The 110,389-nt window shown below is 48.6% G+C and overlaps 1 protein-coding gene and 3 long non-coding RNA genes across 6 annotated transcripts in view; 1 reads left to right on the top strand and 3 right to left on the bottom strand.

Annotated features, from left to right (window-relative positions):
- LOC116989429 overlaps positions 1-6,322 on the bottom strand; it is a 94,523-nt gene extending 88,201 nt beyond the window's left edge. The window contains exon 1 of one of the 2 annotated variants that reach the window (XR_004416244.1): positions 5,997-6,322. This is a non-coding gene — a long non-coding RNA (uncharacterized LOC116989429). The remainder of the gene's footprint in view (positions 1-5,996) is intronic. The other variant, XR_004416243.1, reaches the window with a different exon arrangement.
- Positions 6,323-27,096: 20,774 nt separating this feature from the next.
- On the bottom strand, positions 27,097-28,310 carry LOC116989428. The gene is made up of 2 exons (XR_004416242.1): positions 27,751-28,310; positions 27,097-27,658 (listed from the first exon to the last, which is right to left on the bottom strand). It is a non-coding gene; the product is annotated as an uncharacterized LOC116989428 (long non-coding RNA).
- Positions 28,311-29,713: 1,403 nt separating this feature from the next.
- LOC116989427 (myocyte-specific enhancer factor 2C-like) lies at positions 29,714-106,262 on the bottom strand. 2 transcript variants are annotated; one of them, XM_033046795.1, is made up of 9 exons: positions 105,659-106,262; positions 62,796-62,921; positions 54,159-54,362; positions 53,083-53,223; positions 49,485-49,659; positions 37,207-37,376; positions 35,233-35,335; positions 33,175-33,319; positions 29,714-30,287 (listed from the first exon to the last, which is right to left on the bottom strand). In XM_033046795.1, exons 2-9 carry the CDS (start codon positions 62,847-62,849, stop codon positions 30,041-30,043), a joined length of 1,239 nt encoding a protein of 412 aa, XP_032902686.1. In that variant the 5' UTR covers positions 62,850-62,921; positions 105,659-106,262; the 3' UTR covers positions 29,714-30,040. The 2 variants fall into 2 exon arrangements, with proteins under 2 accessions (XP_032902686.1, XP_032902687.1); XM_033046796.1 differs by lacking the exon at positions 105,659-106,262 and adding an exon at positions 69,235-69,246.
- Positions 106,263-106,525: 263 nt separating this feature from the next.
- Positions 106,526-107,802, top strand: LOC116989245. The gene is made up of 2 exons (XR_004416194.1): positions 106,526-106,568; positions 107,684-107,802. It is a non-coding gene; the product is annotated as an uncharacterized LOC116989245 (long non-coding RNA).
- The last annotated feature ends 2,587 nt before the right edge of the window (positions 107,803-110,389 follow it).

Genomic DNA, 110,389 nt, shown 5'->3' with positions numbered 1-110,389 from the left:
TCATAGATAGTACAACATTTCAAACGTATTTTTCATTGGAAGAAGCTCAGCGGGTGGAAAAAATGGATAGGTGACGTTTTGGGTCGAGACCCTTCTTCAGACTGAGAGTCAAGAAGCGAAAGGATCACGAGAGATATAATTGGGAGAACTTTATCTGAGGGAGATGTTAAGAGATGTCGAAACGCATTTATTTTATAATATTAAAAGTCGGCTTGGTAATGTTTGCACATGTCCATGCCCCCTGTACATTATAGTATGTTCAGCACACGGTTACACGCCTCAATCGGAAAGGCCAATCGGGCACCTAGGGTCACACCTTACGGCATTAAATCACAGGTCACACCTTACGGTATTACAAATTCTACCGAATTACGGGTTAACAGATTTATTTAAAAGACAACCGATTCCACACAACATTTCCACTGGTTTTGATGAGATCGATGACCTTCGTCTGATTATTTCCTTTCCCTACACGTAGATACATGGAAAAAAGCAGCAGGAAAACGTGAAAACAGGCCCTTCGGCCCAACTCGGCCTTGCCGACCAAAATGCCCATGCCCGTCCCATTTGCCCACGTTTAGCTCATACCCTGTACATTTCTCCTATCCATGCACCTGTCCAAGTGCCCTTTAAGTGTTATTATAGCATCTGCCTCAACCACTTGCTCTGGCAGCTCGTTCCACACACCCGCCACATCCAGCGTGAGTACGTTCCTCCGCGAGTTCCCATTAAATCATTCCCTCTCATCTTTAACCTATGTATGTCCTCTAGTTTTCTTTCCATTCCCCTTCCCTGGGCTGCAGCTATTCACCGTATTTACGCCCCTCGACTGTATACACCTCTATAAGATCCCCCCCTGATCTTCAATGAGTAAAATCATAGCCTGCCCAACCTCTCGCTATAACTCAGGCCCTCGAGTGCTGGCAACATTCTGAAAAATCTTTGCACACTTTCCATCATAAAGACTCTTTGCTACATCCGGCTGATCAAAACCGGACACCGTTTCGCTGTACACTGTGTTACATCTGTGAATTATAATTCAAAACCATGCAAGATTTACTAACGAAGCAGACAAGTTGAGAATAATAACTAGAAATGTGTTTCAGCGTTTAACATTAACACGTGTCTTTTAGAATTGGCCCAGCTTGACTCTGGGAGTGAGGGTGTGAGTGGGGAGAGGGAAAATGTTCGGACACCGGGGGCAGGAGTGCTCCCGCCTAAAGAGAGGCTGAACACGTTCTCAAGCAGGGGAATCTGCCAAAAACACACTCTATAAAAACCCACCCAACTGTATACAAAAATGAAATTTACTGTACCGCGGTACACGTTACCAATAATGTACCATTCAACCACTGACTTTCTGCAAGGCTTTCCAGAAAAAAAAGTTATCCCGAAATAAAAATATCCGATCGGGTATTGAACGGAGGTTCACTCGCAGGCACAGGGTGTGGGGGGGCATTGATTGAGTTCAATAATCCAGTTAATTTCTTCACGTGTGTCAGACCAGGCCAGATTTAGCTTGTATGAAGTCTGCAATGTATAACACTAGCCTAGACTGGTGCGTACATGCTCGCAATCAACATCCGGAAATATTCTATTCGAAGGGCCATGATCCGAAACGTCACCTATCCATGTTCTCCAGAGATGCTGACTGACCCGCTCAGTTACTCCAACACTCTGTGCGTTCTAATCTTCTTTGCCAGAATACACGAGAACTTTCTAGGAGACGGCTGGCGGGAAACACTTAGAGTTCCGCGCCCCTCCAGCCGCCCCCCCTCCCCCCATCGGCAGATCCCCGTATCCCTCGTGTTAACCCTTCCCGCCCCCCCCCCCCCCCGCCCCCCCCCCCCCCCCCCCCCCCCCCCCCCACCTCCATGCCTCTGACCTTTTGGGCTTGACCACTCCTTGTGTCACATACTTTCGCAACTCTCTGGGCTAAGGCATTACTCCTGAGTTGAGCACTGGATTGACTGACGACTGTCCAGTTGGTCTTCACAACTGCTGTTCGCTTTCCAACATCTCTTGTGATGCTCACCAACGGTGTATCTGCCCCCAGACCGCCTGTCGGCCGGCGGCAGGAGGTGCGGAGTCAATCCCAACGCACGTCCTTCCAACATTAACACTGCTCACACGTCCAGACACCTGGCCATTCATTCATTCATTCGCCCTTCCAAAGACCCTACTCTGCTGCAGACCAGCTGCCACGTCGGGTTACTTTACAGCGATGACTATTTTGGAAAATATTCCAAATAGTCCACTGATCCTTAAACCACGTGGCAGGTTCTGAAGTTCGGACTTCTTTAGTTATTTGTTGACCGTCCTTTTTTTTTCCTGACTTCCTACAACAACCCTCAACGCGTTATGCACTCTTCACTCTGGTTGTCTCCCTCTTGCGCCAGCCATCTGATAGCCACGGACTGCGAGAACTGATTCAATGCCGCCCTATCTCCGACCAGTACCCATAAGATCTTGTGGCTGGAGGCCACTGCGGCGTCCGGGCCCCAAGATCTATCCGGCGGCATGATCTGTAAACCCGAGCCGAACCGATCAAGTGAAGGGTCAGGGTCAGGGTCTGCCCCGGATCCCAGTCCTCTCCGTCAGTCCCAGACATAGCCCAGCCGAGGTCGTTTGAAATGCACTTGATGCATCTCAAACTAATGGTCGTGTTGAAGGTCGGACACGAGGGGCAGGGCGAGGAGAGAGAAATGTCGCCGCTTCAGAGAAACTTTCTTTAGCGAGGACTCACAAACCACTGACCTTCTCGGCACCACGGCTGAGCGAACCCGGAGAAATAACGCGACCTAGGCCATATGCACCTCGTTAAATGGTTCTAGTCAAACCTTCTAAAATATTCGAAACGAAATGAGTTTGGGGCATGTGATTTTAAATACATTCTAGGAAACGAGGCAAGTGTCATCTTTACGGGAATCAAGTCGTTTGAATCTCATATATCCTAATCCTCAGAACCCTGGGCAGGCGAGCGATGATATCGCAAATTGGCCGGACGCGACTCACACTGATAATCCACCCGTTTACACCCGGATTAACCAACCCATCAGATGCTAAATCTCCATCTGTGCATATACGGATTATAGGCATGGAAATCGCACACTGCTTGTGTAAAACACCGATATATAGGCATCATTTATAGACAACTAATTCGGGTTACATTTGCAACTCCTATCTCAATGCAAAGTCTACATTTTCTCCAGATATGCCTGGAACTCCCAACCGCTTGTAACTCACGATTGTCTCTCGCCTTGCGTCTATAGCAAACACATGTAGCAAATATATATATTTTTAAAAACATATTTGACGTGGAAAAAGTGAACCGCTGGCACATTTCACTACAACATTCTCAGAGTTTCTGATACAACTGGACAGCTATAAATATCTCATCGCCCCGCTTTTACCCACGCCCCGCCTGCTATAAACACGTCCACTCACATATATGTACAAGATCCACACTCATGCGTTCTCATACCACCTCCCATTTACATGAAGACATTCAGATGCATTCTCTCTCTCTCTCACCCCACCCGTTAACAAATGGGTTGGGCAGTTGCACTAAAACAGAAATAGGAATAATTCCTCTTATATATTGAATAAGCAGTTCCAATGGTTGAGTGAGTATCTTGGTTCCACAGGTGAACTAAGTGCTTGACATTTTGAGAAAGGTATCATTATACACATGGTCCGTGGTCGAGGGAATTACTGCAGCAACTGTGAGGTGTATAAATGTCACCAGCAGTGAAATGCCAGGTTAATTGTGAACACGTCGAAGCTCTTTAAGAAAGGCTGCGTGACAGTGCAATGTGGCCGGGATGCGGGACATCCGCTGGCCCTGAATGTGCTGGGAGCGAACGTGCGGATTCCCTCAAAAAAATCGAATTGAAATTCATTTAAACTGAACGGTGATCGGCTGGGAGGTGAGCTAGCTAGCGGTAGTTTAAGTCAGGAAGCTGATATCCAGAACAGGCCATTACATCTGGAACATCCAGAACAGAACATTATACTGGAACAGTGGAGAACTCGCTCCCATCCTGTATAACGACGTGTCTACGTTTTCATGTCGGTTTAAGATTTATCTTGGCGCCGGGTTTCCCAGTTAGTTTAGATTAGTGTGGTGCTGCGCCGGGAAAGAAGGGACATGTATCTCCAAGTTTAACTTGTGTTAGCAGAAACACACATTGTCGATGAGGAGATGAAGAGACTTCCCACCTCTTGTAAGGATTCGTCAATGGAAAAGGTTAAATTGTTGACAAAGGGTAGGCCGGATTCATGTAATTGATAAAAATAGGAATGTTTCACATTTTTTATATAGGTGGGCCAATCATAAACAATATTGTTTACAAATAAAATCAAGGATGCAACCATTTAGATTTCTAATTCTCCCAATCCCCCTCTTCCTCGCTGTCTCAGGTGCACTTCTCTGGGGCTATGCAGAAATATACAACAGTAAATACGTGAAAGGTGCGTCTCATCGTTTTCTCCATGTCTATTCTCACTCCGAACTCCCACCTTTTGTCAAGGGTTTGAATAGTTTAACCTGGAGGCGTCGTTATCTTAAATTGGGGGTCAGTTTTATATCGAACACCATGCCAGGCCAGTGTATTTGAACAGGAGGATACAACTACTATGCTTCAGCACAGACACCGCATCTGTATTTCGAGGTCTCAGCGGTGTCAAATAATATTTTTAAAATATCATTGTTTCTCCAGCTGTAGCAAAGTTATATGTTCCGCCTTTATTCCCGTTGATATCTCGAGTCAAGCCTTTGGCGTGAGCACTCAGTCACAAAAATTATGAGAGTTATATATATATTCTAACAGTAAATAAGAGCATCTCAACCGATGAACATGAAATGAGAGAGCAACCAAGAGACTATGTGCAAGTGCTTGTAGTTCTTCGGTAACAGGCCCGCAAACATGTCTATGTCGCTTCTGTTTTGTTGCTCAGTTTATAAGGGTTTACATTCTCAAATGGGAAGGGGGACGGGGGGAATATATCACCCTTATCCTGCCGGTAATTGTTTAATATTGTACCTCTTTGTCTTGTTGAAGTCTACAAACACACGCAGAAAATACAGCGCCTTGTGCTTAGTTTATCAGGAGATGGAGTCTCTCTCACATATTTATTACAGGAGGAGAATATCCCCAATATCCCCAGTAATGTCGATTCTTATATTCGCCGGGTATAATTTAATCTCTGGTGAAATATAGTTTTAAATCCGGCTGCCGATCTCCACCCGCCGCCAAAGTAAAGCATGTTTCTCTGTGCCTGCTGGAGTAACGTGCCCCCGGTCTCAAGGATCAGACCAGCACTGGGCTAGGCTAAGGTCTGCGAAGGGAGGGGTTGCAATTTAATAATCAATAATGCTTTAAATCTTGGCGGAGAGAGTAGGCCAGCTCGCAAAGTTTTACATCCTTTGAGTTTGTGCTAAAATCTAGGATCAAACATCCTTCAATAAGGCCCAGCGATCTGCGCCAGCGGGTAAGCCAAAGGTTTCCCTAGAAACGTAATGTTCTGCAGTATCTTTAGCGAGTTACACCAGTCCTACGCGTGTGAACAAAATGTGTGCATATATATCCCCTTCTTTCTCTCTGCAATTAACGCACACAATACACCGTGTCTATAAATGCCCTGTGCCCACACACACGCACACGACATGTGCACGCAGATACAATTAAGGAAACATAGATGGTAGATCGAGAAAAGCATGGGTGGACTGGTGGATAATTGGATCCATGTTACACGGAGAGCATGATGTGGTACAATTGTGAAAATCCCCGTTCAATAAAGGGAGCTGGGGGTAAAGTGTAATCCTGAATAAGAAGCTTGCAATCGGGGCCAGTCTGCTGTGGCGATACCACGACGCTGCCGTTCCACGGCTGAAAACACCTTTTTAGGACGAGGCGTGCTTCACATTTGCTACCGTTGTTAGATGGTATTAATTCGGCCAATTCCGTTTGACAAACTCCCGCCAATTATCTTACCTTCTGGTGCAGGGTATAATGGAGAATTCGCATTTCACAAGAGAGATGTTTGGCTGGTGAAAGATTTTGCCGGTCAGAATGTGACCGTGGTGATCGGCTTGAATAAATGGAGCACTGGTCAAATGCGGTGTAACTTTAACACAGACCCTCTACACACACACACCCACGAACTCCAAATGTCGCTGGATAGCACACAGATTTCAGTTTGAAATGTTACGTTCTCCTTACTCCATTATCTGAATGCTCGCCTTCAAAACGGTGCAGACAGACTTGATGCCTTTTGAAATGTTGTCCAACCCATTCCTTCCCTTTCCTGCCCCCTCCTCCCCTCCACACACAGACACAGACACACACACTTGATTATAAAAGGACAGGACTGATTCAGAATATTTTAATTTCACACGCTACTCCCAGGAGAGTGAGGGCTTTTTTTTTTTTTTATCTCTCTCTCTTCTTAACAAGCAAGTGACCGCAAAAAATCGTTGGCAATGGAGGAAGTCAAAATCAAGTTCAACAGCACAGAGGAAGATATTAACATAATAATGCGTCTGTCAGAATTGAATTTGGCCGGACAACGGGTTCTGGTGTCACGCTAGCGCAGAGCGAGGCCCTCCGCGGAATTTTCCCATGAACTGATGATTATTAAGACAACTGGGGTTTGTCAACGACACAAGTTGTTTGGGCCTTTGCTAGTTTCTGTGCCGCTTGAGCAGAAATTCCGCGCTTTGACAAAAAAAAAATGTTGATATATTTGCCCATGCAGAAATAGCTCAATTTTCTGCCCCCGAGTATTTACCGGCAAATAACCAGACCCGTGATAAACTTTCGCTGCTAGGATATCGCTGATCTCTTTCGCTCAATTTCTCAATGCTGTCCCCCTGAGTCTAATTGCAGTTTCCCAAATTAACTAATCAGCACAGCTCCGGTCAATGCCACTTTCTCCCCCCACCCCCCCCCCCCCCCCCCCCCCCCCCCCCCCCTAATTTACCTTTAAATTTGAGACTTAATGAAGAAAAAGCTCGTGTAACTCACATGATTTTGACGAATGGAATTTTACGGCCACGAGTTCTCGCAGGTAATTCATTGAAGACGGGGGCATCATTGACTGAGTCGGCGTGTTCCTCCCGGTGACAGGTGATCTTGTTTGTCTTGTTTTAGGTCTCTTTTCCGTGGCCGAGTTGGACAGATGCCCAAAGTGGGGGCAGAAAGTAGACAAGAGATGCAACTCGGCCGCTCGCCCACGACACCCACCCCTCCTCGGCTGCCTCTCGTTTTCTCACACAACTTGTCCCAGGTCTCTGGGAGTCCGCGCTGGAATCCAAACTGCTGTGGACGTGTCCAGAAATACAAGCAGCCAAACTGGCAATTCATTGTCCGGATGAAGTGATGCCCATTGTTCGCTCTCTGCGGGATCAGATTTCCTCTACCCCCTTCACGCCTTACACTGCACACTCATTTGGGTGGAAATGAAATATGCGCCAACATGTCCTTGCGGATCTGGATGGGAAGACGTTCTCTTCCGAGACTTCAACTGGCAGAAGCATTTACCATGAGAGCGCGCTCCTGTCTGGATTATCTGCTTTGTATATTAATCCCAACAGTTGGCAGCGCGTTAATGAAGCAGAGATCGCATGGCACGTCCTGGACATGTGGAGACGCAAAACCGCCCTAGTCGCGAGTGATAGAGCGAGGATGGAGAGAGAGAGCGTAGGAGTGAAGAGAGAGACAGCTCGAGAATAGAAGAGAGAGAGAGCGCGGATATTGAGATCGTACTCTCTCTTCTGCTCTCTCTCTCTCTCTCTCTCTCTCCCTCTCTTTCTCTCTCTCTCTCTCTCTCTCTCTCTCTCTCTCTCTCTCTCTCGGCCTCCGTCCGAGCTACCTTTGCAATTCCTCATCACCTGGTACTACCTTCAGATAAATACATTTGGTCTTTAAAACAGCGCGCACACACACAGCCGTTCACAGCCGCTCACAGCCGGCATCCAGCTACAATTCACTCTATCGTTGAAACGATGCAGCCGGGCTGTTCCCTGGCGAGCGTGTACAACATGTATTTGCCTTTCTCACTGCCTGTCCCCCAACCCCCATCTCCTCCTAACCTCCTTCTCTGCTGCTGGGGCATGGGGTGAGGGGAACCTGCACAATCTGCCGCCGAGATCACACTGAGATAGGCTTGCTCCAACAAGGCAGAGAGAGCATTGGAAGCGGAGCTTTGGGTCACGTTGCCCGACGTGAGGTTAAAGACAGACGTATCTCTGATTGTCTCTGTACCTTGCTGTTGGCTCCCAGCGTATTCCCCCCAAACCCCGCGGGCGGTGCTACAAGCCCCGAGTGCAAGCAACACAAGAGAGGTTTAAAGCACGATATTTTAATGCAAATTATGATATCAGCCATGGTGGGAGAAATCTTCCCAAAAATTCGCCGCGTTTGTGATTACGCGTTTGCGTCAGTGTGCGTGGAAGTTCAAACGTCTTTTACCGCCCCGTTATACGGCGAACGTTGATATATTTTAGGATATTTTTTGCGTGCCCTGCACGTTGAAGGAATGTCTAATGGAGGAATATCTGTAATCTTTACCGCAAGGATGGGAGAATATTTCAATCAGCAAACCCGTTTTCCATCCTCAGCGCAAGTTAATGCTAAATTAAAATATCACACATGGGATTTCAATAGAGGTATTTGGGAGAAATGTCCCGATCCACGGACTCGCTGTTCCACTCCTACCCCCCTATCCCACCATCCATTTAATCAATTTCAATACAACCCGACCTCGATAATACTTAAAATTGGGAACTTATTATCAATACAAGATTGGAGAGTGAAAATTTGACCCAAGCCTGCATAAAACACAGAATTATATTCTTCATCGGTGCTAATGCGACAATGCGGGTCTGTAAACGGCGAACACTTCCTTAACTTGAGTTGCAGGCAGTCCTTGTGGTGACCTGGAGCCCCGGGCAGTTGGATCAGGGCAACGATGGACTTTACCTGTGAACTTCCCCCTGCAAGGGCGAGAAGCGGGTCATTGTATAAATCTCATTTTATTTGTGCCTCGTAACCATTTTCCCGAGAGGGAAATGTTGCGATCAAAATAAAGAATTTCCGAAAGAGAATTGGGTTTTATTTCAGCCGATTTAAAAAAATCTTGTCCTTTTAGCTCTGGGCTCCTGGACCAGTGCTTGTTCAGTGCCGATTTAAACGGGGATGGAGGAAGAAGGGGGTCGAACAAAGTAACCACCAAGAGCATCAAAATATCGACAAATGAAGTGACCTTGAAATGGTGCAGGTTTGACGAACCTACTGCCGAGGGGAGGTTTGTAAAACACTCGCTCCCCTGAAAGTCAAGTTCAAAATAACATTTCAAATACGTTGCAAATCCTCGTCCTTGTATTTTTTTTTCAAACTGAAATCAAACTCGCAATTTTATAGAATGATATGTTTAAAGAAAAATAATTGAGATGCGATTTTAACAAGAATGTGTAAACTGGCCTAAAAATATTAAAAAATAACGCTGCACCTCTCGGAATAAGGCAAAAGCCACGGGTGACTGATTAATTAAATTATGTTTTAGTGGTTGTAAACCACGGATATATCGGTGTCCTGCAGCAAGGCACTTAATTCACACTTAACACTGAACATTAACACAACAGAACACTTGTGTTTATCTTCTAAAAAAAACACAATTACATTGCGATAGAGAATGGGATGGGAAATATTTTACACATTTAAAAAATTCTTGGCGGCGACACCGAATGTATATCAGCGTGACACAACATCAAACATACCGGCGAATTTGACATATTTTTTCAGAGCGACCACTTTTCAATAGAGCCCGACATAGGGTACAAAGGAACACTTATGATTCTCTAAGGTAGGCCTAGGTTAGGGTTACTTGTGCAGGGAATTTATCCCTGATACGTGCCCCTATTTTTGTCATCCCAGTTCTATTGGTCACAAAAATAAGGGGAAACGAGGGTCTGAGTGCAGGGAAGAGCTAAAGCGGCAACGTTCAGCGCTGATGGGCACGTGTGTACAGAACTCGCCTTTAAACAGGCCCTGATCCAGACTTTAAACCGATCACATATATTGCACATATTTAAAGTCTGTCGGGGTCACCCGGCTACCAGCAGTTACCTCACGATGCTGCAAGCATTAAAATATATTTCTATACTTTTCAAACTTCTCTCATGATGGCTTGGTGCGTTGGAATATATTTCTAAACGGAAAATTACAATACAATTCGGAGATATCCGATTGTATGTGACCGCCGTAAACTTCCTCCCAATTCCTCTCAAATAAAATGGAAATGTCCCCTCGAGAGAAGTGCCATTATATGGGACTATTTTACCTCTGAACCTGCTGAGTGCTGCAATGATATTAAAACTGTAGAACAGACGAATATGTGTGTATTGAAGATAGATGCAAAAAGCTGGAATAACTCAGCGGGACAAGCAGCACCTCTGGAGAGGAATGGGTGACGTTTCGGGTTGAGCCCCTTCTTCAGACTCAACCCGAAACGTCACCCATTCCTTCTCTCCGGGGATGCTGCCTGCCCTGCTGAGTTACTCCAGCTTTTTGAGTCAATCTTCGGTTTAAACTAGCATTCTTCTTACACAATATGTGTGTATAGGTTTCATTTAAATAAAATAGACGATTGAATGCTGTCTGTAAGTCTCTGTCTCAGGTTCCAGAACCACATAGTTGTTTTGTACGTTCTCTGAACTTTGCATTTTGTGATTTTTCTGTGACTGGGTGTTGAAAAATCGGTGTGGGAGGAATGGTGTTCAGGTGGGCCTCTGCCCACGTGTCCCGTGCCTTCAGTTAATCCCAGTCCGCAGAAGGATCCCGACCCGAAACGTCAGCTATCCATGTTCTAGGTACTACAGCAATGTGTGTATTTTTGTGAGTCCCAGTGTCCAGGTGAGGTGTTGCTTACACGCCCCGTGCCTTCGGCCAGTCCCCAGTGTCCAGTCCCATTCCACTGGCCGTCCGGAAGTGCAGCGCGCACTCAGCCCCTCCCCCCAACTTGGCCCCATTTCTTGTTAACCGCCCTGGTGTTAAATGGTTGTAAAGCAGGAGGTCAAATCAATTGGTGCGAGAGACCTCGAGGGGGAGGACTGGCGGTGCACAGTCCCAGGGGCGGGAGCCGCGGTCATTATCACTACTTGACATCCTGCAACCTGAAAGCCAAACGTCCCCACGTCAGTCCCGGCCAGGTGAAGTCACATTGTGATCTCACCTGCGGGGAGACGGTGCCGGGAGCAGGCACTCCCAGTAAGCAGTCACATTGTGTTTCTGTTTGTGCTTTAGAAAATGTACGGTACATCCCCTTAAACACCCGTGCACGAACAATAGCACATTTATATATATTACAGTAGCACATTTATACCTTTACAGTAGCATATTTATATATTTTGCAAATACTCCAATAACCTTCACCTGAAATGCTTCCACAGATACAATGTTAATTATCGGGCATGGAAAAGTTGGAGAGTCTATGTAACGGGTGTAGGTGTTCCGCTTGAGAGTGGCGCGGGGCAGGTGGAAGGCGCAGGGCCGAAGGCCAGATCCTTCAGAAGCTCAAGGAGTGAAGTTCTGATCATGTTTGGGTCTGAGGCTCCCACACAATTTCTATTTGTAAAAACCCAACCGTATGAACATTGAATTCTCCAATTTTAGGTTAATAGACTACAATCAATCATTTTTTTAAGTGTAGTTTTTTTTTTGTTGCATTCTGAAGAAGGGTTCCTACACAAAACGTCACCCATCCTTTTTCTCGAGAGATGCTGCCAGTCCCACTTAGTTACTTTGTGTCTATCTTCGGTTTAAACCAGCAGTTCCTTTCTGCGCACCGTTTTTAACCCCCCCCCCCCCTCCCCCCTTCACCCCCACCCACTATATTCCTTCCTCTGGTTTAATATTTCTCACTTCTTCAATCCTTATCTCACACCTTTCTATGGTCGTTGTCCAAACCCATCCCCTCACCTGTATCACGCGCCAGGCTTTCTCCTACTCCCCCCCCACAATGAATCTGAAGAAGGGTCCCGGCCCAAAACATCTCCAGAGATGCTGCCTGACCCGCTGAGTTATTTTAGCAGTTTGTGCCTATCTTTTTGAAAACCGAAGTCTGCAGCTCCTTGTCGCGACACTTTCTAATTGCAAGAATGACATTTGAAATTTGACTGAAGAAATGCGTTTTAAGAAAAGCGTCGCAATTTACAAGCTAACTAATCTAGAATAAGGGCAGTTTGCCATATCATCGGAAACAAGGTGAATCTGGGCAGAGACTCGCTGAACACCCGCGGTACCGCTCTTCTCAACTCATGATATTTGTGCGAATTTAACGATTTTCATTCTCATTCTATTATTGATAAAACGCACTAGTATTTCAATTTAAAAAAAGACAGGGGTTTCTTTTCATAAGACTGAAGAAGGGTCCCGACCCAAAACGTCACCCTTCATTTTTTCTCCGGAGACGTTGCCTGGCCGTTGTGTTTGGTGAATTTATGAAAATAATAGACGCAAAGTGCGAGACATTCACCAAATACAAGGCATTCGAAAATTCTGTTGAGTTGCAATTCTGCTCAATTTTATTTTATCATCAAATTATTTTTAGATTTTTTTCAAGTAATTGTTAAAAACATCATGCTTTTAAAAACCAACGTCTAAATTCTACAACGAATAATAGTTCATATTAACATGCAATAGAATTCGCTTCTCTTTGGAAATCCATCACCGAATCACGGCGAGACCCAACTTTAACTCGAGACAGTAACGAAATGTCATACTGTGATTATTTTTTGTTTTGTTTTCGTCAGATTAACACAAAAGATTTTGGGATTAAAATATGGACATTCGTTTTGTAGAAAAACATGTACGAGGTTCGAGTTTAATAGAATTATTTAATCGTGTTTAATAAACTTCGGCCTAAATGGACAAGTTCTGATCTTTGCAAATGGGAATGAATTCAGCGCTTTGTATTACCCCAGGAGAAGGCAGGATTGAGAACGGCGACAGAGTTAGGCACAGGAGCGTTGAGCAGAGGGTCCAGCGCTCTCAAAGAATGAGAATACAGCTCCAACAATCCGCAGGAATCGCTTCCAGAGAGCGTCCGAGTGCGGGCACATGACCCCTGTCGCATTTTGGAGACAGAAAACTAATTGTAAGCGGGTTGGAGAGGGATGAAGGATTTAGTGTAATTGGTGCACAGGCGGCCAAGCTAACGACACCGCAACCTCGCTGCATCGCATCGATTCAGGGTGTGTGGAGTGTTTAGAAATTAAAATATGTGAAGTTCAGAGTCGCAGCAATCCCGCGTAAACGAGTAAAAGACGAGGTAGTTTTAAATGGTGTTTTCTAACGTGTTTTACCACAGATGCAGCAGATGAAACTATGAAAGTATGTGTTCAACATTTGCATGTACATGTTTAGTTTTAGTGTTACAAATAACAACATTTTTCGCTATCTTTGAATTTTTAAATTCTACATAAAATGTATATTCAGCGATGAAGGTGATTTAAAAATTTATTTCATTGAGATTTCTACAACGCGAGGATTAATAATACAAAAAAAAGTTTTGTCTACCTATATTTAAATCTTGACATTTTATAATTCGTGAAATTGATTTTTTTTTTTGGAACAAGGATTCCAGGAAGAAGGCGGATAGAATATTGCCCCGAGGCTCTGCGGGCAGGAGTCGTGGGCGGCGGGTTAGTAGCAAACTCCGAGTGGAGAGCGATGATTCTCGCTCAACTACAACACCCGCTCTTTCTCTAGATTATTTATGTTGCAATCCTATTCTTTTACACCGGGAAAATGGATTTCGGTGTTTTTAAAAAGTCAGTAACTTTCTTCGAAATATCCCAGTAAAAAAGCGATTTAAATGATGCTCCCTGAAAACCCAAATGGACCCGCATAACAAAAAAATATAGCGATGCATTTTTTAACAAAGGGTTATAGATTTCAGGTGTTGATCCATTAATAATTTTACCAGCTGAGTTCGCCCCACCTCCCCCCACCATAGGAGTTATTTTTATATATTAGAGACAGGCTACTCAAACTACAAGCGTGCAACTAAAGCCGGGGATATTCCCGGTTCGGAGTAGTTCATTTTTCCTCCACAGTGAAAAGTTATATTGAATTATTTTAAAATAAACGACAAACCGACTTCCAGGCCTGAAATCGACAGTTTTTCTGAAATAATTATTTGCTTTGTTTTAGGGGGGGGGGGGGGGAGGGGGCGGTTTGCATCTTGTAAAGTCCCTTAACTCGGGGTGTTCCAGTGAGCGAGGCCCCAGAGTTAACATTGCTACATTTCTGCCAATAATTTCTCAACTTGACGTTTAACGTACACTGACACCTGTCGGTTGGAGCTCAGGTCAACCGATATCTTCACCAGGTCCCCAATTCACCACGGTTGCATCTTACCTATGTATACCTAAGCACCTTTGTACTTAATTATGATTGTACCTGTGTATTGTAAGATTTTTACTGATCTCTATGCATGAAAGGAATGTCACTGTATTTAGGTAGAGTGACAATAAAGTACCATTGAACGGCCTGATTTGACACTCAAATGCCTGGGAATGAAGGAGATTGCAGGGAGTGGTAGATACTGCCTGATCCATTACAAATTCTGACCTGCCCACTATCGAACGGATTTACATGGGGAGGGGGGGCACATCAAAAAGGGCCACATCATCAAACCCATACCACCTTGGCCACACGCTCATCTCACTCCTATCATCAGGAAGAAGGTATAGACCACCAGGTTCAAGAACAGCTTCTTCTTAACAAATATCAGGGTCCTGAAAACGACATAATACTAACCTCAACGATGAACTTCTATGGACTTTGGTTGCTCTAAAGACTATGGGCTTCTGTTGCATTTTTTTTTGCATTCGTATTGTTGTTATTGATTTGTTGATTTTGTTTCTTATGTATGATCAATGTGTATTGTTTGTATGAGCCTGTTATACCGCTGCAAGTAAGAATTCCAATGTTCCGTTGTCAGTATATGTGACAATTAAACATTCTTGACTCTTGAAGTGCTGAGTTCCTCCAGCATTTTGAATTTGCTCTGATAAATGTGGTTTTTTTGGGGGTGGGAGTAGTAATTCAGATCCCTGAGACATGGGAATGGTTTCTGGGGAAGGTGGGACTAGTACAAAGTGGATGGTTACAATAAGGCCAGACCAAGACCAAAGTCCTCAGCGAGTTTGGCTTGTGTTGTGCAGGAGGGTTTGAACTAAAATGGTGCGGGTGAAATGAACTTAAGCCGGGGAGTGAGAGGGGGACATGAAGGGAGGAAAAACTGTAAAGGAATGAATGATTAAAAGTAGAAAGGAGATAAAATAATCACGAGAAGCAAAGGGAGAACAGTGCAATAAAAGACTAAGATGGCTAACAATGTTACAAAGGCAAGTTCTAAAGGTTTATCCTTTAATACACAGAGTGCTCATAGCAAGGGTAGATAACAAATAATAATGTACGTGGTTATAATATTGCTGCTGTTATGAAGACATGGTACCATGGATGGGGTCAAACAACCAGTGGGAAATTAATATGCAGGAAGGACAGACACAAAGTTGTGTTGTTAGTAAAAGAGGAAATCAACGTGATGTTGAGGAAGGGCATTGGCTGAATAAAGCACAAAAAGTAATCAGTTTAGTTTAGTTTATTGACACGTGTACCGAGGTAAAGTGAAAAGCTTTTGTTGCGTATCAACTGGACAGCGGAAATAAACGACATGGTTACATTGTAGCCATCCACGGTGTACTCAGATACAATGATAAAGGGTACACAAAAATGCTGGAGAAACTCAGCGGGTGCAGCAGCATCTATGGAGCGAAGGAAATAGGCAATGTTTCGGGACGAAACTTTGCCTATTTCCTTCGCTCCATAGATGCTGCTGCACCCGCTGAGTTTCTCCAGCATTTTTGTGTACCTTTGATTTTCCAGCATCTGCAGTCCCTTCTTAAATACCCGATAAAGGGAATAATGTGAATAATGCTTAGTGCAAGATAAAGTCCAATAAATCAGAAATAGTCCAAGGGTCTCGAATCAGGTCCAATGAATGGGTGGAGTTAAGAAACATCAAAGCGTATATGATGTTTGGGAAGTGTCTATAGACCATAGATTGTATTAGTAAGTGAAGTAGCAGATGGAGTAAATTGGAGTATATACACGTGTATGTACGTGTATGCTTTTTCCATTGAGAGTAGGGAAGATTCAAACAAGAGGACATTATTTGAGAATTAAGGGACAGAAGTTTAGGGGTAACATGAGGGGGAACTTCTTTACTCAGAGAGTGGTAGCTGTGTGGAACGAGCTTCCAGTGGAAGTGGTGGAGGCAGGTTCGATTTTATCATTTAAAAATAAATTGGATAGGTATATGGACGGGAGAGGAATGGAGGGTTATGGACTGAGTGCAGGTAGATGGGACTAGGGGAGAATAAGTGTTCGGCACGGACTAGAAGGGCCGAGATGGCCTGTTTCCGTGCTGTAATTGTTATATGGTTATATGGTTATAATTGTGATGAAAAATTGACTGGAGAACAGGCTAATCGCGACTGAGCATTGAGCATTGGGAACGGAATAATTAACAATCTTGTGTGGAATCCTTTAAGAAAGAGTGATCATAACATGATAAAATTCTTCCTTTGGATGTAGAGTGAGGTGCCAGTATGAGAAACTAAGGTCTTGAACCTGAACCAAGGATGGTGCAAGGCTTAGATTGACTGCAGTAGTTTGGGGAACATTACTAAATAGGTTGGGGGCGGTGGGGGGGGGGGGGGGGATAGGGAATGGGAAACATTTAAAGAATGTATATGTGAACTATGGCAATTATTAATTTCTGACTAAAATAAATCAGATTAGAGGAGTCAATCATGGCTTACAAAGCAAACCGATAATAGTATCCAATTCAAAGAGAAGAAGTTGTCAGAAAATTTCCAGACAAAGCAGCAGGCCTGAGGATTGGGAGCATCAGCTGTTTAGAATTCACCAAAGGGGTTCAAAAATCGATTAAAGGGCAAAGATGGAGTATGAGAGTAAATTGAAAAGATAACTGACTGTAAACATCTTGAGACAAAGTGAAGAAGGTTAGTAGAAACAAATGTAGGTCAGCTACAGTCAAAAATGGGAGAAAATATCATTGGAACAGACATGCTGCAACAAATAAACATATTTCTTCTTTCAGAAAGCAGGATGTAAGTAAAGTTTCAGAAATGTTGGGGAACCAAGGCTGCAGAGAAGAAGGATCTGAAGGAAATCAGTGTCAGTAAAGAAACGGTGCTGAGGAATTAATGGGGCTAAAAGCTGATCAATGCCGGTGTCTGGTAATAAACATTCCAGAGCACTGCAGGGAGTTTTTTTGGAGGATGTAACTGGCACAAAAGATAAGGGCGAACCAGTGGAAGTGGTGTATTTGGACCTTCATAAAGCTTTTGACAAGGCCCATTGGAAGAGGATAGTGTGCAAAACTACAGCTCAGGTGTCTGGGGATAATCAACTTCTGCTGAGAATTGGTGCACAGACAGGAAACAAAGCATCAGAATAAATTAAGTAGGACTGAGTGCGTGCCCCAGTGACCAGTTCAGGGGCTCAATCATGTGCAGATGCAGGAATTCTGAGCAAAAACCCCCCCAAAGTGCTGGAGATACCCATTGTGTCAGGCAGCATCTGTGGATGGAATGGACCAATGCGTCTGCCCATTTCCCTGCACAGATGCTGTCTGATTTACTGAGTCTATATTCTGGACTCTTTTTTTCGTCGTTGCGCTACCTATTGTAAGTTTATGTATTGATTGGACTCATCGACAATGTGATTTGACTGACTAGCATACAAACAAAATATCCCATCTAAATTCATCCCATCTGCTTGCATTTGGCCCATATCCCTCTAAACCTTTCCTATCCATGTACCTGTCTGACTGTGGTATAGGTGTTATATACTTGCCTCAACTCTCTCCTCGGGCAGCTCGGTCCATATACCCATTGCCCTTTGTATGAAAATATCGCCCCTCAAATTCCTTCTAAATCTTTCCCCTCTCACCTTAAACCTATATTCTCTTGTTCTTGATACCCCTAAAATAATTTGTGCATTTACCCTATCTATTCCCCAGTTACTGGAACGTATTGTGGCATACAACAACATGATTTTAATGCATGCCCTTAAATCTTCTCTAATTGAGCGTCTGTCGAAATTAAAAGTGGAGATGTTGCAGTCTGCATGACTGGGATTCATTCGCAGTGACATGGACATAAATGGCTCCTGTGGGCAGTCTACACCGAGGCTCTTTGTATGAACTGAACAGAGAACAGCAAAAGCAAAATGTGTTGGAGATAACAATTTGAATTCTTAAATAATTTTTTTACACCTCAGGTGTCAGATAATCAACACTTTTTTTAATTTGATGTGAGTGATGGAAGTGGGAATGATTCCTACGTCAGTGTCAGCCTCAAACCACATGAGGAGTCAGTACAATTAACCCAGAGTAGCCTGACCGTGGCAAGCCAAATGCTGGCCCTGCACAAGGGAGACAAGCGAAGTGGCGGTCACAAGGTTAACTGGGGGAAAGTTAATGTCACTCCACCAAAGTATTTGCCTGCTGTTCTAGTCACCCCATTACAGGAAAGATGTCGAGGCTTTGGAGAGGGTGCAGAGGAGGTTTACCAGAATTATGCCTGGATTAGAGGGTTTCAGCAAGAGGGAGAAGTTGGATAAAAATGGATGACTGGAACGTGGTAGATTGAGGGGAGACTTGATAAAAGTATATAAAATTGAGAGGCGTAGATAGAGAAGATGGTCAGAACCTTTATCCCAGGGTGGAATTGTTCAACACTTGAGGGCACAGCTATAAGATGAGAGGGGGAATGTTTAATGGAGATGTGCCAGGCAATTTTTATATACAGAAAGTGGTGGGGGCTGAGGACACATTTCCTGTGGTGGTGGTGGTGGTGGAAGCAAATACGAAATACTTTAATAGAGATAATGAGAGGTATAGATAGGGTAAACGGTCGGAACCTTTGCCCCAGGGCGGAAATATCAAAGACTGAAAGCGTAGCTTAATGGTGAGAGGGCAAAGTTTTAGACAGAGAGTGGTGGGTGTCTGGAACACACTACCAGGTGTGACGGTGGAGGCAGTTACGACATGAGAGACATTTGTACAGGCACATGGATTATATGCACTAGTGAAAGGATAGATATGGATCATGTGCAGGCAGAGGAGATGTTTAAATCTGAGATGTTCACACAGACATTGTGGAGCAAATGGCCTGTTCCTGTGTTGTACGGCTCTATGTTCTATATTTTCTCCCCATCTCTATTTTTCCACAGAATGCCTTCAGTTTGAGGCCATCTTTATTTCCAGGAATGAGTTACTAATGAATTGAAAATAGCATCATTAACATTAATTAATGCAGAGATAGACAGGATGGTTTAAGTTCAGTAACATCAAGTCAGAGATGTTAATTATTCACTTGGAGCTGGATTATTGTCTCAGACTAGAGCAAAGTGAAGGAAACTGGTTTGTGTTTACTGCGGCTAAAGACTATACCCCTTGATTTCATCCTTTTAGTACAGGAGGCTCTCAAAGTGAAAATTAACTGGTAGAATGAAGGAATTCTGATTCATTAAGGGCGTTACATTGCCTTTGGATCTTTCGTAGATAACCAACAATGCCAATTAATCATTACACAGCAAGATCCCGCAGGCAGAAAATGAAAACACGAGAGACTCCGGATGCTGGAATCCTGAGCAATCTGCAAACTGCTGGAAGAACTCAGCTAGTCACACAGCATCAAACTGAAGGAGTGGTCCTGACCAGAAGTTTTCACTATCCAATTCCCTCCATAGTTATTATCGGACACATTGAGTTCCTCCAGCACTTTGTATTTTGCTCAACAACTTATCTTCCTACTCACTCACCTCCAGCACCAGAGGCAGCCTTCTACCCATTGGTCCCCAATATGGGACTTGGAAGTCCTGTCCAAGTCTCAAGTTCAAGTTCAAGTTCAAGTGAGTTTATTGTCATGTGTCCCTGATAGGACAATGACATTCTTGCTTTGCTTCAGCACACAGAACATAGTAGGCATTTACTACAAAACAAGTCAATGTGTCCATATACCGTAATATAGATATATACACACATGAATAAATAAAATGATAAAGTGCAAATAACAGATAATTGGTTATTAATAATCAGAGTTTTGTCCGAGCCAAGTTTAATAGCCTGATGGCTGTGGGGAAGTAGCTATTCCTGAACCTGGTTGTTGCAGTCTTCAGGCTCCTGTACCTTCAACCCCAGTTCACTACCCAATCACTCCCACAATCTCTGCACTACCCCAACCCTTACATCCCACTCACCCGAATGGGCATCCATAACTATGGGCTGGTCTCCATCACTCCCTCTCCATTCCTGGCCAATTGGACTGTAGTCAGCAGCCGTCCTGAACACAAGGGCCAATGGGAGTGGCACCCACTCAGCCCAGCAGAGGGCACTAGAAGGTAATAGAGTCATCCAGCATGAAAACAGGCTCGAAGATAGACACAAAATGCTGGAGTAACTCAGCGGGACAGGCAGCATCTCTGGCGAGAAGGAATGGGTGACGTTACAGGTTATTAGATTATTAGATTAGATAGCCTTTATTGTCATTCAGACCGAAGTCTGAACGAAATTGAAGCAGTCATACATACAATACAATACAATAAAAAACAACAATAAACACATATTAACATCCACCACAGTGAGTTCACCCAACATCTCCTCACTGTGATGGAGGCAAAAGTCTTAGGTCTCCAGTCTCTTCCCTCCTCTTCTCCCTCTGCGCTGAGGCGATACCCCCCGGACGATGTTACAACTGTCCCGCGGCTCAAACGCGGCCCGGGGTGGTCGAAGCTGCCGCCCACCAGTCCTGCTGACGCAGCCGCTGGCCCGCGGCCGAACCCCGGACTAAGGCCACCGCCGCCAGAACGCCGTCCCAGCCACCGGAGCACCGTTCCAGCCCCGAGCCGGATCGCCCTCACGTGAGTACCGTTACCGTCTCAGCCTCGCGCCAGGCCGCCCCGACATGGGCGCCGCTCCTCCCTCGGGCTGGGCCGCCCCGACATGGGCGCCGCTCCTCCCTCGGGCTGGGCCGCCCCGGGGAGACCTTTCTTCATACTGATGTCAGGGGAATGGGCGGGATAGAGATAGAATGTAGTCAGAGACAGTAAGACTGGTGGGAGAAATGGAAAGGGGGAGGGGGTGCAGCGAGAGGGAAAGCAAGGGCTATTTGAAGTTAGAGACATTTAATGTTCACACCGCTGGGGTGTAAACTACCCAAGAAAAATATGAGGTGCTGTTCTTCCAATTTGCGCTGGGCCTCACTCTGACAATGGATGAGGCCCAGGACAGAAAGGTCAGATTGTGAATGGGAGGGGGAGTTAAAGTGCTGAGAAACCGGGAGATCAGGTAGGTTAAGGCGGGCTGAGCAGTGGTGTTCTGCGAAATAATCGCCGAGCCTGCACTTGATCTCGCCGATGTACAGGAGTTGACACCTGGAACAGCGGATACAGTAGATGAGATGGGAAGATGTGGCCAGTAGGGGGATCCCGTTGGAGGTGGCGAAAGTGTCGCAGGATTATACGCTGTAGGCGATGGCTGATGGGGTGGAAGGTGAGGACAAGGGGGACTCTATCCTTGTTGCGAATGGGGGGAGGGGGAGTAAGAGCGGAGCTGCAGGATATCGAAGAGACCCAAGTGAGAGCCTAATCTATAATGGAAGAAGGGGACCCCCTCTTTTCACAGAGACCCTTCCCTTACAATTCCCTGGTCAACTGTCCTTTCCCACCCAAACCACTCCCTCCCAGGTACTTTCCCCTGCAACCGCAGGAGATGCAACAGGGATTAGAGGGATATGGGCCAAACGGAGACAGGTGGGACCAGTGTAGATGGGGCATGTTGGTCGGCAAGTCGGCCCGAGATCCCCGGGGTGGGGGGGGGTTCACGCATTCCGAGGTGGGAATGCGACCCTCGTGTGAATATTATCACCATAACAGTTGAGTTTCCGTTTCGAAATCGGATGGGAAGCGGCGGAAGGGGTGGGGTAGGTGATGGGTGGTGGGTTGTAGAGTAAAAACTACGACACAGGGTGAAGGGAACCCCTTTATAGAAGCCCCATCTCAGACAACGTGCAGAGAAACGCGTCCCACCACAAATCTTCCCGAAATAGCTAGCCCTGCCCTGGGATAGGAGGGAGTGGGCGGAGAAGTTGGGGGTGGGGGGGGGGGGGGGGGGTGGGGGTGGGGGGGGGGGTGGGGGTGGGGGGGGGGGGGGGGGAGTCGGCTCCGTGCAGCGGGAAGATGAGGGCGGCAGGTGTGGGCTCTGCTGATGTGGGACACAGCTAGACATGAATTAGCGAGCACCAGCGTCTAGACAATATATGTGTAAATTATGTACCGTCATCTTGAGGCGATGGTTTCTGGTGGCCTGTGCGTTCACGGTGCAGAAATGGCTGTGTTTACATACCTGGGCTTCGGCCTCACTGGTGGATGGAGGTCTGCCCAAATTGGAGGGGGGGGGGGGGGGGGGGGGGGGTAGGCAACAACGAGATATACCCAGGTCTGGAGTGACCAAGACTCCACACGATGTGGTGGGACAGGGCCACTGCGGTAGGACTGTGCGACACATTGTGACCCCTCGCCTCTCAGGAACACCTCCAGGCTGGAATGGAGAGGCGCACGGGAGCCTCGGATAACGGCGGGCCGTGGGGACATTAGGTACCACAAGAGCGGGACTGTTGTTCATCAAACTCTACAGGAGCAACTTTGCTCCGCAAAACAGGGGAACAAGTCTGAGATGGAGGAAGAGAGAAAGAGCGAGAGAAAGGGCGAGAGAGAGAGAGGGAACGGGGAAACTAGAGAGGAAGAAAGGAAAGGATTGTGGAAAGGAGCGGAGGGAATGTAAGAAATGATAGAGATAAACTCAGCGGGTGCAGCAGCATCTATGGAGCGAAGGAAATGGGCAACGTTTCGGGCCGAAACCCGAAACGTTGCCCATTTCCTTCGCTCCATAGATGCTGCTGCACCCGCTGAGTTTCTCCAGCATTTTTATGTACATTCGATTTTCCAGCATCTGCAGTTCCTTCTTAAACAACGGATAGAGAGATGCAGACAGAGAGAAATCTAGAGACAAATGCAATCGGGACAACCCGCAAACACAGGTGTCTGTTGTGAAAGTGGGAGTTGTTTCGGGGCTGTGAGATGGGCTTTCACTGAATTCCTACATTGTGCTATTGAGGAAATTTTCCTCCCGGACATCGCCGAGTAAATCCCTTCATGTTCTTCCGGGAGGACCAGTTGTCGTTCGCTATTGGCGTAGCCACTGGGCCGGATCTCTGTTTGGCCTCGGCTTTGAGACCACCCATCCCTACGCCCGGCTGCGTTCCTGCAAGACCACCGTCTCGCTGAGCTGCCGAACACCCCCTCACTGAGCTAATTGCTAACTTTACTTTGCAGAGTTTCCATGAAGGCCCTTGGAACGAAAGTGCGGCCCCAGTCCGTGAGGCCTTTGGTGCATCGGTGGAGCGCGCTATTTCCTCTTTTAAAAGTCCACATCTGGCTCCGAGTTCACAGTATGTTGCTGTCACTCGATTATTGGTGCCCAAAATCATTTCTCTTTTTAAATTGGGCCGGATTCCCTCTTTAAACTCCTGTCCATTCCCTCCACAGATGCTGCCTGACTCCTAAGTTCCACCAACGCTGTGCTTTTCTCTATATTCCAGCACCTGCAGTTCTCTCTCGTTGTGTGTCTCTCTCTCTTGTTATGTTAGTTGAGCTAACAAGTCAGTAAACTCGGCTCAATAGCAACTGTCACCTCTCAGCCTCTGTCATCAAAATTCTGGGAACGTTATCCCTGCAGTGGCGATGGATATTCATGTTCATAAATGATAGGAGCAGAAATAGGCCATTCGGCTCATCGGGATTACTCCGCCATTCAATCATGGCTGATCTATCTTTCCCTCTCAACCCCATTCTCCTGCCTTCTCCCCGTAACTTTTGACACCCGTACTAATCAAGAATCTTGTCAATCTCTGCTTTAAAAAAAACAATGGCTTGGCCTCCACAGCCGCCTATGGCAATAATTCCATATATTCACCCTCTGACTAAATACATTCCTCTTCATTTCCTGTCTATAGATACATCCTTTTATTCCGAGCCTGTGCCCAAACTCTCCCACTAGTGGAAACATCCTCTCCACATAGAATGTTCACAATACTCAACACCGTCGCAGAAGCACAGTCAGTACAAGAGGGTAGTCAGTCAAGCAACAGGAAGGAGCGCGGCAGAATCTCTGGAAACATCAGTTGTTGGTCTGGGGCAGGTTGGGATGATACGAGGACCAGTGGTGCGCGGGGACATCCAGTGGTGACACAAGGAACTGCAGATGCTGGAAGCTTCCTAACACCTACCCCACCCTATCTATGCACCTCACTCAATGTTCTATATCTTTATGCTGTGAAGCTGGAAAAGGTGTAGAGTAATAATGCCCCTGTCCCACTTTGGAAACCTGAACGGAAACCTCTGGAGACTTTGCGCCCCACCCAAAGTTTCCGTGCGGTTCCCGGAGGTTTTTGTCAGTCTCCCTACCTGCTTCCACAACCTGCAACCTCCGGCAACCACCTGCAACCTCCAGGAACCGCACGGAAACCTTGGGTGGGGCGCAAAGTCTCCAGAGGTTTCCGTTCAGCTTTCCTAAGTGGGACAGGGGCATAGGTTTACGAGGAGGTTGCCAGGACCTGAGAGGGGGGGGGGGGGGCAGTGACTGAGCAGGCTAGGACTCTACTCCCTGGAACGCAGGAGGAGGGTGATATGATAGAGGCGTACAAAATCACCAAAGGAAGAGATCAGGTAAACGCACAGTCTCTTGCCCAGAGTAAGGGATTCAAGAACCAGAGGACATAGCTTTAAGGTGAGGGGGGAAAGGATTTAATAGGAACCTGACGGGTAAATTTTTCAAACAAAGGATGGCGGGTGTATGGAACGAGCTGCCTGAGGAGATAGTTGAGGCTGGTACTATCGCAACGTTTAAAAAACATATTTAGACAGGTGCATGGGTAGGATAGGTTTAGAGAGATATGGGCTAAGCATAGGCAGGTGTAGATGGGATACAATGGTCGGTGTGGGCAAGTTGGGCCGAAAAGCCCATTTTCACGCCGCATGACTTTATCTATGACTTTATCAGTTCCTCCTCTGCTCTCGGGAAAATAAACTCGGCCCGCTCAGTGCCTTCTCGTAACTGAAACATTCCATCCTAGGCAACATCCTGGTGAATATCCTCTGCACCCTCTCCGCGGGATTACAGACGGTTCTGCCTCCAACCTTCTCCGCAACGCTCCCTTCTCCTTGCAGCGTTCCCCATCTCTCTGCAACGCTCCCTCTTTCCCGCGACGCAGGAAGCCCCCCTTTCTCTCTGCAACGATCGATTCTTTCTGCAACACTCCCCTCGTCCCGGCACCGCTCGCTCCTCCTGCAATCTCACAAACATAAGGTACACAAAAATGCTGGAAAAACTCAGCGGGTGCAGCAGCATCTATGGAGCGAAGGAAATAGGCAACGTTTCGGCCCGAAACGTTGCCCATTTCCTTCGCTCCATAGATGCTGCTGCACCCGCTGAGTTTCTCCAGCATTTTTGTGTACCTTCGATTTTCCAGCATCTGCAATTCCTTCTTAAACATCTCACAAACTTATGTGGATTCAGGGCTGGTGCCCAGGGGATGGAAGCAACGAATATTACACTCTGGTTCAATAAAAGGCGCAGACATAATCCCATGAACTCAGTTATACCTCACTGCTGGAACAGTTGCAGAAACAGGAATAGAATGAATAGAAACTTGCACAAGTTTGTTTTGATTAAAGGAATCCAGCGGCGATTTCTTAAAAGCCAATTCTTGTTTTACTAATAAGAGTTTTACTGATGAAGCAATGGGGTGTTGATGATGGGAAATGGGGTTGATATGATGTCTAAAATGGACATTCAAAAGGCAATTGCTGAGGTGAGGTGCAATAGATTGGTCATGAATGAAAAGGAACAAAAGAGGCTGCAATAGGACGGAGAAAGATAACGGATACAGTAGCAGGAACTTAGAGTAGCAGTGGAAGATTGTTTCTAAGGCGTGGGAAGTGTCCGGTGGCGTTCCACGGTCGTCGGGGTCAGAAACACTGTTTCAATGCGTAGGAAGGAATTGCAGACGCTGGTTTAAACCAAAGATAGACACAAAAAGCTGGAGTATTATGACTCAGTGGGACAGACTGGAGAGAAGGAATGGGTGACGTTTGGGGTCGAGATCCTTCCTCGGATTGAGGATTCGTGAAAGGGAAATATAGACGATGATGTAGAGATATATAGAACAATGAATGAAAGATATGCAAAAAAAGTAACGATGATAAAGGAAATAGACCATTGTTATAAGTTTGTTGGGTGAAAACGAGAAGCTGGTGCGACTTGGTCTTGCAATCTGTCTGGGTATCCGAGGCTTCCAATGCCCCACGAAGGCAGTGCCTGCCACACCCGCGGATACTGATGCTAAAGATGCTTCACAACTGGTTGTGGTTGTAGCCAACGGAGTGCAAACCCTCGGGTCCACACTAGGTCTAACACTCAGAGGGTTTGGTTATAACGATCTGCTCCCTGCAGATTCTCCCCACCCCCACCCCCCCTCACCCCCATAGGCGGGTCAGAGTGGTACAGTAGGGAAACAGGCCCTTCGGCCCAACTTGCCCACACCGGCCAACATGTCCCAGCTACACTGCCCGCGTTTGATCCATAGCCCTCCAAACATGTCCTATCCATGTACCTGCCTAACTGTTTCTTAAATGTTGGGATAGTCCCTGCCTCAACTACCTCCTCTGGCAGCTTATTCCATGCACCCACCACCCCGTGTGTGAAAAAGTTACCCCTCAGATTCTTATGAAATTGTTTCCCCTTCACCTAAATCTACTCCCCCCCTTCCCCTTAAACCTATAAGGGCCTCAGGCTTCAGGTACAGTTGCTGTCCGCTCTCCCAGGCTCCATGGCTCCAGTGCTCGGCTGTGGTGTTCACAAACACAGGACGCAGAAAACAGCAAATAAGAACTTTATTTGTATTTTTTTAAGTTAACGTAATAAAACAAAACAGTGATTTTCGCTGGAGAATTCTGCCTCCCACCTTTAACCAAGGCCAGTGGTTTACACAGGTACGTGTGCTGGCGGTGGGGATATGGATAGTCATCGCGGTCACATTGCGAAACAAATGGCCCACAAGCTTCCAAAACTTGCGTTGGGACTAAGAACGATGCGCGGAACTTTGGAAGGTGGGAGCCGAGAGACTCTGTGTTTCCGCACTCTGGCTGTATGTGAATGAATTAAACAATGACCCCCTCCCCGAGTGTCAGACATCACTCTCCAAATATCTATGGAAGTCCCAGACCCACCCACCCACCAGCTTCAATCACCCCCCCCCCCCACCCGGTGCGGCACCACGCGGTGTAATGGTCAGAATAGAGGGAACATTATACCCTGTCCTATAACCACACCCTGCCCCCATAACACTCTCCCCCTTCCTGCATTCCTCTCCTCATTATTGTAAGGCTCTAACATGACGCTCCACTCCTCGCTCCAACGCTGCCTTCTCGTTGCAACACTCCCTTCTCTCTTCAACGCTCCCTTCTCGTTCAACGATTCATTCTCTCTGTAATACCCTCTTTCTCACCGCTACGACCTCCTTCCTGGAACGCTCCCTTCTCTCTTCAACGCTGCCTCCTTCTTGCATAGCTCCCATCCTTCCTGCCACGCCCCCCCCCCCTCACTGCAACACTCCCTCCTTTCTGCAACGCTCCCTATCTCTCTGCAACTCTCCCCCATCTTTCTGCAATGGTCCCTCCACCCAGCAACAGTCCCCATCTCTCTGCAACGCTGCCTCCTTCTTGCATAGCTCCCATCCTTCCTGCCACGCCCCCCCCCCTCTCACTGCAACACTCCCTCCTTTCTGCAACGCTCCCTATCTCTCTGCAACTCTCCCCCATCTTTCTGCAATGTTCCCTCCACCCAGAAACAGTCCCCATCTCTCTGCAACGCTGCCTCTTTCCTGCAACGCTCCCGGTCTCTTTGCCAAGCTCCCTCCTTTCTGCAACATTTCCCTTCTCTCCGCAACCCTCCATCCTCACTGCAACACTCTCTCCTTTCTGCAACGCTCCCCCATCTTTCTGCAATGTTCCCTCCACCCAGCAACAGTCCCCATCTCTCTACAATGCTCTCGGTCTCTTTGCAAAGCCCCCTCCTCTGTGCAACATTTCCCTTCTGAGGCTGTGTTCTATTGACCGCGTCTTGGCGCAGTGGGAAGCAGAAGGGGAAGGGGAATAGATGATTCGGAAATGGAAGGAAGGTGAGAGGAGTGGAGTGGAGGGTGAGGAATCGGTCGGTGAGTGGCGCTAGGAATGGGCGGGGTGGATTCAGTGGGGTTTTGACAGTAGCTACGAGCTGCCACGATTCAGCCAGACGGTGGAACACCAGGTCGCTGGTCCAGACTCACGCTCGGGCACACAGATACTGGGGCATTTGGATGGGTCGCCCCCGCACCCCCAGCTTTAACTGTGTCCCACACAATACAGGAGCAAAGTGTGGCGGAAGTCCGTTCGCACTGCGAAGAAACTTCCACTTTACAAAAAAAGTAACATCAATATTTAACTAAAAGCAACACCCTTGGCAAACCAGGCCGACTTTAAACCGGGAGGAAGGAGTCAAGAGCACAAGACAAAGCGCCGGAGGAACTCAGCGGGTCAGGCAGCATATGTCGAAGTCAAATGGACAGAAAATATTTCGCGTCCAGGCCGAAGAAGGGTCGCGACTCTTCGCTTGCCCATTGCGACCACAGATGCTGCCCGACCCGTTGTTCCTCCAGTTCTTTGTGTTTAGCTCAATGTTTCAGCATCTCGTGTCATCCAACAGTCAGGAGCCGGGAGGTCCCGGGAGGAATTGGCAGCGGCCAAATGATTGTAGGGAACCTCGGGGCCGCCGTTTAACGAACACTCTCTATACTTTCACCGACAGCTTCCCGCTCGCCTGCGACGTTGTACCGTAGCCCAGGGACTCTCTGCGTCGGTGCTAACTCATCTCTCCCCCTCCTGTCAGACCAGGTCGCGCTGGTTTGGTGGGTGATCTGTACAGAGGGACCCTTGCAGTTGGACCGCCCTAGGGTGCCCCCGTCTGCCAGGGTGTCACCTGGACACTGCCAGCTGTGCGTGCCCACTGTCGGACCCCAAGCGGCCGCCTGTCCCACCCCGCACACACAGATCCGTCATCCCATTGCCTGACACCACGCCCCAGTCTCGCCTCCACCTCAGTCCCCGCGTGTTGAGCGTGTGCCGCTCGGTGGGAGGGGAGAGTCGGGGAGGGATGGTGACACTGGGTGTAATCACATCTCCCGAGGTGGGGCACGGTGTTTATCCACCCCCTTGGGGGGGGGGGGGGGGGGGGTGACGCTGCGTACTGTGACACTCTGGGTGGGTTACACACTCGGTCACCCTCTCCATCACACCCCAGTGGGTGCGGTGTCGGGCAAGGCCGCCATGGCTCCCGCAGTCTCGCCGCTTGAACAGCGTGTCCGCCAGGAGCCAGGTGTCGAGGGAGACGCCCAAGCATTCACCCCCCCCCCCCCCCCCCCCAACCCTACCCCTCCCCTCCAACCCCACTGGGGCGTCCGGCTCCCACCAACAACTGAGATCAGGGCCTGTCCCGGCTGCGGGCATTCAGCCCGGGAGCGGATACTGGGGGGGGGGGGGGTTTGGAGGGGCTGGGAGGAGGCAGGGAGTGTGTAGGGTGGGAGGGAAGAGTGCGGAGAGGATGGGAGCGGTGGGATGGGACTTGGCCTCCAGCCAGCTGAGGCTCTGGCGAGGGTCGGGACAGACGAGGCAACCTGTTCCCCCACTCTCTGCACCGCTCAAAGCCGGCGGCCGGTACCGGGGTCCAGGGGCCGGCGGCACGGCTTACACGGCGAGTCCCGGGGCGGCGCCGCTCCGCTCCCTGGTCATCTGGCCCAGCGGTCGGCCGGTCGCGGCCGCTTGGCGCCCAGCTCATCCTCCTCCGCGGACGGGGGTCGGCTCAGGGCGATGGGGCAGGGGTAGCCGCCCTTGGTAAAATCAGAGGGGCCGAGCGGCTGCCGCGCCTCGTGGTGCTGGTACATGGTGCCGCCGCCATCGGCGTGCGGGGAGGCCCGCTCCGACTTCACACTCACCATCTGAAAGCCCGGGTGGGTCAGGTGGGAGTTGGTCACCCTGCGGGAGAGAGAGAGGTAGAGAGAGGTTAGAGGAAGTAGGCGAGGGAGGAGGAAGGGGGTGGGTGGAGGGGAGAGGGGCGGGGGAAGGGAAGAGGGGAAGGGGCGGGGAGGTTCACACTGCGGGAACAGAGAAGCCGAGGTTAGAGGGAGTGGGTGAGAAGGTGGGGGTGAGGTTGTTGGGGTGGGGATGAATGGAGAGGAGAGATTTGGGGGTGAGGAACGGGGTTGTGCCCGGAAGGGAGGCACTGGGGAGGGGGTGCAGTCAGGGACGTTGATAGGTAGAGAGGGGGGGGGGGATAATGGAAGGGAGAGAGGGGAGAGGGAGAGAATGGGAGAGAGGGGCGAAGAGGAAAGGGGAGAGGGAGTTGTGGGAAGGTATGGATAAGGGAGATAGAGAGGAGGGGGTGGGGGAAGGAATAAGTAAGGGGTAGAGGGAGGAGGTGAGGAAGGGAGAGAGGGGTGGGGAAAAGGGTTCGCTAAGATTATAATGGGATCTTGATCAACTAGGCCACTGGGCTGAGGAATGGCAGATGGAGTTCAATTTGAGATAGGTGTCTGTTGTTGAACAGACCTGGGTAGGACTTACATAATAAACAATAGGGCCCTGTGTGGTGCGGCCCTGGCATGTTGGTACACAGAGTCATGAAAGTGGTAACACATGTGGACAGGGTGGTGAAGAATGGTACTATTGAACTAGTGAAGAAGGCATTGGGACATCATGTTTACAGCTGTGGCCACACTTGGAGTACTGCATATAATTATGGTCACCCTGCATGCAAAGGATGTCATTAACCTGGAAATAGTGCAAAATAAAATCTGAGGAGAATGTTACCAAGTCTGGAGGGTTTGATTTATAGGGATGGGCTGTCCAGGCTGGGACTTTATACCCCAGGAGGGTAGGAGGCTGTGGGGTAACCTCACAAAACCCTATACAATCAAGAGGGACATTAATAAGGTGAATAGTCACAGTTTTTCCCCATTGTAGGTGACTCAAAAACTAGAGGGCTTTGGTTTAAAGGGGAAAGGTTTAAAGGATTTTTGAAGGACAACCTTTTCACACAGAGGGTGGCTGGTATATGGAATGAGCTGCCAGAGGAGGTAGTAGAGGCAGGTAATAAGAAACATTTAAAATACATTTGAACAGGTACATGTAAAGGAAAGGTTTAGATTTATTATTATCATGTGCCAAGGTACAGAGAAAAGCTTTGTTTTGCAGGCTAACCAGACATGTTTAGCGGGACTAGATCAGTTAGACATCTTGTTCAGTTTGGCCGAGTTGGGCTGAAGGGACTGTATAAATCTATGATTCTGACACAAACATGCTTCATTAATTCTAATGAAATTTCATTCAACCCTTCAACAGAAGAACAATCTAACCTGCAGAATGTTGACTTAAGTTCCTGGCCCCTAATGAGGCTCAGCGAGGGGAGGGGCGAGTAAATGGGAAGGAAGGGTTGGAGATGGAGAGGATTAGGTGTGGTAAAAGTATAGAGAAGAGGTGGGGGGTGGAGGGGAAGGGTGGGGTGGTGGTAGGAGAGGAGAGGAGAGAGGTGATGGGAAGGTAAGGGCAGGACAGTGGATGGGGAGAGGGGAAACTGACGTAATTCATTACTCTACCAGCCTACCTTGACTGTAGCCCATTATCTAATTCCCTGACGAAAGACAACAAAGTGGGCAACTCAGGAGGAAAACTCCAGGTTCCCACTGCTCTCCGTATGAGGAGACCCCACCTCTGACTGGCCTGGGTGCATTTTATGGTTTTGCCCCTTCCTCAGGAATTCTGCCCTAATTCTCCTAATCTGCTTCCTGTGGAACATTACTGCCAACTTGGTAAGGCCTCTAGAGCCCTGGTGCTGTCCATATGGTCTTTGGGTGAGGTTAGAGGCATCTGTGATGTAACTGCCCCATAGCTGGCTGTGGGGAGACAGGGTGTTTCAACAGGTGGAATTATGGCTGCATCCAGTGCTGGCCAGAATGTGGACGGTGGGCTAATTCATGTCATTAAGCTGGAAGGAGTGCAGAGAAGACTAATGCCCCTGTCCCACTTAGGAAACCTGAACGGAAACCTCTGGAGACTTTGCACCCCGCCCAAGGTTTCCGTGCGGTTCCCGGAGGTTGCAGGTGGTTGCAGGTAGTGGAAGCAGGTAGGGAGACTGACAAAAATCTCCGAGAACCTCCGGGAACCGCACGGAAACCTTGGGCGGGGCGCAAAGTCTCCAGAGGTTTCCGTTCAGGTTTCCTAAGTGGGACAGGGGCATTACGAGAATGTTGCCAGGAGTAGTGGGCCTGAGCTATAGGGAGCGGTTGGACAAGCTAGGACATCATTCCTAGGAACACAGGAGCTGAGGGGTGATCCTATACAGATGCGTAAGATCATGTGGGGAATAGATAGGGTGAATGCACAAGCTTTTACCCAGAGTAGAGGAATCACAAATAAGAGAACATTGGTTTAAGTTGAGAAGGGCAAGATTTTCAATCAGAGGATGGTGGGTACAGAGGAGGTAGTTGAGGCAGGTACAATAAAAGACACTTGGGCAGGAACATGGATAGGAAAGGTTGAGATGGATACTGGCCAAATGCATGCAAATAGGACAAGTGTAGTTAGACATCTTGATCAGCATGGACAAGTTGGGCTGAAAGACCTGTTTCTATGGTGTATGACTATGACTCTAATTCTCCAACACATCAAACCTGGAGACCAACTGCGTGTTCTCTGGTCAATGAATCTTGCCATATAGCTACTCCCACTGTTGCCATTCAGTCCAGTGTTCTGTCTGCCACCACCTGTGGGCACTGGCAATACCTTACCCTGTCCTTGATGTGTCCCCCACCCACTCCAGACTCTGACTGAGTGGCCTGGCCCCCTCCCCCAGCGGTTCACTTACCCCAGTGATTGGTGAGGCTGGTGCTGGAGGGTGCCCTGGTGCAGGTGAGGGTGTTGTCGCAGGTGCCAGATGGATGTTTGGTCCTGATGGACTGTACCCGGCGGGTTGTACGCCGACACTGAGGCGCTGTCAGTCAGCGAGTAGCCTGGGAGGAGAGAGGAAGGTGTGGATGTTTAACAATCGCCATCGAGGGAAGCCAGCGCTGGAGGAACTGGCCTGGACATGGGCAGGAATGCTTCAAACACTCTGAGAATGATCGAGATGCAGTTGGTCCCAGCTTCTCCCGAGCACACACACACACACTCCACAGTGTTTTACTTCACAAGCTGGGGAGCGCCGCATGTACAGGGTGCCGCATCTAGAGGGCGATGCAGGTAAAGAACCTGCATTTTTCTCAGTCTTTCAGGACCGAGATGAGAATTTGTTTCTTCACACAGAGAGTGGTGAATCTGTGGAATTCTCTACCACAGAAAGTAGTTGAGGCCAGTTCATTGGCTATATTTAAGAGGGAGTTAGATGTGGCCCTTGTGGCTAAAGGGATCAGGGGGGTATGGAGAGAAGGCAGGCACAGGATACTGAGTTGGATGATCAGCCATGATCATATTGAATGGCGGTGCAGGCTCGAAGGGCCGAATGGCCTACTCCTGCACCTATTTTCTATGTTTATAAGAACGCTGCATGTGGGGGAGTGCAGCATGCGGGGAGCACGTGTAGAGGGCAGCAAACAGCAGGCAGGGAGCGCCATACTGTTAGAGGTGCCGTTGTTTGTACAGGACTGTAGGCAGGGCGCCCTATCTGCCAGGCAGGAAACATTCTGTTGCACAGAAGGGGAGTCCCTCCTGACCCAGCCAATACTCAGGCACCAGCATTGGGAATGGGATGTGCTCGGGGCTGGTAGCTTGCTGTGCAACGATTGTCCACCCCCCGTCCCTACATACAGCACACACTGCCAGACGGCCCAGCTCATAAAACATGCTCTGCTTTCCCTGTCTTGGAGCTAATGGGGAGGGGGCGTGATGATTTGTTGGGGTAAGGGGCTGGATAACAACCGGGGAGGGAAGCAGAGGATTTGGAAAGGTGGGAGAGGGTACAGTGTGTCTGTGGCAGCCTCGGGGATTGTACAATCCTCCTATCACCATGAGGTGGCAGTACAGCGCCATAACACAAGGTGCTGGAGTAACTCAGCAGGTCAGGCAGCATCCCTGGAGAACATGGAGAGGGATGGAACTCTTCTCCAGACTTCAGCATTTTGTGTCTTTTAGTGTAAACCATCATCTGCAGTTCCTTGTGTCTCTGGTTCTCTGTGAGGAGGCTCCAGGAAACTTTGTGTGAGCTCCCTGTCTTCTAATTATAATTATTTCCAGACTCTGTGGGTTTCAGTGAGCACATTCTTATACATCAAATGCCACTGTTGGAGTCCCAAATGATGCATTAAAATTGGATTTTATTCTGCACAAATTGGCATTATTATCTATGAACTGATGTCACTTTTGACATTCTACAGCTGAACATGTGAGAGAATATTGACTGGTTGTATCACTGCCTGGTTCAGCAACTCGAATACCTAGGAACAAAGGAGATTATGTAAAGAGGTAAACACTGACCAGTCCGTCACGGGTACTGACCTCCCCACCATCGAAGGGATCTACAGGAGTCGCTGCCTCAAAAAGGCAGCCAGATTCATCAGAGACCCAAACCAACCCTGGCCCCAATCTCATTTCATTCCTGCCATCGGGAAGAAGGTATTAGAGTCTGAAAACTGTGACATCCCGGTTCAGGAACAGTTTCTTCCCAGGCTACTGAACATTTAAAACCCCAACTATGAACGGCCACGGTTGCAATGGGGAGTTAAGGTTTTTGTTTTAGAGAGTGCTTCACTCAGTGGCTGACTCTGGGGAAAGTGTGATTGGATGGCGTAGAGGGAGCTGCACTCAACGTTGAACTTTGTACTGCTAAATAATGACATTTGCACCAGCAAGCATGTTCAGAGACCAGTCACTATGGAAGGTACAAAAATGAATGGGTTGAAGCTGTGGATTAGATGGCCAACGTTCTTACCTGTAACGCCGGGGGAGTAACCACCCAGTGCATGGCTTGTCAGACCAGGGTTTGCCATGGTAACCATCGGGGAGGTGGGATGTACGGCTGATGTATTTGTTCTCTGGTGAGAGAGAGAGAGAGAGAGAGAGAGAGAGAGAGAGATCATTACATCCACAAATAACAGAGCATTTTGTTAGTGCTATATTTTCTGTGGAACTCATAAATCAAACACTTCCATGGTCCAATCAGACCACCAGGTCGCACATCACCCTCCACTGTCACTGTCAGTAAAGTCCACATCTTTAATATCTCCAATCTCTGAGAGGTCATCGAACCATGGCATCAGTCCTGATGTAGGGTATCGACGCAAAACCCCAACCATCCTCTCCCCTCCACAGATACTGCCCAGCCCGCTGAGTTCCTCCAGCATATTACTTGTTGCTCCACATACCAGCATCTGCAGCCTCTTGTGTCTCCGACCTGCCACATCAACACTGTTTCTCTCTCCACGGATGCTGCCTGGCTTGCTAAGCATTTCCTGCAAGTTTTGTGTTTGTATCTGATCTGGAGTGGATTCAGCTCCGAGGGGGTCTCACCTTCCTGCGTCACCTGGTCTATGTATGAACCCTTCACTGATCTGTGTGGTGTCTGGTAGTTCAGTGTCACTTTACAAGCAGTTTGGACAGTCCGATCCTGGGGGGACTGGATGTAGCTCCCTGCATTCATCCAAGTTAGAGAGTCATACAGCACAGAAAGAGGTCCTTCGGCCCAACTCGTCCATACTGGTGAAGAGCTAGCCCCATTTGCCTACGTTTGGCCTATACTGTATATCTCCGAGCCAGCCCCCACTGCTGCTCATGTTAAGGTTTGGCTTGGGTCCATTTGTGATTAGATGGAATTTTAATTGTAAACTTGAACAGATCACTAAGAGATGTTGATGATAAAAAAAAGCGAAGAATTTGTGCAGCAGCTGTGGAGTAGATTAAATTTGATTGAGTTTTTTGAAGAAGTAACCAAGAAGGTTGTCAATCAAGATCATAGTCAGTGAAGATGGTTATAAAAAGTGACGGCAGGATCTTGATCAGCTGGGCAAAAGGAGTGAGGAATGGTTAATGGAGTTTAATGCAGATAGGTGCGAGGTGGGAAGTCAAACTCGGGCAGGACCTTCACAGTGAACAGCAGGGACCTGGGGCATGTTGTAGAGCAGATGCATCTAGGAGTACAGGTACATAGTTCCCTGGAAGTTGCATCACAGGTAGATAAGGTGGTAAAGAAGGCTTTTTGTACATTACCCTTCATCAGTCATGGTATAGAACTTGGAACATTATGTTACAGTTATATAGGACGTGAAGGAGAACACATTTGGAGTATTGTGTTCAGTTTTGGTCACCCTTATATAGGATGGATGTCATTAAATCTGAAAAAGTGCAGAGAAGCATTACAAGAAATTTGCCAGGACTTAAGGGCCTAAACTATAGGGGGACTTTGGATAGTCTAGGATTTTATTCCTTGGAGTGTATGAAGCTGAGGGGTGATCTTATAGAGGTGTAAAAAATAATGAGGGGAATGGATAGGGAAAAGTGCATGTCTTTTACCCAGAGGAGGAGAATCAAGAACCAGAGGAAAGGTTTAAGGTGAGAGGAGAAAGATTTAACAGGAATCAGGGTGCAATGTTTTCAGAGGCTGGTATGTATATGGAACGAGCTGCCATAGGAAGTACTTGAGGCAGGTCAATAATAGCATTTAAAAGACCCGTGAGCAAGCATGTGGATAAGAAAGGTTTAGAGGCTTATGAGGTAAAACACAGGCACAAGATGAGGTGGGGCTTCTTGGTCGGCATGGACGAGTTTGGCCAAAGGGCTTGTTTCTGTGCTGTGTGACTCTATGACCCTAAATACGAAAGGTGAAGAAAATGTTTGAATCGTTTGAGGCTGGCATTGTACCTGCTCCTGGTGCCCTCCAGAAGGTAGTGAACTGGAATTGAACTCTCACCAGTGAAGTAGCGGTGCTTCTGCCGCCGGTGGAGGTGGCGTGGAGTTCACCTCTGCCACTCTCAGGGCCAAGGTTCACGGGGGTCGGCGACCTGCTCGTCATGGTTCTGCTGAGGTCACCGGGAGAGGTCATCATCCCTGACGAGACGTGGACATTCAGGTAACCAGCACCTGCCACAGAGAGGTTCCGAGGGTAACTCCAGGAAGAACACGTTCACCACATTTACACGGCTGATACCCGCGGGACACGCCAAGAAATCCGGGAACATAGAACAGTACAGCACAGGAACAGGCCCACAATGTCTTGTTGAACATGATGTCAACACCAACTAATATCTGCCTATACTTTCTCCATATCCCTCCATTCCCTGCAGATCCAGATTTCTATCTAAAAGCCTCTTATCTGCCTCCAGAACTGCACATAATACTCCAAATGCAGCCAAACCAATGTATTATAAAGCTGCAATATGACTCCTAATTGTCACAGTCGATGCCCCGACCGATGAAGGCATACGATCTGCCTTCTTTACCACTCTATCTATGTGTTGCCACTTTCAGGGAGCTATGGACTTGGACCCCAAGATCCTTCTGTACTCCTAGCCAGGAAACAGCCTCCTGAACCCAGCCTGACCCACAGTCAACATTTTATATCTTTCAGTACGATCTCCTGTCATTCTGCTACACTCAGAGACAATGGGCTTGCTTGACCCAATGTCTCCTCATACATTACAGGGATCAGTCTGGTCAACCTTCACTGCCCACCAACTGTGGCAGGAAGTGTATGCAGCCTCCACAAGGCCCTGTGCAATTGTAGATAAGACATTCTTGCTCTTGTACTCCGATCCTCTCACAATGAAGGCCGACAAGCCACACTCCTTAACTGTTACTGCCGCTTTGTTTCCCTTCAGTGACTGGTGTAAGGAGTCACTGTCCTCATGCAGGTCCCTTTGTACATTGACCTCTTCTAGCCCATCACCACTTAAATAATACTCTGCCTTCCTGCCTTTGACACCAAAGTGGACAGCCTCATATTGATCCACGTTAAACTGTGTCTGCCATGCATCTGCCCGCGCACTCAACTTGTCTAAATGGCCGTGGCTGAAACATTGACTGTTTCTCCCTCCACAGATGATGGCTGGTCTGTTGAGTGTTTCACATTCCACTTCAGCAACGTATCTTGGATTGTGTTACTGTGGGGGGGGGGGGGGGGGGGAATGCTACACAAATGCATGTTTTCTTAGAGTCAGATAGCATGGGCCCTTTGACCCATCGCACCCATTCCAACCAAGATGTCCATCTCGGCTAGTCCTATTTGCCTGCATTTGGCCCATAGCCCTCTAAACCTTTCCTATTCATGTAAGCCTATTCCCAACACATTGTTGTAGATTACACATTGCTGACTGCAGGTTGGATATTCCAGCTGTGACAGAATGGGGAAGAAATCAGCCCATACTTGGGGTTAGACTCAAAATGCTGGACTCGAAACGTTACCCATTCCTGCTCTTCAGAGATGCTGCCTGTCCCGCTGAGTTACTCCAACATTTTGTGTATACCTTTGTTTTAAACCAGCATCTGCAGTTCTTTCCGGATAATGTGCTCTCCAGTACAATTCATGAATGAAATGCTACTGCCATAAAGTTATAGAGCTGTGAAGTATGGAAACAGGCCCTTCTGCCCACCCTGGCCCTGCTGACCAGGTTGGCCTACTGGGCTAGTCCCATTTGCCAACATTTGGCCCATATCCTTCTGAACCCTTACTGTCCATATATCTGTCCAAATGTCTTTTAAAAGTCATAATTGTGCTAACTTCAATGACTTCATTACTTTGGAAGTAGAAGTTAATGTACAGGTGTTGGTGCTGGGAACTGTGAGTGTTTATGGCAGAGAACCAGTTCTTACACTGGGTGAGTTGACTGGTGGGGAGGGAGGAACCTGAAGGGATGGAGGAATGTGTTGTGAACTGGGTCTCGGGATATTATGCAGCCAGAAATGTGAGCAAACATCAAATGGAGACAGGTGTGATACTGCTGTGTCTCTGCAGCAACACATGCTGCAAAGGGTACAATAGCACAACAGGCAAATTACTGGGTTGGTGCCCAGCACTCCAAGCCACAGAGTCACAAGTTTGAATCCCACCACAGGAGCTGGGGAATTACAATATTTGGAATTGAATGAAGATGCATGTTTTAGTTACAGTATCCATGAATGTATCAGATTATCTCCCCCCTCTTCACTAATGGCCATCAAGTAATGGGACCTAGACACAAAAAGCTGCAGTAACTCAGCAGGTCAGGCAGCATCTCTGGAGAAAAAGAATAGGTGACGTTTCAGGTGACCTATCTTCAGACCTGAAATGCAACAATAGACAATAGACAATAGGTGCAGGAGTAGGCCATTCGGCCCTTCGAGCCAGCACCGCCATTCAATGTGATCATGGCTGAACATCCACAATCAGTACCCCGTTCCTGCCTTCTCCCCATATCCCCTGACTCTGCTATCTTTAAGAGCCCTATCAAGCCCTCTCTTGAAAGTATCCAGAGAACTGGCCTCCACCGCCCTCTGAGGCAGAGAAGTCCACAAACTCTCAACTCTCTGTGTGAAAAATGTGTCACCTAGTTTTTTAATCCAGGGATGCTGCCTGACCCGCTGAGTTACTCCAGTTTTTTGTGTCGATCTTCAGTTTAAACTAGCATCTGCAGTTCCTTCCTACCAAAGATAGGAATCCCCTCTAGTATCTTTGCTTCCTACTACACAAGTAACGGGACCTGCCAACTTTACCGAGTCAAGCTCCAAGCCCAAGGGCAATTGGGGAAGGGCATTGCCAGTGACCCCACATCCTGTGAGCACACGCTGCACACGGTCACAGTCACCCTGTGAGGATCAGGCGGATGCTGGGGATTTTGGCAGCTGGTAAAACATTCGCAGGTAACACTGCCTCAGAGCTCAAGCCCCTAAGAAGAGCAAGCAATGTATGGCGTGATGCAGCGTACACACAAACCCACTTCCTGCAGACATTGGAGCCCACACAACTCCCTCACCAGTCGCGAGATTACTGTACTCTTCCATCGAGGAATGGAAAATACTCATAAGACAGAATAAATCATTGAGAAAATTTGGAACTTTTCTGGCCCCACACATTGTGCAAAATAATGGCTGGTTCTATTTTTAGGGTCATGCGTTGATTTTGTGGGCGGTGGAGATTGTCTGGTTTTGTTTTACAGTTACTATGCAGTTCTCCTGCTAATGTTAGTGTGTGACAGGGAGTCAAAGTCTTCGGCTTTCCCACTTTCTGCAAAACACTAGATATGGATGAGCATGGCATTGTAGTGCAGCGGTAGAGTTGCTGCCTTACAGCGCCAGAAACCCTGGATCGATCCTGACTACGTGTGCTGTCTCTACGGAGTTTGTACGTTCTCAGGGTGCTCCGGTTTCCTCCCACATTCCAAAGCGTACAAGTTTGTAGGTTAATTGGCTTCTGTAAAAAATTGGCCCTGGTGTGCAGGATAAAACTAATGTCCGGTATGATTGCTGGTCAGAGCGGACCGGATGAGCTGAAGGGCCTGTTCCCAACGTACCTCTAATACTAAAACTAAGAAATAAGCTTGGAGACTGAAACTCTCTCTCCTTCAACTTCATTTAGATTTACGTTTATCATTGTCACTTGTAGCAAGGTACAGGGAAAAGCTTTGTTTTGCATGTTTTTCAATAGATATACAATACATAAATATAATCACATCAAACTCAAGTACAATAGGTAGAGCAAAGGGAAGATACAGAGTGCAGAATATAGTTCTCAGCATTGTAGCGCATCAGTTCCAGAGCCAAACTACGATATCCTCAATGGGGTAGAGGTGAATCGTGCAGTATCCTAGCTTATGGAAGGACCATTCAGAAGCCTGATAACAGAGGGAAAGAAGATGTACCCGGGTCTGGTGGTGAGCACTTTCAAGCTTCTAGATCTTCTGCCTGAGAGGAGCAGGGTGAAGAAGGAATTCCCGGGGTGGGACAGGTCTTCCCGGAGTGGTGAATCTCTGGAACTCTCTGCCACAGAAGGTAGTTGAGGCCAGTTCATTGGCTATATTTAAGAGGGAGTTAGATGTTGCCCTTGTGGCTAAAGGGATCAGGGGGTATGGAGAGAAGGCAGGTATGGGATACTGAGTTGGATGATCAGCCATGATCATATTGAATGGCGGTGCAGGCTCGAAGGGCTGAATGGCCTACTCCTGCACCTATTTTCTATGTTTCTATGTATCTAGGTCTTTGCTTACACTGGGTGCTTTTACAAAACCTCAGCTTTAATGCGCTGCATGAAATATATTTCTTCTGATGTTGTTTGAGGTTGAGTGGGAGATGGTATCTGATGAGGCTCTTGTGTGGGGCCTCAGGCGGTTTGATACCTGCAAAATGCAGGTCATTGGGTGAGAGGGAGAGCCCAGGGATTGTGAATTGACATGGTGTACTACTGCAATGCAAGGTTACAACCAGCTCTGTCAGCCCAGCCCTACCCAGTCCTGCCCTCCCAGCCCAGCCTAGCTCAGCTCAGCCCAATTCTGCCCACAGCCCAGCCCAGCCCAGCTCTGCCCAGTCCTGTCTAGCCAGCCCAACTCAGCCCAGCCAAGCCCAGTTCTGCCAGTGCAGACCTACCCAACCCAAGTCAGCTTAGTCCACCCCCATCCCACTCCAGCCTCACCCAGGTCAGCCTAGTCAAGCCGAACCTAGACTAGCTAAGGCCAGGTCAGATCAGCCTAGGTCCAGCCCTGGTCAGCCCAGCCCTGGTTCAACCCAGCCCTGGTTCAGCCCAGCCCTGGTTCAGCCTGGCCTAGTCTAGCCCAGCACAGCCCACTTCAACCTGTGCAGCTGCCGAGTGCTGAGTAATGTTGAGCAGGAAATCCGGCTCCTGCACCCGGCAAAGTGCGAACCACGTCAGGTTTCGTTCTGAGGCAGTGCCCACCGATACTGTACAAACTTCCTCTGACTGCAAGCAGCCAGGGTATCTCCACACACCCTCCCACACTAACCTCAGCTCTCTCTCTCTCTCTAACTGCGTACACAACCGCTACCTGCCTCAACTGTCAGTGGCCAGGAAAGTACACAACATCTTTACTTGCTCAGGAGACTAAAGGGCCTGTCCCACTTAGGCGACTCTTTAGGCGACTGTCAGGGACTAGTTTTAAAGGAATTCACCTACGACAGCAAAAACTGTCGCCACTGCCGCCAAAAAATTTCAACATGTTGAAAATGTTGCGCCAGTCGCCTGTGCTCGCCCAAAAAATCGCCTCAGTGGGACAGGCCCATACGGAAGTTTGACATGTCCCCAATCTCTCTTACCAAATTCTGCAGATGTACCGTAGAATGCATCGCAGCTTGGTTTACAACAGCTCTGCCCAAGGCCACGAGAAATTGCAAAGTGGTAATGATGAAAGAATGGAGCGACTGGGCTTGTATTCGCTGAAGGATGAGAGGTTATGTTATAGAAATATATAACATTATTAAGGGATTGGACACGCTAGATGCAGGAAACATGTTCCCGATGTTGGGGGAGTCCAGAACCAGGGGCCACAGTTTAAGAATCAGGGGTAGGCCATTTAGAACTGAGATGAGGAAAAACCTTTTCACACAGAAAGTTGTGAATTTGCGGAATTCTCTGCCTCAGAAGGCAGTGGAGGCCCATTCACTGGATGCATTCAAAAGAGAGTTAGAGAGAGCTCTTAGGGCGAGCAGAATCAAAGGGTATGTGGAGAAGGCAGGAAAGGGGTACTGATTGTGGATGATCAGCCATGATGACATTGAATGGCGGTGCTAGCTCGAAGGGCGGAATGGTCTACTCCTGCACCTATGTATCTATGTTACTCCATCACTCCTGTCCTGACATTCAAAGCCATTTAAAAAATAAAACTAAAGTAACTAATTTTAAAATATATATTCACTTTTAAATTAAAGTTAATTCGGAACATAAGAATAATTAAAGGAAAAGTTTTTTTAAAAGCCACATTTCTCCCCCTCCGTCAGTCTACGACTGCCCACTGCAATCGATGGGCTCTGCTGCTGACCTCTGACAACTCAACGGCTCATTGTATGAGGTGCGACTCCAATCACCAGAGGGTTTAAAACATTAAATGCCACTGACCCACATTAACAGGCACCACAATTTATCCGTTTCCCAGAACCATCGAGCTGCCACCATGATCACCAGCGATCCCTCAGCATTTCCCACACTGAATCCACCAGAGAGGCATTTCCCCAGGACCTCTCACCTAACAGCCCAGATGAAAATGCAAAAAGAACGGGAACTGTCCTCCAATCCTCCCACGTTCGAGAGCACCTGCTCCTCAGGGATCCTGGCGTCATGACTGTCTATCATTTCTCCCACAACCCGAGTTCACAAAATAAAAATGGCTTCTTAAACTGAGCTGCTCAGATTCACATCTGTTGAATTGTGGCCGGTGATCTCTCTTTGATTGATTGATGTGGAGCATCATGGAAACAGACCCGTCGGTCCAAATGGTCCATGCCGACCATCCATCACCCATTCACACCAGCTCGATGTTATCCTATTTTACTGCATGATATAGCATTACAAAATAGAGTTATGTCACAGCATTTTTCTGTTCAGCATCTTGAGAAGAAATGTGAGCGTGCAGGATGTAACTACAAGCATTTAGCTTGTATTTCTTGAGTTTTGAACCATGATCCAACCAAGATGCTCGACATGAAAAGGGATTCTCAGGGACAGAGGGATACCATAGTCTATTTTGGAACATTGAACAGTACAGCACAGTACAGGAATGTCCACACCGAACATGATGCCGTTAAACTGCCTGCACATGATCCATATTCTTCCATTCCCCGTATATCCATGAGTCTGTCTAAAAGCCTCTTTGCGACAGACTGACAGACAGACGGGGTGGGGGGGGGAGTGGAAGAGACAGGGGGGGGAAAGAGGAGTGGGGGGGGGGGAATAGGGGGGGAGAGTGGGAGGTGGGAGATGGGGGGGTAGAGTTTGGGGGTAGAGTGAGGGGGAGAGTGAGGGGGGAGAGTGAGGGGGAGAGTGAGGGGGGAGAGTGAGGGGGGAGAGTGAGCGGGATAGAGGGGGCGGATAGAGGGGGCGGATAGAGGGGGCGGATAGAGGGGGCGGATAGAGGGGGGGGATAGAGGGGGGGAGAGAGAGGGGGGGAGAGAGAGGGGGGGAGAGAGAGGGGGGGAGAGAGAGGGGGGATAGAGGGGGGGAAATAGTGGGGGGGAATAGTGGGGGGGGAAGAGGGGGGAAGAGGGGGGGGCAGAGGGGGGGAGAGGAGGGGGAAGAGGTAGAGACACGGAAACAGAGTGTGAGAGAGAGAGAGGGACAGAGGGACGAGGGGGAATGGGGGGGGGCGGAGCTTGCTGTTAAGCCACCACTGTTGGACAGCTATGGAAGAGCAGGTCCCACAGTGACGGTGGCTAAGTGCAGTAACGGTGACCCCATGCCCCCAGTGGGTTCAGGGTGAATCAGCCCAGCTAGTGAGAGTGTGCAGGCAGCCATGGGGAGCATCACCATGGGCGACACCGTTCATCCCCGCGTGTCCGCACCATCCTCGGGATGACTAACCCACTCAGTGCGGAGGGACAGGGTCAGTTGTTCCTGCTACCCACTCGCTGCTATCGGAAGCAAGGGTTAAAACAATCTTAAGGGGCTGGAAAGTGTGTCACTCTCAAGAGTGAATGAGTTCATTTGTTCCTGCTGTGACTCGAGCAGGAAACGGTGCAGAACACTGCACTCTGGTCAGGATGAGTCAGCGGCAGAGTTTAACCCATTCACAGCCTTCCTCCCCCCCCCCCTCGCCTCCCTCGATGAGTCTGCATTCTCCATCCCATCTCCCGCCACATCCTTTCCCACACACAAGAGGGCCCGGAGCGCCGATTCCAGCCCGGCTGTGGGCAGCTCTCTCGCCCCTGACTCACACCTCGTGGGTTGAAGTCTCACACGCTGGTGTTTGCAGGCATTGCAGAGAGCTGTCTTGTGCAACCACTTGCCCTACGCCCACTCCCCCTGCTCAGATGGGACAGGAAAGACCCCCAGCATTGGAGTCTGGAGTAGAGCTGGGGGATTTACACCACCAGCCAATTCACCCTTCCACTGACAGCAAACTATCTCAACATGCATCTCGTGGGACAGCATTAGCTGAGAACGTCAGCCTTCCCATAGCTAACCATTTGAACTCCCCTTCCTATTCCCCGGCTGATCTTTCTGTCCTCGGCCTCTTCCATTGCCAGAGTGGGGCCACACACATATCAGAGGAACAGCACCTCATATTCTGCTTGGGTAGCTTACAACCCAGTGGTATGAACATTGAATTCTCCAATTTTCGGTAACTAACCCAGAAACAATGGATCTCCCCTTTTCCCACCCACTCTTTTCCCTGTGCCCTACTTGGAAGCACACCCATTTCTCCCTTTCCTTTCCTGCCTGCCCTTCCCACCTACATTCACTCCTCTGGCTGCACATTTCACACCTCCTGTCTCGTGATCTCACACCTTTTGACTTTTCATCTCTGGCCTATGTCCAACCATCTGCCAATCAACACCGCACCCCTCTCCTCCGTTCACCTGCATCTGTGTAGGAAGGAACTGCAAATGCTCGTATACTGAAAATTGACACAATGCTGAAGCAAGTCAAGCAGCATCTCTGGAGAAAAGAAACAGGTGACGTTTCAGGTTCTGACCTAGTTTGGGATCTCTGCTTCTTTTCTGCCTTACCTGCTGAGTTGCTCCAACACCTTGTGTCTATCTATCTATTACCTGCCTGCCTTTTGTCTAGCCTCTGTCCTCTTCCAACTTTATTTCCTCCCCTCCCTACAATCAGTCTGTGGAACAGTCCCGACCCAACACATCACCTTTCCATGTTCTCCAGCGATGCTGCCTGACCTGCTGAGTTACTCCAGCACTTTGTGTCTTTCTTTCTACATCTCCGAGCTCTGTAATCTCTAACCATTTACATAACCTGCTTCTCGTTCAACAGAAATAGGCAACCTCACCTCTGCCCACATTACACTTCTGCTGGCAGATCTCTGTCCATTCACTGAACCATTTGTAGCTTCCTTATCTCCCCTTCAGTGCTCACTTGCCCACTCATCAGCAAATGTAGTGACTGCACCTTTAATGCCTTCATCCAAGCCATTTAATGTTTAATGCACCTTTAATGCCTTCATCCGAGCACTGACCCATGTGGCACTCCACCCAGCACATCTGACCAACCAGACTTATGCCTGCCCTCTGGTGCCTGTGATCAAGCCCGTCTTCTGACCAGGCCATGGGAGGGGAGAGCAAAGGAGGGAGGGAGGGAGGGCGGGGCAACATGGTGCTGCAAATACAGGCAAAAAGTTTATAGAAAATATGGTGGCACAGTGATAAAGTTGCTGCCTTACAGCATCAGAGACCCGGGTTCGATCCCAACCACGGTGCTGTCTGTACGGAGTTTGCACATTCTCCCCGTGACTTGCGTGGGTTTTCTCTAAGTGCTCCGGTTTCCTCCTACATTCCAAGGACGTACAGGTTTGTAGGTTAATTGGCTTTGATAAAATTGTAAATTGTCCCTAATGTGTGTAGGACAGTGTTAGCGTGTGGGGATGACTGCTCAGCACGGACTCGGAGGGCCGAAGGGCCTGTTTCCGCACTGTAACTCTAAACTAAACTAATTAAACGAGTAAAAATGCATGTTTTAGTTGCAGTAACCATGAATGTACCAGATTATCGCACCCCCCCCTCCACTCCCCTCCCCCATCTAAACTAAACTAAGCTAAAGAAAGGGCATCGAGAGCTGCAGATGGCCCGACCACATCTGTGTGTTTGGCAGATGTCTCCCACCCAGTCGGACAACTGTTGGTGCACGGGGTCCAGGATAACACTCTGCAAGGTGAACGGCCCTTTGCTATTCATTCCTCTAACCATGCGCTTTCAAATACATGGGCTTCATGCAAATTTCTTTCACACTTGAGACCGAGGAACGTTGCCAGTTGTGGCCAGGGGATCAAAATAGACACAAGAATCAGGAACAGAAACAGAAGCTGTGGTGCTGGGAAGACATCGGTAGCTGACACTGAGTCTATGGCTTTATCAGTAATTCGCCGGCGGCAGTTTCTCAGCAAGCCAGCGGAACTCATCAATCCTTCCCCCAAACCCTTGCTCTGATGCCACCACAACTCCACCCAACCCCAACTCATGAGGATCCTCAAGAGGCCTGACTTTCGTCACACGCCCTGGTGGTATTGGAGTACAACGTGCGACCCATCTGTGAAAACTCTCACAGTTCATTCCAGTCCAGTCCCTGCCACCACTGAGGGTGGGGGGGACTCCCCACCAACAACGCCCCGGTCTGTGAACGAGGTGGGCCGGCCAAACTGACACCGAGCCAACTACCTCTTTCTTATAAACGGGAACTGTCGACTGGAATCGGAAAGTGTAGCAAGTAAGCCGGCTTAGAGAAGAGGAGAGTTAGATTGGAAGAATGCCTTCATTTATATATAGTCTTACACATCCCCTTTTGATCACTGCAAAATGCATCACAGTGTAGCCACTATGTTAAAAATCATGACATAGGAGTAGAATGAGGCCATTCTGCACATTGGGCCTGCTCCACCATTCAATCATGGCTAATCCATTTTTCCTTTCAACCCCATTCCCCTGACTTCTCCCCGTAACCTTTGATGCCCTTACTAATAAAGAACCTATCAATCTCCACTTTAAAAATTCCCATTGACTTGACCTCCTGTGGCAGTGAATCCCATAGATTCACCACCCTCTGGCTAAAGAAATTTCTCCTCATCCCCATTCTAAAAGTACGTCCTTTAATTCTGAGACCGTACCCTCGGGTCCTTGGCTAGTGGAAACATCACATTCACTCTGGCCCTTTTAGACTTCGAGAAAGTCGAGGCTTTACAGGCACCGGGACAGAGTGGAGATTAACGAGCTGGCACAGCTTCAATGGGCGTCATGGCCTCCTTCAATAAGCGACTTTCAGTCACTTGTTCCTAACAGGAGGTATAGGCACGGTCACTCCATGTTCACCAAAACCAACGACAAAGGCCAGCGGGCAAGTTGCCATGATTTCATAGGCCTCCTCACCATCAAATGGACCTACAAGAGTCGCTGCCTCAAAAAGGCAGCTAGCATCATCAGAGACCCGCACCACCCTGGCCACGCTCTCATTTCACTCCTGCCATTGGGAAGAAGGTATAGGAGCCTGAAAACAAATGTCCAGGTTCAGGAACAGCTTCTTCCTTAAGGGCCTGTCCCACGAGCATGCGACTGCATGCGGCAAGCGCGACCAAACCGGAAGCGGGGGCCACGCGGAGGTCGAGTGAGTGACGTGAAATTCGAGTGAAGTCCGCGGGAAGTTCGTGCGTGACGTACGGCATCAAGACGCTGCGTATGCCCATCGAGGCGGTGCGTACGGCGTCGAGGCGGCTGCGGGCCGGCAGGCCGTTGCCGCGCGGAATTTTTGAACTGTCAGTTTTTCGGAGCCCCGAGCGATGTCGGGACCAGCTCCGCACAACTCCATATGGCTCCGGTGATCGAAGTGGGACCGGCCCCGCAAGGCCGTACGGCTCAAGCGACCATGTTAGGTCGTACTTGCCGCCTGCAGTCGCATGCTCGTGGGACAGGCCCTTTATAATCATCAGCCTATTGAACACCACAATCTGTAAATAGGCTCCAAACTATATGGAAGGGGACATTTCTTTTGACCTTACACTATTATTATGTCTGTTTATGTCTCTTGGTCGTTTTTTTTATATGTACTGAATATTTTTTATAATTTATTATGGGTTTTACAGAGTACTATGTTTACATATCAATTGTGCTGCTGCAAGTAAGAATTTCACTGTTCCGTTTCGGGACATACGGCAATAAAACACTCTTGACTTTTGAATCTTGACTTGGTTCTGATAAAGAGAGTCGTAAGGAAGGTCACCATATGATTGGCCCAGTGCGATACAAGTTTAGCCGTGTATTTACTTCAGAGACACAGCACATAAACAGGCCCTTCGGCCCACCGTGTCCATGCCGACCAGAGCATCATCCAGTACACGAGCACTGTCCTACACACAAGGGACAATTCCCAATTTTTTTACTGAAGCTAATTAACCTACATGTCTTCGGATTGTGGAAGGAAACTGGAGCAGCGGAAAAAAATCTACATGGTCACAAGGGGAACGTACAAACTCTGTACCGGATGGAACCCTGGACTCTGGCCCATAAGGCAGCAACTCTCCCGCTAAGCCCCACCTCTGCATCACTGCGCCGTACCTGAATGGGAAATTGTGGACACTTGCGACGTGAGCCCTGATGAATGAGCGTTTCGGGATACGATCGGCAATGGTCCTCGGTTTAGGATGGACCCGGTGGGGTTGCTGTAGGACAGGCCAGTAGCGTTCTGTGCTGCCGACAGAAGAGACATGTCGTGGTTCAACAGGGCACCTGGCTGGGAAAGAAAGACACAGATAATGGAGGGGAGGCAGAGGGAGCAACGAATCGCAATGTAAACTCTTCGCTGCAAATCATTGTGGTACAAAAATAAGACCTTCCACAAATAGAGAACGTTATCACAGGAAAACAAGCTGCATCATATCTCAAGAGAATAACCCACGCCACTAAATGAGATATCAGTGCGGCCGATCAAGGGGTTTAATTGAATTGGACTGAGGAAAGGAACTTTTGAAGCCGTGTGCTCAGGGTAGCTGAAGAATTGCCAGCACAGACAGAAGTGCAGATGTTAGGCTGAGAAAGGGAAGTGAAAACAAGGGTGCGAATTACAAAACCAGGGTGCTGTCCAGCTAGGGTCAGGGGGAGGTCAGAGAGTTCAAGGGGCAAAGGTCGAGCTGGGTGGCACATCGTGGGCTCCAGAATTTGTGGCGCAAATTAGTTCTAGATTCTAATGTAAGAGAGTGGGCAGGAGAGCATGTGGAGCCATCAAATAACCAGTAAAAAAGACCCTCTCCCCGAAATTAGTGTTTCCATTAATGGGAGAGTCTAGGACCAGAGGCCATAGCCCAAAAAAAAAGGACATATATTTAGAAAGGGGATGAGGAACTTCTTTAGTCAGAGGGTGGTGAATCTGTGAGGGTGGGGGTGTGTGAGCGGTGCCTCGGGGGGGAGGGGGGGGGGGGAGGGGGGTCGGTGCTGGGACCACCACCGTGTCTCACCTGTCACACCATCTGCACAGGAATGTGAATGCGGATGAGGCAGCATCTATGGAGCGGTAGACAAAAATGCTGGAGAAATGCTTGAGTCTGAAGAAGGGTCAAACTCAGACATAGATGCTGCCTCACCCGTTGAGTTTCTCCAGCATTTTTGTCTACATTGCCATTTTAAATTGTGTGCGATGGGCTTAAGCCAATCAAGTTGGTCGTTCTTTACTGGGAAACCCGCCAACAGGCAACTATTCTCATTGGTGAGTGTGGAGGAGTGTGACTTCATTTATTTCTGTATATTTTTTTTTTTTAATTTGAGCGTGAGAAATTCTGTCATCGGCGTGAGAGCGTGAGAATTTCATGTAATGCGTGACTCTCACGCTCAATGCGTGAGAGTTGGCAGCCCTGAACTGTTAACCCTGTTTCTCTCGTCACAGAAGCTGCCTGATCAGCCGAGTATTTCTATCATTATCTGTTTCATTTCAGGCTTGCAGCATCTGCAGCTTGTTGAAGCAGGTCTCAGGCAGCAGCAGTGTTCAGGGCAGTAGGGGCCGCGATCGACAGCACTACTGATAGGATGCTTCCAGCACACTGAGCCGCTGAATATTTTCATGTTAAATGGCATTCTGCAGAGGACTGTTTGCATGTCCTTATACGGCCTGGTCTCTTCCACTGCTCCATACTGATCAACGTGCCAGGGAATTTGATGGTTCAATGGAGATTTGGGATCAAAATCCCAGGAGGTGTTGTAGGCGGAGAACAGAATGGGGCAGAGAGCAAAGAGTGATGGTTGACTCCGCACCCTCTTGGTGCACAGGGGTAGCTGTCAGGGTGACCAGCGCCTGTGGGTCACTGACCCTCACACATACCCTCACACACACATAACCTCACATTCACACTGACCCACACACACACATACACACTCATATTGAGCCTCACTAACCCTTATAAACAGACCTTTACACCCATCTTCACACCCACCCTCGCACACCCACCCTCGCACACCCACCCTCACATTCACACTGATCCTCATACTGACCCTCACATACACGCTCATACTGAGCCTCGTAAACCGTGACAGACCCTCACACCCATCTTCACACCCACCCTCGCACTGAGCTTCACGCCCGCCCACACGCACACGCCCTCACATCGGTCAGCGTAGACCCGTCCACCGTCACCCGTGGGTCAGGGGAGACTGGGACCCCGGGGTTGGGGGCCGATATTGAACCTGACGGCTGACACAGACACTCAGCCTCAGACACTCAGCCTCACCGGCTGGTCCCCCGGTGGGAGTTCAGGCAGCGGCCCGCACTTCACCGTCTCCGCCACCTGAGGCTGCTAGTGAGCAATGGTGGAGGGAACACAATATCCAGACTCCAACTCCAAGCCACTTCCCCTCATCTCCCTCCCCTCACCCCCATCTCCCCCTCACCTCAGCCAACTCCACCCCTCCCAATCCCACACCCCCACCCTTCACCCACCCACCCCACCTGAAACATCTAAAAAGTGCTCATCTCCTTTAGACTGTGCCCTTTCACCTTAAAGTTATGTTCCCTAGTATTTGATATTTCCACCCTGGGGAAAAGGTTCTGACTGTCTTTGTCCCTTCTAATTATATCTACTTCTATCAGGTCTCCCCTCCACCTCCGATGCTGCAGAGAAAACAATGCCAGGTAGTTCATCCTCTAATCCTGACTTATCTCCTTTACCTCTGAATCATCTGGGTAAGTGGAGAGAATTCCACCACACTCCAGCCCTGCACTTGTTAATGGTGGAGGGCTTTTGTAGAGTTGAGGAGTGAATCACTCTTCACAAGACCCCATCCTGTGACCTGCTGTTGCGGCCAGGGTGGGATGTATCTAATAAATACCTGTTGCAATGACAACTCTTTGTCTCTCTGCTGTTGGGCATTAGGCCAGATCGCCTGGAAACTTCCCCAGACTTCCCCAGCCAAGGAGATTTGGTATAAAACTTGTACAATTTACAATACATGGTCATATCAGGGAAGCATCAATTTCAGGAGCACCTCTGGTGCAGCAGAATCATCCTTTGTTGGTTCGCAGCAAGTAAACAACAAATCTGTCACGGAGAACAGGAAGCTGACTGGGACCAGCCAGAGATCAGAAAGCAATGTTTTAAAGGAAAAATTAGACACAGTTCGGGGGGAGCTCAGCGATTCAGGCAGCATCCCTGAAGAACATGGATAGATGATGTTTCAGGATGAGGCCCTTCTTCAGATTGGTGCAGGTTTTTTTAAGGAGCCTGAGAGAGAAATGAGCGGTGGGAGGATTTAGGGGCATGGGGTGGGGGGGGGGGGGGTCCAGAACTTGGGATGAGGCAGATGAAGAAAGAGCCATCAACAGTGGAGCGATTGTGTTCGGGAATGTATAATGGTCCAGAATTGGAGGATTGTACTGAAGCATGTTCAGACATGTAGTTACACAAAAAAAAATACTCAGAGTGAGATGATGGAAAATGCACTTTGCATGCAGTTTGTATCTTGCGATTCAAGGGACTTGCTCTTGGCTGTGGGGAACAGGGACAAACGGGGCAGAGTCAATCGCGGGCAGTTCTAGTTGTGCAACACTGGCAGCAGGCCAGAAATGAACACCTTGGAACTATCAGGCTTGAGGTGGATTGAAGTGGGTAGATTTCAGAAGGGAGAGAAACTAAACTACTGAAAGAAAGATAAAGCACTCTGATTTACTTACACAAACCCTTTGTCTGTTGTTCATTTGAGTCACCATTTCGTACTTCCTATATTTGTCGTTAATGTCCAAGCCCGGCTCCATCGAGTCCTCGATTTCTGGGTCTGGGCTCTCGCAGCCGTTCAAACCTTTCTTCCTTAGTGTCTAAGCAGAATCAGAGTTTCAAAGTTGCAGCGTCACGTCTCCTTGGAGTAATCTCTGGTCCCCTGGCACGACGGCGGAGACCATTGAAGCTTGGAGTCTGTCACCCCCCCCCCCCCCAGTCAATGTCTAGAGTGAATCTCACCAATCTTGTGGGAAGCCTTTGGGAAGATATGGTTCTAGTGAATGGAGGGAGGAGAAGGGGAAGGGTTGGTGAGGTCAGTGGACACGGTGACGGGAAGACTCCAAGCCTTGCATAAGAGTATAAGTGGGACATTGACCATCCACCCCTGGACCCTGCTCTCCCACTCAATAACGTCTCACTTCCAGCTTCCCGTTGGGTCTCCCAATCACCCATCCTCTCTGGGCCTAGGCCTTGAACATGCTCAGTGCCCCTGGGCTCACAACTCGGGGGAGAACTCCCGAGATACACCAAGTGCTCTAGTAACTGAGCAGGTCAAACAGCACCTCTGGAGGACATGGATAGGAGACGTTTTGGCTCGTGACCCTTCTTCAGACTGACGGTAGTGGGGGGGAGGTGGTCCAGTCCAGAAACATCATTCATCCATGTTCTCCAGAGATGCTGTCTGAACCACTGAATTACTCAAGTGCTTTGAGTCTTTTTTTTGTAGTTTCTTGTCTCTCCAGAGATTCACTTCACGTTGAGAGATGTCAGGCCTCAGTGAGCGACTCCTTGCCCTGAGCCTGTGTCCCCCCGGCCCTGAACTCACCAGCCCCTTCCTCTATATGGGCCAAATGCAGGCGGGACTAGTGTGGATGGGGCATCTTCGTGAGCATGGACAGGTTTCTGTGTCGAAGGACTCTCTGATTCTTGGACCCAGCCTTGACTTTGGCCGCTCGGGGCTGAGCAGCCCCTGTTGGGGGGGGGGGGGGTGGACATAGCTCAGGTGGGTGGGATGGGGGTGCCACACTCTTACCTCCAGGATGTCGGAGTTTGTGCGGCTCTCGTGGGGCTCGCTGTACTCCGTGTACTTGAGCAGCACCCGGTCCATGTCAGTGCTGGCGTATTGGAACAGCCGGTTGGTGCTGTTGAAGATGATGAGGGCGATCTCGCAGTCACACAGCACGCTCAACTCGTACGCCTTCTTCATCAGCCCAAACTTACGCTTGGTGAACGTCACCTGTGGAGGGGGGCAAAGGTCAAAGATCAGCAGGACCCTGCCGGGGGTGAGCGGGGGATGGGGGAGGGAAACGGGGAGAATTGGGACTGAAAACATCATCAGGGGAACTCAACCCAGCACTGAGTTTACCCAAAGTAACGAGTGTTCATCTTCGAGATAAACAGAGTTCCGACTCTCCCAGCCAGCCAAAATAACAACAATCTTTGCATTTATACCATCTATACAGCGGAAAAACATTTTAAACCACATGATAGTGGAGGTAGTCGAGGCAGGTACAATAATAATATTTAAAAGACATTCGGACAGGTACATAGATAGGGAAGGTTTAGAGGGATATGGGCCAAATGCAGGCAAGTGGGACCAGCAGAGATGGGGTATCTTGGTCAGCATGGGCGAGTTGGGCCAAAGGGCCTGTTTCTGCACTGCATCACTCTAGGACCGGAAGGCTGTCCCCCATGTCCAGCTGGGAATGACAGGGCCAGGATTACAGCATGACCACCCTTCTGCACACGCTGGATGGGAATTCTGGAGCAGAGAGGAATTGACGGAGCAGAAGCATCTCAACCAGACAGCTGCAGTGTGTGGCCAATGAACCTTGGCGTGTCCTCGGCCTCATCCATCCGGTTTAGTTCAGTTTAGTTTATTGCCATGTTCACAGCGAGGTACAATGAAAGTAGTTTTGTTGCGTGCTAACCAGTCAGCAGTAAGACTACACTGTACATGGTTACAATCAAGCAGTCCACTGAGATGCTGCCTGACCCTCTGACTTACTCTCACATTTTATGCCTATCTTCAGTATAAACAGTTCCTTCCTACAGCAAGAACAATGTGGATGGCTCAGCTCGCCACTGGTAAGGAGGATAAATGGAAATCTTGCCAGCTACCTTGACATTCAGTGAAGCAGGCAGGACAGCAACTTGCAAACCTGCAGGGTGAGCTCATGTGAGTGGGCACATTGGGCGAACGAGCTGCCTCTGCAGTGTGATGCAGTGACGTTCGTTCACCGTGGGTACAGTGTGTGCGGGGGAGGCTAGGCCACCTCTCCCACTCACTGCGTGCAGAGGCTCGACACAAAGGGCTGGTGTCAGACCACAAAAAGGGCCCTGGCAGCGTGGCTGTGACTCTGCACGTACAGCATGAGCCCGATGACACAGTCTGCACGGCAGCCCACCACGCCTTGCACCCCCGTGTAGTATCTGCCTTCACGCGGGCCAGCAGCCAGCAACACAGGGTCAGAGCATAGGAGCCCTTGCATTAACATCAGTGCCAAATGCAGAAGTTAAATCAGTGAGTAATCTCTATAATCTCCTCCAGCCACAGAGCACTTCAGGATCTTGGTGTTCCTGTAATTACTGCCTCCTGACCCCCCGCAGCTCCCATCTCCCCACTATCTCCCCACAAGCCTTCAGCTGCCATGGAATTCTCTCCATCGCCCACCCCCCTCTCTCCTGCTTTCAGATGCCCCTGACAATGCCTCTCTTTCACACTGTGCCTGACCATTCACTCCAGCTCAACATCCGTCTGCCTGGTCTCACTCTGAGAAGCACTCGGGCCGTTTCATGACAGCACAGCGTGCGGGAGTGCCCAGGAATTAAAGGCAAAGTTATTGCACACCGCTAAAGAACTTTAAAAGTTTTACAGAGATTCAACTCTGTTCTTGGCTGTTTATCAAGCGAGGCCATTGTGGGCAGAAGCATCAGAAGACAAGTAGAGAGGGTGGTAAGGAAGGCATAGGGTGTGCTTGTATTTATTGCGAGGGGCATTGAAGATTAGTCAGGAAGTCATGATGCAGCTCTATGGCCACATCAGGAGTATTGCGTGTAGTTTTGGTCGCCCCCATTACAGGAAGGATGTGGAGGTTTTGGAGAGGGTGCAGAGCTTTATCACAATGCTGCCTGGATTAGAGGGTTTCAGCTACAAGGAGAGGGATAAACTTGGATTGTTTTCTCTGGAACATCAAAGGTTGAGGGGAGGGAAGAGTTGATACAAGAATGCTCAATTATGAGGGGCATTGAGAGGGGAGCTAGTCAGAACGTTATCCCAGGCATAGCAAAAGTTGATAGGTGGAAGGTTGAATGGAGATGTTTTTTTACACAGATAGTGATGGGGTCTAACATGCACTGCCAGTGGTGGTGGTGGTGGTGGAGGCAGATATGATGGTGGCATTTAAGAGGCTTTTAGATAGGCACATGGAAGTGACGGACCATGTGCAGGCAGATGAGTTTAATTTAACTTGGCATCATGTCCGGCACAAACATATGGGCCGAAGGGCCCGTCCGTCCCTCTGTTGTATTGTTCTATGTATAGGAAGGAACTGTAGATGTTAGTTTAAACCAAAGATAGACACAAAAAGCTGGAGTAATTCGGCGGGTCAGACGGAATCTCTGGAGAAAAGGAATGGGTGACTTTTCGGGTGGAGACCCTTCTTCAGACTGAGCAGGGGAAAGGAAAGCGAGATAGATGGTGAGAGATATAGAACTAATGAATGAAAGATATGCAAAAAATTAAAGATGATAAAGGAAACAGTGGCCTAGGTGAGAAGGAGTACAGTGTCAGTGTTCTATGATCTACTGTATGTAATACTGCCAACAGCTCCAGAAGTGTTTGTGACTGATAATTCAAAGGCTTGAGTACATCTGCGGGTTACTGGGTGACTCTGGCATCAGAGAGGCAGGAATGCAACATGGATCACTGGCAGTGACTGGTGCAGTCGATGCTCCTCCGCTTCTCCGTGAGAGGAACCGATTGTGCAAGTGGTGACCAGCTCATGGTGTGACATGCACAGCGCACTGGGTCTGCACGCTATGACACTCCTGTCCCAATAAGGCAGGACATTTCTTAAAGTCTTTCCTCCAGACGCAGGGTCACCCTCACTGACCCCACACCATCATCACATCCCATAATTGTACGCCAGAGACAGTGAGCTAAAGGTGTGCTGTCTCAGTTTAATTCACTGAATTCTTTCAATTTGCGGCATGGTAGCACAGTTGCTGCCTTACAGCGTCAGATTCTCGAGTTCGATCCTGACCAAGGGTGCTGCCTGTACTGAGTTTGTACGCTCTCCTCGTGACCTGCGTGGATTTTCTGCGGGATCTCCGGTTTCCTCCCACACTCCAAAGATGTACAAGTTTGTCGGTTAGTTGCTTAGTATATTGTAAATTGGTCCTAGTTTGTGTAGGGGTTGGACAGGCTAGATGCAGGAAGATTGTTCCCGATGTTTGGGGAAGTCCAGAACAAGGGGTCACAGTTTAAGGATATGGGGGAAGTGTTTGAGGACCGAGATGAGAAAAACATTTTTCACACAGAGAGTGGTGAATCTGTGGAATTCTCTGCCACAGAAGGTAGTTGAGGCCAGTTCATTGGCTATATTTAAGAGGGAGTCAGATGTGGCCCTTGTGGCTAAAGGGATCATGGGGTATGGAGAGAAGGCGGGTTCAGGATACTGAGTTGGATGATCAGCCATGATCATATTGAATGGCGGTGCAGGCTCGAAGGGCCGAATGGCCTACTCCTGCACCTATTTTCTATGTTTCTATGTTTCTATGTGTGGGATAGTGTAAGTATGCAGAGATCGCTGATCAGTCTGGACTCCGTGCCTGTTTCTGCACTGTATCTCTAAACTAAACTAAGCTGCCAGTGCAAGAGTCGCCAACCATTCACACTTATTCGATGTTATCTACTTTCTCATCCACTACCTACAATTAGGGGCAATTTATAGAAGCCGATTATTGTACAAGCCCACTGTGGTATAGACAAGGAAACCAGAGCACCCAGAGGAAACCCATGCAGTCACAGGGAGAACCTGCAAACTCCACACAGACAGCACCCGAGGTTAGGATCGAACGCAGATCACTACTAGCTGTGCCACTGTGCCAGTGTTGCTGAGGAAAGGGATCCTCTCTCACCAGCCTGATCGACGGGATGGACCAGTGCCATTGTGAACATTGCACAGAGCCCAAGAAAAGGAACATATACACAGTTCCTTGACACTCCCAGAACATCCCCAATCACAGTGTACATTTATAAATAAGATAGTTGTTAAAGAACGAATAAAAACGAGACAGAAACTGATACTTGGATGAGAACACCACAAACCAAAGATAGCGCAGATAATCGAGAGACTTCACACATGAGGGACGATCTCAGCTTCCTGGGGAAGCACCGCGATGGCTCCCACTGCCCAGTGGCTTCTCCGAGTGGCTGCTGCCTCATCCATCTTCTGACTGCTGACTCACAGCCAAACACCAGGGAAATTACATGCAAATCACATGGCTGTTGTTTTTAAAGTGAATTTGAAAACTGTGCTGCATCCCCTGGAAGGGATTTGGAAACTGAGAGCGAGACCTCCGCTGCCTTAGGACGTCCCAAAGCAATCTGGGGACAACGAGGGACCTTCCGGGTGGAGTCACCTGGGTAGCAGGGCAGCCAATGCCCCGCGTCAGCTCCCACGGGAGCAGAGCAGTATTGTGCGGGCGTCTAGGGCAGCACAGTGGCGCAGTGGTAGAGTTACTGCCTTACAGCGCCAGATACCCAGGTTCGATCCTGACTAAGGGTGCAGTCTGTAGGGAGTCCCAGGCCAAATCACTGGATGGATTTAAGAGAGAGTTAGATAGAGCTCTATGGGCTAGTGGAATCAAGGGATATGGGGAGAATGCAGGCACAGGTTATTGATTGGGGACGATCAGCCATGATTGCAATGAATGGTGGTGCTGGCTTGAAGGGCCGAATGGCCTCCTCCTGCACCCATTTTCTATGTTTCTATGTTTCTATGAGTTTGTACATTCTCCATGTGATCGCGTGGGGTTTCTCCGGGTGTTCAGTTTCCATCCACACTCCAAAGACATACAACTTTGTAGGTTAATTGGCTTCAGTAAATTGTAAAATTGACCCTAGTGTGCGTAGGATAGTATATCGGGTGATCGCTGGTCGGCATGGACTTGATGGGCTGAAGGGCCTGTTTCCAAGCTGAATTTCTAAAGTAAAGTCTAAAGTTTGGCTGAGTGGTGGTTGTGGGAGGGGCACTGGTGCAGGCACGCCCTGCTCCCTCATAGCTGAGCTCTGGGGTCCGTTACATCCACCCAGGGGAGCAGACGGGACGTCGGTCTAACGTCCCCACACCGCACTCAGGAAATGGAGCAAGCTCCAACAAACTGATATGCCACACTCAGTAGACTATCAGCCGGGAACATTGGACTGTGCAACAACTCACATGCTGCTGTCTGACAGAAGGTTGAGGAAATACATCGATCAGTACAGCACAGGAACAGGCCCACTAAATATTCATCCTGTTATCCTGTATCCGTACACGGTGGATGGATTAATTGTAATCATGTATAGTCTTTCCGCTGACAGGATAGCACGCACCAAAAACACATTTCACTATACCTCGGCACACATAGCAATAAACTAAACTAAACTATGTCTGTGCTAAACATGATACCTGGTTAAACTAATCCCCTCGGCCTGCACATGATCCATGTCTGAAGAAGGGTTTCGGCCCGAAACGTTGCCTATTTCCTTCGCTCCATAGATGCTGCTGCACCCGCTGAGTTTCTCCAGCTTTTTTGTGTACCTTCGATTTTCCAGCATCTGCAGTTCCTTCTTAAACATCCATACACTCCTGTTCCCTGCAATCTAAAAAATGTCACTATTGTATCCAAGATAATGGGGCACATCCTGGGCTGGTCATTCCTCCACCCCGTGTATTCCAGGCTCCTTCTGGATGGACTGATGTGAGGATGAAACCTTGCGGCACCACTCTGCTGGGCGTAGCTTGCCACACAGAGACTAATAGAGTCATACAGCATGGATAGACACAAAATGCTGGAGTAACTCAGCGGAACAGGCAGCTTCTCTGGATAGAAGTTATGGGTCACGTTTCAGGTTGAGACCCTTCTTCAGATTGGAGAGTGTCTGAAGGGTCACGATCCGAAACGTCACCCATTCCTTCTATCCAGAGATGCTGTCTGGCCCGCTGAGTTACTCCAGCATTTTGCATCTATCCGGTTTAGACCAGCATCTGCTGTTCCTTCCTACTCATACAGCATGGATACAGATCCATTGGCCCTACCTGCCCACACCGACCAACATGTCCCATCTACACTCGTGCCAACTGCCTGAGTTTGGCCCATATCCCTCTAAACCTCTCCTATCCATGTACCTATCCAATGTTCAACTACCTCCTCCAGCAGCTCATTCCATACATGCACCAACCTTTGTATAAAAAACGTACCCCTCGGGTTCCTGTTAAATCTTTTCCCCTTCACCTTAAACCTACATCCTCTGTTTCTCGATTGCCCTACTCTGGGCAAGAGACTCTGTGCATTTACCCGATCTATTCCTCTCACGATTTAGTACATAACATGCCACTCCCGCCATGGAAGAGCTGGTAAATCACTTACTCCCATTTTGAATTGGCCAGGATCATCATTAGCAGATAGAAAGGAATTCAGGAGAAACCTCCTTTACCAAAAGAGGTGAAACTCACCGGAACAGTGAGGGGCAGAGAAGGAGACCCAGTAGGGGCACAGGCGAGGGGAGGGGGTGTGGGTGGGGATTCAGGTGCAGAGTGTGCGTAGGGGAGGTGTGGAGCGGTGTCCTGTAGGGACCATCTCAGGGCCAATAGTGACAGTGTTGCTTCTGACCGCTGCGTAGATGGAATTTCAGCTGGAATCATCAATGATCGGAGGTGCGAAGGGGCTTGGGAATGTTGGTGCGGGATTCCCCAAAGGTTAATTTGTAGATGGATCAGTAGTAAGGAAGGCAAATGCAAGGCACTGGTCAGACCATATTTGGAATATTGTCAGCAGATTTTGGCCCCATATCTAAGGAAGGGTGTGTTGGTATTGGAGAGGGTCCAGAGGAGGTTTACAAGATGATCCTGGGGATGATTGGGTTAATGTATGACACCCGTTTGATGGCTCTGGGCCTGTGCTTGCTGGAATTTGGAAGAATTAGGGGAAATCTTATTGAAACGTACTGAATAATGAAAGGCCTAGATCAAGGGTTCCCAACCTGGGGTAAATTTACCCCCAGGGGTAAAGTTCGCCTACCCAGGGGGTAAATTTGTTGATTTTGGATTTGTACATATTTTTCCTCATTGACTGACTGTGTTTGGTTCTGGTATACCCCTATCTCTTCATCATTAGTTGTTCATAAATAAGTGAAATAACATTGTTATGTGCTATTAAAGTTGCCTGGGGTAAACGAGACGTAATGGGTTGGGAACCCCTGGCCTAGATAGAGTGGACGTGAAAAGGGTGCTTCCAATAGTGGGCGAGTCGTAGACCTGAGGGAAGAGCCTCAGAACAGAAGGACGTACCTTAAGAATGGAGATGAGGATGAATTCCTTTAGCCAGAGGGTGGTGAATCTGTGGAATTCATTGCCACAGACAGCTGTGGAGGCCAAGTCATTGGATATTTTTGAAAGCAGAGATTGATGGGTCTTGATTAGTAATGGTGTCGAAGGTCACGAGGCGAAGACAGGAGAATGGAGGGGGAAAAATAGATCAGCCATGATCGAATGGTAGAGCAGTCTCGATGGGCTGAATGGTCTAATTCTGCTCCTATGTCTGATGAACTTATGTACTTGGGAGTTTAAGCAACCGAGAGCTCTGTGGTTTGGTGACCCTGCCTCCTCATGCAATGCAATGCAAGGTGCCCAGCTGCAAATACAGACAGCTCGTCACAGCAGTACTTAAACCTCCTGGGTGACGGAAGGTTCCAGAGTTAGCTTTAGACACGCCAGTCAGCTAGGAATTCTGCCGCCAGCCTTCACACGGAAGATGCCCAATGTTCCCTGGGACAAACCTCACTCCAACCAACCAAGCCAACAGTGTAGATTCCCAACAGCCTCATATACTGATTCAACTGATCAAACCCTTCTTGTCTTCAATGCTTCTTGCGGTGACCTTCTACACTGGGGGTTATGGCTGGGGTCAGGTTAGGGCTACCGAGTGTAAACATTGCCCAAAGGCAAACAGGTCACCAGTCATGAGCATCAGAAGGGAATGGGGTTGCCCTGATTCACATCTACACACCCACCGGGCTGTTCCAGGAACCACATCAGCAGAACATCAATGGAAAGAGTCAGGTAGGAGGGGAAGTGGTTTGAGGAGGATACGGAAAGATTTGTTGAAGAAATTGCCTGTCGGCAGCTCTCGGGGTGACGCTAGTCAGCAAGTTCAGCGCCCACAAACTTCCAGCGTGATGTCTGGTTTACAAGGTTGATGGTGCTGGCCCGGAGGAAGGCGAGAGGGTTCTCAGCCAAGGTCCCGACTCCTGGTCGCTAACCCCCTGGACCCTTTGCTATTCCCAGCAATGCTGTGCAGACTCAGTGTGGACACTCAGGTAAAACACTAAAGACCTCAGCCAGACAGTGAGCATGTGAGTGGGGACGCCTTTTGCAGCTTGTAACCCAGGGAAGTGCCATACCTGTCGATTCCTCTGGTCAACTATCCGGGAGATCTGAATCTTCTTGCGTCCCATTTTTCACTCTCCGTCTCTCTGACGTTTCAAATTCAGGGACAGATTTGATTTGTTGTCATTACCTAGAGTTCACTGGAGAGAGAGAGGGTGGAAAAATACAAATGAGTAAATAGTAGCCACAGTTCCTCAACATGTAACTTGCATCAATACCTAGCGCTTTGCACAAAATGTCACCATCCATTTATGTATTCCTACCCACAATGCAACTGCCCTCCTTTTCCCTTGTGGAGCACATAGCAACCTAAACATTTCAACTCCCAGCACTCGACCCTGTAGAAAAATTCCCAAGATAGACACAAAATGCTGGAGTAACTGAACGGGTCAGGTAGCATCATGGATAGGGGACATTTTGGGTTGGAAACCCTTCTTTTTCTTCTTCTTCTTCTTCTTCGAGGAGAACATCTTCAACGTAGGCATCCCTTGAAGGGACTTCGCAGTGGAGCAGTCAACATGTAATAACAGGGAACTGCAGATGCTGGTTTATACCAAGGGTAGAAATAAAGTGTTGAGTAACTCAGCGGGTGAGGCAGCAACTCTGGGGAACACGGATAGGCGACGATTCGGGTCGGGTCACTACTTTTCAAGAAATTCCCATAGAATGTGCTACTGCAACAGCGGTATCACAGGGGAATCTAAAGGCTGTGTGCTCAGTCGCCTGCTCCACACTCTACACTCATGACTGTGTAGCCAGACACAGCTCCAACACCATGTTTAATAACAGGCAACGGTGAGTCGGACCATAGCAGGGAGATCGATCGTATGATTGAACGGTGCCAAAACAACAACCTGGCTCTCAACGTTAACAAGGCCAAGGAGCTGATTGTTGACTTCAGGAAGAGAAGGCCGAGGATCCGCAAAACCTTTGTTTAAGAAGGAACTGCAGATGCTGGAAAATCGAAGGTACACAAAAATGCTGGAGAAACTCAGCGGGTGCAGCAGCACCTTCGCTCCATAGATGCTACTGCACCCGCTGAGTTTCTCCAGCATTTTTGTGTACCATCCGCAAAACCTTTCTTTATTGATGGGTTGGTGGTGGAAAGAGTCAACAGCTTCAAGTTCTGGGGTGTGCATATCTCTCAGGATCTGTCCTGGGCTCAGCACTTTGGTACAATCACAAAGAAAACTTGTCAATGCCTCTACTTCCTGAGAAGATTGAAGAGATTTGGCCTGTTGCCGAACATGCTAGTGAACCTCTACAGGTGTACAGTGGGGAGCATACTGACTGGTTGCATCATGGGCTGGTTCAGTAACTCAAACGTCTAAAAATGAAAGACGCTGCAGAAATTGGTGGATGTTGCCTAGTCCATCGTGGTTAATGATGTCTACCCCATCGAAGGGATCTACAGCAGGCGCTATCTCAAAAAGGTAGCTAATATCATCAATGATCAACACACCATCCTGACCACACTTTCATCTCGCTGCTACCGTTGGGAAGAAGGTACGATCTTCTTCCCATCCACCATCAGGCTCTTGGACACTGCACATTAACCACAGCCCTACCTCAGCAACGATCTATTACGGAAATTGTTTAGGTTTAGTTTAGCTTAGTTTAGAGGTACAGCACGGAAACAGGCCCTTCGGCTCACCGAGTCCACGAAGGCCAGCAATCCCCTCACACTAACACTACCCTGCACACACTGGGAACCATATACAATTTAACAGAAGCCGATTAGCGTACAAACCTGTACGCCTTTGCAGTGTGAGCGGAAACCGCAGCTCGCGGAGAAAGCCCATGCAGGTCACGGGGAGAATGTACAAACTCCGTACAGACAGCACCTAGAGTCAGAATCAAACCTGGATCTCTGGCGTTGTAAGGCAGCAATACTACCGCGGCACCACCTCCATGCCGCCCTTGTACTAAGCACTTTGGCTTTCACTATTACATTGACCAAGTATTACTGATAATTCATTCTTTACTGATCATTGTATACTTATCTTTGCGTTGTTGCATTAGTATTAGTACGGCTATAAAGCTGCAGCAAATAAGAATTTCATTGTTCCATTCCCGATGCATTCCCTGTGTGCTAACTCTGGACAAGATACAGCGCGGTTTCTGACGACACTGGGCCTGTTTAGATGAATGAGGAGGGACTTCACTGAAACTTACCAGACTGTGAAAGGCCAGGAGAGTGGGTGTACAGAGCACGTTTCCACTGGTGGCCATAACCTCAGAATAAAAGGACGTACCTTTAGAAAGGAGATGAGGAGGAATTTCTTTCGTCAGACAATGGTGAATCTACGGAATCTATTGTCACAAAAGGCTGTGGAGGTCAAGTCAATGGATATTTTTAAGTCGAAGATTGATAGGTTCTTTTAGTAAGGGTGTCATGGGTTATGGGGAGAAGGCAGGAGAGTGAGGTTGTGAGGGAAAGATAGATCAGCCACAATTGAATGGTGGAGTAGAATAGGTGATTGGCCAAATGGCCTAATTCTGCCCCTACAACTTATGAGCTTACAGTTAATTTGTTGCCGTTCACAAGCTGTGACGGTATCTAACCTGATCTGTCACTGCTCTGGGAGTGCTGAGGCTCAGTCTCAATGTTACAATCAAACGCACCAGTCCCCCTCATCTTGGCAACTACTTAGGAAAATCCGCCGTCGATGTGTATGTTTTGACTTCCCTTTGTCACGTTTTTTTTTCCTTGATAATTTCCTCTCTCCACTTTTAGATTGGAATCCGCTGAAGTAAACACATGGCGGTGTAATTACACTCATCGACCACGGTTCATTGTAGCGCCCAGCTCCATCAAACTCCAGCTCCCCAAAGATGTCTGGGCGGAATCTCCATTTGCCGTCCGTAATCCAATCCGGTAGTAACTGAATACATTTCAGTAGCACCTGTCCCATCTCAGCAGGTCCCAAATATTCTCCAGCAGGGAGGTGCTCAAGTGTTGTCCCTGGTGTAGCATGGCAACGTACACAGCAAGCTTCCGCAAGCAACAATGTTATACATGTTGAAACAAGGAACGGCAGATGCGGCTTTACAAAGGAATAGGCAGAGTGCTGGAGTAGCTAATTGAATCAGGCAGCATCTCAGGAGAACATGGACAGGTGACGTTTTGGGTCAGGACCCTTTGGAATGATCGGATTGTTCTCTTGTAATCATGGATTGATGTTTGAGTGTTAACTGGAGAGCACCCATCTGCGCTCCCCAAAAGAGGGGTGTGGGGGGACCCCAACTGAAGGAACGTTTGGGCTTTATTGTCTTCCAGTGAGGGAGGGCAGTGACTATCTGGGAGTGATGACTCTTTCTTCCCATGTAGGAGGTCAATGAGCCTGTGTCTGCTGGGAGTGATGGCTCTTTCAATAAACAATAGACAATAGGTGGAGGAGTAGGCCATTCAGCCCTTTGAGCCAGCACCGCCATTCAATGTGATCATGGCTGATCATCCCCAATCAGTACCCCGTTCCTGCCTTCTCTCCATATCCCTTGACTCCGCTATTTTTAAGAGCCCTATCTAGCTCTCTCTTGAAAGTATCCAGAGAACCGGCCTCCACTGCCCTCTGAGGCAGAGAATTCCACAGACTCACAACTGTGTTAAAAAGTGTTTCTTCATCTCCATTCGAAATGGATTACCCCTTATTCTTAAACTGTGGCCCCTGGTTCTGGACTCCCCCAACATCGGGAACATGTTTCCTGCCTCTAGTGTGTCCAAACCCTTTATAATCTTATATGTTTCAATGAGTTCTCCTCTCATCCTTCTAAATTCCAGAGTATACAAGCCCAGCTGCTCCATTCTCTCAGCATATGACAGTCCCACCATCCCAGGAATTAACCTTGTAAACCTACGCTGCACTCCCTCAACAGCAAGAATGTTCTTCCTCAAATTTGGAGACCAAAACTGCACACAATATTCCAGGTATGGTCTCACTAGGGCCCTGTACAACTGCAGAAGGACCTCTTTGCTCCTATACTCAACTCCTCTTGCTATGAAGGACAACATGCCATTCGCTTTCTTCACTGCCTGCTGTACCTGCATGCTTACTTTCATTCACTGATGAACAAGGACCTCCCCAGATCTCATTGTACTTACCAACTTGACACCATTTAGATAATAATCTGCCTTCCTGTTTATGCTTCCAAAGTGGATAATCTCACATTTATCCACATTAAACTGCATCTGCCATGCATCTGCCCACTCACCCAACCTGTCCATGTCACCCTGCATTCTCATAGCATCCTCCTCACAGTTCATACTGCCACCCAGCTTTGTGTCATCTGCAAATTTGCTAATGTTACTTTGAATCCCTTCATCTAAATCATTGATTTAGTTGAATCCCTTCATCTAAATCATTCACCCATTTTATAAATAGCTGTGGTCCCAGCACAGAGCCCTGCTCTGGAGCAGTACCCCAATAGTCACTGCCTGCCATTCTGAAAGGGACCCGTTAATCCCTACTCTTTGTTTCCTGTCTGCCAACCAATTTTCTATGCATGTCAGCACTCTACCCCCAATACCATGTGCCCTAATTTTGCCCACTAATCTCCAATGTGGGACCTTATCAAATGCCTCCAGGAAAGGAGGGCAGTGAGTGTTTGGCTGCTGGGACTGACGACTCTTCCATCAGAGGGACTAACGCTGGTGAAGTCAGAGGAGGCCCAGACCAGTGAGTTGCTTCAGGGAACGACAGCTGGAGTCTGGCCGGGATGTTTCTGTCCACCCACCGCTCCCGCCACCAAACAAATTGCAGGAGGAACTAGCTATTCCAGAGCCGAGGCGGAGAGTCTCACGGAAGCGAACGGGTGCCAAATGTTATAAATAACTGACGGCAAATAAATAAAATAATGGAGGCAACAAAAATAGAACTGAAAATTCCAGTGGGCCTTGGTAAAACAATACAGCGACCAGACTCCTGACAGGGGCTCCCAGGGGGACGAGTCCTACGCCGACTCTTATAGAAAGCAGAATAATGACTAACCGAGTGACCAAGCTAGGGACGAGAGTCTGGGCTTGGAGGCGAGGTCACTTACTCCATCAGCTATTAGTTTGAGCAGCTTATAACAGCTTGCCGGTAACTGGTGCTGACATTAAGGCAATTTGCAAAGTCACTCTTACCGTTTCTCTAAAGCTTCATTGCCACGGGGTGGCTAACAGATCAAGTCATTCACAGCTGCATCGCCACTCAACGTTTGACCCTGAGCCCCAACAGGAGAGAGAGGGACAGACAAATCAGCAGCACAGGCCAGTCAGCCCCTCTAGACTGCCTCACCGTTCTACAAGATCATGGCTGATCCACTGTAACTCCAGGTTTGTTACCACCCTCCGAACCCTGGCATCCTTTGCTCAACAAGCACCTAACGCCCCCCCCCCCCCACCATCTTATAAACATTCAAACACTACTTCTACTGCCCTCAAGGTAGGGAAATGTATAGATTATGTTGGCAAACCTCTACTTTAAAAAGTGAATCCTTGTTTCAGATCCTCCCGCAAGACAAAGTTGATCTTTGCATATTCACCCTGTCGAGAACCCATAATATTTCAATAAAGTCCCTGAAGCACTGGTGGATACAAGCCAAGCCTGAACAACCCTCCCACCAGCTAACCTCAAGAGAGAACTGCTCTAGAGCGATCAATCTTCATATGAACCAAAAATGGAACAATAAAATTCTTACTGGCAGCAGCATAACAGGTCTGTAAACACAGCACTCGTAGATAACATCATAAACAATACATTTGAAACTTTTATAAACAATTTCCAATGTCCTTGCTGCGGCTTGAGTTAAGGCAGAAGAGCTTGGTTGAGCTGAGGATTGTTGAGGCCAGATTTAGACATCCTGATGGTACTGGAACTGTGGAACCCCAAGTGTCTGTGCTCAATCATTCCTCACTGGCAAAAACACAGTTGACTTTGTAGAGAAGTTTGTTCTAACTGCATAGGGTTGGTTCAGCAGCAGTATTCCTGGCTCAGTGTTCAAGCCGCACTCCTCAGATTGGAACCCGATTCTAGACTGTGTTTCACTGCACTTGGAATTTGTTTTGTTTTTTTGCACTAGTATATGGGGTATTAGACTTTATAGATACAGCATGGAAACAGACCCTTCAGCCACTGAATCACCCGATACACTAACAAACCACCCCGTATCATACGCACTAGGACCATTTTACTGAAGCCAATTAACCTACAAACCTGTACTTCTTTACAGTGTGTGCGGAGGCCAGAGACCTGGAGAAAAACCACATGATCACAGGGAGAACGTACAAACTCCATACAAACAGCATCCGTTGTTAGGATCGAACCTGGATCTCTGGTGCTGCAAGGCAGCAACTTTACTGCTGCGCCACAAATTAATTTGTGCCATTTTTGTTTATTATCTATGCGTAGTGTGTTATAATCCTATTATGCTGCTGCAAGGAAGAATTTAATTGTTTCAATGCCGGGACACCTGACAATGAAACACTCTTGATTCCCCGTGTGCAGTTCTGGGGGAGTGCTACACTCCCAGAGGTGCTGCCTTTAAGGCCAGACACACCCTGGGGTAGACCCAAGATCCCAGGACATCATTCAGCGAACAGGGTCGTTTGCTCTGGGCCTCAGCTGATATTTAGCCCCTCATCCAGCCTGGGTCAGGGGCTGATGGCATTGCTGTGTGTGGAGATATATGATGGTCGATTGATGCTGAGCTCCCTCAATTAAGACAGTTTCTGCGCCTTGAAAATGTACTTCAGCGTAAGTACCCTCTATTCTTGCCATAGAGGGAGTACAGAGAAGGTTCACCAGACTGATTCCTGGGATGTCAGGACTTTCATATGAAGAAAGACTGGATAGACTCAGCTTGTACTTGCTAGAATTTAGACGATTGAGGGGGGATTTTATAGAAACTTACAAAATTCTTAAAGGGTTGGACAGGCTAGATGCAGGAAGATTGTTCCCGATGTTGGGGAAGTGCAGAACAAGGGGTCACAGTTTAAGGATAAGGGGGAAGTCTTTGAGAACCGAGATGAGAAAAACATTTTTCACACAGAGAGTGGTGAATCTCTGGAATTCTCTGCCACAGAAGGTAGTTGAGGCCAGTTCATTGGCTATATTTAAGAGGGAGTTAGATGTGGCCCTTGTGGCTAAAGGGATCAGGGGGTATGGAGAGAAGGCAGGTACAGGATACTGAGTTGGATGATCAGCCATGATCATATCGAATGGCGGTGCAGGCTCAAAGAGCCGAATGGTCTACTCCTGCACCTATTTTCTATGTTTCTATGTGCTTGGTGGATGGATGCTCTCTGAAGCAGAGGTTAGTGGATCCCTGGAACGGATGCTGGTGGAAGCAGATACGACGGTGGTGTTTAAGAGGCTTTTAGATAGGCACATGGAAGTGTAGGAAACTGAGGAATATGGATTATTTGAAGGCAGAGTTCATTTTAACTTGCCATTATGTTGGTCATGGACATTGTGGGCCGAAGGACCTGTTCCTGAGCTGGATTGTTCCACGTTCAGCCACCAATAAATCCAATCAGGAATTCTAGAGCATTGCTTTCCCCGGGAAGTGGGAAAACGTGGAGCTCATTCCCACAGGGAAGGGTCAGGATGAACAGGAGAGAGGCCAGTCGGAGGAAGGTGGATGGACAAATAGGAGAAGAATAAGGTGGCACGGTGAAGTAGTGGTAGAGCTACGGCCTTACAGCACCTGAGACCTGGGTTCGATCCTGACCAAGGGTGCTGTCTGTATAGAGTTTGTACGCTCTCCACGTGACCTGCGTGGGTTTTGTTTGAGATCTTCAGTTTCCTCTCACACTCTAAAGACCTGCAGGTTTGTAGGTTAATTGGCTTGGTATTAATGTAAAATTGTCCATAGTGTGCGTAGGGTAGTGTGAATGTGCGGGGATCGCTGGTCGGTGCGGACTCGGTGGGCTGAAGGTGCTGTTTACTAAACTAAACCTAAATGGACAGAGATGGCGATGGGGTGTATTGGGCAGAGATGGCTGGGTGGAATGAAACAGTAGCATGAAACAGAGGGACTAAATGTTCTGCATTGAAATGTTTAAAAAGATTTAGTGCTGAGGGAATGAATAGTAACCGGTCGGCGTGTGGGTTAGTTTGAGAGCAATGCAGGAGCTGTACATGGTGTAGGAGTACGCGGCGGCTGTAGACATGGGGCCGATGGAGTTCAGACAAACCTCAAGCCATCATCTCCTGATATGAAGGTCATTCATTTTGTCTGCTGCTAAATATAATTTCCTTTGCTCTGTTATTTCGGAGTCAAATGAGCCACTATTATAGAAAGTAGGGGTTATGTCTTGTCGGGTCCATGCTTCCAACTCTTTCATCTTTCCCCTTGGTTTGCCCGGCTTGAAGGAATGCTTCGCTCAGTGCCAGTCAAGGGACAGACACTTCACATCCTCCCAGGGTTGTGGAGGAAGGGAAAGCAGACACCAAAAAGGCACATTAAAGGGCAGGGTCAGTGGATGGCCGAGCCACTCCTTCCCCAACCATCCTATCAGTGTCACTACAAAGCATCTCTTTGAATCTGCAGCAACTCCAGAGCAACATCATCCCATCCTGAAGACACTGCAATATTAGGCAAGCGACATTATCAAAGACCCACACCACCCTGGCCACGCTCTCATCTCGCTGCTACCATCATGAAGAAGGTACAGGAGCTGGAGAACCGTGACCTCCAGGATCAAGAGCACTTCTTCCCGGCAACCATCAGCTTCCTGAACACGACACAACACCAACCTCAACTACGATCTTCTTTGGACTGCATCTTTGCTTACACTACAGACTTCAATCTTGCACTATTATAGTTACCTAGCATTATGGTTATAAACTTGTTGAATTTTTGATTATTATACATTATCTGTATGTTATTGAGTTTGCATGCCCGATAGGCTGCAACAAGTAAGAATTTCATTGTTCTCTTGTTGGTATACATTGACAATTAGACATTGTCTCTTGAGGATAGACCCATAACGCTGGAATAACTTAGCGGGTCAGGCAGCATCTCTGGAGAAAAGTAATAGGTGACGTTTCGGTGTCTAAGTACAATCATATGCAGAGCAGGAGCCTATCATTCCTCCGCTAACTCATTAAAGCATCTCTAGTTGCTCTCTAATGCTTCCTGGCAAACAGTCCTCACTTTCAAAAGTTGTTCAGATGCTGAATGAATGAATCTACCACCAATGTCTTCAGGAAGGACACTGGATGTGGGCAGCTCAGAGCAGGGAACGTGTCAACAATTTCATTCAATTCCTTCTGACACCTTTGCCTGTCCAAGTGTTTGAGCTCCGAGTGGAGGGAGCAGCACTTTGGCTGGTGGGAATGCTTGGGGGATGGGAGAGATCGGAACACTCCCGGGAACAGATCACACCATAGTTGGCAATGTCACAACTACCATCTGATCCAGTTTCTGCACCTGGCACAGAGCTGCCCGCTCACACACACCTGCCCAACTATCTTGCCTGGGGTTCCTGGAGGACTGTCCCACTTCCTGACAGAGTTGGGAGTGTCCCAGGGAGGGGGGCTGGGCCAGTTCCTGCGTAGCAGCCTGGAGCTGTGAACAAAACCCAGGCTATTCCCCAGTGACTGGGGAAAAGGGCAGAGGTCAGAGGCCCTCGAAACTTCCTACAGCTAAATTTAGGGCCTCGGAGACTGAAAATATGTTACTAGGAAAGGACATGCCTCAGTCAAACTCAGGCGCACTAACAATAACTCCCAACTGGGTGTTAGCAGGCTTGGTCAGGGGGCGAGGTTGGGGGGGTAGAAGGAGGTATTCTGCCCCTGGAGACCAACATAGGCTGATGGGTTACTCAGTGCTACTTATTGCTGCTTTCCCACACTCAAAAGGATTACCCCGCCTATGCTGGTCCTGATTTCAACAGCATTTCAACAGCATTTCCAGCCTGGTAGCAGTGTCACAAACAGGTGCTCCCTTTTCCTTGCAGATCTGACATTTAGACAGAGACATGAACGGACAGAGAATGAAGGAATGCGACCAAACGGAAGCAGATATGATTAGTTTAGATTGGCATCAAGGTGCCACAGCAGTAGAGTTGCCCCTGTCCCACTTAGGAAACCTGAACGGAAACCTCTGGAGACTTTGTGCCCCACCCAAGGTTTCCGTGCGGTTCCCGGAGGTTTTTGTCAGTCTCCCTACCTGCTTCCACTACCTGCAACCTCCGGCAACCACCTGCAACCGCACGAAAACCTTGGGTGGGGCGCAAAGTCTCCAGAGGTTTCCGTTCAGGTTTCCTAAGTGGGACAGGGGCATTACAGCGCCAGAGACCAGAGTTCGATCCTGACTATGGGTGCAGTCTGTACGGAGTTTGTGCGTTCTCCCCATGACCTGCGTGAGTTTTCCCCGGGAACTCTGGTTTCATCCCACACTCCAAAGACGTACAGGTTTGTAGATTAATTGGCGAGGTAAAATTGTAAATTGCCCCCAGTGTGTGTAGGATAGTGTTAATGTGTGGGGATCGCTGGTCGGCGCAGTCTCATGGGCTGAAGGGCCTGTTTCCGCGCTCGAAATCTCAAAACGGAACTAAACTAAACATTCCTCCATTCTTGACTCCAGCATTGTGTCTGTTACTGAACTCTCAAGCCAGAAGGATGATCTTTTCTGATTCCGCTCAACTCCACCCTTATCTCGACTGGAAGGCCACAATTAGATCGCTCCTCAATTTTCTCCATTCACAGTCTCAGAGGAGGGGGCAGCTGGTGCGGAGTTTCTCAGGAGCTCCTGACTGAAGTGGTCACAGGATGGTGATCCAAGGTATGAGGAGGACGGGGGCACCATCAGGGACGAGCTGGAAGGCACCATGGTGGGACATCTCTGGAACCGGGACAGGAGCGGAACAAAAGATCGGATCCACCGAGACACAAGGAACTGCAGATGCTGGAATTCGCGAGCAAAAGACAAAGTGCTGGAGTAACTCAGTGAGATCGGCAGCATCTGTGGAGGGAATGGACAGACAATATTTCAGGCCAGGACTCTTCTTCAGATTAGACTGAAAAAAGATCCCAACCTGAAACATCGCCTGTCCATTCCCTCCACAGGCACTGCCTCGCCTACCAAGTTACTCCAGCACTTTGTGTTTTGCAACAGTTCCATAGAATTCCAGCAGGGAAACAGGCCATTCACCCCACCACATCCTCGCCACCTACAGGGCACCCATCCAGTTTAATCCCATATTCCGTGAGTCGTGGGGAGTCTGAAACACGTTGCCAGGGCTGGTGGTGGAGGCAGATACGATAGTGGCGTTTAAGAGGTTTTTAGATGGGCACATGCTAGGGTAGGCAATGGATCACGTGCTGGCAGATGAGGTCAGTTTAACTTGGCATCATGTTTAGCAAAGGGCTCTATTATTCCATGTTCTATGGATTACCTGTAGGCTGGCTCCTGCACTGTGTGAACCAGAGGCATCGCTCACAAAGGGTGGTTGACAGGAGATAAACCATCAGGAACAATCCTGATGGAATGTATGCGCCGGGATGAATACAGCTCCATCCAGGACAAAGCAGCTTGCTTGCTTGGCACTCATTCACCACTCTAAACATTCTCCCCCACTCCACCTCCACCACCACCACCACCCCTACCACCAACACACAGTGACGGCAGTGTGCACCGTTTACAAAGTACATTGCAGATACTCCTCAGACGACCCTGCCTGCACCTCCTGCACACGTGGCCTTTGCTATCGTACAGGATGTGGTTTGCAAGCAGATGTGAACACCACCACCTGCACGTTCCCCTCCAGCTGCACACCAGCCCGACTTGGATATCCATCACCATTCCCACCACCGTCGCAGGGTGAAAACGCTGGATCTCTGCCCACCAGCCAATTCAACACCCCACTGCAGCGAGCGGTTCAAGGTGCCTCTCGTCTCTCACCTTCTCTGGGGCAACCAGAGAGGGGTGACAGATGCCAGCTTTTGAGTAAATGCACACAAAGCCAGCTGTCCAACGCTGCATTTGGTAGACTTACACAAGTGGAACGTCTCTGAATTTTTACTTGTCTTCAGCTCTTGCCCCTGTTGACTGTGGTTATATTTAGCCAGAGTCTGTGATCTAGGTTTATGAAAGGAAACACATAATTCCATTCCCACGACCCCTGTCACCCAGTCTGTCAGCTTACTGGGCAGCTTCTCGTTTGACGAAGGCGGCATTCTCTCCACCTCCCGTGCAGATGCAACCATCCCTCATAAGGACATCATCGTCGTTGGTGCATGCATGTATGGACCTCCTCACAAGGAAACCTGGATCACCTTCCCTCCCCACCCACCCCCCTCCACAATACCTCCTCCAACTCCGAGCCCTTCTGCTCAGATTTGACGGGCAGAGTCGGTGATGGGACAGGTTAGGGAGCGGTTGGTTGGTTGGTCTGAGCTTCCCACAGTCCCTGGGAATAAAAGTAACCAACACTCGCCAAGAGATCCAGCATTCCGTTCCCACCAGGATCTCAGCTGACACAGAATGTGTCCTCCCTCCATCTGACCTTCGGTCATTGTTACGGGGCTATGTTCAAAGCTGCTCTACCATTCACTGCCCCCTAAGAGGCAAACAGGAGGAGGCCATTTGGCCCAGTTAACCTTTTCTAACATTTGTTAAAGTCATGGCTGATCTGCCTCCGTTCTATTTCCCCACACTATCCCCACAACTCCAGACATTCAGAAATCTCTGATCTCCCTTTTGAACAAGCTCAGTGACAGAGTATCCCCCAACTCTCTGGAGTCCAAATTCCAAAGATTCATCCTCAAAAGGGTGGAAGTTCTCCTCATCCAGTTTTAATCCACTTTTTTCTGAGTCTGCGGCCCCTGTTCCGAGAATCCTCCGTTATGGAGAACTCCTCCCTGCAACTGGAAAGTCAGGAGAGCGCAGTTGCTGCCTGTTCTCTCGTCTCACTCAACAAGCATGCCATCCCGAGAAACAATCTTGTGATCCTTCTATTCTGTTCCTCTCAGTCTGGTATATCTGCTTTCAGGCCAGGAGACCAAAACTCTACACAATATTCCAGGAGCAAAATGCAAACTCTTGGAGGAACTCAGCGGGTTCAGCAGCATCGGAAGGGGCGGGTGGGGGTTTCAGTGATTTGAGCACAAGGACATCCAGGGTCCTTTGAAGATCAATTATTGATGCAGATTGAATCTGCGTGGTAGCTCACTGGTCATCTCCTACAACCAGTGTGAGATCCATGCAATCCCAACTCTTGACTTTCTGTCTGATAATTAATGCTCATTGCATGTCAATTTATTACCCCATGTCTATGTGCTCCAAACCTGTTGGCCATGCTCTTGTATGGGACCTGAGAAAGACTGAGAAAACAAGACAATGCTAAACACAATTCGAAAACAAGTCCACAGTGTTGCAAGAGGTGCTTCACAGTGCTGCGTTGCTGAGGTAGGATTAGGGTCGTGCCCGTTGGTTTAAGAACCTGATGATTGTAGGAAAGTAGCTGTTCCTGAAACTGTTGACTTCCAGCTTCAGGCTTTTGAATCTCCTGCCCAATGGTAACTGTGTGTAGAGGGTCTGGATGGTGGGGATCCTTAATAGATGCTGTCTTCTTAAGCATCGCCCCATGTAGATGTTTTCTACATGAGGAGGGCTGTGCCCATGATGGACTGGGCTGAGCCCACCGGTTTGGACTTTTTCAACAGAGCATCTGCTGGTTAGAGTATTTGGGGAACCTGCTAAATCTCTTCAAACTTCTCAGAAGGTAGAGGCACTGAATTACACCTTCTTCATGGTGCATCACCCAGATGGTGAAGCCCAGGAATTTGAAGCTGCTCACTCTCTCCACCATCGACCCACCAATGAAAACTGGAATGTGGTCTCTCAAATTCCCATTTCTGAAGTCAACAATTAGTTCCTTGGTTTTGTTAACATTGAGCGCGAGGTTGTTGTGGCACCACTCACCCAGGTGTTCAACCACCCTCTTGTACGTTGACCCACCACCACCTGCGATTCAGCCAAACCACCGCCAGGTTGTCGACGAGTTTATAGATGGCAATGGAACTGTGCTTAGTACCCAGTCCCGAGTGTAAAGAGTGTAAAGAGCGGAGCACGCTGCCCTAATGGTTAGTAAGGAGATGTTGCTCCCAATCTGCACTGGCTGAGCTCTGTCGGTGAGGAAGTCAAGGATGCAGTTGCCCAGGGAGGTACAGAGTCCCAGTGCTCGTATTCTGTCTTTATCAATCAATTACTTGGTCTTCCTTTGCAGAGTTACTAACTGCTCCTGATCGCCTGACCTCCAGTTACTTCGGGTAACTTTATAGCCCATTCCCTAATGGAATGCACATTGGTTCATCCACACTGGTTAAGCTCGAAATCAAGTTTGGCTGAAAAGCCCAACAGCCCAGGTAGCACGGTGGCACAGCGGTAGAGTTGCTGCCTTACAGCACCTAAGACCCAGGTTCGATCCTGACTACAGGTGCTGTCTGTAAGAAGTTTGTACGTTCTCCCCGTGACCTGCGTGGATTTTCTCCGGTTGCTTCAGTTTCTTCCCACACTCCAAAGATGTACAGGTTCATAGGTTAATTGGCTTAGTAAAATTGTAAATTGTCCCAAGATAGATACAAAATGCTGAAGTAACTCAGCGGGACAGGCGAGAAGGAATGTCTGACGTTTCGGATCGAGACCCTTCTTCATTTGTCCCTAATGTGCGTAGGATAGTGTTCGTGTGCGGGGATCGCTGGTCAGCGCAGACTCTGTGTTTCTGTGTTGTATCACTAAACTATACTAAACTAAAGCTGGCCAACATGCCTCAAACATTTGAAACGGCTGCTTGGTGAATACTAATTAGAACACAACGGTGTTTTATTACAAATGATTTAACCTGATCTGAAACTAGAATCTTAAATCTAATTAAGCAATTCTCAAAGGCATGAGGTGGGAGTTGGCGATGGCAGATGAGGAACCTACTTTAAAACATGCAATGGTTAACATTTCAAGAATTAATACTTAGTTTAAAAATGATATACCTTCAAGAGAAAAATATAGTCAGCTGCATCTATCAAGAGAAGTTAAAGATGGTATTGGATCAAAGGGAAAGAGTTATAACATTTTTAGAAAAGCCATTGCCTGGGTGATGAACAGTTCAGAATTGGGTCAAGGACAGTGTGAAGGAAACAGAATGGAGAACGTGTGGGAGGGGAACAAGAAACACGTGGAAATATATAGCCTGGTCCATAGAAACCAGCAATAGAATCAAACTGAAGATACACACAAAAATCTGGAGTAACTCAGCGGGACAGGCAGCATCTCTGGAGAAGGAATGGGTGACGTTTCGGGTCAAGACCCCTCTTCGGTCTGTCCCTTGTAGATGATGCCAGGGGGTACACTACTCGGGATATGGAAATAGCAGAGAAATAAGGCAATGCACAGAAAAATCTCGCAGAGACCAGAGAATGAGCTCACACTTGTTGTAACGTAGTGTTGGAAAAATTAGCGTGACTGATGGCCAAAAAATGTCTCGAGGTCGATCATCATCATTCGATGATACAGAAGGAAGCAACATTGAAGATAATGCAGGCGCAAGTTTCCATCTTTATCAGCCATAGAGATTCAATATAATGGCACTATTTCACAAAGGAAGCAAAGATGAAGACAGCAGCCAATGGCCCTAGTAATCCCAAATCACATGGATACCCAAGGACTAGGGCAATTATCGATCACGTTTAGATAGAGGAGATTAGTTACATTGGCATCATGTTCAGCACAGACATTGTGGGCCGATGGGCCGGTCCCTATGCTGTTCAATTCTATGAGCCAGATATCATTTCGTTTGTGGTGTTGATGTACAGACAACACCCTTGGTCAGGATTGAACCCGGGTCTCTGGCGCTGTAAGGCAACAACTCTACCAATGTGTCACTGTGCCACCAGTCTGTCCTGCCGTATCCCCTAAACACCGGTTACTGTGACGAGGTTGATGACTACACCAGGGGTCGGCAACCTATGGCCCCCGAGCCGAATGCGGCCCAAAACCCAAAATTATCCAGCCCGCAGGCATTTTTTTTTCCCCTTAATAATCCGGCCCGAGGCCGCGGCACCCAGGACGCCTGCACTGGCGGCCGCAATGGCGGAACCGCTGAACGCCGAGCAGTGCCAAGCGCGGACGAATGCCGAGCTCTGGCTTTACTGCATCCTGCGCAAAGCCGCCGGCATGGCCTCGCACCTTCTGTGTCTGGGCTTCACTGACGGGATCAAAGATCCGCTCTATGATCTTTGGTCGGGATCAGGGGTGTCAATAGGACGGGGGACGAGTGAGTATGAGTGGCATCCTCGAAGGGGTGGTATCCATGTGTACACGTGATAGGTGGGGCCCACCATCCGCTCACAGACATGCGCCTGGCCCCTATGCAGAACAAGTTTGCTGACCCCCTGCTCTACACCATCGGCTGGAGTTGACCTCTACCTCTGTGCCATCTCCCTGCACTAGCCCCACACCCAAATGCTAAGCCAGCGAGAGCTACATGATCATTGTACAAGATAAGGGATAAGTTGAGTTGAGTTTAGTTTATTGTCACATGTACCGAGGTACAATGAAAAGCTTTTGTTGCGTGCTAACCAGGCAGCGGAAATTTGGTTAAAAGTTGGAAGGTGAATGGGAGATTTAATGAACATTTCCAGGGCAGCAGCAGACAAAATAAAGAGAGAAATTTTCCCCATCGGCTCAACACGTCAGATATAGGGGTTAAGGTTTGGAATCTGAGGCTTGTATTTTGGGAGAGGATTTGAGAAACACATCCACACACACACACACACACACACACACACACACAGAGGATGGGACAAGATTCACCGATGCTGCTTGGGAACTAATCCAGACGTGGACAGAGCTCTCCGGGACGGGAGTCTGGGGAAGGGATTTGGGAAGGGTCTGGTTTAATGGGGGGGGGGGGGTCCATGCATTGGGGGACTGGAAGGAGTCTGCTCCAGCGGGCAGGTCCAACATCACTCAACTGTCTGGCAAGTCTGGTCAGTTTGGCTAGTGTTCAAACACCTGTCTCCAGGGAGAGATGCCTGCTGATACCAGTCATTGAAAACAGGAAGCAAGTGCTCAGCGAGTTACGGGTCAGACAAGGGGCGGGGGCAGAGTTTTGATCCAGAAATAGGCACAAAATGCTGGAGTAAATAAATGGGTCAGGCAGCATCACTGGAGAAAATGATAGGTGATGTTACGGTCAGTCTGAAGAAGGGACTAGACCCGAAACGTCAGTGTGAAGAAGGGTCCCCTCCTGAAACATTACCTATCCATTTTCTCCAGAAACGCTGCCTGACCTGCTGGGTGACTCCAGCATTTTGTGTCTATCTTTCCTATAAACCAGCATCTGCTGTTCCTTTTTTATTGCAGGAATGAAGCTCTGTTCTTGCCTGCTTCTGGCTGGTGATACAGATATTTACAGGAGTGATAGAATGAGAGGAGCAAAGAGGCAACGTTTGGGAGACACATGGGTAGGAATGGATCAAAACACAGACAAATGGGATTAATGTAGATAGGCATCGGTTCGGGACCGAGTCTGAAGGGTCCCGACCCAAAACCTCACCTACCCATGTTCTCCAGAGATGCTGCCTGACCTGTCAAGTTACTCCAGCACATTTTGTCTTTCTTTGTAAATCAGCATCTGCAGTTCCTTGTTTCAACATTATTCTACCTTTGCCATGCAGAAACACGCAGCACCTCCCCTCCACATCTGCAGAGGTAACAGCTGGACAACCAGAGGTTCACCGACACCCCAACGCCTGGCTGACGGCAGTAACGGTGGCTGTGACCAGAGGCAACGGCAAGCAGGCGTTTACTGAGACGACCTGTTGGAACACTCTCACATCAGGCTCGGTGAAAGTAATTAAAGAATATAAATGGTCAGAAACGCTGGGAAATACAAGCCGACCTCATGGTGACATCCCTGGTGGTTTGAAGGTAATGAAGGAAAGTCTCCGAATCCCAAAGCCCCGAGTATTGGCACCATCCAATTACTCCTGCCCTTCTCGACTTCTAATATTGTTGGCATGAGAGGCTTTATTGAGAAAACAATCCGACAACCATAATATCACAGGTAGAAGCCTCGGGCAATGTATAATTGACAAAGATCCCCGTGTACCTCAAATTAATGCCTCTTAGCACTCAATACTTCTTTATATCAGATGAGGAACTATTTCCTGTTTAAAAATGTCCATGTTAAATTCTGCAATATTCTGTTCCATGAATTCATAATCTATTGGTCAAAATGAATAAGTGAACAATTGAGGACATAGGCTAAAGGTGAGGGGGAAAGATTTAATGGGAACCTGAGGGGTAGCTTTTTTTTTTAACGCAAAGGGTAGTGGGTGTATGGTATGAGCTGCCAGAGAAGGTAGTTGAGGCAGATACTATTGTAACATTTAAGACACATTTGGACAGGTACATGGATAGAATAGGTTTAGAGGGTTATGGGCCAAGCACAGGCCAGTAGGACTAGCGTAGATGGTGCATATGGTTGGCACGGGCAAATTGGGTCAAAGGGTCTGTTTTAGAACATTGACCAGTATAACAAAGGAACATAGCCTTTGGGCCACAAGGCTTGTGCCGAACATGATGCTAAATGAAACTGATCTCATCTGCCAGTACCTGATCCATATCCCTCTATTCCCTGCATTTCCATGTGCCTATCCAAAAGTCCTTCAAACGCCGTTATCGTATCAGGTTGTCCGGATGTGTTTGGAAACAGGAAACCGGGACCAGAGAGCTTGTTGCACCTTGCGATAGGATCCAGGCTGACCTTTTCCCCCAATCCCATCTTCCTGCCCCAACCCTCACTTCCTTCAGCATCCCAGAGAACGATATCTGTTGATGGTTCCAGGAATAGTGGGGGCGCCAGCAGGAAACCCACGGAAGACACCAGTTGGACTCGGAAATAATCTTAACTTTGCATTAATTACGCACGAGGGATTTGTTCAGCCGATGTGCAATAAATGTAATCAGTGGGCAGAACAGCTCAGAGGAGGGCTTACTGATTCACCCTAATCTCATCCTGTTGAGCGGAGGGAGAACCCACACCTGCCCACATTCCATGGGGTACATTGTCATAGGACACGCACAAGAACAGCCCTTTGAATCACTATGTCCATTCCGAACATGATGGCCAAGCTAAACTAATGTTCTCTGCCTGCATGTGATCCATATCCCTCCATTCCCTGCATATCCATGTGCCTATCTAAAAGCCTCTTAAATACTACTATTGTATCTGCCTCCCCCATCACTCCTGCAGTACTTTCCAGCCACTTACCACCCACCCTCTGTGTAAACTAAATTGCTACCCCTGTAGAAAATCCCCTCTAATCCAGGCAACATTCTGCACCCTCTCCAAAGCCTCCATATCGTTCCAGCAATGGGGCAACTAGAACTGAACACAATACTCAAATGTTGCCTCACCCAAGTCCCTTAAAGTTGCATCATGGCTTCCTGTCTCTTATACGCAATGGCCTGACCAATGAAGGTGCCTTCTCTACCACCCTGTCCACCATGGTCAAATATCTTGCCCAAACTTTCAATGGAATAGTGGGGAGGTTAAGGAAAGCAGATACAAAGCAGACTTTGCAGTAAAAGGTTGTATTCACTCAACTAGGTTGGCCCCATCTCCACATCTCAAACCTTCTTCATTCAATGTTCAAGAGTGACTGGTTTGCACGATGTTGACAAAGGTGATAAATTATTCCTCTCCATCTACCATAACCGCGTTGGGCCGTGGTGGGGGAGAACCTGTGAGCGTGAGAAGCTGTGATCAGCATCTCTCTACGTGAACGGTTTTATGCTCTGCAGCACCACTTCAATATCTCTGCTACCTCACAAAGGCAACACTCATTCTTGGCACCATTACAAGTTTCCATTTCACCAATGCGGAAAAACAAAAACACACGCACACACAAACCTTTCTCTTCAGAGGTGGAAAGCAGTCAAAACTCTGCTCACATTTAACCCTTGAGCCTTTACTGCTACCCATGGAGCGAGGTTACCAACTGATGCGCTTGTCAGTCTGGGGCTGAGCAACTCACAGCACCTACTGTACAAACCTGAACGACGCAGGTAAAAGCTCGGCTCTCGAGCAATGAAACCATTCAATACCCCCAGTGCCAAGGACACCTCCTCTGCAGCTCCAGGATTAGTTTAGTTTAGAGATACAGCTTGGAGACAGGCCCTTCAGCCCACTGAGTCCGTGCCTACCGATAATCACTCCATACGCTAGTTCTATCCCACACTCTAGGAACAATTTACATAAGAAAATTAACCTACAGACCTGTACATCTTTGGAATATGGGAAGAAACCGGAGCACATGGAGACAGGTCACAGGGAGAATGTATAAACTCCGTACAGACAGCACAGATTAAACCCGGGTCTCTAACGCTGTAAGGCAGCAACTCTACCTCTGTGGCACTGTGCCACCCACACTCCAGGGGAGACCTTTCATAGGTGCAACTAGCAGCACTTCGCCCAATCTCAGTTTAGTTTAAAGACACAAAGTGGAATCAGGCCCTTCGGCCCATTGAGTTCACACTGAGCATTGATCATTCCGTACACTAGCACTATCCTACACACTAGGGACAATTTACCGAAGCCAATTAACCTACAAACCTGTACGTCTGAGGAGTATGGGTGGAAACTGGAGCAACCGGAGAAAACCCACAGGTCACAGGGAGAATGTACAAACGCCATACAGACAACACCTGTAGTTAGGATCGAACCTGGGTCTCTAGCGCTAAGACAGCAACTCTACCACAGCGCCACTGTGCCTGCTCTCCACAATCCTGAATTCTTCAAACTTTCAAACATTTATCTACCAGCACATAAAACACTTTGAAAAATCCAGCTCCACTGTGGTCCAGGGTAGAGAATTCCAGAGATTCATGACTATCATCCGGGAGATGTTTCCAAGTGTGGCCAATCTGGGTTACGAACGACGAGATCTACACAAATCAGACATTTAGCTAATTCTACATTAATAATAATATGTTTCATGGCATTTATTTATGATTGGATATGGTATATATTCCATTAGTTTAATTTTGGGAAATGTTAGAGCAAATATTTGATGAACTGTAAGTAATTACAGTAAATATATGTGGAGTGCCACGACATGTGTTACTGTGGAAATTAGTCTCTGCCTTGCAAAGAAATCAGTTCTCAGGAAGAGACTTCATACCTCACTCGGGGATTGCCTGGTAATAAGTTTTAAACTGACCCCTTGTTTCATTTTTAGTTTTGATACAGCGCGGAAACTTATTTCATTTTTAGTTTTGATACAGCGCGGAAACAGGACCTTCGGCCCGCCAAGTCCGCGCCGACCGGCAATCCCCACACATTATTCTACACGCACTAGGGACAATTTACAATTTGACCAAGCCAATTAACCCACAAACCTGCACATCTTTGGAATGTGTGAGGAAACCGAAGATCTCGGGGGAAAACCCACGTGGTCAGGTGGAGAACGTACAAACTCCGTACAGACAGCACCCGTAGTCAGGTTCGAACCCAGGTCTCTGGCATTGCAAGCGCTGTAAGGCAGCAACTCTACTGCTGCGCCACTGTGCCACGAATCATCTTAAATAGGACTCCTCATTCGAGACTGTACCACTGATGGAAACACCTCAAGGCTAACCCTGTGTAGGAAGCAGGATCTTCAATATTCCTGTGCATATGACAAGCTTTTTTGACTAAGCCCCTGAACTTTAGATGTTTCAATCAGATCACACCTCATTCTTCCAAAATACCAAAGAATATAGATAATTGTTTAGTGTCTCTTGATCGAACAATACTCTCAGTCCAGTAATTAGCCTGGCTGTTCACCTTTGCACTGCCTCTAATGCTCCTTTATCCTTTTTTAGGTAAGGGGACCGGAATTCATAATAAGTTCCTAAGACACAGGAACAAAATTCGGCTGTTCGGTCCACCGAGCATTCTACGCCTTTCATTTATGGCTGATCTATGTTTCCCTCTGAACACCGTTCTCCTGCCTTCTCCCCGTAACCTTTGACACCCTTACTATTCGTGAACCTATCAATCTCTGTTTTAAAAATACCCAATGACTCGGCCTCCACAGCTGTCTGTGGCAATGAATTCCACAGATTCACAACCCTCTAGCTAAAGAAATTCCTCCTTGTCTCCACTCCAAACAAGTACGTCCTTTTATTCTGAGCCTGTGCCCTCAGGTCTTAGACTCTCCCACTACTAGAAACATCCTCTCCACATCCACTCTATCTAGGCCTTATATTATTCGGTATATTTTCATCAGATCCCCCTTATCCTACTAAACTCAGCGAGTACAGGCCCAGAGACATCAAAGGCTCTCAAATGTACTGCAGTGTAGCCTCACCAACACCCAGTAGCATTGAAACAAAACCTCCCTCTATCTAAACTCCAACCCTTTTGCAATAAAGGTCAAGACACCATTTGCCTTCCTCGCCACTCACAAGGGCGGCACAGTGGCGCAGCGGTAGAGTTGCTGCCTTACAGCGCCAGAGACACGGGTTTGATCCTGATTACGGGTGCTGTCTGTATGGAGTTTATACGTTCTGTCTGTGACCACAAGGGCTTTCTCTGGGTGCTCCGGTTTCCTCCCACACTCCAAAGACATATAGGTTTGGAAGTTAATTGGCTTGGTATATTTATAATTTAATTGTCAAAAATAGTCCCTAGTTTGTGTAGGATAGTGTTAGTGTGTGGGGATCGCTGGTCGGTGTGCAACCAGTGGGCCGAAGGGCCCGTTTCTGTGCTGTGTCTCTAAACCAAACACTGCCCCTAAGATAGACACAAAATGCTGGAGCAACTCAGAGGGACAGGCAGCATGTCTGGAGAGAAGGAACGGGTGACCATTGGGGTCGAGACCCTTCTTCAGACAGTTGGCTTGCTCCCTAAACACTGCACCTGCCTGCTAACGTGTGATCCATGCATTTGAACACGGAGATCCCTCCCTACTCCACTCATTTGCAGCCTCACAATGTCACTGGTCCAGCCTGATCACTCATGAGGGAGGTGTCGCATCACCAGCAAGACAAAGGGATGTCAGGGAAAGGCGCGTCCAGGTTTAGGTGTATTATCCTCACATGTACCGAGCTACATTGAAAGACTTTGTTTACAATGCTTTCCTGTCAGATCAGATAATAATAAATACAATCGTCAAACACAAGTACGATAGGTAGAGCAAGTGGGAAGATACAGAGTGCGGAATGTAGTTCTCATCGTTATAGCGCATCAGTTTCTCAGACAAAGTCCAATGTCTGCAATGGGGTGCAGGTGAATCGGACCGTACCCTAAATTATTGGTGGACTGTTCAGAAGCCTGATAAGAGAGGGGAGGAACCTACTCCCAAGTCAGACGGTGTGTGCTGTCAAGCTTCTGTATCTTTTGCCTGACGGGAGCAGCGAGAAATAAGAATGACTTGGGTGGGACAAGCCTTTGATATACTGGCTGCTTTTCTGAGGCAGCATAAAGTGCAGTTGGAGTCAATGGTGGGTAGTCTGGTCTGTGTGATGGACTGGGCTATGTCTACAACTCTCTGCCCTTTCTTGTCACTTTGCGCAGAGCTGTTGCCAAACCAAGCTGTGATGCAACCAGTTCCTCCATTCTCCCGGCTACAGCAGTGTCTCTCCCACCCAGGGGACAACGAGCGATTGGCGTCGTGGCCAGGCTACATCTGGAAGAGGTGCTTGGTTGAACTGACCCCCCCCCCCTGCCCCTCTACCTAGCCCCACCTGCACTGCTACCATCACCAACCCTGCAACCTCCACTGCAACAGCAGCGCATGAGCATGGTGCCTCTGGGGACCCAGTTGCATGTCTGGGCATCCTGACGGGCAGTGACCAGACCGACCTCTCTGCACCACCCACAGCCACCAAACACCATGGTATCACCTCAGGGCCGGTGCGGGACAAGGTGCAGACTGCAGTTCAGGGTCTAACAGCCGATGGCTTGCCACACCGGCTATGCTGAAGCTGTCCGAGTCAGAATTGCAAACAGGTCCTAAATTTTGAGCCTTGCTATAAATGTGAACTGGTCCCTGCCCTGCTGCCAAATAATTTGTGTTAATGATTGAAAACTGAATTTTTTTCAAGTGATGTACAAATGGCCTGCCCACTCGCTCAGAAGACTTTGTCACTGAGGTTGCACAGTTACTATTGAGTGAGCCCATTCGGCCCAACTAACCTAACCCTGCATTCAGTAACATTGTTGCTGATCCTGAATCTCTTCCTGTCTGATCCCTGCATCCCTCAATCCCGGGTGTCCGAGACTCCACTGACCCACAAACAGCCGATGTTGGTTTACTGGAGTAACTCAGCGGGTCAGGAGAACAGCATCTCTGGAGAACATGGATAAGTGACGTTTCGGATCAGGACTCTTCTTCAGACTAATTGCATTGTAGAATGTTGTGTGTGGGGGCAAGGCGATCAGTGAAGGCCAGGAAAGTTGAACATCAGAAGTACGACCTGTGGGATCTCTCCCAGTTTTTAGCTCTCGGCACCTCTGGGACAGATTATTTGGATATCATCACATTGCTGTTTGTGGGAGCTTTCTCTGCATTTATCCTGTATTACAGCAGTGGGTGAAGGGGAGAGTGGTCAGAGGAGGAGAGGTGGAGCCATAACAAAGGAGGCTGCACATTAGGATGGGATGTGTAGGAAGGAACTGCAGATGCTGGTATACACCGAAGATAGACACAAAATGCTGGAGTAACTCAGCGGGACAGGCAGCATCTTTGGACAGAAGGAATGGGTGACGTTTCGGGTCTCATACGTTTCTTCAGTCCAGGATTGCACTTTTGAAATGGAGGCAGTAAAGTGCATCTGATGTTGAGAGAGGTTGGAACAGTAAGACTGCACACAGCACGAGCTTGAGGTTAGTTCAGGGGGTCCCTGAGGGTCATCGAGGGCAGTAACCAGATTGCCCCAATGCCTGGGATAGTGACAGTGCACATGCCAACTGATGCCCAACACAAATGTCTCTTGTGGTCCCAACCTCCCTCTGTACTTTGAGCTTAGAACAGTACAGCACAGGAACGAGCCCTTTGGCCCACAATGTGCCAAACATGATGCCAGGTTAAACTAATCTCATCTGCCTGTACATGATCCATATCCCTCTAATCCCTGCACTTCCATTTGCCTTTTAAAAAGCATCTTAAATGCCACTATCATTACTACCACCCCAGGCAATGCGTTACAGGCCCCCATAACTCTGTTCAAAAAACTTTCCCTGCACATCGCCATTATAGCTATGCCCCCTTTATAGCTATGCCCTCCAGTATTAGACATTTCCACACTTGGAAAAAGGTTTTGTGTCTACCCCATCTATGCCCCTCAATTTTATATACTTCTAGCGAGTTTCACCTCAACCTCCGACAATCCAGAGAAAACAAATCTAATTTATCCAACTATCCCTGTAGCTGAAACCCTCCAAACTAGGGAGCATTATGGTAAACTTCCTCTGCACCTTCTCCAAAGCCTCCACATCACTCCTGCACTGACTTGCAATATTGCGACCAGGACTGCATGCAATACTGCAAATGCTGCCTAACCAAAGTGGTATGCAGCTGCATCATGACATCCCGATTCTTGCATTCAATGCAACTAGCAATGAAGGTAAACATATTATACACCTTCTTTACCATCCTATCTAGTTGTGCTGCCACGTTCAGTGGGCTATGAACTTGGACTCCAAGATCCCCCTGCACATAAATGCTGTTAAGGGTCTTGCCATTAATTGTATCCTCTCCCCTTACATTCAATCTCTGAAACCTCTCACACGAGGGAGGCTGGGGAGGTTAAACCTGCTTCTTACGGGCCTTGTGTTGTCCTTGGGCCTTGGTCGTTGACTGACCCACAAGCTGCTGCAATGCATCACAGACTGAGGCAGGCAAGAGTCGGTGGTGTCGGTGTCTGACGGGAGTAAACACATCGAGACCTGGTCAGGAACCCAGTCTCATCCCACGCCTGCTCTCTGACATTGGTACTGAAGCAAACTTATTTTTTACTTCGCAACGTATTTAAATTTGCAAAGTGGCCCCGGTGGGATTAGAACCCGCAATTATCGAGGTTGTTCGTGGAGTTGCAATGAGGGGGCCGCTGGGGTTGCGGGGGTGGAGAATGGAGCGGTGCTAATGGATGCAGGAAGGAACTGCAGATACTGGTTCACACCAAAAATAGACACAGAATGCTGGAGTAACTCAGCGGGTCAGGCAGCATCTCTGGAGGAAAGGAATAGATGACGTTTCAGGTGGAGACGCTTCTGAGCGAGTTCCCACCGTCTATCGCCAGCATTGTTTCCCGGGCGGGCCCACCCCCTCCGCCCCGCCGCCTGCAGCCCCTGCCTTGTGGGGAGGGTTCAGGCCGCCCCGGCGGCTGGCTGACAGCTCTGAACGTCAGCACTTCCTCTCCTCGCTGGCAGGGAGCCGAGGAATGAAGCACGTCACCGCACAGCTCAGATTTCAGGCATCTGCAGGCGAAGACTCACGGCCCCCTCCGATGACCCGCCCCGCTGCGCTTACTGGCAAACAACGATATTTAGATTGGAACTAAACACAGCTGGAGAGCAGGGACTCGGTGACACTCGCAATGTAACGGCATGTGCAAGAACCTGCTTCCCAGAAAGAACAAGGGCGGCTTCACGCGAATAACGGCAGAGACAGCGAATAACGGGACACACAAACACTGGGAGACGCATACACACACACAGAGGGGGAGAAGGGGGGGGGGAGGGGGAGAAGGGGGGGGGGGGGGAGGGGGAGAAGGGGGGGGGGGGGGAAGAGAGGGGAGGGGAGAGGGGAGGGAGGGAGGGAACGGGGGGGGGGGGGGGGGGGGGGGGAGAGAGAGGGGGAGACAGTGAGGGGGGGGGGGGGAGAGACAGGGTGATATAGAGAGGGAGAGAGAAAGTGAGAGAGAGAGGGGAGAGAGACATTGAGAGAGAGAGAGACACACACACACGGGGAGAGACACATAGAGAGAGGGGGAGAGACACTGAGGGAGGGGGAGAGGAAGCGCCTCAGGGATTGCTCTTTAAGCAACTGTTTAATGGAGCATGGCGAGTTAGGAGGGAGGGGTTGTGGGGGAGCTCGCAACCCATGGGCAGGGTCGATGACAATCCTCATCACACACGGCACAGTGCCCAGAGAACTGGAGCAGTAACAGCTCCCTCGTCCCCAGCGACCCCCCCCCCCCCCCCCCCCCCAAAAAAAGGTTTCCAGGCAGCAGCATCCCGGGACACCCTGCAGTAATTCGACCGGGGGAATGGAAACAAAATATCAGGCAAACAGGAAGCAGCACAGTTCCCTGGGCTATTGATAGCACAGTGCAGGAAGTCAGAGTGGCCTCAGTGAGTCGAAGGTTAAAGGGTTGTGTCTCTCAGGGTCACGGGGTGAACCTCCTGGCCTGATCAGTGTCCCACAGCAGGACCAGGCGGACCCAGATCCCACAACTACCCCCCACCCCACGCATACACAACGCTCCGGCCATTCACACCCACACGGACTCTGCTCTCCGGCCACGGGATAAGACCCGTCTCCGGGCGTCCCCGACCACTCCACAGCCAGCTGGGACAGTCTGATAGCAGTCCCTTTCCCGAGATGCGAAACGTGGCATCAATCCGCACACAGCAACTTAAGATCCCAGGACAGCAGCAAATTATTTTTTTTAAAACAACCACTTTACTTTGCCTTTACCAATTACTTCACTTTTGAGTTTGAAGAAACTGGTTTACACCGAAGATAGACACAACTGCTGGAGTGGCTCAGCGGGACAGGCAGCATCTCTGGAGAGAAGGAATGGGTGACGTTTATACGTGTGAGTCTCCTTCTCACACCTTACACTTCCTTATCTCTGTATCTCCCCCTCCCCTAACTGGCTGAAGGGTCTCAAACCGAAACGTCACCCATTCCTTCTCTCCAGAGATGCTGCCTGTCCTGCTGAGTTACTCTCAGTATTTAGTGTGTATCTTCCATTAGTTTCCCTCTGCCCTGTCAATCTGCAAAAGGGTTTGGACCCCGAAACGCCACCTACAGTATTTATTTTCTCCAGAGATGCTGCCCGATCTGCTGAGTTACTCCAGCATTTTGCATCTAACTTCACTTCAAAGGATCCCAAGAGATCCACTGCGTTCTCTTCTGACCCCCTCCACAAGTCTCGGTTGGAGAGGCAACACACGAGATCCCATCAGCCAGCTCAGTGATGGACAATCTGTGCTGAATCAGTCTGAAGAAGGTTACCAACCCAAAATAGTGCCTCTTCATGCCCTGCTGGATGACTTCAGCAAGGAGTAACTTAATGGGTCGGGCAGCATCTCTGGAGAACATGCATAGGAGTTTGTGTTTCTGTTTTGTTAACCTGTACTGCCTCCTGCCAGTGACATTTGCTGGGGTGGAATCCTTGCCAAGCCCCTCATGGAATAGATAGCGCCACTGACCGATCTCAGAAAACCTGGCCCACTTCTGATATCAGACAACTGAACCATCCCATCACCAACAAGATCGATCCTGAGCTACTATCTACCTCACTGGAGACCAACAAACTCTCTTTAATCAGGCTTTACTTGGACTAAATGTCATTGCCATCTGTATACTACGGATGGCTTGATTGTAATCATGCATATTCTTTCCATCTACTGGTCAGCAGGGTACAAAAGCCTTTCACTGTACCTCGGTACACATGATGATAAACTAAACTGAACTAAATATCTCAGGAACCACCATCAGTAAAGGCATATATTAATGACGAAATTCACCATCATTGCCAGTGCACCAACACAGCATTCGGCTTCCCAGGAAATGTGCGTTAGGATCTCAAACCTGGCACCAGGCTGGTAGTTCATTGGGCAGCAGTGGCCCCCACCCATCTGTACATTCAAGAGATGCAGGCAACCCAGCAGTCACCTCCAAACGCTGGTTGAAGTATCGCTAACACTGACTTTTCCATGGGCAGGACCACGGTCAACATCCTCTCCCACACCAACATACCCAGACTGAGACTGATCATATCCAGCCAGCTACAAAGGTAGGCCACATTGTCCATATGCGCAACGACAGACTCCTAACGCAAGTACCTATAAGACCATAAGACATAGGAGTAGAGTTATGTCATTCAACCCATCGAGTCTACTCCACCATTCAATTATGGATATTCTATTTTTCCCCGTCTACCCGATTCCCCTGCCTTCTACCCGTAACATTAGATGTCCTTACTAATCAAGAACCTATCGATCTTCACTCCAGAGCCATCTGAGGCAATGAATTCCACAGATTCACCACCCTCTGGCTAAATAAAGTCCTCCTCATCTTTATTCTAAAGGTATGTTCTTTTATTCTACTACCTTGATCAATTGTGGCAGGAAATTACCAGGAGAATAGTGAAAGTTCTCCCCGGAGAACACGGGACATGGTGCCCCTGGAGTGGATCAGTCAAAATGGAGGGGAAGCAATCATTTTATTTTATCTATTTTTTTGGCTTTGGGCATCACTGACAGAGCAGCCATTAAATTGTTCTTCTACTGAGGGTAGGCAGGCAGAACCTTTCTCCCAGTATGGAGCAGTCAAAGACTAGAGGGCATAACTTAAAGATGAATTTTTTATTCAGCACTGTTGCGAATAATGTGCCCTCCAGACCTATTCAACACTTAGAGCAGAGATTTCTGTACATTCACTGTTTAAAGGAGATGTGCGGGGGCATGTGGAGAATGCTGCCAGGGGTGGTAGTTAAGAGGCTTTTAGATATGCAGATGGATATGCAGGGAATGGAGAGATATGGATCACATGCAGGTGGAAGGGATTAATTTACCTTGGCATCAAGTTTGGTACAAGTAGTGTGGGCCAAAGGGCCTCTTCCAGTGCTGTGCTGTTCTTTGGGTGGTTCCCTGGCATTTCGGGCCCAGCAAAAGAGTAGGTCCAGCAGTCACATCCAGGCCGGATTGGGTGAGGACTTAATGTCTGACTCTCGGACTCAGAATTGTAGGAGAACACAGGTGAGAGCTCTCAGCCCTTTAGTTTCAAAGGTGTTGTTGGCAAGATGCTGGAGATAGGAAACCTAGTCACCATGGTCTCATGGAAGTTCAATCGGGTTTGACAAATTTCATTCTCTGAGAAAGCGACAAGGAGAGTGGACAGAGGGGAACCAGTAGATGTAATGCATTTAGATTTTCAAAAGGCATTTAACAAGGTGCCATTCAAGAGGCTGTTGGATAAATTAAAATCCCAAGGTTCCCGAGGAAGTGTGTTGGCATGAAGTGAAAACTGGCTGCACCTGGAAAACAGAGAGTTGGGATTTATTTTCTTTGGAGCATAAGAGGCTGAGGGGTGACCTTATTGTGGTTACCAGATAATGAGGGTCATGGATAAAGTGAATGCTCACAGTCTTTTCACAGGCGAATAACTCAATATGCCAACTAGGTTGGCCTGGACAAAGTGGGCCGAAGTGCCTGTTTCCGTGCTCTACATGACTCTAAATGAATAGTTTTCAGGCTGGAGGGATATAACCACTGGAGTAGCCCAGGAATCCAGTCTTGACCCACAATTCTTTAGTCGATCATCCTGAGGACTGCAGCCTCTGGTCATGATTAATAGCACTCAATTCATTGGCACGTCCACAGGCACTTTGGCTTGTCCACGCCGACCCTTTGTTTGCGGCAGATCTCTCCAAAACCTTCCCTGTCCATGTGCCCGTCAAAATGTCTTTTAAATGTTAGTTTTGTACTTCCTCAACTGCCTCCTCTAGCAGCCTGTTCCATATACCCACTGCCCTCTGTGTGTGAACAATCAGAGCTCAGATCCTCTTAACCAATCTTACCCCATCATCTTAAATCCGTGTGCTTTAGTTTGACGCCCCACCATCAGGAAAAGACCGATTATCCACATGATCCAGGCCCCTCATGATTTTACACATCTATAAGGTCACCTATCAATCTCCTACATTCCTGGGAAACCAGCCCCAGCCTATCCAACCTCTCCGTCTAACACACCCTCTCGTCCTGGCATCATCCTTTGAATCTTTTCTGTGTCGTTTCCGGCTTAATGACACCCTTCCTATAGTATAGTGGCCAAAACTGTACACAAGTCTCCATTTGTAGTCTAACCAGCATTTTGTACATATGTGACATGACATCCCAACTCTTATAATCAATGCCATGTGCCTTCCTTCACCACCATCTATCCTTGTAGTAACTGTGTCTCCTGAACTGTGATAGTAAGTATATGTCACTTCTTAAACCCAAATATCTGTTCCCTCTGGCTCGTCATGTTCCTTCTTCACAGCCATTTAATGTCCACAGGTTGCACTCAGGACTTCAGGCATTTTGCTCTAATGCTGTGGTTTTTAATTTATTTAATTGTTTATGTTATCTCAAGGGCCTGTCCCACTATGGCGACCTTATTTGCGAGTTTAGGAGAGTTTGCGCTTGCCACAAGCTGGCAGCATGGTCGACACGTGGTCGTAGGTGGTCACTGGTAAGTCTCCGTCATGGTCGAGAGGAGTTCCTGCATAGTGGTTACTACTCGCGGCCTCAGTTTGGTCGAGGAAAATCTTTCAACAAGCTGAAACATTTTCTACAAGCAAGTCTGAAGAAGGGTTTTGACCCGAAACGTTGCCTATTTCCTTCGCTCCATAGATGCTGCCTCACCCGCTGAGTTTCTCCAGCCTTCTTGTCTACCTTTGATTTTCCAGCATCTGCAGTTCCTTCTTAAACAGTATATCATCTAGGTTGCCTATTCACACCATTAACACGTGACAGGTTCTGGTGCGTCTGTTTACAGCCAGCTGCTTGAAGTTACAAGTGTCCACTTTGATGTGCAAATGTTCAGTTTAGCTTAGAGATACATCATGGAAACAGGCCCTTCGGCCCACCGATGCCACACTGACCATCGATCATCCATTCGCACTAGTTCTATGTTATTCCATTTTTGCATCCCACACACTAAGGGCAATTAGTATCCATAAGAAACCCATGTGGTTACAGGGAGAACATGCAAACTCCACACCGACAGTACTCGTAGTCAGGATCAAACCGGGTTCACCAGCGCTGTGAGGCAGCAACTCTACCAGCTCAAACCTCTGTCCATTACACACCCTTAAACATCCAGCAATTAAGCAACTTTTGTTTTTAAATAATAGTAGTTTTTATTGATCCGAGCATAATTTCAATGTGGTCCTGGTGAAAGTTGCACTCAATGTAACATCGCCTTTACCACAACTCTATCATGGAAGCTGAAAGCCAGGATTTATGCAGTGTCTATGGAGTTTTATAACCAAGTCAGTACTTTTCAGCAGAGACACGAGAGACTACGTTTCTGGTATCTGGAGCAAAACAAAAAGTGCTGGAGTTACTCAGTGGCTCGGGCAGCATCTGTGGATGGAATAGGATAGGTGACATTTCAGGATGGGACCCTTCTTCAGACTGACAGATGCTGCCTGTCCCATTGAGTTCACCCACCCCTCAGGCAGTTTGTTTTGCCTCAAATACTTTCAGCTACAGTCACAGTTGTGGGAGACGCAGCAGCCAATGGGAAAATGGCCAATGATTTAAGTAATAATCAGTGAGAACGCCTTGAATAGGACTACGGGCTGCACTCACCCAGCGCACAGCATTACAACACAAAGCCAAACCTCGATGAACATCTTACCAGATGTTAAGGGCCTTAGTGAACATCTTACCGGATCGACGGTGCCTTGGCTCTGTCAGTGCTGCAGCCCCTCAGAACTGTGCCGCAGAATCAGCCTGTCTCAGTGCTCAAGCACCTAGAGCAAGACTTGGACACTCGACGTTATGGCTCAGGAGGGCGAGTGCTGCCCACTTGGGATCGGTTGACTCCAGAGATGTGGACGGCTGATTCTAGACCCATCCCTTTTCTCCAGAGATGTTGCCCGACCCACCACTAATGCTGAGTTACTCCAGCACATTGTGCCTATCTTCAGCTGTTTAATGTTGTACTGACCCAGTGGACTCTGTTACAGTACGGGATGGGCACTGTTGAGGGATCTCCACTGTGGGTCTTGTTGGGCACCAGTCCTGGGAGTGCCGATGCTAATGTTACTGGAGCAGTAACACAGACACCTGCAGCATCACCAAGCAAGTTCATCCCACACCAGCATAGTCTCAAAATGAACTTAATTTAATTTAGAAAATTAAAAAGATGATTCAGTAACAAATGACAACATAAAGCATTTCAAATGGTTTGTTGAAGTCGTTTGGGAGAAGGAAATTTCTACCAGACTGTAGATATGTGTAGGAAAGAACTGCAGATGCTGGTTTAAATCGAAGGTAGAAACAAAATGCTGGAGTATATGTAACCTCTGTCCTAACACAATGCAGTAGGCACTCACACCCACTGGGATTCCTCGCCAACATCTTCCCCATCTCTCAGAGAAAGCTTCGCTCTCCTAACTGGCCCCCTTCGTAAAGTACAGAAACATCACACGCAATGTCGCCAGTGGTTGGTTCACCTTTTGCTGGAGCACTGGGTCTCAAGTAACTGAGAGACTGTTCAGGGTGGGCCCTCAAGTCTTACCCACAGGTTCTGCACAAAGTGAACAGATAGAGTGAAGTAGGGGTGATCTTGCTCTCTTCTACATAGGGGTGAGTGCGCCTGTTCACTAGAGATGGGCGAGGACTTTTGTTCACCCCCAGGATGTGGACAATGTTGATGGGACCAGCTTTAGAGGCAATCGTGAGCTGTCTTGTGGGAGCAATTCACATGGTTACGAAGGGTGAAGCACCTGGCATTATCTGATGTTACATCAAGGCCAGTCAGGGACAGGCCATCACATTCCCTTAGTGATTGAAATGTGATGCAAATGGTTTTTACAACAGCCCTGTCACGACACCGACAACGGTTCTTTATACCAAATTTCGTGAACCAGATATAACTTCCCCTCAGATAGACATAAAAGTATTGGAGTAACTCAGCGGGTCAGGCAGTATCTATGGAGAAAAGGATTGGGTAACATTTTTGGTCGAGACCCTTCTTCAGACTGAGAGTCAGGGAAGAGGGAAACTAGAGGTACGAAAAGGAACACAACAAATCATAGCCGGCAACAATGACCATGGAAAGGTGGAGCCCATAATGGTCCATTGTTTTCTGTGGAAGAGGTGACACTAATAGTGAAACTAGCAGAACGGCTAGAGTGAATACAAGGGTTACTTAAAATTAGAGAAATCAATGTTCCTCTCATCCAGGGTGTGTTGTGAGCGGGCGTGTCTGGGTCAGCACACCAAGCCTAAATGGCTTCCACCACACTGTGGACGGCTCGATTGTTATCATGTATAGCCTTTCCACTGACTGGTTAGCACGCAACAAAAAGCTTTCCACTGTACCTCGGTACATGTGACAAAATAGCTAAACTAAATCCTCCAAGAACAACTGCAGCGCCACCACTACGACTCAGAGTTTGAACGCGGTGGCAAGTGACCGGTCAACGTTCACTGCTAGGCTTAAAGCTGATTGTGCAGAGGAGCTGGCTCTGGATGGGGTGAGCAGGGCCGTGGGAGGAAGAAATCAAAAGAGAGCGTCAGGAGACAAAACCAGTGATCAGTGTCCCCACCCCCACATCGTCCCCAAACCTGCCACTATCCCAGCGCGTAAAAATAGCAACCATCGCTCTGGGAATTGCCAGAATGTATTCTAATTCCAATCATCTGTCTATTTGTCTGCTATTACAGAGCCTCCGCAGTGAGATTTAGAAGCACGTATATTTATACGCACACACACACAGCACATTTAATTGCATTTAAAAATATAAACCTTGTAATTTTCGCGTGCTGATGTCAGGCTGCACATTGCCACAACCTGTAATTTGCTGCCTCCGCTGTCAGTCACAGAGAGTTTTATTTAGAACACGTTCTGCCTCCAAGACCCACCCGAGTTCCGCTGAGTCAAGGAGGCCTTTCCCCGAGGTGCTGCTCCTCATCCCACAGGGAAGGGACGAGGTCCACATCACCCCACAGGAACAGGGTAGGAACAGGCCGTTCGGCCCCATGCCATGTGCTGGAGCACCTATCTCACTCTCTCACCCCTCCATAGCCCTCGTCTTCTCTCCCTTTCCCCCCTTGTGCATTATCTAGTGTCCTCTCAAATGCTTTCCACATCCATTCCCCCGTCCCTCGGGAAAGAGAGGGTCCATGGCCTCAATGGATAGGAAAGTCAATGGACCAGGGTTCCCTAAAGGTCTTCCATGCAGCCCACCTGAAACAACCTGTCGCAACCTCAGTGGGATTTAACTGTTATTAGACGGCAAAGCCTCTGTCCCTTTAGCCACCACGTCAGGGTCCCCAGGGTGGTGACTCTGACACTTACGGTGCTGATCATATGGTGGCCCATTGTGGACCAGCTAACTGGCCAAAGATGCCATTCATCTGATCACACTACAAAGGCACCTCATTTAGTTCCATGTGTCCATATAATTAAACAAGAGATTCATTACAGGCAACTATTCAGTGCAGCCAGAAACCCAGGTTTGATCCTGACCCAGGTTTGGCCTGAAGGACCTATTTCCATGATACATCTCTAAACTAAACTAAGAGAGAGTAACTGGAAACGGGACTAACGGGAAGTTCCTCCCAGATATATTGTGACCAACATGTGCATAGAACACTAGAAAGTGTTCAGACTGTTGGAAAGACTCCAGCAGGTCCACTGATGATTCTTTCAGAAAGGATTAGCCACACCGGCCTGAATTCGACTCTTGAACAGCAGACTCCGAGCTACATTGCTCATGCTCTGCAGATTCGATGGGCTGACGGGTCCGTTTCACAACTGTACCATTCCCCATCTCTGTGGGATGCTTTAAATGTGCCCCGCGAGACTTAGCAAACTCTCTCTCCCATGTTCACCCTCCCTTGCGACAGATACTGCGATCTGTTCCATTTCACATACTCCTCCGTTTTGAGTTTACTGGCAGCATCAACCATCAGGAGGGAGGATTGAAAGCGCCAACACAGGTAGACTTGTGGCATGCTTGCCTTCATCTGACGGGCCACTGAGTCCAGGAGAAGGGATGCCGTGTTACACCTGCACAAGACATTGGTAAGGCCACATGTGGTAAACTCTGCGCTCCAATTGTATCAAGTTCCAGTTAAGACCCCACAGGCATCAGGGGGGGAGGGGGGGGCTTCCAAACTTGGAAGGCGAAAGGTCAAAGGACAAGAGTGTTCCTTGGCCTGGAGCCACATCCAGTAATCTGAGAGTGGAGATGGTACAAATGTTTTGTCACCTCTGAGGCCAGATTTTAGTTTGAGCTCAGGGAGACTCTGCAACCCAGCAGCTACCCTCAAGGCTTCCATCGTTTTACATCCTCACAATCTGTTTTCCCATGGTTACACTGCAACACAATGTCATCTTTAAATTAGAGTGCAGGTGTAAACTCCGATGTTGTTCAGTGCTGGAGGTTAGAGTTAAGCCAAAGGCAGATGCCAACTGACTGACTGACTGCAGTTTTGACAGGACAGTGTAGAAAGGATTTTAATCTGTATCTAACCAATCTAGTCCCCACCTGGGAGTATGGTGAGCAGGACTCTCTGGCTGAAATTCATACGTACTTTCCTACGTCCTATCACCTTAATGAGAACACTTTGTTTCTCATTTCTTCAATAGCCTTCATATTTTCACACTAGGTAATTGAATTATTTTCTAGCTCCAGTCCCTCTTTAATCATTAATTCATTTTACATTAATGCCAATTCCAGTCGCAAATTCTTGATAGAACTTCCGGCCTGCTCATGTGAAATTAAACTAGAGAAAGTTGGTGCCTTTGTTTCCCAAATCTCTAAATGCACTTTCCAACACACTACCAACTATCCAGTCTCAAATTGCTCACAGCTCGGATAAAAGTTATTGACCTTTAGAGTTTAGTACAGAGATACAGCATGGAAGCATTCTTCGGCCCACTTAGTCCACATCAACCATCGATCACCATTCACTCCAGTTAGTTTATTTCAGTTCAGTTTATTGTTACATGTACCAAGGTGCAGTGATAAGTTTTTGTTGCATGCTATCCAGTCAGCAGAAAGACAATACATCATTACAATCAAGACATTTACAGTGTACAGATACATGATAAGGGAATAATGTCTAGTGCAAGGTGAGGCCAGCAAAGTCCAACCAAGGATAGTCCAAGTGTTACCAAAGAGGGAGATGGTAGTTCAGCACTGCTCTCTGGTTGTGGTGAGATGATCCAGTTCTATGTTATCCCATTATCTCATCCATCCCACACACATTTGAGGCAATTAACAGAGGCCAATTAACCTACAAACCTTCATGGCTTTAAGATGTGGGAGGAAACCCAGTCACAAACAGAACATGCAAACTCCACATAGATAACAGCGAAGGTCAGGATTGAACCCGGGTCTCTGATGCTGTGAGACAGCAGCTGTGCTCCCGTGCCGCCCTGAAACGTGAACTGTATTTCTCGCTTCACAGATGCTGCCTGACATGGAGTGTTTACAGAATATTATTTGTACAGAGTCTGTGTTGTAAACTCCTGTCAGTATTTATATTGGGATTAACAGTAGATCTGGATTCTTGCACCAGAGGAAGGGGCCATTCGGCCCAACATACCGGGGGCGTCTCTTTGATCGGCCATTGCAGGTGATTGCCGCTCCCGCCCCCACAGTTCCCACTTCCTGCAATTGTCCGATTTCCTTCGGAAAGATCCGGTTGTATCTGTTTCCATTCCCACCACCCATTCCAGGCAGCGCGTTGCAGATCATGCAACTCGCGGGCAAAACAAACCTCTTATCAACTCACTGGTTGCCAACATCTTCCAGTAACTGTTCTTCACAGGCTGCCGAGCAACAGCAGTGATTATTTCAGGGTAGATTCAAAATGCTGGAGTAAATCGGCGGGACAGGAGAGAAGGAATGGGTGACGTTTCGGGGCCACCCGTTCCTTCTCCCCATAGATGCTGCATGTCCCGCTGAGATACTCCAGCATTTTGTGTCTACCTTCGATTTAAACCAGCATCTACAGAGTTTTCCTACACAGTGATTCTTCCAGTGTCCCCGCTAACTGACTGGGCACCTTGCTGACTGGAGCCAGAGAGGGTGGTTACAGCCGAGCACACGGGCTAGGACCAACCCCTCCCCATCACCGCCTTCCCCCCCCCCCCCCCCTATCAGTCACACACCCACTCCCTTGCACCCCTCCCTCTCCCCACCCTCCCACCACGCCCCAGGACCTACAACGCCATCTCCCTCGTGCATCTTACAGTCTGACTGGTCCACGGCTCAGGAAGGGATCGCCCCCAAACGCCAAGTGTCATTGGCACCGAGGAACTGCACAGCACCGAACCCGGAACCCAGAACTCGACCCGCCGTCAGACTCCCCACCCCTCCCTCCTCCTCCCCCCACCCATCCATCCACGCCGGCTCCAGGGAAAGCAGCATTCCCAGCCCGGCTTCAAACGCCCTCACGGCCGCCCCCTCCATCCCGGCGCCGGGGGCGTGGGTGGGCGGCCGCTGCTTCAGGCTCGTGTCGGCGACTCGCTCCGTTTAGATGCGGCGGCAAAGGCCGTGTGGCCGGAGGCGAACGCAGCAGTTTGTTTTCAAGAGAGAGTTAGATTTAGCTCTTAGGGCTAAGGGTTCTGCAGTTGTACAGAGCCCTAGTGAAACCACACCTGGAATATTGCGTGCAGTTTTGGTCACCTAATTTGAGAAAGGACATTCTTGCTATGAGTGCAACGTAGGTTTACAAGGTTAATTCCCGGGATGGTGGGACTGTCATATGTTGAGAGAATGGAGCGGCTGGGCTTGTACACTGTGGAGTTTAGAAGGATGGGAGGGATTCTTATTGAACCATATAAGATTGTTAAGGGTTTGGTCACGCTAGAGGCAGGAAACATGTTCCTGATGTTGGGGGAGTCCAGAACCAGGGGCCACAGTTTAAGAATAAGGGGTAAGCCATTTAGAACGGAGACGAGGAAACACTTTTTCTCACAGAGAGTGGTGAGTCTGTGGAATTCTCTGCCTCAGAGGGCGGCGGAGGCCGGTTCTCTGGATACTTTCAAGAGAGAGCTAGATAGGTCTCTTAAAGATAGCGGAGTCATGGGATATGGGGAGAAGGCAGGAACGGGGTACTGATTGGGGATAATCAGCCATGATCACATTGAATGGCGGTGCTGCCTCGAAGGGCCGAATGGCCTACTCCTGCACCTATTGTCTATTGGGATTAAGGGGTATGGGGAAAAAGCCGGAACGGGGTACAGATTTTGGATGATCAGACATATTTATATTGAATGGCGGTGCTGGTTCGAAGGGCCTACTCCTGTACCCATGTTTCTATGTTTCTCTCGGAGACGGGGAACCTGCACCAACACATTCCCCATTCAGAGACCGGTCGGCCCGCTCCCTCCATCACCATCCATAGAGTGATGCAGTGTGGAAAGAGGCCTATAGGCCCATTTGCTCACACCGACCAACATGCCCCATCTACTCTAGTCCCACTTGCCTGCATTTGGCACATATCCCTCCAAACTTGTCCTATCCATGTACCTGTCTAAATGTTTCTTAAACTACCTCCTCCAGCAGCTCGGCCGTTCCATACTCCCAGCACCCTTCGTGTAAAAACGTTATCCTTCCCACTTAGCAAACCTGAACGGAAACCTCTGGAGACTTTGCGCCCCACCCAAGGTTTCCGTGCGGTTCCCGGAGTTTGCAGGTGGTTGCCGGAGGTTGCAGGTAGTGGAAGCAGGTAGGGAGACTGACATAAACCTCCGGGTACCTTGCGTGGGGCGCAAAGTCTCCAGAGGTTTCCGTTCAGGTTTGCTAAGTGGGACAGGGGCATTAACATTCCTATTAACCCCCACCCCCCTCCCTGCCCTTAAACCTCTGTCCCCTGGTTCTCTATTCCCCTACTCTGGGCAAGAGACTGCACCCGATCTATTCCTCTCATGATTCAAAGGTTTCAAAGGTATTTTATTGTCACGTGTACCAATTAAGGTGCAGTGATATTCGTATATCACGAATTTCAAAATTCCCGCCAGTTTTCCCAGTTTAGTTATTCCCTTGTCATGTATCTGTAGTGTAGATGGCTCGATTATAATCACGTGCTGTCTTTCTGCTGACTGGTCAGCAAGCAACAAAACTGTACACGTGACAATAAATTCAACTGAACCTTTCGTCTCGTCTCATCCCACCCTTCTCCTGGGTCAGGGGTCAGCAGCAGTTGCTAAATGAATGCAGAGAATGCGACCGTGGCCGGCCCGGGACGTGTCTCCCGCCAGCACTTGCTTCACACATCACGGCCGATACCAGAGCCAGGGTGTGTGTAGGAAGGAATTACAGATGCTGCTTTAAACCGAAGATAGACACAATCCACCTGGGACGGGCAGCATCTTTGGAGAGAAGGAATAATGGGTGATGTAAGAAGAGTCTCGACCCCGAAATGTCACCCATGCCTTCTCTCCAGAGATGCTGCCTGCCCCGCAGATTTACTCCATCCAGACAGTTGTCTCCATCCCGGTAGCCAGGGTTGGCGACCTGGCCAACTGATTCCAAGTTAGAACATAGAACAAGTACAGCACAGAAGAGGCCTTTTGGCCTCAAGTACCACAATAGCTGGTATCTCTACAACACCATCAAAGCAACAACAGATGCGCAGCGTTTGAAGTCAATCTGACCCAGTCCCATGAAGGCCAGGTACCAAAGGTATCCTCAATGCTGCGGGACTGTCAGAGGAGACCATAGAACAGAACGGTACAGCACAGGAACAGGCCCTTCGGCCCATAATGTCTGTGCTTCTCTGTCTTCATGTGATCCCAATCCTACCATTCCATGCATAACCATGCGCTTATCTAAAAGCCTTTTAAACACCACCTAAACCTCTGCCCTCTAGTCTTTGACATTTTCATCCTTGTGGGAAAAAAGGTGCTGACTGTCCACCCCATTTAGGTTTCTCATAATTTTGGAAATGTCTCCCCTCAACTCAAGGTCCCGACCCGAAGCGTCGCGTCACCTATCCAGAGATGATCGATAGACACAAATTGCTGGAGTAACTAACTCAGCGGGTCAGGCAGCATCTGAAGAAGGCTCCCGATCCGAACGACACCTTTTCCTTTTCTGCCGGACCCGCTGAGTTACTCCAGCATTTTGTGAATCTTTTGTATAAACCAGCATCAGTTTTGTTCCAGCATATTTTCTCCAGAGGTGCTGCCAGGCCCACTGTGTTACTCCAGCACTTTGTGTCTTTAAAAAAAATAATTCAGCATCTGCAGTTCCTGGTTTCTACACGCCACGAGGACCACAGATAAACCGGAGGGAGGGGGGAGAGATTAAGAGGATCAGAGGAAGACTGTTTTCAGCGATGGGTGGTTGGCAATGGGAAGTGTGCAGGAAATCTTGAAATTAGCTCCCGGGATGTCACGCGCGCCGCCTGGGGGGTCGAGGGCCGCTAATGGGATTAGTGCAGGTAGACAACTGAGATAGAGTGGGCCGAAGGTTCCGTTTCCCTGCTCTGACTGTAGCCGAACTCAGCACCAGCTAGAACGTGTAGGAATGAGGTAGGTGGTGGTTTAAGCCGTAGAAATACACAAAATACTGGAGTAACTCAGCGGGATAAGTTACATCTCTGGATAGGAGGAATGGGTGACATTTCGAGTCGAGACCCTTCTTCACCTTGTCTGAAGATGGGTCTCGACCAGAAACGTCACCCATTCCTTCTCTCCAGAGATGCTACCTGCCGTGCTGAATTACTCCAGCATTTTCGTGTCTAGCTGAAACGGCCGCTTCCCAGACCTGCTCTCGATATCCACCCCTCCAGTCAGAAGGTCAAACAGCGCCAGGAAGCAGCGACACAACAGCGTCTGGCCGGCTGATGGACAATACATGGGCATCCTCGCCCACATAGCCGCCGCCCTTGTTCCATCATCCACGCCCGCTCCGGCTTGCTTTTTTTTTTTTTTAACTCTCGGCTCTCTTTTCAAATTCCCGTATGGTCTCGCCCTTTCCTCCGATTCCGTTCTCTCGGCCTTTCGCCGCCTGGTCTGCGCGTTCGGCTCCTCCCTCCCGAACCCCTGTTTCCTCGTCTCTTTCCCTCTCCCGCACCCTGTACGTTTCTGTGGTTTAGTGTCAAATTCTGTCTAATGACAACCGTGGAAAGCGCTTTCGGAAATTTGACTGTTAAAGTATGTGCAAATGTTACTTAGATAAACAATCAAAGATGAGTCGAGGCAAAATGAGCCGTTGTTCACAACATGCCACTGTGGGCACACGGATGGGTGAGCGGTGCCTGGCGGGCGGGCGACCTGCGTGCTATTCTGGGCCAACTGAGCAATTTGTTTGGAGATATTTGTTTCAGCACAGAGCCGGCACATGCACAATGGGCCGAGTGGCCGGCTTGTACAAACTTTCTGTGGAACAAACAAATCATCGCTCTCAACATCTAACGCGAACTACTCATTCTGGTTGGAAACTGTCACCTGGAGATATTTTTAAATCGGTTCGTGTTTATATATTAAAACAATCACACGCTGCTGAACAAAACTTGCATTTGGTGACTGCCTCGGCGCACGTTCGCACCGGGTTGTTTCTAACGGCTATGCAAAGACGGCGAAAGATAGCATACAACCTCAGAGAGCGGGTTTGCAACTGCGAGGGAGTGTTGACCGCGACACGAGTTACCCATCGCTCCTTCTGTAACACGGCGGCACTCTCGGTGCTCACTTTGACATCTCAGCCCGCAATAAAAACACCAGCTGCTATCCGACAACAGGCTTGAATCGCGTTGGGCCGCCGACAGCAGTACGTTCAACAGAGCTTTTAATCTCTCAAATTCCAACCATATCACATTGACCCATACGTGTAACTCACTGCTTATATACGTAATCAAATGTATGGTTTACAGACACACGCAGCTCCTTTAGCTTTTCTTGTTTATATAAACACCACCAACCTGACAGTGAAATCGATCGCTCCCGAATCCACGCCTGCGTTTTCAGATTAAAACTTCCACGCAGTAAAACAAAATCCAAGTTAGGAGATAGATGACTGATAAACGTTCATTTGAGACGGATGAAAAATAAACTTTGCTGCTTTTTCAAACGCACCGCCTCATTTTCCTCCTGGGTTTGCAAAATGACGGCGGCGCAGCTGTGCGAAGCCAGCCCCAGAGTGACAGGGCAGCGAGTCCCGAGGTGAGAGGCCCAGAGCCGTGACAGTCGCTGTCAGTCGGTCCAGCCGGCTGCAGCGTCGGCTCCTACTCCGAACACCGCGACGTGGAGCAGGGAGGGTCGGTCGGTCGGTCGATCGATCGGCGGCTCGTTGGGCTCCGACGTTGAGCAGGAGCGGTCGGCCACTCTCCCAGCCTCGGCGTTGAGCAGAACGGTTGAGGGTGGATACAGTCCCTGAGTAAGCTTCAGGCCAGCCGTGTCCCGGTGAGGCTAAAGAAGGTGAGCAAGAGCCGCCGATCCCGGTGCCGCCGCCGCCCCCACGTGAGTCTCCAGCTGATGTTTGTTACAAGAAAGTTGCAGCCCGCGGCCTCCGCCCATTGGTCCGCCCACCTCCCCTGATTACCATCCTAAACCCCGCCCTCGGTCTGCCATTGGCCACTGCGCTTCCGGTACCGACTCCCCCTCCTTTGATTCGCCGCCGGGAGGTCTGGTCCCCTCATTGGCTAATGCGCCCCTCAGTCAATCCCGTCTGAAGCGTCATTGGGTTTACATCTATTAATGTAGGGTTGGGAAATGCATCCGTTATTGGAGCAGAATTAGGCCATTCGGCCCATCATGTCTATTCCACCATGCCATCATGGCTGATCTATCTTTCCCCTTCAACCCCATTCTCCTGCCTTCTCCCCATACCCCGTGACACACTTTTACTAATAAAAGAATCTGCCAATCTCCACCTTACAAAATATCCATCGACTTGGCCTCCACAGCCTTTTGTGGCAATGAATTCCACAGATTCACCTGAGACATTTTTCCTCAAAAGGAATGTCCTTTTATTCTGAGACTATGGCCTCTCCCACTCATGAAAACATCCTCTCCACATTCACTCTATCCTGGCCTTTCACTATTCGGTAAGTTTAAATGAGGTACCCTCTCATCCTTTTAAACCCCAGCAGGTACAAGCCCAGTATCTTTAAACACTCATCATATGTTAACCCAAGCATTCATGGGATCGAAAAGTAATTCTCTGCTTCAGAGGGCGGTGGAGGCAGGTTCCCTGGATGCTTTCAAGAGAGAGCTAGACAGGGCTCTTAAAAATAGTGGAGTCAGAGGATATGGGGAGAAGGCAGGAACGGGGTACTGATTGGGGATGATCAGCCATGATCACATTGAATGGCGGTGCTGGCTCGAAGGGTCGAATGGCCTACTCCTACACCTATTGTCTATTGTCTGTAAACAACAGAGGTTGAAGGTGAGATTTAACAGGAATCTGAGAGGCAACTATTTTACACAGATGTGGCATCTTGGTTAACATGAAAGAATTGGGCCGAGTAGCCTATTTCCATACAGTATGAATCTATGGCTATAACACTATGTATAGTTATCCAGCTATTCTTGGTCCCAAGCTCCAGGTTTGGGTCAGAAGTGGAAAGAAAAAAATAATAGCAGAAGATTCAGGAAAAGCTCTGCAGGTAGGCTGCATCTGTGGCAAGCGAGAAACAGTTCCAATGGTTCAGATCAGAGACAGTCTATCAGAGAGCGTGAGCATTCCTCCCCCATCCAAGCTCCATTGGAGGCTGTGCCCCATAGATGGAGCATCCACAGCCTCCTGTTACTGCAGCTTCAGGTAGCTGTTTCCATCAACATTTCCTCCCAGGCTTTGAAACAGGGCTGACATAGTTATTACAACAAAAAAAAGACACAGTGCTGGAGTAACTCAATGGGACAGGCAGCATCTCTAGAGAACATGGATAGGTGGTATTTTGGGTCGGGACCATTCTTCATACTTTGTGTCTTTTATTGCAAACCAGCGCAATCCCTTGACACCCATAGTAATCAAGAACCTATGAATCTCTACCTTACAAATATCAATTGACGGCCTCCACAGCCTTCTGTGGCAATGAATTCCACAGATTCACCACCCTCTGACAAAAGAAATTCCCCCTCGTCTCCTTTCTGAAGGCACGTCCTTTAATTCTGAGCCTATGGCCTCTGGGCCTAAACTCTCCCACTAGTGGAACCATCCTCTCCACATCCACAATCCAGGCATTTCACTGTTTGGTAAATTTTAATGAGGTACCCCCTCATCCTTCTAGCGGTTACAGGCCCAGTGCCGTCAAACGTTCATCATATGCAAATCCAATCATTCCTGGGATCATTCTTGTAACCCTCCTCTGGACCCTGTCCAATGCCAGCACATCCTTCCTCAGATGTGCGGCCCACAACTGCTCATAATACTCCAAATGCGAACTGACCAGTGCCTTATAAAGCCTCAGCATTACATCCCTGTTTTTGTATTTTAGCCCTCTTGAAATAAATGCTGGCATTATATTTGCCTTCCTTACTACTGCTGCGACTTGCAAATTAATTTCTGCGAATCCTGCACTAGCATTTCCATGTACTTCACACCTCCGATATCCAAATTCTCTCCCCATTTAGAAAATAGTCTACACCTTTGTACAGAGGGTGATGGGTGCCTGGAACATGCAGCCAGGGGTGGTGGTGGGGGCAGATACGATAGTGAGTGTTCAAGAGACTTTTCGGCACATGGATAGGTAAGGAATGGAGGGATGGGGATCACGTGGTTGGTTTTATGTTCAGCATGGACAATGTGGGTTGCAGGGTCTATGTATGTGCTGTATGTTCTAATTTGTAAGAGAGTTTGACTGCTGTAGCCATGAGAATGTTAAAATCAAGGGGAGTTTAGCTGGGAATGAGAACGTTCAGTAGCACAGCAGCAGAATGGGACACTGAACAAGCAGCAGTTTTCGATGATCTCAGTAATGGCAGTGAGTAAGGGGGGGGGGGGGTGGGGGGAGCCAGGAAAATGATGAGTATTTGGCAAAATGCAATGTTCACACAGTAGAGCGAGCCAACAGCTTAGATAGTGACCTCTTGACAGCAGGGCCAGGGAATGCGAGCCAGACTGAGGAGGCGGGAAGGACAGAGATTCAAACAGGAAAGGCTGAGTGAGGAGAGCAGGATTTCCGTGCAGTGAGCGGTGAGCGATACACATGAACATAATCCATTACTTCAAACTAACAACACACTCACAGCTGCACACTTCCACGCTTCCACTCTCGGCAACTGTAGCTCTGGAGAGCGAAGGACTTTGTTAGGCATGGGGATTATCACTGTGACAGGTACTGGCATAATATTTAAGAGATATTTAGACAGGTACATGGATAGGATAGGTTTAGAGGGATATGGGCTAAGCATGAGCAGGTAGGACTAGTGTAGATGGGACATGTTGGTCGGCATGAGCAAGTTGGGCTGAAGGGTCTGTTTCCACACTGTATGACTCTATGATTCTATGTGGCAAGTGGACAAGATGGAGTTACTGTAACACAGCAGGTCAGGTAGCATCTCTGGAGGAAAGGAATAGGTGACGTTTCGGGTCGAGACCCTTCTTCAGACTTTCCCGACCTGAAATGTCAGCTATTCCCTTTCTCCAGAAATGATGTATGTCCCGCTGAGTTACTCCAGCTTTTTGTGTCTATCTTCGGTTCAAACCAACATCTGCAGTTCCTTCCTGCACAACATGGAGTTATTGTTGGCCTGAATATGGAGTTCATGTCAGAGGAGGCATGGCGGGGTGGGCGGGGTGGGCATGGGAGGGGTGGTGCAGATGGCAAGGAGGAAGCAATGGGCTGGTTCGGGCTAAGAGGTAACATGTGATGCACTGTAGGATGGCACTAAAGCAGGAAGAACTCATGGTATAAGTCAGATACCAGCCTTGGAGTCCAGATCCACCCATCCTTGACCTCACTCAAACTGGAGGAACAGCACCTCATATTCCTATCGGGTAGCTTCCAACCCAATGAAATGACCATTGAATTATCCAACCTTTAACTAACCCCCCCATCCCACAATCCTCCCTCTTTTCTCCCCCACACCCCCCATTTCTGCTCCTCTCCCCACCCCTGTGCCCCCACCCGGTCTCTGACCTATTTCCCCTCTCCCCTGCACCCACCCCCACCCCATTATGGTTTGACAATTTGCCACATTTCAATCCTGTCTCACTCCTTTTGCCTTTAGATCTGGCCTTTGTTCCTGCCAAAACCCCCCCTCGCCAGTGTCCATTTATTACCGGCCATGCTTTGTCCTGCCTCTCCCCTCTTCCAGCTTTCTTCTACCCGCTCCCCCCCCCCACAATCAGTCTGAAGAAGGGTCTCAATCTGAAATGTCACCTTTCCATGTTCTCCAGAGATGCCGACCTGACCTGCTGAGTTACTCCTGCACTTTTGTATTAACCAGCATCTGCAATTCCTTGTTTCCACCTCCTCTTGAACCTTTGCTGATGCCAAAATTCTACATGCCCACCCTCTAAGCTGAGGGAGGAAGGACGTTCCTGTTCACCGCACTAAAAGAGTCCAGGGAGATGAGGTGACTGTGGGGAAATGGCACTGAGGATGTTCTGCGCCGCAGGGAGGTGTCAATGGGCTGGACTGGTGGACGCAAAGTGCTGGGTGCCATGTAATCAGGTAGGGGGGTGAGCGGTGGGGGGAATGTGAGGT

This window comes from Amblyraja radiata, chromosome 29, assembly GCF_010909765.2.
Source record: "Amblyraja radiata isolate CabotCenter1 chromosome 29, sAmbRad1.1.pri, whole genome shotgun sequence".
In the NCBI taxonomy this organism is placed as follows: domain Eukaryota; kingdom Metazoa; phylum Chordata; class Chondrichthyes; order Rajiformes; family Rajidae; genus Amblyraja; species Amblyraja radiata.
The sequence above is the reverse complement of the archived record's forward strand: the minus strand, read 5'-3'. Positions and strand labels throughout refer to the sequence as shown.

Coding starts and splice junctions, on each gene's coding strand:
- LOC116989427 (XM_033046795.1), bottom strand. CDS start 62,849: ATGGGACGCAAGAAGATTCAGATCTCCCGGATAGTTGACCAGAGGAAT. Junction 37,377..49,484: donor GTCCACAATTTCCCATTCAG/GTACGGCGCAGT, acceptor TCTCTGTGGCAG/GTGCTGGTTACCTGAATGTC. Junction 35,336..37,206: donor GAAGCACCGCTACTTCACTG/GTGAGAGTTCAA, acceptor CTCTCTCACCAG/AGAACAAATACATCAGCCGT.